This window comes from Pinus tabuliformis, chromosome 7 (assembly GCF_031772625.1).
Source record: "Pinus tabuliformis cultivar Carrire ecotype Pingquan chromosome 7, CPIR1, whole genome shotgun sequence".
Lineage (NCBI taxonomy): Eukaryota > Viridiplantae > Streptophyta > Pinopsida > Pinales > Pinaceae > Pinus > Pinus tabuliformis.
Window position 1 is genome coordinate 1477521282 of NC_142293.1, and position 144179 is coordinate 1477665460.

Consider the following 144179-nt stretch of genomic DNA (forward strand, 5'->3'; position numbering starts at 1 on the left):
TAGGGATTTGTGCAAGATGGTGACAAGGGGGAATAGGATTTTGATTGATCCCATTGGGAGGCTCACTGATTGGAGGTGAAAAAATGGCCTATAACAGAATGCCCCCTCAAGCAGAAAGTTAGATATGATGACTGGTGACTGAAGTACTTTACCTTGTGACAATTTGAGATCAAGGACAACTAGCGAGCTTCATTTGTTACAATACATTCACAACATTACATCTTTGTTTGCTGACGGATGGATACCCATATGCAACTCATAAGCTAACATGACATGTATAATGATCAAAAGACAAGTCCACAAATGCAATTGGTGGACCCATGATTGGATTATTATCTATATGATCACGACAATAATACATTGTGATCTTTGTATAACTCCTAAAATTATAGCCCAGATGGATGAAACTAGATCCAGGGTCTTCTATCTCATTCACACGAGAAAAAAATGTATGACTCTAACCATTTGAATCAATGAGCTGGAGTTGAACATGGTAGACACCATCTGATTACTGACCAACGATGTAAGCTGTTAACAGACGTGAGAGAAATCACCGATGATGTTAATCGTCATCAAGGTACTCAAGTACAATTCGTATGGTGTGAATAAATGAGTTGATGTCGAACACCACACAAAATATTTTGGTTGAAGGCCATTGATGTAAACCTGTCACCGAGAGCGAGGAAAATTGCCATTGATGTATGCAAGCACCAAGGTACCAAAGGTGTGTTTCTATGTCAACTTCCTGGATGATGTGCTAATGTCGATAGGAAATGAAACGATGTAGGAGGGACTTTATGTATCCCCAATCAAGGACATGAAACCGGTATCATGATTGAGATAGAATGATTAGAACGATGCCAACATGGAACTGGATCAAGAAAGGTAGACATGAAATGAAGGCTTAAGATTATTGTAGTAGAGATCAACTGAATAACTTCTCTTGAGCACACCGGCGAAACTGAATGGAGTTGGCAACATTGACGCAAAACTGAAATGGAGGCTTCGAAAATGGTATGATAACCAAAAGAAAAGAAGATTACCCAACCCAAAAACCATGGAGATGAAGTGGAAAAGTGTCATGTTCAAGAGTGACTCGCTGCCATTAGCAAAATGGAATCCCTTGCTTTCCCAATCTCCCTAAACATACTGGTCAACACCTCTTTATTTTTTAACAAGCTTGAGGAGGATAAAATATGCTTGATCTATAAGTTCATACTTTAGATAAATCCCTCCGAGTATTGTTGGAAACAATGATAATACTGAGAGGGGGGATCAATTAGTATTAAGGATAATTTTAGCCTTTTTATGCCTATCTACTTTTCTTATTCAATATTGGCACCCATCCATATAATCAACAACAATATGTAACATGGAAACAACATGAAATCAACATACAAGCATATACACCATGAGCACCATACACATGAGACATAAGGCTTTATGTTGAAACCCTTCTAGGAAAAAACCACCAAATCTTTTTGTTGTTATTGATGTAAATCAGAGCACCTACTCTATTACATCAATATGTTTTGTGAGAACCCACTCATAAGAAGCACCAAATCCCTTTGTTTTCTGTTAGCACCCACTAGAAGGAAGCACCAACTCCCTCTTTTTGTAGATCCTTGTCCAGCTTACCAAAATCACCATGTGAAGCACCAGCTTCATGGATTTGATGCAAGCAACAACTTGCAGCTCCTTAGATTTATGCAAGCACCAACTTGTGGGAGGAACCAATCTCGAGCCTTCTCAAGCACCCACTAGAGATGGGAGAACCAACTTCCTATATGCAGGCTCCAACCTACACTCAAATAGGAACTGAATGTTCTTTGTATTTGGCAACCACTCTGCCTGATATCACCTCTGTTCTTTACTCACTATACTCACTGTACTCACTCTACAACAACACATTGATATTCTCAACAAGAATCACTCATCACATTCCACGCAGTTCATTGTTCTCTGCTCTTCATCAGCATACAGTCGTCTCCCAGCCTTCTGCTCTCCACAATGCTCACTTAGCTCTCCGTCTTCATTCTCTGCACAGGCACCTTTGGCCTCTCTCACTCAGCATAGGCACCTTCGGCCTTACTCAAAACAACGTAGGCAACTTCAACCTTTCTCCCAGTAACACAACTCTTAGGGTCTCTTACCTCTTCCTATGAACTCTCAGCCCTTCTCTGCAAAACAGGGTCACTTAGCCTCACACAACAGTGCAGACAAATAGAGATTTTCCACTTATCTCTCTAACAACTATGCTGCTTCCCCCCACATTTTTCATCTGAGCTCCTGGGTTTTGTTCCTTTGCTGCTCCTCGATCGATGCTGCCACACTATCCTGTATTCACACTGTGCGAGTGTACCTCGACATGGATCTACCATTCTGCTATCACGTCTGATTTGGTCTCTGCCATTGCATTCACCATGGGAATGGGAAACTGACTGTTTCACCACAATGAGAATGAATTCTCAGTCCACTTGCACATTCCAACTAAGCACAGTCCTCTCTGTGTGAAACTCTCCTATCATTGAGGCTCTCCATGCTTATTCATGGTTTCACCCACTTGGCTGTACTTCAGCATGGATTCTTTGTGGACCATTGTCTTTGTTGCCTTATCTCAGATTTTTCTGCTGATCTTTAACAGTTACCATTTATTCCAACAACCAACTTCTCTATGGTCATTTACTCTTCAGTTGTCGACTCATCCAACCTTCAATACTTCTCTGTGTTGCTATATCGAAGCTTTTACAACACATTGCAATATCAAGCCCAAACATCTTGTAACTCTATTAAGAAGATGTTACGATAATTACAATATTTCGATTAGCCTTTAGCCCCTTCTTCTTAGCTACTTATCACATCTCCACCATAGGACTACTTATTCTGATCGTCGGTATAGCAATTAGGTGCTAAGTTCTTTAGCATCCTACTGGGGGCCTTTCTCCCCATGTTATTGCTTTGCACCCTTGGTCTTATGGGCTCCACGACCAAGTGCCAACAAGATCGGAAGCTTCACATATCGTAACTTTCTCCAAACTCATTTAAAGTGGAGTTATGAAATTTCCAACCTCTGATATGCTCCACAATATTTAGGTGCTAAGCCTCGCTATATGTCCTTGGCTCTATTAGTTTCCTCGACCAAGTGCCAACACATTGGAGCCCCTTTATTGAAACCTTTTCAATAACCAACTGTTATAAAGTTTTGATATCATCAATCCTCCAATTGCTGACTTCCGATATGATGTCATCACTGCCACGTGGTGACTTCTTAGAGGTGACACGTGTCACCCGATTATGGCCCATTAGGCCCCCTCAAAACGCCAAAACTGTCTGCCACGTGTCCTTCCGTATCGCCACGACATGCTGATGTTAAGTACCACTTGTCCCTTATTGGAGCTATCCAGATGCTGCCATGTGTCCTTATCAGAGCCAATCACATGCTTCCATTGTCCTTATCGGAGCCAATCATATGCCACCACATGTCTTGATAGAGGAGAGAGAAGGGCCCGCACACCTTTGGTTTTGCGACAAAATCCTTTGTTAATCCTTATCGACGCTTCCTGATGGTTTTTAATGCTATTAGAACTTTTAGAAAACAAATTTTTAGAGGTTTGCACTTTCAGAAGTTCTGATCCTCCAATTGTCAATGTTTTGATCTCCTTCGAGCTCCAATGTTGCCTACTCTGATGTATTGGACCTTCAACACTGCGATCGCCGAGAATGCAATGCACCAATAATGCGGCCGCCGTTATATCTGACCTCTGATATGCGATCTTCGATATATCTGGAGCTCTGATGTTGTGATCACCGATATCTCTGGTGCTTCGATATGCAATCTCTAATATTATAGATTGCCGATCTCCAATATGCCGATATTCCTTCCTGCCTAAGGCTTCAAATCCCTGAACTTCACTAGGGCATAACTTTTGATCTAGGAATCCATTTATGGACTTCCGCATATCGTTGGAAAGCTCTTCCAGATAAATTTCCAATGGATAGGGTTTGATGTAGGCTTTAATCCCATATTATACCTCTAAGATGGATCCAAACTCTCTTCCAATCCTCTGCTCCTTGACTCTCTAGACAACTGAAATCACACTCGCCATGGTGGTCCTTTGCATGAAGCCTGCAACTATCATAGACTTCCTCTAGTCCATCACTGTAATCATCATTATATGGCTTCTCCAATAAGCTTGCTACTGTGATGATTTTACACAAGAATCCTACAACTACCATGGACTTCCATATGGCTCATTATTGTAATCTTCATTTTATGGCTTTTCCACTATGCCTGCTGCTATGATGATTCTATACTTAAAGCTTGTAGCTATCATAGGAATCCTTCTGAGACATGAAAAACCATGGGATTCCTCCGGGGCCATCACTGCCAACATTTGCTACAACAAGCATCCAAGCTAGTCTGGTTGACATCAATGCCAACACTCCTACCAACAGTTAGGTAATGATCTTGCCAATAGTTAGGCAATGCCAACTGCTCAACACATTCCCCAACATGACTATTGACATCAATTCCAACACACTTGCAAATTACTTCACTAGGCCACTAGCTATCCAAACAATGCCAACTGTCCAACAATCTCCCCCTTTGGCATTGATGGAAACACTCCATCCTTTTCTTCATGTGATGGCCAAACCTCATGCTGCTTCCACACATCTCATTGCATGAGACACCAATGGCCTGCTTTCTTCTGCACATGCCATCACAACTTCTCCACAACTTCTCTCCCCCTTTGAGATCAATGACAAGGGGATACAAACTGCCTTTCTCTCCCCATGCAATCAATCGGCTGTGAAGACCAGAGTCTAGCTATTGAGATGTGCATTCCACCTCGCAGACATCTCTTCTAGAACTGTCACTGCTGTTGTTCCATAAACTGGGCATATGTGATATGCTCACCCTAAACATATACTGCCTTTGATTTGAATGCCTCTAGTTGTGGACAATTTATGGCTACTGGATGAGCACTCTCTCCACTAATGCACCTTTTGTATCAAAAAATATTGATACCCATTAAAATTCTCATGGTATTGTTGCTGCTGCAAATATCAATTAATGATGATGCATTTCTTCTTGGAATTCACTGCTGCTACTGCTTCCGAGGCTGTGCTTTCATCATCTCCACTTCTCCCCTTGAGATCATATCTTTACAATAGGGATTGCTTCACAACTAACACCAATTGCATCAAAATGAATGATACAAATGGAACAATGTACCAGGAAAACTCTAATTTTTCTTTTCTCAAAAAGGTCCATTTTCACACAATGTTACTCAACATGAGCCCAACATAACTAATTAACATAGTGATACCAATTGAGGGTTAAGGGACATGAAAATCTTGCACCAATTGTGTTTCATGAACACAAGACTGTTATGCATAATAAAACTCAAAACTTAAATGAAATAAGGGTATTTCACCAAAGAGACAATCATTTCATTTGCTCTGCAATCTCTCTTTTTGAGGCTTCCTATTGTTTCCATCTATTGCTTATCAAAGAAAATCCCCCCTGAGCCAATGCTCTTTGATCTCCTGCAACAACTATCTCACCTCTATGTGGGGACTAATCCTGTGGACTTGACTTGACTATCAGATTCCTGTCATTCCACACTTCCACTGCAGCCCATATTCTTCCCACAACATAAGATATTGTTTTGTAATACTCACACTGGCTGCACTCTTCCTTTTCAATGCTGATACATTCAAAATAAACCAATTTATTCTTGTAATCAGCAAGAAAGCACAACCATACCTTCATTAATCAGATGCACCTTTCTGTTTGTTCTTCTTGGCTTCTTGCATCTAACTTATTTGGCCTCCCTTGAGGCCATTCTCTTCCTTCACTGAAGAGAAATAAAGGATCTACTCCCTTGAGCTGATCATCCTCCTTCTTCCTCCAGACCTTCAAAGATCAGGTTCTGATAGAAGCCTTACCATGTTGCTTCTTCTTTACCCCTGTTTGAGTATTCTCTTGACTGCACATGAATAGAGGAAACTTCTCTTTCACCTCCTCTTTCTTCACCCAAATCCTTTTGATGCCTTTCTGCCTTACAGAGAGTTCCATCACATGGGTAAGAGGATCATTCTTCTTATTTCTTCCTCCTCTTTTCATCTTTCTCTTTTGACAGAGAGAATTGAAGATGAGTCTGTATTTATCAGCTCCATTCTTTCTCCATTCTTCAAATACCAAGCTGCTGCATTCACATGAATATGATGAGAAGCATTTCATTTCTTCTCATTTCTGTAGCTAGCACTCTTGTGCCCGAGATTTCCATAGTTGTAGCATTCAAGATGGCTTAACACTGGGGAAGAGGAGTTACCTTTCTTGCACATTTTTGCCAAAACTCCTATCATGGCCAACATGCCTTCTCCTAGCCTTTTTGTGCATTCTTGAGTTGCTTCTACCCAACACATCTTGTTTCCTTGCATGCCATCTATAGTCAATGGTTTTATGTCCAAAATTATTGCAAGAAAAACAATATCCATGAAAAGGATTTTGATGAAATAGGTTACCTTTTCTTTGTAGGCGCATACAAAAAAAACTCTAAATTAATAACTATGGTTTGAAACAAAAGAATTTTATTAACATAATTATCATTTCAATCTCATTTTTATGTTAATTCTCTATTATCTTGTAAGATGTATCTCAAGGTTCATTCTCTTGATTGTTTTCTTTCTAATTTGATAAACATTTTAGGCTTAGCTGGATTGTCTTTTCATTTCATTTCACAATAAAATGGATAAATGTTTTCTCTTTTAGCTTAGCATAATCATTGGGCGAGTCATTTTTATGCTCTAATTTATATTAACGAAAACTAATCTCTAAGGACCACTTCAAAGAAGATGATTTCGTTTATGTTCATTTTCAACTTTCCTAGCCAAGTAGAGTCCCTAGTTCTTTGAGTTTAAATCTTTCCATTATTCGTTAATGAACTATCTTTAACCCTTATCTTTAAAGAAATTAAAATAAATTTAACAACAGTTACTTAGTTCTTTTGGTGAGGAAGTTTAGTCAAGTGAATATAAGTTACCTTAAAGCTTTTTATGCCATCCCTTGCTCTTAAGGAGTAGTATGCCACCCCATCTATTAAGTAATCTCTATGATATTAACTATAACCATAGTTAAACATATAAAAAAAATGGTCAATTGAAGGATAGGAGGTCTCATCACGAGCCGGCCTACCATGGTCATAAGTTCTACCATTGTGACATTACCATTATTGGTCACCAAGCCAAGGTAATGGCTTTCGACTGCAAGGTTGAAGGACAAGAGGCTTCATCACGAGTCGGCTTGTTCACCATGTTAGATTTTGTGAATGACATTGTCATTAGTTGGTTACCAAGACGTGACAGTGATCTTTAGTTGGCATTCAAATAAGTTTAAGTTGATCTTTTGTAACTTTAGTTGGCATTCAAATAAGTTTAAGTTGATCTTTTGTAACTATGCATTTATTCCTAATAGATGGGACACTAGCACCTAAAAGGATTAAAATGCATCCCTGTCAAGGCTATAGATGCTTGATGGCAGCAGTGGCCATGCCTATGGTATAGAAGTTGAATTAATACTATGTTTTCTTGATTAGATTGTTTACTCGAAAACTGATGTGCACCTAAGTTTCTTGTTGAAAATATAAATTTACTAAAACATTGAATTCATGGGGTAATTTTTTTACAAGTTCATGAACGATAATGATATATCTATTTATTTGTCAACTTATAATAGGGGAAAAATGGTTAGGATATCTAAATTTGAATATTTCAAATTATCTAATTATAATTCGTTCATTTTTAGATTAGGTTCCGTATCTTTACGATAGAGAAAACTGCTTCTCCCTAGTATGTTGCCATTGTTGTAGTGAAAACACAATGCCCCCATTTTATTCTATCACAATATACATGGGGACCCTTTTTTTCATTGTATGTAGGCTTTGAGTGTGAATGCATCATTTCAAGTCTAATTTTCTTTTTATTTACATTTTTTTATTTTTTTATTTTACCTAAGTTTGATTAAGCTTGTTTTTTAATAAAATTTGTAAATAAGTTTTTGTTTTAAATGTCTTAGATTAATAAAACATAGCCCCCGAGAGCAAGATCTTCATTATTATTATTAGTGCTATATTTTCCAAATAGTGGCTTTGGCTTATATTATAAAGCGGATGTGTTCTTTTTATAAAGTGGTTATGACACATTGGAATGATATCGAAAGATCTCTCTCTAAATCCCTGATATCATAAGTCCTAGGCCCATTTATAAAGTGGTAACTTGTAGTTTATTGGATGGTGGACCCACATACCACGTAACCCTCCTCCGCTCCCTTATATTGGAGAATCCCATATCAGAGTTTTGTTATGTGTCACCACTCAAAACCTCTGATCTCCAACATGTGATATTCATTCACCTCCAATATTCAAACTCCGATATATCACTCTCCCGATCTTCGAGCTCCGATATCATATAATCTTCGACTTCCAATAATCATTCATATCCGATCTCCAATATGCCTTCACTTCAACCTCCGACATACCATTCCTTCTGATAAGTGGAATTGATATGCGTATTAACTATGGTCTTATTAGAATTTCGCGCCCACCTTAATATTAGAGCTGTCTAATCAAAACAATTGTAAAACCTCCGATATTACGGATTTGATATAGTTATTAAAAAGAGATGATTACAAGGTTGCATCCGATCCATATCGGAGCTACCCAATATTGCAAATACTTTGTGTTGTCTCATTTTAAAAGTTGCGATGAGATTTTCTCTGATACCACATGTTTTTGCCACTTGTCACTTCCATATGGGGTCACTGTTATAATAATTGGAAATTCTATTTTCAATGGTTTTGAGGGAAGTTTGTTTAATTTCAATTCGGTTTTCGTCTAAGTTTAATAATAGAACTCAATGCTCTATTGTATTTTGAAACAGGGATGAACCCAGGGTCGATAAGGAGGAAGTAACAATTCGATCCAAGATTTCTAAACACTCTCTGCCATGTGGCACAACGTAGTTCTAAAATGGGAAGATTGTTGTAACAGAAACTAAATAAGGCCAACACGTGGGCAAAAAATAAATCCTTCGGCTAAAGAACATCACTTCGTTACAACTATTTCCAGATTCGACTTTCCATTTCTCGAGAGAATTAGGGGAGACAATTAGCTCTGTAAATCTATATAAATACCCATGTATTCAATCTTGTTAAAGGAGGTTGCGATCCACACAAAGGGGAATTCTCTGTAATAATTTGATTTGTGCTTTCTCACTATTATAGAGTGCAAAGAGTTTTATTGTAGAGATTGTAGAGAAGTTATGACTCTATTATTAAGGGAATTTACACTATTGCAAGCACTTTCAATAAGGGTTAGAGCTACTCATAGAACTATGGTAATAAAACTTTGACATGGTTTTAATTAATTCCTATTCTTGTGTACTATTATCGGGATGCAGGATTATTGTCTCACTGTTAAAGTTTCATTTTTGTTTCTGATCTTTATTATAAACAATATTATGTTTATTTAATATTATGCATTATTACTGTGTCATTGACATTTAGTTGTTGAAACTTTGTTAAATATATCTTTGCAGGGTATAATGAGATCAGAATCAATATTAATTCATTGAAGTATTCCTGTGGTGACTAATAACTATTTATTATTCATCTGCAAGCTTATTTTACTTTCACTTGTATTAGTTAATATGAACTAATGCTTTTAATTAATACAAAATAACATGATGAATTATGTCAATTCTTTCCCCTTGTTTTGGTTAACATGGTCTCATATTATAAGAAGGCTATCCCATTCTAGTTCGAGATAGGTTTTTCATGTTTTAAATTCGTTCTGCATCTACATCTTAGTTTGAATAAAGTCCTCTCTCAAAGAGGAAAACTTTAGTTGTGGCTTGGACGAGCCCAAAATTAGGTTAAGGATCACTTTCTTGCCTGATTAGCAAGAGGGATGATATGATGTCTCCTCTCTATTGGTAGGTGAAAGTTATATTTTAAGTGAGTGGAAATAGAGAGAAGGGAACTAGAAATCTTAACTAGTCGGAACCACTATTTCAACAGAAAAGGAGCCACTCCAAGTTCCTGACTGGATGCTCTCCCTTATAATGTTTTAGGTAGAGATTTTAGAGCATTCAACAGTTTCCCATTGTGATCAGCACACTCAATGGATTTTGCATAACAATCCACCTTAGTTCTATGAAGGTACAACCAATCCATGCCCAACAACATACTATATGATCCCAATGGTAATACATTCAAATGTGTTGTGGTAGGCATATCGTTCAAATCAAATGCACAAGCTCTTACCCAATGATGAACTCGCTTCTTTGTCCTTGTAGCGAACTGCACTAACCAAGATTTTGCATGCAATTCCTTACTCAAACCACACTTATCCACCAAGTTAGGACTAACATAGCTAGAACTATGTATAGAGTCAATAAAAAATGAAATAACTTGATCACAAATCCTACCATCCATCTCAATAACAGATGCCTGATGGTTCGCCTGTTTGTTATCCAATGCTGCATAAATATGAGGAATGTTATGACCAACATCCCCAATAGTTTGTGCCTCCTGCGCACTATATATCTGAGGCATACCACCTTGATTCTCTCGACTATCTCTCTTAATATTCTCCTTACCGCATGTCCAACACTCCAACTGACTAGTACCCTCACCTCTATGTTGTTGCTGTGACCCATGCCCCTGTCTAGTTGCATTGAACCTCTTTTTCCTTGCCACATTTTCTTTCTCATATGCATTATGAGGCCTTGTTCTTTTCGGCTACCATTTACCTTTACCTTTGCCTTTTCCTTTCCATCCTTGCTCAGATTCACTCTTACACTTTGATTGTTCATAACAATGTTTCAATTTCCCAATAACTTCCTTAGGTGACCGATGCTCATCATACTCAATTCAATCTCTAAATGCTAATAGAAATCCACTCACAAATTGCTAAACTTTAGCCTTCTGATCTTTAAGATATGGTACATACCTCAATAGCTCCAGGAACTTAGTCATGTACTCTTCGTTTGTCATTGATCCCATCTTTAGCTGATAGAATTATTTTTCCTTACTATCATAGTACCTTTCTAACAAGTACTTCTTCCTGAAAATCCTCTTGAACTCATGCCAACTCAAGTCCTCTATGTGGATGTCTTTGATCCACTTCACATCTTCCTACCAAATGTATGCTTTACCTTTTAAACTAAAGATATAAATTCTAGCCTTCATGTTATTTGTGTACTCGTGCAACTCAAATAATTTTTTCATCCCAAGTATCCAAGCCTCTGCATCTTCCAGTTTCTTCAAGTCTCCATCAAAAGTAGGTGGAATTTCTTTCTTAAACTCATCTAAAAAGTATCCCATATCACTCCTCTTGTAGGGATGATAGCAATGACGATCATGATGCTTGTCAGAACCATAACTAGAATAGTACATCTATCCATCACCTCTCCTATCCAGAGTATCCAAAAATCTTCCATCTCTAATAGTTTCATCTCTATCTGAAATGTGACCACCATGAAACCTACTACCATATGCCCCATTAGTTCTTTCCTCATTTTCATGGCTGATCCAAAGTGGCCCTCGTTTATGCAATTATGAAAAACTCTAAAGAAGTATAGCATTAACCTCTGCTTGTTTCTCTTGTGCCTGTATGATCTAATCATTGTATTCCTTACAAATCCTCTTCTCTTCCTTCAATATTCTCAATGTTTCTTCCAAATCACAAAATATTCCAACACCACACTCATTTGATTAATAGGGAGAGTCTTTGTAATCTACCATCTTGCTAGTCATTTTGATCTTTCTCCTACAAGGCATAGTATGTCAGCTAAACCAAATCACAATAAACCAACGTACCTTAGCAAAATTCAGGGAGGATATCTCATCTGCAATATCATCAAATCAACATGATACATGTATAAACATAATCATAACAACATATAGACATATAATACATAAGCACAAAACCATGTAACCATCAGTCTAGCTAGAGTCCAGCCATCAATGCATGACCATATCAACTACACATACCATGACCTCATGCATGACAACAAAAACCATACCGATGTACATTGACAATACACAAGCATAAACAACATGTAACCAATCATACACTCATGACGACATACTTCATAACGACAACATCCTCTTCCACAAGGCGACATCACTATAACCATGATTGACACCATGCATATGCAACAAGCACATAGACCACAAGGATGATTAATCACACATGAAAACAACATGAATGCATGACCAACACACTGCCCATCCAGTATGAGGGGTGAACCATGCTCTGATACCACTTTGTAACACCCTCCTCCCACATCTACCCAAGTAACCAGCCAACTGGGGTAAAAATGTGACGAGAGGCTACTATGATTGGATTCAACCTCCTATGTGACCTTAAGGAAGTGGAATCGACAAAAATACAACATACAAACCTTCCAAATCAGCTACAAAACTCCTAGGAACCATACCAACCACTAAGGTAGCTAGACCCTGGGTCCCACTGAAGTTTTTGACTAGTTGACCTCTAGACGCTGCCATGCTATAGGCCTGCTAGTGTCCAGGAGGCTCTAGACGCTCTCATGACAAGGCATGCTAGCATCATGGGACTATTTTGTTCAGTGTTGTGCCAGCGTCCCCAAGATTTGAGCCACCTTTTCAGGCCTAGAGCTCAGGTCACTACCTAGAATAGAATGACACCTTCAGAACAATAATCTAATAGGGAAACAATGATGCAAAAGTAAATACTTGAATAAGCCCTTAACTAGACCCCTATTTCCCATGAAAGGCATTTCATCAAACATATTACAAATATGTAATCTATAGGTGTAAACAATAGATTTATGCATAGGGATCTCATACTTATCTGAGAATCGCTAAGAAGCATTGTTCCCTCATATCATTTGCTGCATTATCATCTATTAGGTCATAGATATATTTTCCATTAATTTAAAAGTAAAAACATTATGAGAGCCATACATAGCCACTATCATAAAACACATAAATAACCAACATAATAGCAACAAAAATACCAATGAAATCACAACAATATGATCCACATATAAACTAGTATAATACTCATAAAAATACAAGGCTAAAGAACCTCATATTGATGATGCAAAATAAAAATCCAGGATGGGACTACCACGTTCCACTCGACCATATAATGGCTGAGCCAAATCTCTCTTCAACCATTCACCCCCATGCCATATTCCAGGCATGAATGTGGGACTCAAACCAAAAGAACCAATCGGGGCATCTCGAGGCTAAACCACCTCACCCTCATCAATAGAAATCAAGCTTTACAGTAATCCATCATGGATCACTAGGCTAGCACAATGAACATGTAGTAGTAGGATTTACCATGATCTCCACCAGATAACTAGGCCAAAACAAGCATGGATGCAATCGGATTTCTCCACCTACACCATGAGGAATTTTTTTGTATCCTAGTCTCTCAGGCTTTACCGCAATCCATAGTCCATTCCAGGGATCACTAGGCACTAAACCAAGACACCACCCTCTAGGATTTACCATATATCTTGCCATTCAATGTTATGGATTCCTAGGCCTAATCAAGGGAAACCACCTTTAGGATTTATCGTATATCGTACTCTTCACTGGTAAGGATTCCTAGGCCTACTGAGGCAACACAATCTTGGCTTTACGCAATCCACAGTCTGGCTCAGGGGTCACTAGGCCATTGAATTTATCGTGATCCACAGTACAGTTCAGGGACCATTAGGACATGTGCTCTATCATTCAGAGATCCATCTCACTCATCTTCAAATCCATCTAGAAATCCATCTCCACCAAAACATGAGAACCCCATCACACCATGGCTATTTGGAAATGGCAAGGCTAGGATGAAAACATTGTCACACCTATAAAAACCCATGCATTAATATAAAAAAGAACCACATGAAATACCATGCATGCCAAATCTAACAAGGAAAAATACACATGAAAATCGATACCTGCAAAGAATACCACTGTAACTGCTTGATCTTTCTCTTCATTGCTTGATCTCTGCTTCCTCTTGCCTTCTTTTCCTTTCTTGATCCAATGCCAAAGTGCTCCAAGAAAAATCTAAGTGTCCAAGAGGGAGAGAGAGAGAATAATGAGAGAGATAAAAAATTGAACTGAAAAAAGGTTACAAACTGATCCTTAGAAGCATTTTTATCAATTAGGCATCTATTTTCTTCATTTTCCATTATTTTTATTCATTTTCCTCCTCACAAGCAACTTGTGACCTTTCACTTTCCTTGTCTCATAATTTCCATTATTTTCATAAACAGTTGTGTTAAAAATGACATTTTTCCTTTCCAAAGGCTTAGCCATTGCCTTTACCAATTTCCTTAGTCATTAATAACCAAATGAACACCCAACATTTAGCTTGGAATAAGTGTCCCATCAATCGTGGTTATTATTTTTCCTTTATTAACCTTTATTACATGAAATTTTCACAAGGGTTGTTACACACACAATCCATGTATTCCCAAAATGAATCAATCAGTTGCAGGTATAATATCATCAAATAAATGTTTCAGTTGTTATCATTTCAACTTCCTCACATGATTATGCAAGAAAAAAATCATTATCATCGTTTCCAAATCAAAATGTTCTTTAGTCAAGGTGTGGGATTACTTCATGTCGAATTATTACTACTATTTCCCTCTTTGTATGGTCTATCTTCATACTGCAAACCATAAGATCCCTCAAGCCATTTTTTGTTTTTAGCTCCCTCTAAAATTTTCATTACTCTCTTTCTTATGTTTTTCAAGAGACCATATCGGTTTTTTATCAACATCAACATGTGCTTGGCTCATATGTCATGTACCTCAACCATATGAAAGAGTCCTGAATTTTTAGTCTAACCAAGGCATTTCATTATTATGCTAAGTATATATTTGTATCTAACTCTTCCTTCAATACATTCTAAGAATATGGATCTTACTAATGAAGAAACCTTTTTCTAAGATAGACATACTTCTTTTCTTATTGTCTAGTAGCTAAGGTAGGTGAACTTCCATCTATTTATCCATCTCAGGTAATTACATCATAGTCATCATATCACTGCCATATAAATATATCACTTCCATAATATTTGTTATTATATTATTGTCCAATATTATATCATCCATCCATATTTGTTGTATAATTTTATGTCTTATCTGAGATCACTATCATGTCTTCGATTTCGCTGTTTTAGAACAAGGTTAATGTCATAGTCTTCAAGTCATTGTCACAATGATTACAATCATGTCATCATGGTCACTTTCACACTATCATATAGATCACTATTTAACTATCAATCAATATCATTGTCTTTCTATCAACAATGTCACTGATATGTGAAGGTTACTTCCGTATATGGTCACTATACAACTTTCATAGGGTATTGTAGTCATAATTATCCACCCTCATGTATCCTTAGGTAAATATCATAAAAGAAAGTCATTGTTATGCAGGTCACAATCATGCCTTATTGTTGTATAGATCATTATCATGTTTCTAAGTTAATCGTAGAGATCAAGTCACTATCATATGCTTTGAAGTCGTTGTCATGTAGAATTGTTCGTACCTTAAGTCATAATTATGTCGATTACTTGTTCATACCTACAGGTCACAAAAATATAGCGTGTGAGAAGAAGTATGAGCCATTGTGATGAAGTACAAGCCACACTACAAACATTGTGTGTAAAAAGTGAGCCTCAAAGCTATACAGTCTATCTTTAGACTTTAGATGAACTTCATAGATGTAGTTGATCCTTTTTCTACTTACACAATTGCTTCATATATTTATCATAGACCTTATCAAATGCAAGCCATAATAATAGAGAACATAGTGTATATGTGAGAGGATGAGAGCCATATGATTCATATGCAAGCTACAAGGACATTGTGCGAGCCATGTGAGTCAGTGTAATATATCAAGCCTATCACTGTAATGTACTGCCATTGTATAATGTCAGGCATATGAGATAGCAATACCACTATGATATATTGAGTCACAAAGAAGAAATATCACTGTGATATGATTGCGTGTTATAGAGAAAGAGTCACAAAAATTGAACACAAATATTATTGCGAGCCATAAATAATTGAGTCACTATAACGATCTCAGAGTATATAACATATCGTAAAGAGGTGTGAGCCACTTGTGATAAAGTGCGAGAAAAATATATGAAAAAAAATGATCCACAGAAAATATATTCGAGCCACAGGTATAGTATGAGCGTTTTGAGACATAAGTACATGAGCCCCAATGAACCACTCAGAAATCAACTGTGATTCCACAGGGACATGATCTAATCCATAAAATTAATTTAGTGAATGCAGGCCACTGTACAAGGACATAAGTGAGCCCTTAGAGCTATATAATTGAGCCATGATGCCATAGAGCTATAAATTGAATCACTATAAGTCATTGAAATGCCACAAAAATATACAATGGAGCCACAAGTATTGAGCCACCACAAAATTTAATATGTGAGCCATAGAATATAGAATACGAATCATAGGGCATAAAATACAAATAGAAATATTGTGAACCACTATAATCCACCCTTGGAACATAAACCGCATAAAAATTTCCAACCATTGTGAAATGTGATCCCTTTTATACACTAAGCCATATTGTAAGTCATTTAATTAGAAGTTGCGAACCTCAAATATTAGATATGATGATGAATCTTCTTCAATATTGCCAATAGAATGTAATCTTCAAATTGCTCTCCATTAACCTTAGCTCTGATACCATGTTGAGAAATCATGTTGATTTCATATTAGGGTAGATTTTTCTTTCATGATAATTACTTGGGAGAGTTTTTTGGCTTATTGTTATAATGTTATATTATTATTCATCAAGAAATTACAATAATGTACATGAAGATCACAAAAAACCAAAAGAACACAAGAAATTAGGCTTTCTAAGCCAAGGCCAAAACCCCACTAGGGGGAAAACCAAAAAAAATATCTTCTTATAGAATCAGATTAAAGTGAGATATCCAAGAGCCATGACCATGAAAAGAATCCAATCCTGAAGATGCCAAGTCAGGCCCTTTTTCCACATACCAAATTCATTAACAACAAAAAGACCAGCAACATGTACATGATCAGGAACAAACTTTCACAAGAGATGTGTCATGGCACAACTATCACATATCCAAGCTTAAGAAAACCTTCCTTTACATGTGAAAACTTTAGTCTTCGACATCCCCTAACTTTTCTAACTTTCTTTACTTTCATTTCAGAATAGATCATGTGAATTTCTTGTCTCAAAATGAACTCAACTCTCCCTCTATTTATAGTATCTAGAGGGGTTCGAATAGATGTTTCTTTTGGGGCAGGTCCAGCTTGATAGGAAGGGCCAACTTGATAGGCAGTTTCAACTTGACATCTTGAGGTTACTTTGACTCAAATTACATCTTTGGATTTTTTTCTTTCTAGGCTATAACAAAGCCTTTGACTTTTACTAATACAAATAATAATGAGCATGAAGAACATTCTTGAATAAAATAATAATTTGACTTGAGCATGAAACCCATGCTTGAAAAATAAGGATTTATTTTTCTTCTTTTTGTTTTTACATGAAATATATAATGACGCAAGCACAATGATAATTATGAATACCGAACCTTGTTACATTGTCCAAAACTACCTCTTAAATAGGGAGGTATTCATAATTACACAACTAGATACAAGGATACTCTCAAATTAAAATATTCTTATAAAAAATGTTTAGATTGTTAAGCATTTTCAAGCATCAATATCATAACCAAAATTGTCAATCTGCAATATAGAAAGGCCTTGACTAACAAGCTCTAACTCTCCATTAGATTAGAGCACAATGATGGGAGGCATACATTTGAACACCACCATCACTGCCTCTCAAGGCACATACACAATCTTGATGTTCACCAGGTATGTCCTTACAAGATTATTCTTATGTTGGATTCCAAATACTCAAAGAATATTGGTCCTCTTCGACTACTCTTATCATGGATACCCTGTCCTATCCTCAAATAGTATCAGTCCACGAGACTACTTCCTATCTTGGATACCAAATCCTCAAGGAGTATCATTCCTAGATGCTTATCAAATCCTCCATTCTCCATAGTAGTGCCTTCAATATACTTACACCTATTAGGTCTAGTATAGTGCATGACACATTGAGAATACAATGTCCATCATCACTACCTCCTAACCAGAGACCCCTTACTCCCTCTCAATCAGGGAGACATAACCAAGAGCCTTAATCTTTCTCAATCATCAACTACTTGTTCTGTGGATATCTAGTTGTAGCTATAGGGATCCTATCTTGCATCACATCCTACCTGAGATTTGACCTTCAAAGATTTCAAACATTTTATAGAGCCAAATGATTTCACAATCTACTTTGTGGCAGGGTTTTTGCCATCATTCTTTCATAGCAAAAATTCTTCCTTACATTCTGCAATAAGTCATACCAAATTTCCAAACATCAAATCCACCCTTATGTTTTTCCAAGCCATCATTAGTGCTATCCAAACAATCCATGTGTTCCAAAAATGAATCGATCAACTTCTGGTATGATATCATCAAATAAACATCTCAGTTGTTATCATTTCAGCTTCCTCACATGCTTCTGCAATATGTCCTTCCAGGGAATCAAACTATATACCAAGAAAAACATCTTTATCAACACTTCCAAATCACAATAATATTTAGTCAATGTGTGGGATTATTTCATGTCAAATTCTTGTTGCTAGCTCCCTCTTTGTATGGTATATCTTCATACTGTAAATTGTAAGTTCCTTTCAAGCCTTTTCATGCTTCTATCTCCCTCTAAAATTTGTATTGCTCTCTTTCTTACATTTTTCAAGAGACCATATCGGATGTTTATCAACATCAACATGTGTTTGACCCATCTATCATGCTCCTCAACCATATGAAAGAGTTTTGACTTTTCAGTCTAACCAAGACCTGTCATGATTATGCTAATGATATCTCTATATCTAGCTCTTGCTTCAATACTTTCTAAGGATATGAATCTTTCTAATGAAGAACCTTTTCTAAGATGAGCATAATTCTTTTCTAATTATATAGTAGCTAATGTAGGTGAACTTTCATTTGTTGATCCAACTTAGACAATTACATCATAGTGATCACATCACTATCATATACATATATCATTGCCATAATGCTTGTTATATTATTATTGTCCAATAGTAGATCATCCATCCATCTTTTTCATCTAATTTTTTTCCTTATTTGAGATCCATGTTGTGTATGCCATTCCATTATTATGCAACAAGGTTAATTTACTAGTCTTCAAGTCGCTGTCACATTTATTACATTCATGTCACATGGTCCATTAGAGGAAATTTTAGCCTAAAAGTGCCCATGAATTTTTCATGTAATTTCCATGTCATAATATGTAAACAAATCAAAATCCTTTAGATTTAAAAATAGGTACATGTAAATATTTTGGAAAGAAAAGAAGAAAAACTACTTTTTTTTAATTGTATTTTTAGCTTATCTCCTTATAGGTTTACTCAAATTTCAAGTGTAGCACTTGTTGGATGCAACATCAAATTCCTGATCCAATGAGTACTGAGCATGCATACTTTTGAGAAGACCAAAATTGATAAAAATTGAAGTTACATTAAAAAATCCAGTTCAACATGATTTTTTTATGTCTCTTCATTTTTTTATCAATGTGTGTCTTCTTAAGAGTATGCATGATGGGTACTCGTTGGATGCCGAATTTAATTCCATTTCCAATGAGTCTCTACACTTGAAATTTGAGTAAACTAATAAGGAGATAAGCCAAAAATACATTTTAAAAAAGTAGTTTGCTTCTTTTCCCTCCAAATTTCATAACTCTTATTTTATTATTTTTACTTAGGAGGCCACCTTTAGGTTGAAATTTCTTATAATGACTTTCTCCATGTCATATGGATCACTATTTTACTACCAATCAAGATCACTGTCGTCTTGTCGACAATGTCATTGATATGTCAAGGTTACATCCATATATGGTCATTGTATAACTTTCATAGGGTATTGTAGTCATAATTCTCTGCTACCATATATCCTTAGGTCACTATCATAACCTAGGTCACTATTATGCAGATCACAATCATGCCTTACTATTGTATAGATCATTGTCATGTTTCCAAGTTAATCATAGACTCCAAGTCATTGTCATGTAGATAATTGTTCATACCTTAGGTAATAATTTTGTTGATTACTTGTTGATACCTCCATGTAACAGAAATATAGAGTGTGAGAAGAAGTGCAAGCCATTGTGATGAAGTAAAGCCACACTACAAACACTGTGTGTACAACGTGAGCCTCAGACCTGTACGAGCTATCTTCAGACTTTAGTTCAACTTCATGGATGTAGTTGATATTTTTTCTACCTATACAATTGTTTCATATATTTATCATAGACCTTGTACTTCACACAACAAGAGAATTATCAAAGGATTATGATCATTCATCAATACCACTGAGAAATATTACAAGATTTGAAGTAAAGAATGTAACTCACTATAATGCAAAAAATGCGAGCCTCTTTCAGTAGTATGTGAGCCATGGTGACCATAAATGCAAGCTATGATATGAGCCACTGTAAAATCCTACACATAGAACAAAGTATACAACCCACGATTCAAATCAAACTTGAGCCATGATAATAGAACGCAAAGTGTATATGCAAGAGGATGAGAGCCATAAGATTCATATGTGAGCTATAGAAACATTGTGCCAACCATGTGAGCCAATGTAATATATCATGCCAATCACTGTAATGTACAACCATTGTATAATGTCGAGCGTTCAAGATGGCGATGCCACTATCATATGTCAAGTAACAGAGAAGCGATATCATTGTCATATGATTGCATATCATAGAAAATGAGTCACAAAAATTAAACACAAATATTATTATGATTCATAAAGAATCAAGTCACTATAAATATTTTAGCCTATATAGCGTGCCACCTATGATAAAGTGTGATCGCTATTTATGAAAAAAAATATCCACAGAAAAATATATTTGAGCCACAAGCATACTACATGCCTTTCAATCCATAAGTACATGAGCCACAATGAGCCATTAAGAAATCAAGTGCGATGCCACGAAGATATGATCCGAGCCATAAAAAGAATGTGGTGCATGCGAGCCAGTGTACAGGAACATAAAGGAGCCTTCAAAGCTATATAATCGAGCCACAATGCCACAAAGCTATATAAGTGAACCAATATAAATCATTGTAATTCCATAGAGCTATACAATCGAGCCACGAGTATTGAACAACCAAAAAATGTAGGATGCGAGCTAGACAATATGGAATACCAATCATAGTGTATAGAATACAAATAGAAATATTTCAAACCACTATAATGCCACTATGGATAATTCACTGTGTAATAATGTGAACCATTGTGAAATGCAAGCCGTACTTTACACTGAGCCATACTGTAAGTCTTTTAATTAGAAGTTGTAGACCTCGAATCTTAGATATGATGACGAATCTTCTTCAATATTTCCAACAAAATGTGATCTTTAAACTGCCATCCATTAATCTTAGCTCTGATACCATGTTGAGAAATCATGTTGATTGCATAATAGGGTAGATTTATCTTTCATGATAATTACTTGTGAGAATTTTTTAGCTTATTATTATTATGTTAATTTATTCTTCATCACGAAGTTACCATAATGTACATGAAGATCACAAATAAATAAAAGAACACAAGAAATTAGGCTCTCCAAGTCATGACCAAAAACCCACTAGGGGAAAACCTAGAAAAATATCTTCTTATAGAATCAGATCAAAGTGAGATATCCAAGACCCATGACCATGAAAAGACTCCAACCCTCAAGATGCTAGTTCAAGCCCTCCTTCCACATAGAAAATTCATCAATAGAAAAAAGACCAGCAACATGTACAACATCAGGAACAAAATTTCAACAAGAGATGTGTTATGGCAGATCTATCACATATCCAAGCTCAAGAAAACTTCCTTTACACGTGAAAAATTTAGTCTTCGACCTCCCTTGACTTCACTACCTTTCTTCGCTTTTATTTCAGAACATATGTTGCAAATTTTTTGTCTCAAAATGAGCTCAACTCTCCCTCTATTTATACTATCTAGAAGGGTTTGAATAGATTTTTCTTTTGGGGCAGGGATGACTTGACATCTTGAGGTAACTTTGAATCAAATTACATATTTTAAAAATTGTTTTTTTGTAGGCTATAAATATCCTTTAACTTTGACTAATACAAGTAATAATGAGCATGAAGAACATGCTTGAATAAAATAATAATTTAACTTGAGCATGAAACCCATGCTTGAAAAATAAGAATTTCCTTTTCTTCTTTTTGTTTTTACAAGAAATATACAATGACATAAGTACAATGATACTGATAATCGATTACTTGTGTTAATTGTGGGGGTAGGTCACCTGTGATGTTAGCAGGGGTGGGGTTTGCAATCACAATTTCAACTTTCTCTTGACGTGGTTCTTCCCTCTCTCAAGATGTCATGGTTCTCACATGCCTTTGACTTGGTTCTATTGGAATTATGGATAATGTGATGGCCTTGATGTGAACCTGAATTTTGACTTAGGATGTGTTGGCCTTGATGTAAACCTGAATGTTGACTTGGGATGTTGAGTTAATTGATGTGTAAGTGTAGGGTTGTACATGGATTGATAGTTCATGATTGATGGAATATCCCATATCAGTGTGTCTACTTCGTTATCTACATGGTATAATATCAGGATTGATGGATTGTTTAGTGTAGAGTGCAAGATGGTTCTGTCATCTTGTGCAGGAATAGGTTATCTTACTTTATCTACATGACGACATGGATTGTTGGAGTAAGTGCAGGAAGAGGTTGTAGAAGTTTGAATAAGAATGACTAGGGTAACACAAAGGCTACTGTCAAGTATACGTGTGCTGGAGAGACGGAGGTATAAGTATGACAAGTTTTGGATTTCCTGGAGCAGTTTTAGCTTAGTCTAAGCCTTAGCTGCATGGAGGAAGTACACAATAGGGCAATTGGAAGCCTTCGGAAGCCTTATTAACATGGCGACTCCAGTTGAGAAATCCCTTTATCATCCATGAGGCCATGCCCGTAGGTGGTAAAACTAAAAAACCAAGAGAGAAACCAAGGTTTCGCCCATGGATTTCGTGTGCACAGGGAGGAATTGATATGGTAACCACTAGAAATAGCTAATACCTTGGTTTTTTCCTCTGGTATTTTGAGATTATATAGCTATAAAAGGAAATCAAAATAGTGCATTGGTGTGTGCATTCTTTGCATTTTATTATGTTTTTGGTTCACACAGGTCTATACAAGGGTGTATGAAGGGTCAAGCAATCTCAATGTCTCCAGATGGTAAGCATTGTTTGAAGTATAAGGTGTGAGAAGCGTGGATTAAATTTCTCTTGGTGTTGCTCAATAATGTGCACTTTCTCCTCCATATATGAATGCATATACAAAGACCTAGTTTTGTTTGCATAGATCAATGTCTTCTAAATAAACAATCTATTTTCTTTTGATGCATTGTTTTTGAAGAGCTCGAATGTCTATATTTGTGTTTTGAGGAAGAATGACAGGTAGAAGCTATTATTTCTTGAGATCTATTTTGTCTCCATAGTACACAGGAAAAAGTTATGTATATATATGTGCACTGCTTTATAGTTTTCTTGTAGTTAATAATTTGCAGAGATCGATCACACTATGCCCTGTTTTATTATCTCTTAGTTGGGTGTGTCTTTGGATGATATATATGGTAGTAATTCCTCTTGAGCAGATTGTTTGGATAGAGAAGAGTTTTATGACAGAAACCAACAACTTATTGATTTGATAAACCTATATGTTGAAACACAGTTGATTGCAGTGGAAGTAATAATTCATTCAAGTCTGGATATTTTTGTCGATCTACGTTATGCAGGGCAAAGAAATTAAGGACTTATGGGGACATTATCCATAAAAGTTATGCTAATATTGTGATCTTATTGGAAGCAAGGTTGTTGAAAACCTTGTTGAAGTGTGGAAGAGCTTGATGCCCTTTGTTGAGAATTGATTTCATGTAGTAAACAAACTAGATGTCTTTGAAGTCATTCTACAATAGTTATTAAAGAAATTTTATCAATACAATGAAATTTGTTTGATGTCATATGCATAATAGTGATAACCTATTTATTTATCTTACTTGTGTTGAAAAATAAATATTAATCTTTATGACTATGTATGAAGGCAAGTGTAGCATAGATTTTTGTTTGAGATATTGGTGGCTATCATGATTGTTTGCATGGAAAATATCTTGGCTAGATTTATATGCAGTGCACATATCAAAGTGTTTTGAAGCTAGTGAAGGGTTTTGCAAAACCAATGACGTGTGTTTGATTCCATATACAAAACATTGAGGTTTCGGTTGAATTATTTGCTTGTGTTGCAGAGAGGGACTATTTTCGTCTTGAGATCTTGGCGATGTTTTCTTTGACTTGTTTTGTATGTCATGTTGAGAAAGGGGATTATGCTTGATAGATTGATCTAGCTAGGAAATATGGTTGCACTAGATTGATGATTCAAAGATTGTGTTTGGAAAAGAGAAGGTTTGGAAACATTAAGGGCTTATTTCTTTGCTACAACAACTTGTTTGGAAAAACATATTTTGTGAATGTGATATACATGCTACTGATTGTTATTTTCCCATATTGATAGATACTTTGTGATCTAATAGAGAATTTTAATGAACTTGCTACTTAAAAGTGATATTACATATTGGTAGAACTTGTAGTGTCTTATATTTAAATTTGGATTTGCAATTGGCTTGGTTGTGTGAAAAGTTTTGGACATAATACTTGATAGTTTGTAGCTTTGTAAATGCCAATTTGTAGACGAAATTTGACTTGAAAATTAACAAGGTTATAACTTGGTATTTGGATGTGAGTTCTACTTGGTATTTGGCTTAGTAGTGAATATGAACAAAGGATAGTGATGGCTTGATGAAGGATATTGGATTGAGTTGATATAGATAGTGTTGATGAATATATGGCTTGACATTTGACAAAATTGGCCAGTTAGGGTTTGACATGGTACTTCACAAGATTTGGCTTGTTATGGCTTGACCGTGTTATGACTTGGTTGATTTGACAATTGATATGGTTGCAAAGGAATAATTGGTATTCAACTATTGTAATTCAATTATTCAGTGATCTAGTGATTCGTATATTGGAATTTAGTTATTCAACTTGATTAATGTTTGGTAGCTTGGTATATTAATAGTGTGGGTGGTGGCCGGCATGTTTTTATAGTTGATTGAGACAAGCTGGATCCAGTATGAAAATTTTGAAATGTGGTCCATGAAGGTGCTAAGGGTCCTAACCTTTAGTGAGGGAATACGATCTTCCTTCCAGTAGGATCTGGTAAACTTGATCACGGATTAGTGGCTCCCTTCTAGTAGGAGCTGGAGAACTTGTGGAGGTTTCCTCCTGCATGTAGCATCCCGTGTGCTGGTAAGAGTCTGGACCATTACAAAATGTAAGAAGAATTTCTTTATAACAATAAGAAGAAGACAAAATGACAACAACATGGATTTTCTCCCAAATTGGGTTTCCACCCAAAATTTGGTGTCCATATGTGTTGATGTGTTTTGGATTCTTATGCTTTACATTCTCTTATACTTAATGTTGTTCATGGTTTTCTAAATAAGCTGTAATCTATAACACATTTCCCTGCTAATGAAATAACTGATAAGTATATACTTCGAAATGAATGCATAAAATAAGTAAATTTGCATTGGGAATGAAATATATATTCACCCCCCCCTTAGTATTTCTAATAGGTTCCACCCTCTCTCGAATACTCTTAGCAACTTCTCTTGACGATAACATGGGAAACTATTCATAGTTCTTGGTAATGTCAACATTGTGTGCGAACTATTGATTAGAATAATGACTTACCACCAACCTCACATTCAGTGTGGTATCTTACGTTTGATGAAATTTCAACACACTATTTTCTTAATAGATCTGGCCAAGGGATGGACTTTCATCTTGGATAATGGACTTAACATTTCACTAGAAATATGGTTGTGATTCCTAAGGTTAATTTATGGTTTTCATGACAACATGCTCATTGTACCAACATTTGATTTTCATGGTGTTCTCACAATCTTACCCCCAAGTGACCATGCACTATAGACCGTGTCCCTTCAAGACATCCTATAATGTGCACGTTCTTGTAGAACCTTCCCATAATTTTCCAAAACGAGTATTAATACATGCCTATTTATTATGATAGGAACATATCCCCTACACTCATTCTCACAGAGCTTTTAGATGACTACAAGGGAAGCCATGTCACCATCATAATGTATATGTAAACGCAAATTGAGACTCATTCTATTAACCAGAACATGGCATATTTGTACAAATGGTTACATAATCTTCCTCTAAGAACTATAGGCTTTTGTGGTTCTCCTCGAGCTCCTTGAGTTTTGCCCCATTGAGCTCTAATTATACATACATATATGGCTCCTACTAGCTAGAAAATATTCTAACATAACAAAGCTAAATTGGATATCTGTCCAAAACTACTAATAGCTAAACTTGGCAATTGTCAATTTTACAAAGACCCACTTGGGAAAAATACTAGCTCACCAAAACAACCTAACAATCCAGATTCTTCTAGAGAATACACACATAATTAAATGAAATTTCCTAATTTTGTACAAATTATATTGGAGGGAAATGTCTTTCCCTTTGGAGATTTCATGACCCCCTTAGGCCTAATGAAAATGGGTTACCTAGGGTTGATTCTCCTGCATCAAATTCCCTAGGTTGACAAATTTCATGACATCTTGGTCATGCAATTTTGATGGTTGTGTCCTCTAGGATCCTAAACTTTGTGTTGCTAATGTTCCCATGTTTGTCCCAATTACCCTGCTACTGTCTTCACTTTTACAGGATCCCATAATTTTGTTTGTTCCTTCCTTCTTTCTCTGTTAGTGCAATCCCTTTCAGCCAACCACATTTTATATCCAAAACTTATTTCAATCTAATCACAAGAAGGATTTGGAAAAAAAATTATATCCACATGCTCTTTTTGCAAAAAATCCATTATTCCTATGCACCACTGATTTGGTGCCTCATCCTTGTGACATCCTCAAAATACTATTTCATTTCTTGCAAGCTTAATGCTTATGCAAAGACAGAGTTGTAAATCTCCTTCCAATAATTTTAGACAACTCAAAATGATTTTAGATTGCTAGATGGTCTTCTCTCTCTCTCTCCTTCCTTGAAATTCCTCCTCTTAGACTACCCTTGGATGAGTTTTTGTCTCATCTATTTTGTCTTTCTCTTTTTGGATGTATTTTGGTTGCCTGTGAATTGGTATAGCCTCTAATTATTTCTTAGGTCTCATGTTGCATCACTTCCTCGATATTTCTCTTTTATCATGTTCTTCATTCTTTTGACTTTCTAGAAGATATTGGATTCCTTCCAGGGAACATTCGATATTATGTATGGTAAGATTATTTTCTTTCATAGTTGATTCTCTAGACACAACTTGGGTAGCTTCTAATGTCCTCTCCACATGTATAATTTTAGGACTAGAAAATGTGCTTGGATGCTTCCTCCATTGCAAGTTAGAAGATAAAGTTCCATCTTCAAAAATATAGGTTTTTTTCCTTTTCCTTCTATGTACTTCAAGGAAATTTCCTCATGTATCAAAAATATGTATGGTTGTCTAGTTCCTTTATGTTGTTTATCATATAAATTCTTCATATTTTGTTGAGATTCCCTCATCACAATGTTAAGCTCGTCTTCCCGAAAAAGTTGTCATTCTTATGAGAAAACTTTGTCGCATCCCCATTCTTCTCTTATTCTATTGAAAAGTTTCATTATTGTTGGCTTACACACTAATCCATAATCTCAATAGTCTTTCCATCAAAATAGTTAGATGGTTTTGGCATCCTATCCTCTTCATGCTCCTTTCCTTCACTCCTTGTACAATCTCCTTCAGATTGTGGACAATCCTTCATAAATTTCAACATCATTATATTGGAATGTTGTTCCTTTTCTTTTATGAGGTTGTCCACCCCATCTTCACTCCCTTTATAATATATTTTGAGATTTGTTCTTCACCTTCAACATGGCTACTCTTGTTTGCTGTCATGGATTCCCTTGCAATTATATGCAAGGTTGACAACTCAAACTTATTTATGCTTATGAGAAGCAATTCCCGCACCTTCATCATTTATTTGGTAAACCTATCTAAGATTTTGACCTGCAAAGACTAAATTCACATACAATTTATTAGTTTTAGAAACATGATTCCATCTAGCCTCTTCTACTTCCTTCATCATCAATTATTATTGGTGTGTATGGATCTCCCTCTAACTGACTTTATGAAACAATGTTGTCTCATCATCTTTTATTAACGATTTTAAATTATGTTATTCTCCAATGCTTTAATGAGCTATTTGTTCATCTTATTATATCATTATGATAGTTGTAGGTGATTGTCCACCTTTGTTATTTTTATGACCTACAATCATACACAAAATATTAGTCTTAAATTCGCCTCTACCACCACACCTTCAATCGACATCTCCTTCTGCTTGTCTAAACTCTTTATGAAGTCCATGAGATTCTCATATAGTCTCTCCTCATACTCTTATTCATCCTCTTCTCCAAGGAATGCTCCTTTCTTTGGTTCACAATAGTTAATTTCCTCCTCTCCCCACTCAACAGCTCTCAGTTGAGCACTCAAAAGGTGCCTTGGCTTCCTTCTCATCTTCCTGGCATATAGCTGCCTAATAGGCAATTGGATATTTTTCTTTAGATACCACCCACATCTCTGGTCTTCCTTCTCCATGTCTTGTAGCAGCGTGTTTATCACACCGAGACTCTCTTTTAAGTCAACCATCTCTCTGTCAATCTCTTCATCTCTTAATTTTCATTCTCATGGTGCCATCTACTTCAGAAATTTTCTCCATTGTCCTTCAAATGAACCCTTAACATGACCATGAATATTCATCTATTTCTCCTTATCTATGAGCTTTTCCATCCAAATTGTGAGTAACAAACAACCTTCCACAAGAAACCTCACCGAGCTTCTCTCCTTTGGCCTTGGCCTTCTGGTACCACATGTTCACCTCCTCTGGAACCCCTTGAGCTGCCCATGCTCCTCTCGCTATTTCACTTTTCTTAGCTCTCGAAAACTTCACCTATTCTCTTCACCTTTATTTGAGTAACTCCTTTGTACTCTACTTTCTTCCAACCTTAGTTGGAACAACTTCTCTCCCTACATCTTCTCTGTTTGAAGGATTATTTGCCACAACTCCCTTTTCTCTTGCTGCTACCTACAATCATCAATATGTTTGGCTGAATTACTCTCTCTCTCTCTCTCTCTCTCTATACATACATACATACATACATACATACATACATACATACATACATACATATATATATATATATATATATATAGATATATATATATATATATATATATATATATATATGTATGTATATGTATATGTGTATATATATATGTGTGTGTGTATATATATACACACACACACACACACATATATATATACATATACATATACATATACATATATATACATATACATATATACACACACACACGCACATATATATATATATATATATATATATATATATATATATATATATAGATATATATGTATATATACATATACATATCCACACACACACACACACACACATATATATATATACCTATACACATATATACATATACACATATACACATATATACATATATACATATACACATATATACATACACACACACATATATATAAGACCATTTTTATTTCAGCTACCAGGTCTCTTGAATATTGAGATCCTGAACTTTCTGCAGTCATTTCTTCAAAAAATCTCCTAGCTCTTCTCCTCGGTTGTCATTTCTTCAATATAGATCCAAATCCTATGGCGTTGTTTAGTGTCTCAGTGTGTTGGTCTCTTCCTGCATCCTTACTTAGGTTCCCTTTATTGAATTTTTCTAGGGCTTCTCTGCCACTGACTCTTTGTTGTCTCAACCACTTCCATGAAAAGTTTCTTTAACTTCCTCTATTTTTGGCTACAATTTTCTCTTCTAATTACTGCTTAATCCCCAAGGAATGTAATTTTTTCTTTGATACCACTTGACGTAACCAATCTAGGTTTTCTCAGTCCGAAGCTAGACTGTTCTCATTACTCTGGTTTATAACTCATTTTGAACCCTACCAATAGTTATAAACCCTCAATGTTAGTCCATATATAGCCAATTCTCATGATCCAATCCTCAAACACCCATTCCCATTCCCAATTATGGGACTAAAGACTCAACTAAATTACCATGGTCAAATGTGACTAGGTGTGTTTCCGACATGGTGCCTCAGTTCAACGAACCACAATCAACTCATATTAATCTACGATGGACATGGATTGCACGTGGTGAGGGAGTTGGCCCCTGAAATTTAAGGTTGTGAGGATATTGTTATTAAAACTTGAAAAAAATGATGGTAGGTGTTAGTTTCAACAACACCTAATTTATTAAAGATAAAGAAGCACAATGGAGAGTTATATTGTATGAGAGTGAATGACAAAGACAAAAATGGTTTATCAATGGTTAAGGAAAGTTGTAAGTAGTGATAATAATGGAAAGAATGATAAAGCTAGAAATAGGGCCCCTTAGATAAAATAAATAAGGGAAATGTATTTTATTTTTTCATGTGTTGAGGTTTATTCCAACTAGTACCACTATAACCTTTAGTTAAGGGTTAGGTAGGTGAGACACCTACGAGGTTTTGAAATAGTAAACATTACACAAGTAGTGCCTTAATAATGCACCCCTTTACCGATTGTTCTATAACCCATGAACTAAAGGAATTATTAGGTTGAAATCATAAATGCAAATTACAAAATTTGTGAGGGATTTTTAGGAGGGAAAACATAGTTTAAAACTCAAAGCTCTTGAATTATAAGTGTATAAAAATCCATTAAAGTATCATCAAATATAAGTTCGAATGATACGCTTACATTACTAAGAAAGAATGAAATTCTAATAGAATTAATAAAAACATTTAATAGATATCTAGACAAAATTGTAATGAATGCAAAACCATATTCAAACATTAATAGTCATTAAAAATTATTGTCTTTTATTATTATTATGTTTTTATAAAAAATACTCCTTTATAGTATTAATAAGTGAATTAACTTAGTATAATGTATTGTTAAAAAAAAATCAAATAAATCTAGATAAAAGATATCATAAATCAATCTAGATGATTTATAATAAACATATATCAACTTCCTATTTCATGGGTTCCTTTGCTTGCTACCTACTTGCATGGACTCCTTTCCTAGCAAGAAATCTACACCTTTGTCTCTTATTCATTACATCCCTTCTTAGATCTCATTACTATTCTTCATGTTCACGAGCTCGTTATTATGACATGTTATGGCACTAGTTGTTGGGGCTAATGAGGTCAATATGGCCAACCTCCTGATAAATGTGGGAAAGGATATGAATCCTCTATTTCAACCTAATAGGCTTAGACCCCTCTATAGGTTTGGGTTGAAATTCACTAGGTGAGGAAAAAGAGAGAGTGGAACAAACTTGCTAAGAAGACGAAGAGATTAAATAAGGATTTGGGTAATGGATTCTTAATACAGGGCACACAAGGAGCTTGAACACCAACAACTACCAAATTATTAAACTTTATTAAAATGTGAAAACCACAATTGGTAAGTTGTTGGTTGAATGGAATGGGGATAATTGGGAGATCCCCTCCTTTTGGATGAGTTTCAATTGCAAATAGAATATGTGAACTACAAGGTCTCTTAGTAGTAACTTTGCTATTAGTACTAATCTAGTTCTTGGTTTTACAACTATTTTTCTTTTAGTCTTAATTAATATTTGAAGGCTCTTTGTTTCAAAAATATATTAGAGAGTTTATATACAAATGCATTTTTTTTTCCACTATTGATCTAGTTTCACTTGTGGTCAACCAAAGTAATTGTTTATGTAAAAAAAATCCCAACTTAATACAAACTTCTTAGAAGAAAAATAATTTAAATAAAATATTTAAATTTTATTAATATTTTCTTATTTTCAAACCAATGAATGTAAATATCACATTATATTTTGATTTTTCCCATTTTGATTTTTTTTCCATTTTATTTTAGGATTTAACATAAAATATTTAAACTGTAAGGCGTTCCCTCTCAGAATAGCTCTCCTCCCAGGCTATCTATACCTTCGTGAGCCGTTGATTTGGATGTTAAGTGACTAATGGTCTAAACCATTAGATTTATTTTCGAGAGGTATTAATTTGTATGTTAAACGATTAAAATAGTATAAACCATTAGATTGATTTTCGATAGGTATTAATCAGTTACAATGTTATTCAAGTTATGTCGGTTCACCTCTGAAAATAACTACATTTATTATCATAGACGATTTATTTTTACGTTACCACAATCATAGTTTTTCCACAAATTTCAGTGAGAGCGCCTAAAAATACATTTTCTGCACTAGTGCGGAAACCAATCCACTAGATTTCACAATTACTATGAGGGCCCTACTCCCCAATATTCTCTATAAAGCAGGGAAGAGTCCCAGTCTTTTTGCTGGGGAGCAAGACGTTTCCCCTTATAATTCAACAGAGCAAACCTATAGCTTGGCATATTTTTGGAGAGCTCTGTCCACCATTTCCCTCACCGAAAGAAATCCCTCGAGTAACAAGTATCTTCTTTCTCATAGTTTCACATAGTTTGTAATTATCACAAATATCATGGGGGTTTTGTCAAAATTTTATTGTGGTGATTTCTTAGCTTCCTTGTGCAAATCATCTGAGATTTCTTGTTCAAGGAGAAATTAGCTTGTCGGTGATTGTAGCAAATCCATAACTTATTTTCAAAAACCAAACTTTGAGAGGAGCCACGTATAATTTTCAGGCACAAAGAAATCTTGGTGAGGGAAGTTTGAATCAATCTTTAAAATGAGTGTTTCGTGCTACATCTAGTTTAATTTATTTTAATGTAGATACCATTATTAATGGTTAAACCATATAAATATTTTGACTATGCATGATGTTTCTTGATGGGCAGGGGGATCTACTTGATGGCAGGGAGGTTCAATATCCATCGACTCAATTTATCACGCAGGTATGTCCACCCACGTAGGTCCACACACTCTTACCTTCCTTTATTCAATAAACCACTCCTTATTCTTGACCAGGAGCTAGGAATTGCCATAAACTGTAAGAAGAGCTCCCTATTTTAGACAGACTCGAACTAGGAACAGACAATGTTTGAACTCAGATCTTGATGTTCTTGATTGTTTGCATGTTCTAGATGTAAACTTCCGTGACTTAGATTTTGTAAATCTGTAGGTTGGAAACATAAATGCCTCAACTCCTTGAAGCCCTTTAACTTTGACACATCAAAAGGAATATGGGAAATAAAATATTCTTTTACATTTTCCCTCTACATCTGTCAAGGGTCCAAGTGTAAGAACTCTTACATATTTACACATCAAATCGAGTTTTGATGGGGGTATATAGAATGGATCGTTGTTTTCACTTGACCATAAGACTTTGATCATGTGCCGGTGTAGCGATAAGCAACCTCTTGTTTTTTTCAATCCCCATATTCTGAGGTAGAAGCTATTGGAGTGACAAAACTGTGCATGGCATATATTTATGAGTTGACAAATTGTGTACCTCATCTTCCTTCTGATTTAATAACTCTTGAATCTCCCTTGCTGTAGATGAATAAGTTTGACCCGTTCCATAACTAGTGACAGAGCCATAAATGACAGTTATTGCATTGAGTTTACCGAGGACATTAACCTTCAGGATCTATAATCTCGTATATATGGAGAGGGTCTTACAACCAATGGAGTTCGCCTACCAAGGGTATGTCCATGCTCTTCAGATCCAAAGGCGGATAGTAATCAAATCATAGTTGCGTAGGCGGCATCAACTGAACGAACCAATAGGACCAACTAAGTGCCCTCAATTTCACCGATAGACAAAACCAAACCCCTTTCCCCATCGATGCCGCGAAGAGACTAACCAACCAGACCAACCAATCTAAGACCAAAACTAGTGTATATCAGTGTGGCAGAAAGATGGATTGACTCAAATCACATTTGAGTTTTGGTAATGAATGGTCCCTATCCCTTAAGTTGAGTCCTAGGTTAAGTTGACATGTGTATAAGTGGGTTACCCCAATTCCCTCATAAGCAAAGGTAGTATCTCACCCCCTAGAATCTGAATCTTTCTACCTCTGACTTCTGGAGACCAATTTTCAGGAAGACATCGTGCACCCTTGCAGTCATGCTTTTCACATGTAGGGTGACAAGCGCTCTTTTTTCTAGCTTTTTCAGTTCTTGCTCTCCCACAATATTTGAAAGTGCTTCTGATCCAAAATGGATTCAGTTTTTCCTCTAGATCAAAAGTCTTCAAATGTAGGTGAAAGTAGGCTCAAGTCAAAGTGCTTGTTAATACGAATCTAACAGTGCAAACAGCGTGTAAATCTGAGTCCAGATGAAGAAATTAGAACCAATCAAAGATTTTGGTCAAACAATCAATGCCTATGTCAGTAGGACATGTGGCAACCCAGGAATGAGTCACAGGTTCTGGATGATGTCAGCAGAGAACGAATGGCATATGTGTGATTGGTTCACACCATAGTCATTGGATCATCCAATCAAAGGAGATCGACGCATATTCCGTCGAGACATGCAAGCAGGTTATCCTTGAAAACATACACGATGAGGTTATTAAAAAGAAGTTAAACTTCTTTGAATTCCGACAGGGAAGCAGTAAATGGTTTCTCGCGTGCCTCAAAGGATGGAAATGGTTTTTCAAAAATCTATGTGATTCCATTCAGTGGTTGACACATAGCACCCCAAAACAACTTTTCTCACATGCTTTCGGAGAATTAATTGACGTGCTAGTTGGAGCACGAGATTGCGCGATAGCCGTCAGATCGAGTAGGACAGATCAACGGTGGAGATCGTTCGAGAGTGGACGACGTGATAGTCATCAAATCATATGGTATCGGGATCTACGCCAGGAAAAGGCTAGATGGTCGGGGTCAACTCCAGGCCTGCTGGTCCTTTGGTTTATCCTCTGTTTTTAATGTAATCGTATTATTTCGCGTTTATTGTAGTTTATAACTAAACATTGTATATTGATACCATATCACCAAAAAAGTTGACAGAGTGTGGTTTTGAACCGTTCTAGGGGGTTTGGAGGTCATAGTGGCCAAGTACGGTCGAGTGTATACTCGTTTTGACTTGAAAACTAAAGTTGAACGTAGTGATGAGATCCATTTTCGTGTTTGAGATTCTATTTCTGAGCTCACACCTATAAAAACAATTTGAAGATATAATAGAGAGGTTAGAACTAGAAGCGAAAGGACCAGGAGACATAGCCAAGAAGTCTAGTAAACTCCTTTATTAAATTTGGTTGCGTTGATGTGTTTGAATGTGTTTTCTAATTGTTTAAGTGTTTATGTTGTTCGTAATCTTTTCGATCCGATGCACTAAGTAACATAGGAAACTTCACACATAGTTTATAATAACTTTTTCATTAACGGATCAAGTTGTATCAGAGCTCAAGGTTTTTAAGGTTTGACAAGTTTGTGTGGAGATTTGAATGGTTACTAGGTTGAGGCTCAGACAAGTTGAGAGGTGAATCCAGAGATTGGAAGGGTCTTTTCACAAAGAAGGATGGCAGATGAAACTCCACTTGGGTCAGAATCCCAATTCTTGGATAGTTTCATGATGATATGTGCAATGGTGGAAGAGATGTATAATGAGTTTAAGAAGGGTAAAAGTGAAGAAGGCACTTCATCACCTAAACCAGACAAAGGAGCAGAGGAACCTTTTCTTTTTGTTCCTCTAGATAAAGAAGATAAAGGAAAAGGAGGAATGCTTCCTCCACCATCTCCTCCATCATCACCATCATCGTCTTCATCATCATCTTCTTCTCATAAAACTAGTTCTTCTAAGAATAAGAAAAAGAAATCCTCTTTGATCAAATTATACGTAAAATTTGTTCTGCCAATTTATGTTGGAGAAGTTAATGCTGAAAAGATTGATAATTGGATAAGGCAAATTGATGTATATTTCAAGGTGCCAAAAGTTGAGTAAAAAAGGAAGAAGATCTAGCTTGCTAGCCTTCGACTTGGAGGAACCACACTTGTATGGTGGGAAGGTAAGACACAAGCAGATCTCCAAAAGCATGGTAAAATCATTTCAACTTGGAATGACTTTTTTTCTGCTATTAAAAAGAAATTTTATCCTTTGGCCCTTATGCAACAAGCAATGATGAGTTGGCAAACACTACGTCAATTAAAATGTCAAAGTGTTCAACTCAGGAATTTCGTAAGAGAGATTTAACATTAGGCATATCATTGGACTCACCAGAGACATTATTGAAATACATAGGTGGTCTTCATAGTTATTTAAGGCATACCATACTTATGTTTAATCCAACTAGATTAGATGATGTATTAGTTCAAGAAACTCATCTAGAAGCTAGAGGTAAAAATGTAACCCCAGATGTTGGGAAATCATCCAAACCTATTGAAAGCAAGAATAAAGGAAAGAAGAAACTGAAATGGAAGGAGTGGAAAACAAACACTGTGAAGAAGGATAAACCTTCATGCACTCATTGTAAGAAGGAAGGACATGATGAGGCAAATCACTGGTCTTTGCATCCAGATTTAAAGCCTAAGAATTTCGGGAGTAAATATAGAAAGAATGTTGTTGCTGTTCCAAAGGACTTGGGATCAGACTCAGGTGACGAGACAACGGTTACAGCAACAGGTATAAAAAGGTAAAGATTCTAAAGCATCTATAAGTAATTCTTCGCATTCTGTTGATAATGATAATGATGAGAGGAAAAGAAATCAGCTATTTCATATTAGAATAATTTCCAAGCATACAAAAATTGTGATCCAGGTGGCTCCAGAGAGACACACAGGACAAATAGGGTTTATGAATGCTTAAAAAGCAAAGTGCTTAGAATGAATTCAACCTAGGACCAGAGCGTAGATATCGTCGTCCTGATCATGGAGATGTGAACGGTTCGTCAAACCGAGCTCGTATGAGGAAGAACGAGCCAGTCAAAGTTTTGGTCAAAGTAGGTTTGTGGGCTAGGTTTAAGTGTCCTAGAATTTGACCGACCCCAAGGCATAAACCTAGCTCCCGAAATCGGTCGAAATTATTGCCTCATGAATTTTCTCGATGACCCTTATTTCATAAAAGTTTAAAAATGACCTCCCTCTTTATAAAAAAAAAAAAAACACAAATATATAATTATTATGAGGTGGCAGGCCACCACCCCTGCCACCCCAAAATTTCATAACCGAAATTATTATAAGGCTGACGGGCCATAACTCATCGTCAGCCAAATCACATCAATAATAAAAAAATATATTTGTTTAGGGGTCGGCGGCCATTACCCCCACCGAACACTCCATTGCCCCAACCCTCCAAAACTCTGCCGCATTTATATGATTGTTACATTGTATTAAGGGGCAGGCATGGGCCACCGGCGGTGGACCCGGCCCACACCCCATCACCCCAACCCATTAATACATGCCGATACCATATGGACTGACACATATTTAAATACGTCAATAACGGAGTTAAGGGAGCTGGCGGGGGTCGAACCTGCCCCCAAGCGGGCGGTCCCAAATATTATAATGCATGCCAAAACTTAAACGGTGATATGCCATTAATAGCCCAACCAAAATGTTAATGCCAACAACGCCAGGTATGTGGGTTATGGGGGCAGGCTGCCCAATGCGGACTCGACCCCCTTTTCGTATGTATACGATTATGATATAACAAAAACTTATGTAAAATGGGAGGGGCGGGGTTTGACCGCCCAACGCCTCCCCTAACAACCATCTTTATTTGCCAATACACCAACCATATGTGTTGGGATATCCGCCCATTGAAATTTTATATAAACTCATATTTTTACCAGAGCTGGGAGAGGAGAGAGAGACTGCAGGGCATGGATTTCGAGACGAGTAATTAATTTTTTAATGTAGGAACCATGAATTTTGCAGGAGGGCAAAATTTTCACTTTGTCAAAAATTGACAAATTTTATATGGATTCTACACCTCTCGTCGCCATGAGCGTAATGGTGCTGTCCGTTTCTCCATCAGAGTTCTGCATTTTTCGGCCATTTTCAGGATGAAGGTGGAATCATGATTTCAGCAAAAAAAATAGGGAGCAGAACCATGAGCCTTGAAATTTTGCCAAGGAGGTAAAATTTTTCCATGTCGGAATATAGTCAAGTTTATACTTGTTTTTCATGGTTTTCTGCAGGGATTGCAATGGCGAGATCAGATTCACCATCTGAGTTGCAGATTTCCAGTCCATCCATGGAATAGAATCTTTGAGGAATCCTGGGGGAATCTAAAAGATTCCTTGAGCCAAGAATTCTCAACTTATTAGAATTTTGATTTTGGACAATTGATTCAGCACTACTCGATGCCACAAATCTAATGGTACACTCAGATTTGTCATTCTCTCATTTCTTCTTCTAGTCACTTTTCTAAGTGCCAGTGCAGATGTCCACATTCATGTGCGAGCAGTCATGTTCATGTGATTGATGCCATGAGATCCATGGTTCAAACAACTTCATCAGTGTGACATCCACTTCTTCAGATGGCCCTTGGTTGTGAGGTATATGATGTGTTCATGTACTTCTTCTTTATGCATTATGCTGCACAGATCCTTGATTGATGTTGATGCAGGATCTTGTTTATTACATGTTGTCATGATTCCTTGCTTGATTTGATGCAGAATCTTCTATGTGATGTACTTGCTGTCATAAATCATCATGTTATGTTTTGAGATCCCTTGTTTTATGTTGTTGGGATACTCTTGTTGTCGTCATGCATGTTTTGCATTGAGATCCCTTTTGTGCCATGTTGGCGGGATACTCATCATGCATGTTTTTGTGTCATACTGATAGGAGTCTTTTGATTGAGAGTTCCAATTGTGGAACATCTCTTAGAGCCACTCCTGCATGAGGGAATTTTTCCTTGTATGATCGCGACATCATCTCTTGTGTACATCACCATTATTGACATCACTTAATGCAGCGGCCTACACCATCTTGACACCGGGGCCCAGAGACGTAGTCCCTCCTGGATGAACTCTGTTATTAACGCTTATGTTTTCATGTGCTGATGATCATTATGTCCCTCTTCTTTTCTACATGCAGATGTATCCATTAATGTTCTTTAAAAATGCAATTTAACACATCACAAAAGTAAAAGGTCTTGGAAGGGTCCTTCGTCACACCCGAACCTAGATCAAGTGGTATCAGAGCGGTCTTTGCGTTGATGTGAATTGCAGTGTGAACAATGGAACGTGTAGCGACAGAGGATGAAAGAGCAATGCATGAGACCATGCTCAACATTTCCAAAAGGGTGGAAATCATGTATGAAACTCTACAAAAGGAGACAGAGGAAAAGGAGTGATTGTAGTTTTAGTTGCAAACCACAGAAGATGCCATGGAAGAATTGAAGCAAAACAAACATAATCTTCAAATAGAGAAGGCATAATTGAAGATGCGTCTACATGAAGAGAAATAGGAAAAACAAAGTTTGCTACGACAACTACAAGCAAAGGATGAGGCCTTGGAAAAGCTGTAGCGTGACCCATGCAAGGTAAAAAGTAATTCACCATCTTCATGTATGTCTCCTGATGATGATTTCGCTGTTTTCAAAAATCATACCACAGGAATTGGCTCCAAACTATTGAAGAAAATGGGGTATGAAGGAAAGGGCTTGGGTGTTAACGGCCAAGGCATTGTCAACCCCATCAAAGTAGAGGAATTACCGTGTCGAACAGGACTTGGGTATGTTCGAAAGGAAGTTGGGGAATGTGTTGAGACAGTTAGCGAACCACCAACAATAGATGATGAGAAGCCCTCATCAGTTCTTTCCAAATCGAAAGAGGAGGTAAAAGATGTTGATTTCCTTTCGGTTTCATCTTCTCATAGTATGATGTCTGTTGGAGATTTGGAGATCCCAATTATAGGGACAAACATGAGGCTCCTTACAAGGATGAGGCACGAGGAGAAAGAAGAACTTGGTGTTAATAACCAAGGCATGACTCAACCTTTGGAGGTTGTGCACGAACATCGATTTGCAGGCTCGAGATACACTAAAGGAGAGTGCTCGAAGGTGTCAGAGTCGTCCGAGACATCGATGAAATTGTCGAGGAAAGAGAATGATGGGAACACATCGCCATCATCCCACGATAGTGCCCATTGCAGGGAGAGAGCTGAGGCAAGCTCTCATTGCCATACTAACATCAGAAATAGCAAGGGAAGGTATAACCACTTTCGATCTTTGAATGTTCATTTCGATTATGATCATGTTGTTAATAATGAATGTAAAACATGGCATCAAAAAACATGTACCTTTTGTGGATTCCATAACCATACCTTTTCTAAGTGTTGGAAAAGGATGGCAGCACTCAAAAAGATGAGGCATGAAAAACCCTCACAACAGCAGGTTAAGCAGATATGGAGGAAGAAAACCTACTGTAGTCATTGCGACAAAAATGGCCGTCAAAAAGACACTTGTTGGAGGCTCCATCCAGAGAAGCGCCTTAAAGACAAAGCGTCAGTGCGTAAACCAGGAAGAGCAGTTGTTCGACCAGCAAAACCACCTCAAGGAGGTGACCCATTCACATTGATAAGTGAAAAATGGTTTGTAGACATGTTGTTGTTTCATGGTCATTCTTTTGTAAACCATTTGTTGCATTTTAAGGCGTAAAAGTGGTGATGTGTTTTCCATCACTTGTTCAGCAACAATGATGTCTGGTCATGTTTTGAGTCATATTTTACACTTTGAAAGTGATGTTATGTTTCCATCACTTGTTGAAACAGTAGTGTCTGGCCTTATGTATGTAAATCATGTGTTGCAGTGATGATGTGTTTTCCATCTCTTGTTGAAGCAACCAAGATAGGTTGGCCTTGTTGTCATAGTTGGGGTATTGTGTCCATCTTGTTGTAAACTTGACCACCGAGTATGTGTTATAAACTCGTGCCAAGTATGGGATGTTTTGGGCCATTAGTTGGTCATGTCATTCAAGCATGTAATTTGTAAAACAATGTACTACAAGTTGCAGAAGTAGTAGGTGTTGGCTCGTCGCTTAAAGCTCCAAAGAACAAAGGTGAAGGATACGGAAGCGAGATCTTTTCAGGATGCTTGTGATGCAAACACGGTACATAGAAGTTGCAGGTTATTTTTCATGCTTTTGGAGGACCAAAATCTCCTCAGTGGGGAGGATTGATCCAAGTGGCTCTAGAGAGACACAAAGGACAAAGAGGGTTTATGAATGCTCGAAAATCAAAGTGCCCAGAATGACTTCAACCTAGGGCCAGAGTGTATATCTCGTCGTCCTGGTCGTGGAGGTGTGAACAGTTCGTCAAACCCAGCTCGTATGAGGGAGAACGAGCCAATCAAAGTTTTGGTCAAAGTTGGTCTGTGGGCCAAGTTTAAGTGTCCTACAATTTGACTGACCCCGAGGCATAAACCTAGCTCCCGAAATTGGTCAAAATTGTTGCCTCGTTAATTTTCCCAATGACCCTTATTTTCTAAAAGTTTAAAAATGACCTCCCTCTTTATAAAAATAAAAAAAAACAAATATATAATTATTATGAGGTGGCAGGCCACCACCCCCGCCACCCCAAAATTCCATAACTAAAATTATTATAAGGCCGACAGGCCATAACTCCCTACCAACCAAGTCAAATTAATAATAAAAATATATATTTGTTTAGGAGTCGGTGGCCATTACCCCCGCCGAACCCTCCATCGCCCCAACCCTCCAAAACTTTTTTGCATTTATATGATTGTTACATTGTATTAAGGGGCAGGCACGGGCCACCGACGGTGGACCCAGCCCACACCCCATCGCCCCAACCCATTAATACACGCCAATACCATATGCGCCGACACATATTTAAATATGCCGACAATGGAGTTAAGGGAGTCGACGAGGGTTGAACCCGCCCGGTCCATGTGGCTGACCCCCAAGCGGGCGATCCTAAATATTATAATGCGCACCAAAACTTAAACGGTGATATGCCATTAATCGCCCAGCCAAAATGTTAACGCCAACAGTGCCAGGTACGGGGGTTACGGGGGCGGCCACCCGATGGGGATCCGACCCCCTTTTCATATGTATACGGTTATGATATAACAAAAACTTATGTAAAATGGCAGGGGCGGGGTTTCACTGCCCGACCCCTCCCCTAACAACCATCTTTATTTGCCAATATGCCAACCATATGTGTTGGCATATCCACCCATTGAAATTTTATATAAACTTAGATTTTTACCAGAGCTGGGGGAGGAGAGAGAGAGACTGTAGGGCACGGATTTTGAGACGAGTAATTAATTTTTTAATGCAGGAACCATGAATTTTGCAGGAGGGCAAAATTTTCACTTTGTCAAAAATTGACAAATTTTATATGGATTCTACACCTATCGTCGCCATGAGCGCAATGGCATTCTCCATTTCTCCATCAGAGTTCTGCATTTTTTTGGCCATATTCAAGATGAAGGTGGAACCATGATTTCGGAAAAAAAATAGGGAGCAGAACCATGAGCCTTGAAATTTTCCCAAGGAGGTCAATTTTTTCCATGCCATTTTACATAAGTTTTTGTTATATCATAACCGTATACATATGAAAAGGGGGTCGGATCCCCATCGGTCGGGGTTTCACTGCCCGACCCCTCCCCTAACAACCATCTTTATTTGCCAATATGCCAACCATATGTGTTGGCATATCCACCCATTGAAATTTTATATAAACTTAGATTTTTACCAGAGCTGGGGGAGGAGAGAGAGAGACTGTAGGGCACGGATTTTGAGACGAGTAATTAATTTTTTAATGCAGGAACCATGAATTTTGCAGGAGGGAAAAATTTTCACTTTGTCAAAAATTGACAAATTTTATATGGATTCTACACCTATCGTCGCCATGAGCGCAATGGCATTCTCCATTTCTCCATCAGAGTTCTGCATTTTTTTGGCCATATTCAAGATGAAGGTGGAACCATGATTTCGGAAAAAAAATAGGGAGCAGAACCATGAGCCTTGAAATTTTCCCAAGGAGGTCAATTTTTTCCATGTTGGAATATAGTCAAGTTTATACTTGTTTTTCATGGTTTTCCATAGGGATCACAATGGCGAGATCAGATTCGCCATATGAGTTGCAGATTTCCAGTCCATTGATGGAACAAAATCTTTGAGGAATCTTGGGGCAATCTAAAAGATTCCTTGAGCCAAGAATTCTCAACTTCTCAGAATTCGGATTTTGGATAGTCGATTCAGCACTACTCGATGCCACAAATCTGATGGTACACTCAGATTTGTCATTCTCTCATTTCTTCTTCTAGTCACTTTTCTAAGTGCTAGTGCAGATGTCCACATTCATGTGTGAGTAGTCATGTTCATGCGATTGATGCCATGAGATCGATGGTCCGAACAGCTTCAACAGTGTGACATCCATGTACTTATTCTGTATGCATTATGCTACACAGATCCTTGATTGATATTGATGCAGGATCTTGTTTATTACATGTTGTCATGATTCCTTGCTTGATTTGATGTGGAATATTCTATGTGATGTACTTGCTATCATAACTCATCATGTTATGTTTTGAGATCCCTTGTTGTATGTTGTTGGGATACTCTTGTTTTCGTCATGCATGTTTTGCATTGAAATCCCTTTTGTGCCATGTTGGCGGGATACTCATCATGCATGTTTTTGTGTCATACTGATAGGAGTCTTTTGATTGAGAGTTCCAGTTGTGGAACATCTCTTAGAGCCACTCCTGCATGAGGGAATTTTTCCTTGTATGATCATGACATCATCTCTTATGTACATCACCATTATTGACAGCACTTAATGCAGCGGCCTACACCATCTTGACACCGAGGCCCGGAGACGTAGTCCCTCCTGGATGAACTCTGTTATCAACGCTTATGTTTTCATGTGCTAATGATTGTTATTCCCCTCTTCTTTTCCACATGCAGATGTATTCATTAATGTTCTTTAAAAATGCAATTTAACACATCACAAAAGTAAAAGGTCTTGGAAGGGTCCTTCGTCACACTCGGACCTGGATCAAATTGATACTTTATTTTATAGTGGGTCACAAGTTAGTTTGATTTTTGAAGTAATTGTAAAGAAGTTGGGTCTTGAAACAAAAACCTCATAAAAATCCATATCCATTAGGTTGGGTGTGTGATAAAACTAAGCTACAAGTTACGAAACAATGTAAACTTCGTTTTGCTATTGGGTCAAAGTTTGTAGATGAGGTTGAGTTAGACATAGTCCCATTGGACATATGTGGAATTGTATTAGGAAGTCCATACTTGTACGATAGAAATGCTATCTTCTATCGAACTGAAAATAAGTATCAACTCACTAAGGATGGAACTGAATATATTGTAAGGGCTCATAAACTCAAAGATAACTTCTCTCATAAATTCAGGACAGATGAAAAGAATTGTAAATTCAAGTAAGCAATTTTTACTTATGATTGTAAAAGCAAAGGATATTGATAAATCTGATGCATTCCAAGGCTGTAATCCTAAACAGAAAGCAGATCTAGTTAAAGTTGTTTCCGATTATGATATTCTGTTTCAAGAGCCTAAAGGGCTTCCACCCAAGCGAGAGATAGAAAATGAGATTTATTTGCAGCAAGATGCTCCGCTTCCTAACATTGGAATGTATAGGTTATCATCTCTAGAGAATGCAAAGATAAAGAAGTAGGTACAGGAATTACTCGATCAAGGGTTTATTCGACCAAGCACATCATCGTGCAGATCACCTATTGTGTTAGTGTGAAAGAAAGATGGTTCGTGGAGAATGTGCATTGATTTTAGAGAATTAAATAAAATCACAATTAAGAATCGTTATCCTCTTCCTCGTATTGATGATTTGTTAGATCAGTTAAAAGATGCAGTTTACTTCTCTAAATTGGACTTGCAAAACAGCTACCATTAGATCAGAGTTGCAGAATAGGATGCTTTCAAAATGAATCAAGGAATCTATGAATGGTTGGTTATGCCTTTTGGCTTAACTAACGCTCCAGCTATGTTCATGCAAGTCATGAATGATGTATTTAGACCATTTATTGATGATTTTGTAATAGTCTATTTAGATGATATTCTTGTTTTTAGTAGAACATGGGATGAACATGTAAAGCATGTAAAGCAGATTTTAGATGTTTTGAAAAGAGAAAATCTCTATGTAAAAATGTCAAAATGTAAATTTGGGAGAACATCTTTGAATTGTTTGGGTTATATTGTAGGGCGTGGTGAATTGAAGATAGATCCCTCTAAGGTCAAAGTCGTTGTAAATTGGCCTAAGCCCAATACTGGTACAGAAGTTAGAAGTTTCTTAGGGGAAACGCAATATTGGAGAAAGTTTATTGCTAACTTTTCTTTGATTGTATCTCCTTTACATGCTTTGACAAGTGTGAAACAAGTGTTTCAGTGGGGAGGCAAACAACAAAAAACCTTTGACACATTGAAAGAAAGGATCAGTACAACGCCAGTACTAGCACTACTAGATCTTCAGCATCCATTTGAATCGAGACAGATGCAAGTGAATATGCCATGGGGGAAATGTTGATGCAACACAAAAAACCTATATGCTTTCATTCTAATACATTTACATCAGCAGTAGTTAACTATCCTACATATGATAAAGAATCGTATGCATTAGTTCAGAGTGTTAAAAAGTGGAAACATTACATAATGGGTAAAGAAACAATCATGCAAACAGATCATCAACCACTTCAATATTTACACTCACAATCTAAACTACAACAATCAAGACATTACATGTGGATGGGTTTTGTACAACAATTTCATCTTGTTATCAGATATAAGAAGGTCATACATAATAAGGTTTTAGACATGTTATCAAGACCAATTATAAATGCATCCACAATACTTAAGCAAAATTCAGTAATTCATGAAAGTTACATTAAACAATATGATCAAGACATAGATTTTAAGTACGTATATGCAACTTTAAGTCATGACAAGCAGGTAAAAGAATTGGATTATTACATAAAGGACAAACTCTTATATCATTTGGGAAAGTTATGCATTCCACAAACTGAAAGAGTTAATATAATTCCAGAAGCACATACTTCTCTCATATCAGGTCATTTTGGTATAGGTAAAATAGTGGCACAATTACAAAGATTCTGCTATTGGCCACAAATGAATGAGACATTCTCTAGATATATTAAAGGATGTACTATGTGTGCTACAAGCAAGCCAAGTAATAGAAAATTAGGCTTGTATACTCCACTTCCAATTCCTTCTCATCCTTGGGAAAGTGTTTCCATGGATTTTGTTGGGGGATTGCCAAAGTCTAGAAAGGGTCATGATTATTTGTATGTAGTTGTGGATAGGTTCAGTAAGATGTGTATTTTGACACCATGTAATAAACAGGTCACAGCTAAACAAACTGCAAAGTTGTTCTTTCAAAATGTATGGGTTCATTTTGGGTTACCCACTTCTATTGTATCTGATCAAGATTCTCGATTTGTTGGGAAATTTTGGTCAAGTCTATGGGAGTTAATGGACACAAAGTTAAAGAAGAGCATGGAATTCCATCCACAAATAGATGGTTAGACAGAAGTGGTCAAAAGGACAGTGATACAGTTGCTTCGAGGATATTGCAGCAAGAATCCCAATCTTTGGGATGGGCATTTGTTACAACCATGCAAAACATTCTTCTACTCAGAGATCTCCTTTTGAGACTTGATTTGGTTTTATACCAAAGTCTCCCTTGGATTTTATCTTTGGTAAAGAAATAGCAGTTGATGGACACAGTGATGTGGACAAAGCAACCAAGTTCATTGAACAAATCTAGGAAATTCACCAGGCAGTACAGGAACAGCTAGAAAGAAGCCAAGAAAAGTATAAGGCACGACATGACAAGCATCGAGTTGAGCATAGTTTTCAAGTTGGTGATCAAGTCTAGTTGTATATCAACAAAGAAAGACTACAAGGGGAAGGTAAAAATTTGAAACCAATTAGATATGGTCCTTTCAAAATACTTGATAAAATTGGTGAAAATGCTTTTCGCCTAGATCTACTAGCCTACATGCAAATCTACTCTGTCGTAAATGTTGAAAACTTGCGATTATATGAACCTTCATTGATTGAAGATCCCGAAGAGCAAGGTTAGCTACCTTCCATTGAAGATCTATTGCCCAAGTATCTCAATGAGTTACAGGAGGACACAGTTCTTGATAGGAGGATAAGAACTTTGTGAAGGGGAAATGTTGAGTATCTTCGAGTTGGCCTCAAAGGTACAAATCCAAGTAAAGCATGATGGATAGAGATTGGAAAAGTGAGGGAACTTTATCCTCACTTACTCGATAGCTAAAACCAACTTTTGGTGGACCAAAAGCTTCACGTGGGGAGCAGTGATCCAAAATGGATTCAATTTTTCCTCCGAATCAAAAGTCTTCAAATATAGGTGAAAGTAGGCTTAAGTCAAAGTGCTCATTAATACGAATCCAATGATGTAAACAGCGTGTAAATCTAAGTCCGGATGAAGAAATTAGAGCCAATCAAAGATTTCGGTTAAACAGTCAATGCCTACGTCAGCAGGACACATGGCAACTTGGAATGAGTCACATATTCTAGATGATGTCAGTATAGAAGGAATGACATATGTGCGGTTGGTTCACACCATAGTCTTTGGATCATTCAATCAAAGGAGATCGACGCATATCGTGTCGAGACATGCAAGTAGGTTATCCTTGAAAATGGACGCGATGAGGTTATTCAAAAGAAGTTAAACTTCTTTGAGTTCCGGCAGGGAAGCGGTAAATGGTTTCTTGCGCACCTCAAAGGCTGGAAATGGTTTTTCAGAAATCTACATGATTCCACTCAGCGGTCGACACGTAGCATCCCGAAACAACATTTCTTGCGTGCTTTTGAAGAATTAACCAACGTGCTAGTTGGAGCGCGAGATTGTGTGATAGTCTTCGGATCGAGCAGGACATATCAATGGTGGAGATCGTTCCAGAGTGGATGACACGATAGCCGTTGGATCATATGGTATCAGGATCTGTGCTAGGAAAAGGCCGAAAGGTCAGGGTCAACTCCACGCCCGCCAGTCCTTTGGTTTATCCTCTGTTTTTAATGTAATTGTATTATTATGCGTTTATTGTAGTTTGTAACTAAACATGGTATATTAACACCATATCACCAAAAAAGTTGACAGAGTGTGGTTTTGAATAGTTCCAGGGGGTTTGAAGGTCATAGTGGCCAAGTACGGTCAAGCGTATACTCATTTTGACTTGAAAACTCGAGCTGAACACAATGGTGAGATCCATTTTCGTGTTTGAGACTTATCTTCTGAGCTCACACTTGTAACAACAAATTTGAAGACATAATAGATAGGTCAGCACTAGAAGCAAAAGGACCAGGAGACGTAGCCAGGAAGTTTGGTGAACTGCTTTATTAAATTTGGTTGTGTTGATGTGTTTGAATGTGTTTTCTAATTGTTTAAGTGTTTATGTTATTCACAATATTTTCGAACCGATGCACTGAGTAACATAGCCAACTTCACACATAGTCTATAATACCTTTTTCATTAATGGATCAGCTTCCTAGTCCCATCCTTGAAAGAATGAACAAATGTCCAAAAATGGATCTTTCAAACTATTTTCAAGATTTTCATAGGAAAAGATGTAGCACTCTATATCTTCACCAATTTCACCCTTCTAGTTTTTTTTCTCTCTTCCATCACTGTTCTATAAGTTTTTTTTGCATTTTCTTCGAAACTTATGAATCCTGCTACCACAGTCAAAAGCTTTGGAATTCCTCCACATGCCTTGACTATATCATTCATTTGGCTGGAATGCAATTGCTTCTCCTTATCACCCAGTTTTTGCTTGAAAAGCTCCATTGCCTTTTCATCGACAAGGCTTTCAATAAAATAGAATTTTGTTTGTATTCCTTGCTCTTCGCGCATTCTCACTGCATTACTATCACGTGCAATGATAAGAAACCTAAGTTTTTTTGCAATCCCCATATTCTGAGGCAGAAGTTGTTGGAGTGCATCTCGACCTTGTTCAACCTTCTCTCGGAGCAAAACATTGTCAATAAAAATGAAAGCCACCTCCTCTTTTAACAAGAGGCCAATTTCTTGCTGCCCTTGCTCAAATGTTCTAATATTTGGCATAGCGTCTTCATATTCCTTTCTTCCCATCCTCAGATCTTTTATTATATCTTTTTGCAACTTCATTACATTTGGAGTCGTTGTTATGTCTTCAAACAGTCTAACCATGGCGTATTTACATCCTTTTGTATTATTTTGATCGAACAATGTTGCATACACAACATTGGCAAGGGTGGTCTTTCCCATTCCCCCGAACCCATGGATAACAACTGCTATTGCATTTTTCTCACTTCTCCAGTCCAGAAGTTCTATAACTTTGTCCAACGGGTCTTCAATTCCAATTGTTTTAACAATATTAAAACATGAAGTATATCACACCACTCTCAGAAACAATAAAACCATAATTCCATATAAACATACAAATAAATGTTAATCCCTGCTACAACTTACCTGCATTTGTAGGATATTCTATGTGTACCGGTTTTTGACGACGTGGCCTATTGGCTCTAAAAAGACAGAGACTCATCCTGTTGTCCATAACTCTATACATTTTTCTTAACTCCTCCTGAGATGCAAGCACGTCATTTTTGTTCCCGGATTCAATATGACATGTTTTTCATAAAAAATTGATAAAATAATAAATTCACTCCTTTGCATTGAAAATGGATTTTGAATGAAGTATAAATTATTTTACACTCACAATAATTTTCAAAAGAAGTTAAAATTTCATTTATTTATAATAATAAAAAATTAAATTAACAATAAAAATAGAAGGATGGCTAAATTTGTCCATTTTTTAATTTTTCTTTTATTTTAAATTTCTTTTATATTATGGGATATGATTCATGTTAGAAAGAATTTCAGATAAATTTGATAACTTTGCAATGTAAAAGGGTAAAGAATGGACATGTAGAATGAAAAAGATATTTCTAATGATAAAATGTTAAGTCTGTCTTTTATTTTTTAAATTTTTGTTTGCATTGAATTTTTTATATGTCACGATTCTTGAATTTGTACCTTACGATGTTTCCTTTGCAACATCTAATGTAATTGCTAGTTAAATTTTTACATATTAATTATCTAATTAATATTTAAAATTTATTAATATATTTTTTGAAACAAATTAACTTAAATATAACATTATATTGAGTGTTTCCCAATATATTGTTAAAATGTGTTTTGTTATTCTAACGTAAATGACTAAACTTAAAAATATAAACTTATCAATTATCTAACATTTTAACTTTTCTCAAATATATCTTTTTAATTTGATTTTATGTTTTAAACTGAAATGATTAAATTTGTGCATATATCCGTATTGATTTATATTGATTATGTACATATTTTTATATATTATATATGTATTTAAAGGTAATTAATTTATAAATTCAGGAATTTACATAATAATTTTGGAGTTTGAATATATAATTAAGGTTAACATTTTATCTTCTATGAAAATGAAAAATGTTGAATGGGGTAAAAGTTAAATTCATCATATTTATTTTATTAGTTTTTTTCTCATTAGGGATTATATCATTTGATATCAATTGTCTCCCGGTCAAAATGTATTGTCTCTGCATTATTTTGCTGTATATAATTTGCAGTCACGTACGTTGCAAATGGTATTTAAGACGCATCACACTTGAGGGAGTGACTTACATTGAAGAGTTGTAGCAGAATACAACATTTGAAAGAGTGACTTACATTGAAGACTTGTGGAAGAATACAACATTTGAAAGAGTGACTTACATTGAAGACTTGTGTTAAAAAGGTTTGAACTTGGAAAATAAGTTGCACCATGTTATCACTTGTGTCTCTTAGGTGAATTATAAGTATTTTATGCAATTGTTATAATGAGTTGTGTTATAGATTTAAGGTGTATTAAGAATTAAGGATTTTCGTTATGTTTTAGTTAGATAGGGGTAAATTTTGATATGTGTAATCTTTGATTATATTTTAGTTAGATTTTTTGCATTAGGTTTTGATAGTTGTATTTCATGTTATTAAATACATATTTTATGTGGTTATGTTAATTGATGTGATTTAGGTATTAAAATATGTTATTATTTCAAAAATGATCTTAAATTGTATTAGATTTATAAAAAAAATTAAGTATTGAAATTTTGATTTATTTTTTTATTTTCATATGGATTTTTGGGGATTTTAATGATGATTTTATTTAAAAGGGCTAAATTTTCCAAACATGTAGAGCATATAATAATCTTTGTAGTGATCCAAAGAATTCCCCGAATGCAATTTTTATGCAAAATATATGGTCAAAGAAGTTGATGCACCAAATAAACTCCCTAAAGCTTATAATCCTTTCACCAACTTAGCTCCAAGGGTTAGGGTTTTTGCCTCCTAGGGTTTCAGAACTATGATAATTTTATTTATAGCCTCTTACCATGAGATTTTTTAAATGAGCATAACCATCACATCCATTCTCATGAATAGACTACCACCAACTTAGCCATTGTGTATTGTTGCATACATAGTAATGTTTTTCAACATTTGGTTTATTTATAGAATTTGACTTTCATGGTAATACTCTACTTTAAATATTGTATATTGTGTTGTTTCATTCCTTTTTCAATCCCTTCTACATTAGTGATGTTAAATCAATATGTTGGCTTTTATTTTTTTTGCTCAATTGTTCCAACAAGGTCAAGGTATAGGAGATTGGGCTGTGAACTAACTAAACTTGGTGAAAATTTCCCTTGCTAACCCAAACAAAACCCTTTGTACAATGAAGTAAATAATGAAAAGTATCAAGTTGTTTCTCAATAAATCCTTTATCTAACAATGAAATGAGATGGTGGACCACTTAGCTTGGATCCTCCTATAACTTCCAACAATTTTGAAAGTGCCTTGAAATCATTTTAGAAGGAATAATATATTTCAAGGTAGAAGTTAACTTTGATATCAGATTGTCTGAAGTCAAGATAGATGCAAAATATTTTGAGAAATGGTTGAATCTATTAAAGTTTTATTTCTCTATTCACAACTTTTCCAATAATTAGATAATTACATTTGCATTTATAAGTCCCTTGCCCATCTCAAATATTGGTTTCATACTTACTATGTACAAGTTGTTAATGATTTTGAATTGCATGCAACAAAAACTATTTGGGGGGGAATTTTCAATGCCCTCAAGGAGTATTTACCTATTGAAACTATAAAGACTAGTATATGATATATTTGATAATTCACCAAGGTAAATACTAGGGTGTGTTATAGTACAACATGACATTTCATACCCTATGTGCATAAATAGGCATTTAATACTCTACACAACAACACTTAGCTCTAAATACCACAATGACCCATAAAGATTCATCCAAACAAGATATTATGTTTAAATACATCTCGCCTTTAGTATATCCCTACCATTATTCAATGTCAATATTGAGAAAGAGTTTCTAAATAAGTGTAGGAATGAATTTGGGGAAGGAAATTAACTGTAACCAAAGAAGGGTAAAGACAACCTTAACTCTTAGAAAAATGATGAAGCAAAGATAGTCAAACTCAATACAACCAATTAAAATAACATTCAAAGAAGAAGAAAATGAAATCAAAAGAGGGCACAATCATGTGGTGTGACACCTGAGCAATCCCTTTACATAAAAATGACTAATACCATACTATATAGTTGTTTTTTTCCACGTTGAAAGCATGAAACTCTAACTCAATCTTAACTTTAAATGATCCCATAGATAGGGGAAAATGATTATTGATGTGGAACAAGTGTTACTCTCATCACCATAAAGCTCCAACAAAAGGAACAAGAGGAGCTTAAGAAAGGAAACACCTCTTCCACTCATTAACATGGGTAAAGAGAACAATGTTTTATTTCATTGTTGATAGTGGCATCCAAAATACACTGATATCAATATAGGTAGTCAAGAAGATAAAATTTCCAATGATTCCACATCAACAACCACACACCATTGGTCAGTTGAGGAAAAGGTGAGACATTTGCATTAGTTAGAAATGCCTTTTCTAATACAACAATGAGAATTTCCAGAGATTAGGTATTCAAGATTTCTCCACTTGAATATTGTGATGTTTCTCTAGGATGAACATATATGTGGAATCATCATGTTATTTACTAGTATATGCCTTGAAGTGTCATTATCACCATGGATAATAAGCTCTATATGATATCGGAGGTGGTTGTGACTATAATAATCTATATGATCATTGATAAGTAGTGTAGGATGATAATATCTCAAATATGGAGATTTTCCCTCTTTATTATTCAAGGAGATAGAGCAAAGAAAATGATCACAACCACTAAGGCCTTTATGATGGGTTCTTCTATTTAGAATATATGGGTAGATTAGTGAGTGGAAAAATGAAAAGGTATCTTCATCTCACCCATAGGAGTACCTATACACTGTCACATAAAGCATGCGATTAATTTGACACTAGGTTCTGATTTTCTCAGTGGCCCCATATACAAATGATATCTTCAGGATCTTTGAGGTTATTTCATTATGTTAAAATGACATTCTTTCAAGCTGTTGTAATAGCTTATAAAAAACGCGTGTATTGATCATCTCTTTCTCTTTAGAGATAACTACCACCATTATAGCCAGTTTGTGTTATACAATACTTTATTATTTTTATTTATTTATAGAACTTGGGTTTTCACTATATTACTATGATTTTTGATATGTTTCTCTACATGCATGTTTCATTTCCTTTATTTCCTTTCATTTCATTCCTTGTACAACCCGAATCAATGGTATCATAGCAATTTACACCTTGTTGTTTCTCAATGTGTGCCTCTGACGAGGTCAAGGTCTAGAGAGTTGGGTCTCAAGCTACTTTCACTTTGGAACAATTGCTCTTATCAAACTAAGCAACCACCCAAGGTGGAAGAAAAGAGATATGAAAGAGTAAAATATCCTATCAAGTTGTTTCTCGAGGAAGAACTTGCATAGTAAAGGAATGATATGATGGATAATTTCACCCAGATCCCTTGATGAATACCAACAATGGCCAAGGCACCTTCAACAAGTGGCAATTTTAGAGGTGGGGCAACCTTCAAGATACAAGTTGACTTTGATATCCCCTTATTTTAAGAAAAAGTAAATGCTGATTCTCTGGAGATATGGCTAAATCTATTAGAGGGAGATTACTATTTATTCTTTGGAGAAATGGTTAAATTTATTAGAGGGATATTACTTTGTCTAAAATTTTTCAATGATGAAAATATCACTTTCACGCTCTTGAACTCCCTTCTTCGTGTCAAAAATTGGTGTGAAGGTTACTCAGATAGACAAAATGAAGATGATTATACGATATTAAAGGCAAGAACCAGTTGGGAATTTTTGTTGATGCTCTAAAGGAGAAATTTTACCTTATAGGAAACATGATGACCAAAAGCCAAAATGGAGAAATCTATGACAAAAGAGAACCTAACAGTGCTAGAGTACACCAATATTTTAAGTAACTTGTGCTTAATTCTTGGTATTAGATTTTTTGAGTGGCACCAGGTTCTGAATTATTATAGTGGCCTACACAAATACATCCAAATGGAGATGGATTTCCTATAAATAACCTCCATGGCATCCACGTATCAATGTGCTATCAAAATTGAGCATAAATTAAGGCAAATGAATAATAAGGAGTTCAAGTCTATAATTATGCACAATAAAAGGCTATGAATCGTGACCTTAACTTGAAGAACAAGGGATAGAGGAGAACCAACCTCAAGATAACCAACCCAAGTTATAGGAAAAGTAGGGTGATGGGAAGTTAAAGAAGGAATTTGGAATGTTTTGTGAGTTCCATAAAAGTCCTTGGCACAACACTAGTGAATGTTTCTTGAAAAAATCATTGTTGGGTAAGCTTAAAACAAATTTGACTCTAAATTAGATTCTAATTCATATCAGGATAAAGGAAAGTGAATCATTGATGTAGAACACAGTCATATCATTATGACCACCAAATTTTTACTAGAAGTGCTAGAGGATCTTGAGGAAGGGAAGCAACTCTTCCATTCACATATGTGTGTGAAGGGGACCCAACTATATTTCATTGTTGACAATAGGAGGTAGAATAACTTGATCTCAACTATGGTCATCAAGATATTGAAGTTGGAAATATTTCCACACCTCCAACCATACACCCTTTATTTTTTGAGCCATGAATGAGACACCCATGTTAACGAGTATTGTTTTTTATCAAGTGACATTAAGGCCTTCAAAGATGAGGTATTGTGTGATATTTCCCCACTAGAAATTTTTGATGTTCTTCTAGGACAACCTTATATATCGAAACATCGTTCTATTTATGAATCTCGTCCTCATAGTGTCATTGTTACTATAGGGTTTCAACTCTATAAACTACTAGTGGTAGTTTTGAGTATTGGAATTTCATTGATCTCAAAAAAATGATGTTGAAAGGTAATCTCTTTGAATACAAATATTTTCATCTTCATGGTTTAGTTATAAGATCAAAGGAATTTCACTACAACCATGACAACCGCAACATTGTAACTCTCTATAGAACATAAGCAAATGGACAAGATTGTAGAAGTATACAAAGATATCTTCACTTGACCTATGGGGATGACCCTATAGTAGAAACTAAAACACTCAATTGATTTGATACCTGGTGATCCTTGACTAGTGGCCCAATATATAGATTATCTCTCTTAGAGAATGAGGAAATAAAATTCTTGATTCATGAGTTCATCCGAAAGGGCTATATTTCACTGATCTCCGCACTTTGCAGGAGCCCAATTGTGTGATTGTAGAATAAGGATGGGACATGGAGACTCTGTATTGATGATAGGGTTTCAAACAAAACCATCATCAATAAGATATACCTAATTTCCCAAATTGATAATCTTCTCGACCAACTTAAGTGTGCCAATTTTTTTAGTAATATTCGTCTAAAGTCAAGCTACCATCAAGTTTTGACTGAGAAAGTTATTGTATGGAAGAAAGCCTTCAAATCTAAAGAAGTTCTTTTTGAGTGGTTGGTCATTCCCTTTGGATTGAATAATGCTCTAGTAACATTCATGAGGATTATGAATGATATCATATAATCACTCACAAGTTTTTTTGTGATTGAATATTTGGACGTCATCCTTATCTTCAACAAAACCTGGGAAGAACATTTGTATCACATTCAACAACTCCTAAGCTCTATGCGACAATACAAATTATATGCCAATCTAGAGAATTATTCATTTTACATGCAAAAGTTTAGTATTTTGGACACATAATGGATAAACATGGGGTGTGTATCGACCTAGTCAAGATCCAGGTCATTCAATATTGGCTAGCCTCAATGACTCTAATAGAGAAATGAAACTTATTGTTCCTTGTTAGGTATTCTCGGGGTTCCAACCATTGGCCCCGATTGATGTAACTGTTCCCATTGTATCTTCATGAGTAGATTCCTCCAATGGTGAATTCAAGGAAAATAGAATAGATCCAAAATACCCAAAAATAAGTTCATCATATCTTATAGAAAGCCAATGCTAAGGAAAAGTAATGACATGACCAACTATGGGTCCCACACGTCCCACAGAAGTTTCAGGTTGGTAAAAAGGAGTGGTTTCATTTACAAAAATATTTCCTCAGAAGATCCCATAGGAAGTTTAAACCACTTCAATATGGGCCTAACACAATCACAAATGATGTGGATAAAAATGGTTTTGAATTAAGTATTCCCCCTTCCTTGGCTTGCACTTAGTATCTAATGTGGATATGCTTCGACCATTTTTTTGACCTTAGTTAGACACACTAGAGGAAAATGAGAAATTGGCCCCCACATAAATAAATATTGATTTCATTGGATAGGATACAATAGATCAGATCATGGACACCAAGATAAAGGACACTTGCCAACATAATATACAACTCTAATAGGTTGTCAAAGTAGGGGAACTTCTTTACCAAGGCAAGTGGCGCACCAAGAGCCAAATTAAGCAAAGTTTTTCCCTATATGATGAGGGAACATGACATAATGGAAATAATTTATTTACAATGGGGAAGGAATGGTCGTGTTGGATATTGGTTCCGTAACTAAACAATTATCTATCTTCTTGGCAGTTTTTCTATGGTTTTTTTGGTCCCCAACTTTTAGGGCCAATTTGAGGCCCTATATGATTCTTTTGTTCATTTATAGGCATAAGGGTTTCCATGGCATACTATATCCCTAGAATTTTTTTCAGTCCTTGGATAGCTCTTTCTAATGAGCTATTATGTGCCCCAAACAAACATTGTATACAAAATTTTCACCCTTGGGAAATTAATGTACTAGCTAACCACCTTGGTGTCACAAACATTTTGACACTTGACCTATAGATTTATTTAATTATGTTAAAAGTCAATTATTATGGAATTTTGTAATATCTTATGTGAATACATGTAGCCTCCATATCTCCCTTCAGAGATGGATACCACCATTCTAGCCAGTTTCTGTTCTACAATGTTCTGTTATTTTTATTTATTAATAGAATTTGGGTATTCATTATATTATGGTTCTCTCTATTATATTTTGATATATGCATGTTCATTTCATTTTATTCTTTTGATTTCATTCCTTGTATAACCTAGATCAAGAGGTGAGTGGGTCTAATAAGAATAACTATAATCCTAACTACTCATAGCTCCTAGTCTTGTCCTTTTCTTATTTAACATGTGACATATTTCAACTCCCTTTCTTTGAATGTTTCTAGTGGTTAGTTAAGAAGGCCAACTTTAATTTTCATAAATAAGAATGGAAATAGAAAGGAGGAGTGTGAGGAATCCATTTCTTTAGAAAGTCTAACCACCTCTTACATTTGTGTTTCCATGAAAAGTTTAAATTGGAATCCTTCCCCCTTATAAACCATCCATGCAGAAGAGGAAAGTTGTTCAAAGTGAAAATATGATATTCTTGAGACTCAAGATGATGCTATCTCTTAAGGATATATTACTCTCCACATATTTAGTAATTTTTTTTAATTTTGATGCTATCTCTTAAGGATATATTACTCTCCACATATTTAGTAATTTTTTTTTAAATAAAAAAAAAATAAAAAAATGATAAAACAACATTATGAGATTGTAACCTTGTATTTTATAAAAGGATAAAGAAACAAAATGCATACTAAAAACTGCAAAATATTATAATTGATATCATTCATCATGCGAAAGAAGATTCTAATAATTGAGTTGGGGGCTATTGGATACACTATTAAATATTGAGTCAATCTTTGTCTTCTTGTGACGATCATTCGTAGCTATAACCGCACAAAAGAACTTTTATGAAACGTCAAACATTTTATAGTCATATTTTCGACATATTCATTATTGTGGAAGTGCGACGGAAATCATCATTGCAATTTGTGGGGTGCATGTTGATGATACTCATCATCGCAATTAATTTGACGACAACTTACTTGTGCCATTGAAACTGGTGTCAAAAGGCCGATGTATACTTGACATAGTTGTGATCGTGCGAATGGTCATTGCAAGACCGACGACCTTGCTAAAATTGTGACGAGAATGTCCTAGTTGCGGCATTTTATTAGTGGGAATGCTCTCCACTAGACTAACGACCCCACAAATTTTACAAATTATGTTATGGGGATCTTGACGTAGTTGTGGCATTCAGGTCATGGGAAATATTATCACAAGACGCATAACACAACAGAATTTTCAAGGTGCATTGCGAAGAATTTGTAATAGTTGCGACATTATGGCCATGGGAAACCATTGCAAAACCCACTAATTTTACAGAACATGTTGTGATGTAGATGTTGTAGTTGCGTATGGGGAAGCCCATCACAATATCAATGGACTAAAAAATTTAAAAAAATATGTTGGAACAATTATATTGGTGTTGTAATACTCATGGAGTGTGTAATGTAAAATAAAAAATTCATTGGTTTAGAAGGCCTATTTCTCTTCAAATGAATAGCCCGTTGCATTCCATCCTTACGATCAGAAGGCTTTATTGGCTCCTTTTGCAATATACAAGATTTCTTATTTTCTTGTAAGATACGCTCAGAACCTATAACATGCTTGCACAAAGAACACTATTTTTAAAACTTTAATCTCAATTATAAATAGAAATTGTAAAAAAAATGCAATTGAATTTGAATTTAAAGCAACAACTTCGTTTAAGTGAACTAGCCACTGATCCAAGCATGTTGAAGAATAAAAATTCTACAAGATCAATTAGCAAAGGTATAATACAATTTTGAATGGTCACATGTGCATGCAATAAAAATCATCAATACAACATAAAATTTTATAAATTCAAAGTTAGAGTAAATAGAAAACAACAACAAAATAGTCAATATTATAATGAAAAATACAATGCCACTTGCTTGAATCCGCAAATGTTTTGACATGACATTATGACTACATACAATGACAATAGACAAAAACCTTGACAAATCATATATGAAAACAACATTAAGGACTAATAAATAGATGCAATGAATGAGCCATAGATGTTTTCCAATGAATTAGCACAAAATTCGAAAACACGAATTTTCATAAAATTCTCATGCAATCTTCAAGGACATTCCAACTAACCACCTTAAAGAAAGTCAAAATATCTCTCATGAACACTAATTCATTTTCCATGAAGTTATGAATTACAACACCAATAGCCAACCATTGCAGCAAAAAGTTGTCCGATACATGTCAAAAATCATGCAAGAACACTGTAGTGGATCACAATATGTCAAAAAATGCTAGAGCAACAAATAATGAATGATAAAAAATAGATTTACTATTTTCCATGGTGATGAAATTTTTATGACTAAGAAAATGTCAAAAATGATGAAAGAACTATCCACAATGCCCTCGTCACACCAAGTTCATTAGTTAGAACAAGCTCTACCCTTTCACATATTAAAAAGTAAACAAAAATGGCATTTCCATTATTTATGATAATAAGGGAAGTAAATAAGAACACAATTGGCCTTATTGTCATAAATAAGCACAAATAAGCATATACATGGAGTCCATGCATCAAGAAGGGTATGATTATGTTCGAGAGATAAGTATTATGTGTCTTTCCTCCTTGACTAGTGGGTTTGTTTAGTTTCTTTTATATGTGCTAGTTGTCTCTTTCATGTAAAAGGGGATTGCAAGGCCCACCTAGGGTTTGGAAACAAAAGGATGATATGAAAGAGTTTATCCATCATGTTATGTTCAACTAATTGATTATTATAGATATTGTTTGATGGTTGTGACTAACTGCTTCTACCTGAGAATTGGCTATGGTAAACATGATTTTTTTTATGCATCAAAGGAATATATGATAACTTGTGTTGATATACACGAATTAAGTTAGCTCTTGAACAAGTTCGATGAATAGGGTGTGCTAGATTCGACCATGATCAAGACAATATCAATATTATTGAGAAAGGTCTGAGAACCTGGTTCCATTGGAAGGTTGAAGCACATTATGTAACCCTTGCAAAGTATGATTAAGGAAACATTCATTATTGTTGAAAGAAGCACTATATCTTAGGAATGACAAATGGTGAAAAATGATCATGGAGCTAACTTTTCTTGAAAGGATAAGTATTTTGTATCTTTGATTAATATTGGTATTGTTAGTCTCTTGGATATTGAACCTGATAGTCAAGTACATCTATTGGTTGATTATTGAATCTAGGGTCTTGTCATTTGGGCTCCTACTAATTTAGAACCCTAGTGAGGTTAGAGGAAGTTGAAGGAAAAGGTCTTGATTATTTGAGTATGTTGATATGTGAACTCTAGCCAAGGGTTGAATTAGAAGGATCTAGGGTTTTGACCCTAGGATTTATTGATTTTTCTATAAATCAATTGAAACCCTAACCCATGCATGATGATGTGGATGAGGTTGTCTTACAATATTATTGGATGAAGCTGACAAAGTGGTTGAATGTAGTCAATGAATTAAGAAGAGGATGATTATTTGCAAAAGATAAGTATTCCATGTCTTTCCTCTCTAATTGATGGTTTTGATTAGGTTCTTTTCTATGTGCTCATTGTCTCTTTCATGTCAGTGGGATTGCAAGGCCTACGTAAGGTTTGGCAACGAAAGGATGATATGGAAGAGTGTTACATAGCCAGAGGACTTTTTAGTCTTATATAAGACCTACATATTAGAGGAATTGATAGTTTGAAGTATTAGAAAAGACCTTTTTGGTTTTGATTCTTGTTAATAACACTTATACACCTACAATGGATTCATATCACAGAGTGAAAGAGATGAAGATACAAGGACTTATCCATGATATACATTTTTTCATACCCCCTCATGCGTGTCAGCCTACAAAAAAAATAAAAAAATAACATAATGTTTGCAAGAAAAAATATTCTTCAGTAGAAGAAGCATAACAAACACAAGATGTTGCAAAAAATAAGTTGACATACTTCCACATCTGTTAGAATATTCAAAAGTCTACTCACTAGTACTATTGTCAATGGGAAGTAGTAAAAAAGGTCTGTAAATATCTTCTAGAAATTTGCATTTCCATACTTGGACAATCATGAATAGTGTTAGCACAATGATAGATTTGAAAACAAAACAATATGCAAGAAAAATTCTAAGCTCCTTTTCTTGGGACTCCAAGCACTATAAAAACTGAAAAATGATTAGCAAATAACTGATAGCAAAGGAGGATCAAAATTGAATTGCAAAAGGTAGGGTGCACACCTGATAAGGAATGACTACTCAATAGGAGAAACTCGTCCACTTTCTTTCTAGCCATGTTACATTTATGGACAGAAGTTTTATAGAATAAGAATACCTGCAATGCACATAAAATTTGTTAAAGGTAGATAAATAATAAGAAAAATAATAAAATAAATTAACAAAAAAATTTATGACTAAATAAAAATTAGACAAGACTGAGGCACATGAATACCTGAATGAGCTCCTCTTTGTTTCAAGAATAATTTATTGGAGTAGTCTAATCATGCAACAAACATTCCTCGATTTGACAAAGAAACAATGAAGTCAACATTCGCTTGGTTGTTAGTCTGGTTGAATGAGGGAGGTTTTCTCTAAGAATATCCAAATCCTAAATTATTCTCTACTAAACGGGCCAACCACATGGAGGAAGCTCTTATGGCCCCTACCTCCCCCTCAGATCACTCTCCATTCCCTAGTACCCAATCTATGTACTATATAAAAACATTGATAGGAACACATTAAGATTCATGCATACACACTAGGAAAACAAAAAAAATGATAAATAAACATATGTGGTTTTGTACACATAATATTAGTTCATTAATATATCACATTCATTCATTCATTAATCATAGAAACAAAATACTTCATCTCAATAAATTTTATCATCAAAAATATGTTTTCACTGATAATATGGTACCTGATGCTTCTAATGATATAACTAGTACAATCCTTTCTTTTTCCTTTTCTTTATTTTTAACGGCGTGGTCATGTACTTAGGATATCATCGAGGCTACCACAAGAGGGGTGGATCATCAATTGTAAGTAGAAATAAATGTTAAATTGATATTTTTTGTTATTATTATTACAAGTATTTTATTAATAATAAGAGCATTAGAGTTTTCTTTACCTCGTGCACTAGTTGACACTATTGGAATGATTTCCCCGTGCTCATTTTTTGGAAGAGGATCATCACTTATGAAATTATTTGCCATTGAAAGTTGGTTCTTGGTGGTTGTATGTTGTGGTATGATCTCTGCCAAAAAATCCTATATAAGAAAGAAATTGGTTTTTTGATTAGATAATACAAAAGTTAAAAAAATAATCATAATTGAACTTATGACATAAAAAAATCACTTTAAAACATGGTTATTACCTAATATCTCTAAAGATGTTGGTTGAAGATGTTGATCCTATATTTAATCTTAAGACTTTTATCTCTAATGTGAGTCAAACAAACAAGTTCTTTGTTCTTTCTAACAACCAACTTATTGATTGTTACAATTGGGCTAGGAGAAATGAAAAACTCATCATCATCAAACTAATTAGGTTCACTATAGTCATGTCCCCTAGACTACATATTTCAAGAAAAGAAAGGTTATTTTGATTATCTAAACAAATATTCAATATCACATTAAGTTATTTCAATTATTTTAACAAATAATTCGCTACTCGATTTTCAACCGTTACCAATATTCTTGAAATATATCTTCAACGAATGAAAACATTTTATTTCCCTGTCGTAAAAATTCTTGGAAGCAGTGAAATAAAGGAAACATTTTCTTTTCAAGTCATAAAAATTCTTGGAAGTAGTGAAATAAATAGATTGCAATAACCAACCTTGCATATAGTATAGATAACAAAGCAAGAACTAAAGACGAGATAGAGATGAAGCATTGTTGATCAATATCAAATAAATTCTACCAAATAATGGCCATTAAACCTAACTTTATAGATATTTGATCCTCGTAAAGGAGAAATCACTCCCATGCAATGTGCCTTGACTTATGATGAAGTGAAATGAAGGAAAGGGCATGCATTGAAATCATGTACCCACTAAAAGGTGATGTGTAGTGAAGTGATCTCAAACGTGCCAAAATGAACTCTTTAGGGCATCTGGGTTGAAGTGAAGTGAAGAGAGGTGAATTGAAGCTAAATCCACACATTTTCCTCAAGTGCCTCATGTGTTATTTTTAGTGGAGTGGAGTAAGGTGAAGTGTAAGAGAGAGAAAAAAACCATTCACTCCTAGCTTAACTCCCTTGTGCAACTTACTTGAAGTGAAGTGAACAAGAACCATGCACCCTCTCCAACCAACTAGAGATGACTAACTACATTCCAACAATATGACTAACGTACGCCTTACCAATTAAATCAACCACATTAATACATAAATATGAATGAAAATGATATAAATATTCTATTTCACCTCCAATTATATCCCACCTATTATTTCAATTATATTCCAACTATTAGTTTGTGTAAAAATTAATGCAAAAGAGAGGAGAAAACAATCTTCAAAAATAGAACATGATGCAACCTTTTGTTTGTTATGATATTTGTTTACTTCAAGAGATAAAGAGAGATGAAATACTTTTCTTAAAATCCCTTGTACAAGTACAAAAAACCATAGAGAATGTGTATACAACCCTAAAATGGGGGATACACCAACATATTTAATTTGGCATCCCAAACTTCAATGTGATTTATAACAAAATAACTTGTGATGAAATAACTTCACCAAAATGCCTTTATTCCCTTTCACCTACAAAATGATGACGGAATTGGGATTGTAAAGTGTATTTCCTCCTCTTGAAATTCTTCCTTTCAAATGAGAAGAGTTACTCCTTTTATAGCTTTCAATTACCTACTACCTCTCAATAAAATGTATTTAGAAAATACTAGTAACCTCAATAAAATCATTGAAAGAAAGCCTTAGAAGATTTAAGGTGTTACCTCCTAGACTCTCACTTGGTGTAAAAGTCCTAAAGCACAAGTTGTGAGATCCCAAGTTCAATTTGACAAACTACCCACTGTTACCTCAGTCAACTTTGACAATATAAAAGGCATAATAAAATCACCAGTATGCACCAAAAACATCTACTACACATTCAACAAAGTACCATAACCATTCCAAGATAGCTTAAACAATGAATAGAGCAATTTTATTCCAAAGCTTTAGAGCTATTCCAACTCACATATTACAAATGGAGAGAGAAATTCCAACATGGTATCAAAGCTTTTTTTTTATTGGAAGAAGCATGAATATCACTCCTTGAAGAAGACCTAAGAGTAAAATTTATGATGCTACAAAAATTCTTCTTGACACAAGTTCAAATTGCAGAATCTGTGGTAAAATATGAAGTGAGTAGAATGTGAAAAAAAATTCAAAGTTTGATCTCCAAAGTGTTTAGAAACTTAACCCATAAATGAGTGGACTTTGTAGATATTAGGTGCTTTACTTTGAGAGATAATTTTGGCAATTACAACTTACTATTTGCACCCAATCTCCTCTCCTTATAAACTTATCTCATGCGACTATACCACAATGAAAATGGAACACTCGTGAATAGCTTAACATTCAATAAATTTCGTGTTGTTGACACGACTTTACATGATTGTTCGAGGATTGGTTATGTTCATACTAAATCAATAAAGCCAATATGGAACTTAATTTCAAAAATAAAAAATTGAAGATTAAACATTTTGTCAGAACCACGTTGTTCTGTACCACAAATGAAAATGGAACACTAGCGAACAACTTAACATTCAATAAATCTCATGTTGCTAGCACATGAGCTTACATGATTGTCAAAGTATAGAATACATCAAGACCAACTCAATAAAGGAAATGTGGACCTTACTTTCAAAGAATCAACCTTGAAGAGAAAACCTTTAGTATGAACCAGGGTTAATGAGTACCTAACTAGCTTAACATTTTAGACATCCCATGGGTTTTTAATTTTTTTTTTCCAACATTAAGAAATGGATAATCCTCTATCTGTATAACTATCAATGAATTCATTTAAAATTGATGGATAATGTTAGGTTTTTTTATGCATTTGGGTGAATTGAAACCTCAACTTATTTCAAAATAATTGTTAATTTTTCTGCTTTGACCTGGTGTACAAAACTCCAAATAACGAACACTGCATGAAATTGACTATTATAGGGATTAATTTTGGTCACTTTATCAACCTCTTTTGGGAGTTTCAGACTGCCTCCATGCCACAATGGATTAGAATCTTGTCCTAAATCCTTACCGTTCCAAATTGGGGTTTTCTTCTTCTCAATCTACTTGGTCATTTTTGGAATAGGATGCCAAAATCCTCGTTGAAAATCATTTGGTGCAGATTAGTTTAATGAGGAGGACATAGAGGATAAGAAGCACAAGAGCTCATTCTTCTATTGGTGGTACTTTGGTAAATGCATTGGTACAATTGTATGGGTCACTATAGTCATGTATATTCAAGACAATGTTGGAAGGGGTCTAGGATTTGGCATTCTTGTTGTGATAATGGAGGTAGCATTGTGTATGTTCTTGTGTGGGACAATATTTTACCAGAATAAACTACCTAGTGGTAGTCCTCTCACTCGAATTATCCATGTCTTTGTTGAAATGTTTCACAAATGGAATGCTTCAAAGAAAGTAGTTGTCATTGAGGAAAGAGAAGCTATGAAATATGAGTCAAGAAGACAATATATGTCTACTGATCAATTTAGGTAATCCCTCTCTAGTTTTTCCCAATTCACATTTAGTGGTTTTACCCTTATATTAAATAAATCATGGGAAATCATTGCCACTAAAATTACTTTACCTTTCTAAAATTAGGAAATGTTGCAAATCAAATTTATTGGAGTCACAGTGGTTTTTTCCTATGACATGTGAAATGTTGAAGCTCTAGGATTATAGAAAGACATAAATTATTTTTTTAAGGATATAGGATAAGATATTGGTTCTTTCCGACCATGGATACGATGTAGTGATCCTTATGTCCTAATGTTGTTTTATTTCAGATTTGTCATTGTTGCTTCTTGTTGGATTACTGTGTTATGGACAATTTTAAATGAACTCAGAGATTTGGTATGGATATCCTCACTCTTTTTTTCACATTTATTGATATAGAAACAATTGAAGATGAATTATACTATGAGTGCAAAAAATTCCATAACTAGTGACTATGCACAATCTAAGAGGTTGAAGAGGTAAAAGTTGTTCTTAGGCTATCATCAATTTGGATGGAATGTTTGATTTCTGGGATTTTCTTTGCGCAAACTTTAACTTTTTTTTCGCAAAATAGGGTATCACAATGTATAGAAAGGTTGGAAAATATTTTGAGATCCCTCCTACAAGCCTATAGTGTTTTATTAGCCTATTTGTTGTTCTATTGGTTCTTGTCTATGACTGCATCTTTGTTCTAATTTCTAAAAACTTGACTGGGAATGAACATGGTATTACTTTGTTTCAGAGGATAGGGAACATATAACTCGAACATTAAACCCCATATGAAATTAGAAGGTTGAGGATATACCTGAAAAATATCCGACTCGACGTTGTTCTGACCCTACATTACCATATTCCCATCAAAATACTCCTAGAATGGTGAAACCTCGCGAAACGGTTGGAATGGCTCAGGTACTTCCTTAAACCCTAGAAGGATTATTCTAATAAAAATACTCCTAGAACAATGAACCATGGAAAAATAGTTGCAATGGCTATGGTATTTCCCAAAACACCGGACGACTTATTCCAATAAAAATACTCTTAGAACAGTGAACCTTCACAAAATGGCTGGAATGGCTCTAGTACTTCCCAAAACCCTGGATGACTCATTCCAATCAAAATACTCCTAGAATTGTGAACCCTCATGAAATGGTTGGAATGTCTCTCTTACTTCCCAAAACCCTATATGGCTTATATCAATCAAAATACTCCTAATGATGAACCCTCGCGAAACAACGAGAATGGCTTCAGTACTTCTCAAAACCCTAGATGGCTTATTCCAATCAAAATACTCCTAGAGTGGTGAACCTTCGAGAAACGAGTGGAATAACTCTGGTACTTCCCAAAAATCTGGATGTCTCCCAAAGCAGAGGCCTTTGGAAAGAAACAAAACACCAACACATGAACTAGTGTCAAAAACAAGTGATAGAAACTACGAGTTTGAAATTTCTCTGAGGGCTCCAACAATGAATAAGAAAATCCAAGTCTCGATACTCCATTCCTTTTTTTGCAAGCCTTAGTGCTCCATTTGTTTTTTGATAGGAATCAATGCTAAAAAATGATGAAACGATTATTTAACCTACTTAAAACTTAATTTTAATTTTATATCTGTTAAACATTTTATATATAATGTTATATATATTTTATATTTTATATGTAATGTTATATATGTTAAAATGTTTAACATATATAACTTAAAACTTAAATTTTATAATTTTAAATCTTATGTTAAAACTTAATTTTATATGTATAAAAGTATATATTTTATATGCACTTAGAGAGTTAACATTGTGTTGCTCTTGCAAAGTGGGAATGAGAGTGGGATTTGTAACTTTTCATAGTTCTTGGTATAACATGTTAAAAAAATTCATGTCATTGAAATGTTGAAAGAAAATGAATATAACTAGGAAAAACTCTACGTTGATGTTAAAAAATTATAAATTGATCACCATAAAGGAGAAAGCACCATTTTCCTAATCGAATTTAAGACTAAGACTCTTCAAGCACCCTAAGAAGTTAGATTGGACCTCTTAGAAGTATAGAAACAATGCTTAGACTAGATAAACAAACTAGATGAGATGTGCATGTCTTCTCTTCACCAGACCTCTATAATTCAACAACAAAGAGCTAGGAAAAATGATCAATTCATTAAAAATAAAACCTTTCATAAATGTGACTGGGCACTTTATGACTCAAGATTCCAAGATTTTCTGGGCAATTTACATACCAGGTGGCTAGGCCCCTATGAGGTTGATGAGGTATATGATAATGGAATAATAAGCCTTATTACAATTGATGGATTGTCAGGTGTGGAGCCTGATTATATTCTTGATTCAAAGGTCTCAACCATGAAGATGTTAGAAGTTGGATCCATTTCTAACCATTTAAATGAATTTAACATGGTTACTAGTCAGTTAAGTTCCGTAGGGGTAAATTTTGATGATGAAGTTAGGGATCTGTTATTTCTGTGATCATTGTTAGAAAGTTGGAATGGTTTAGTTATATCCATTAGTAACTCCGTCTCTGGATCTAGTACTTTAAAGTTTGATGATGTTGTTGGTGCCATCCTTAGTGGGGAAATTCAACGGAAAAGCTCTTATGAGACATCAGGTAATTCCTTGAATGTAGAGACTAGGGGAAGAAAAATGGAAAGATGAAGGAGGCTAGGAAATCACAGTAAGTCAAGAAAAGGTAGCCAATTCTAGATCAGGGATAGTGTGATGGAAATGCGGAAAGAACGGACACCTGAAGAAAGATTGCAAATATCGAAAGGGAAAAGGAGATTGACAACAAGAGAACAATGCTTTGATTATTTCATTATAGAATATTATTAATACCTGGGTGGTATATTTAGGGGCCTCATTCCATGCCACGCTTGATAGGAAACATTTTTATGACTATGTTAAAGGATATTTTGGATAGGTTCATCAAGGTGATGATAAACCCTGTAAAATCATTGGAATGGGTAAGGTTTTTATAAATAAAAAATGGAAACTAATGGCTATTGAAGGATGTAAGGCATGTTCTAGATCTAAATAAAAATCTAATTTAAAAGAGGCAGTTAGGTGGTGAAAGTTGTGCAACTATATTCACAGTAAAATCTTGGAAGGTCACTAAAGCAGCCCTGATAACAACAAAATGAGAAAAGGTTGGTACATTGTATTTATGTAATGGTATTTATAATTCTATTAATGCATTAACCTCCATAGGAGCGGATATGACATTGTGGCATTATAGGCTCAAGCACATGAGTGGGAAGGAGATGTAGGTTCTTCACTCAAGGAATTTGTTTCCAAGTTTGAATCATGTTGATTTGTTATTTATGTGAAAATTGTGTTTATGGTAAGTAGAAGAGAGTCATATTTATTAGAGTTGGGAAAGAAAGGAAGAGTGAAAAATTAGATCTTGTGCATACAAATGTATGGGGACCTACATAGGTATCATATCTAGGTGGCTCTTGCTATTATGTTACTTTTATTGATGATGCAACTAGGAAAACATGGATTTATTGTATTCAGAATGAATCTGATGTATTTGATACTTTCAAGAAAAATAAAGTTTTGGTTGAGAAGGAGATGGGAAAGTAATCGAGGTGTCTCATATCAGACAATGGAGATGAATATTGCAATAAATATTTTGATAGCTACTGTTCAGAGCATGGAATTTTTAGAGAGAAGGTAGTTCTAGGAACGCCATAGGAAAATGGTGTGTTAGAAAGGATGAATATGACAGTCATGGAGTGTGCAGGGTGCCTGAGATTGCATGCAGGATTTTCCTTATAATTTTGGGCAGATGTTGTAGATATTGTTTTTTATCTAATAAGCATAGGTCCTTCAAGTTCCTTGGATGGTGGTATTCCAGAGGAGTCATGGATAGGAAAAAAGGTAAACTACTCATTTTTAAAGACTTTGGTTATGAAACTATTTTCCACATTAATAAAGAAGATAAAACAAAGATTGAGACAAAATAAGAGAAATGTACCTTTATTGGATATGGTGATAATGATCTTGGTTATTTCTTATATGACTATGAAAATCATAAAATTATTAGGAGAAAATATGTCACAATCAATGAAAAGGTCTTGTATAAGGATCAAATGCAGGAAAAGAAACACAAAAAGGAAAACAAAGAATACACAATGCTTGATGAGATCACAAAAAAAATTAAAGGTGCCTGAAAATTATAATGATCAGTAGCCAAAACAACAACAACAACCACACTAATAAAAAGAACCTCAAACATCTGAAAGTGGTGCTAGAATATCTACTAGGATAAGTATACCCCATGAATGATACTCTCCTACATTGTATTATGTATTGTTGATTGATTTTGATGAACTAGAAAGATATGAAGATGTAATGCAGGTAGAAACTAGTAATAAGTGGGAGCAATCCATGGAAGAAGAGATGGACTCATTGATGCATAACCAGACTTGGGACTTAGTCAAGTTTCCTGCAGGTAAAACAACATTGTAGAATAAATGGGTTTACAGGTTGAAGGAAGAAGATGGAGGAAAACAAAGGTATAAGGGTAGACTTTTGGTGAAGGGATTTGCACAAAATAAAGGTGTAGACTTTCATGAATTTTTTTCTCCTATTGTTAAAATGACTTCAATCATAACTATTTTAAGTCTAGTGGCAACAAAATATTTGCATCTTGAGAAGTTAGATGTAAAGAGAACTTTTATCCATGGGGATTTGGAGGAAGAAATAAATATGCAGCAGCCACAAGGGTATGAGATAAAAGGGAAGGAGAAATTAGTTTGCAAATTGAAAAAGAGCTTGTATGGCTATAAAATAGGCTCCAAGGAAGTGGTATCTAAAATTTGATAGGTTAATGTTTGAATAAGGTTATACTAGATGTCACTCTGACCATTTGTTTATCTTAAAAAGAAAAATGATTGCAACTATATTATATTCATATTGTATGTAGATGACATGTTTGTTGCAGGATCTAACATGCATGAAATAAATGTGTTCAAAATAAAATTGGCCAATTCATTTTTAATGAAGGATTTGAGTGTTGCAAAACAAATCCTTATTATGACCAATAACTAGAGATAGGAAAAATCACAAATTAACATTTTATCAGAGTGAGTACATAGAAAAGGTGTTTGAAAGATTTAATATGCATAATGTAGAACTAGTTAGTACACCTTTGGCTAGCCATTTAAAACTAAGTAAGGAGATGTGTCCCAAGACCAAGGAAGAGATTGATTATATGTGTAAATTTCCATATGCACCGGCAGTTGGAAGCTTAATGTATGCAATGTTTTGCAGAAGACCCAACATTGCACATGTAGTGGGAGTTATAAGAAGGTATATGAACAATCCAGGAAAAGAACATTCGATGGCAATGAAGTGGATTGTCAGGTATTTGAGAGGCACCACAAATCAAGAATTATGCTTTAGTGGTTCAAACATTTCTCTATAGGGATATGCTGATGAAAATATGGCAGGTGATAAAGATAACAAGAGGACCACCGTAGGATATGTGTTTACTATAGGTGGAACAACTGTTATTTGGGTTTCAAAATTGTAAAACATTGTAGCACTTTCAACAATGGAAGTAGAGTATGTTGCTGCTACAGAGGCTAATAAAGAAATGATTTGGTTACAAAGGTTTATGGATGAAGTGGGAAAGAAGCAAGAGATGGGAAGGTTATACAATGATAGACAATGTTCCATTCATCTTGCAAATATCTCAAGTACCATTTCATACAGTGAGTGTTTGAAGATGGATAATTGAAGGTGGAAAAGATACACATTAGTTAAAATCCTGTAGATATGTTGACAAAAGTTGTAACTAGGGAGAAACTGAGATTCTTGTCAGTTTCAATTGGTCTTCACATATGATGGTGAAGATGAGAAACAACCAGGTCCAAGTGGAGTCATTGTCTAGCAAGTGAAGCAACAATGGAGTTTATATAATTAGCCTCCAAGTTGGAGATTATTAGATGCGGATCTTGATTATCTTCTTGATTTAGAGATCTCAGAAGCGTTGGACACTAGTTCCTAAATAGGGTGAAAACATTAACCGTATGATATTGGTCAAGGGGGTCTAGGGTGGGTGACGAATACTTTTAATAAGCTCCCCCTAGCAGGTGTTTAGTGGCCTTGTAAAATATTGTAATTTCGTAGTCAATTTAGGGAATTCATTAGGTGGATGATATGATGGTAGAAGCTATGTTAATTTAGGGTGTTTTTTTTCCCTAGAAGGAAACCCTTGGTTTATATGAGGGAAATGTATTGTGTCTTTGTAATATTATTCTAAGTGAGAAAGAGATAGGAGGTTGTGTAAGAGTGAAGAGGAAAGTACAACGAATTTGCTGTAGGTTGTATCTCTTCATTTTGTTGGATAATATATAACGAAGGACTTGTTGTTTCTCCATGGAAGTAGCCCAAATTTGGTGAACCACATACAACTGTGTCTCTCTTGTTTTATGCGTTTCTGTATATGTGTTTCTGCAATATTTTATGTATTTCATTGCTCTGTTAATTAATTTCTAACATGGATCTGGCATGTCTTTTCTTGCAAATGGTCATCGATTGTGTTTTATCACCAACCACTTACCAAAGGGTCTTTTCTCTATAGAATTACAGTTGATAGAGATTTGGAAGTTGTAGGTACCCAAGGGGATTCCCCCTTATCTGCCATCTAGTAAAAAATATTTTCCTTGTCTTTAATTTGTATATAAATATGAATCTTTGTACATAAATTAATATTGTATGGTTATGTTTGTTTTACTTTCTATTTTTAATTTTTTGTTTGTTTTTTTGTGTTTTGTTTTCCACCCTTTTTATTTACTTTTACTTTAAAATACAATTATTGTTACCCTGAATTATCATTGTCTTTCCCTCAACTAACAGTTGTTGTTCCCTCAACTCACAATTGTTATTCCCTTAGGTATCTCCTATTGTAACCCCTAAATTATCTTTTATACACTTGTGCCTCTTGATACTTATTATTTTGTATGATCCTTTCATTTTCTATTATTCTTTAATTTGTTTTTTGATTGTTTTTTTTCTTGACTTTTGACCTTTTTTTTATTTGCTTTTACTTTAAGATATAGTTTTTGTTACCTTGAATTATGAATGTTGTTCCCTTGAGTAACAACTATTGTTCCCTCAAGTAACATTTACTATTCCCTCAAGTCACAATTGTTGTTCCCTTAGGTCTTAGATGCTTCAACCTCTAATTTTGTTTTATACATTTGTGACTCTTGGGACTTGTTATTTTCTACGTTACTTTAATTTTCCATTATCCTTTAATTTGTTGTTTGATTTTTTTTGTGTTTGATTTTCCAACTTTTTTATTTTATTTTAGTTTAATATATAATTGATGTTACCTTGAATTACCATTGTCTTTCCCTCAAGTATCAACTTCTCTTCCCTCAAAGTCACAATTGTTGTTCCTTCAAGTAATAACCATTGTTCCCTCAAGTGACAAGTGTTGTTCCCTCAAGTAAAAATTGTTTCTCCCTCAAGTAAACATTGTTATTCCCTCAAGTCATAATTTCTAACAATGTGGAGAAGATTAATAATGGATTAATGAATTTCTAAATTTTAATCAAGGTCATGTGACCCATCTAACTTGTTTTGTAAGATCTTGCAACTATTTACATATTATACTCATATATATATCTATATCTATCTATCTATCTATCTATCTATATATATATCTATATATATATATATATATATATATATATATATATATATATATATATATATATATATATATATATATCTATTATAACACATATGTGGTGGTTCAATGTCTCTTTCCTAACTTATGAGCTCTATAAGGCCATAGTTTCAGTCCTTGAACCTGTTGTTATCTATCATACCATCTGATATTTGTGTCAAATGGTCCTATTCTCATCCTTGTTATAGAGAAGGATAGGTGAAATCTTGGTTGAATAAAGGGAAAGCCAAAAAGGAGATCCGAAGTTTGAAGGCTGAAATAAAAAAGGAGAGCCAAAATTTGGATGCTAATTTTCAGAACGATGGATTTCAGAGATAACTAGGAATATTAGGATTCGATATCGGAAGGGCTCGGGAAAGCAACTTGTCAAAACTTGATATCACAAGGATGGACCTCGAAGAAAAGTGATATCATAACCTCTGTTTTGCAACTCCTTAAAAATTATGAATACTTTGAAAGTGCCGAAATTGCAGAGAAGGGAAAATAGTTAGAAAATCAATGCAAAACAAAGGAATCCAAGGACCTTTTCTCTCTCTCCTTTGAGAAGACACATGGAAACATGTGACTGGTCCTGAGAAGAAGACATGGCAAATCATGAAAACATGATGTGGTTGTATGGCAGGCACGTGAAAATCAATTTCGACATTTTGGGGTGGCCTAGTAGGCAAAATTTGTGGGACACGTGGCACTAGTCAGGAGGCGCCACATCGAAATGATGATCACAACATGACGTCAACTTGGAGGTCGGGATTTCAGAGGGAAGAGATTTCAAAACTACTATGTATTTGCAATTCTAAAAAGTTTTGATGAAAGGGGCTTCCAACATATGATCAACACTTGGTCATGGGGACCTAAGAGAACCAATGACATACAACAGGTTTTAGCACCTAGTGCTATAAACGTGTCACATGGAAATTATTTCAAAAGTTGGTTTATCGAAGGTAGGAGGCATCGTAAGTTTGTTCTATTTTCATTTTGAAAAGGTTCGTATGAGAGGGGCTCTGACATTGTGTTAAGTTATGGTATGTTCTATGATTATAACAGTTTACTTCTTTTTCTTATTATATTCCATAGATTAGCAATCACATGTACATAAAGTAAAGTGCAGATAGAACATTAAACGATCGACAGAAAACAAGCCAAGACAAGAGACACAAGATGTGGCGGCTAGCCAGGGACAAACCCCACAATGTGTGGGGAAATCCTTTGATCAAATCTTCTTTTATCTTCAATAATTCAGCAGAGAGAAATAGTACAATAAATCTGATTCATATCAGCAGTAGCAAACCCTAGATCAGCAGCATCAACATTAGCGACTTCATTATCAAACTAGGACAGACGATATCTCACAAACCGACTGTCGGATTGACTTCATTCCACCACCAAAAGTTGTAGCTTCTAGAGGAGGTTCAGATGAACCTACAACACAGTTGAGATGGGGAGATCTTCTAGGCCACGTAGGTCAATCTTTACTTCTGCAGTTGCAGCTTCAGTTTCAGCAGTTTTCGGCTTCAAACTAGGGCAGTCGATATCTTGCAAACCGTTCGTCGGATTGACTTCATTCCACCACCAAAAGTTGTGGCTTTCAGAGGAGATCTAGATGGACCTACAACGCAGTTCCAAAGAGGAGATCTTCTAGGCTGCACAGGTCAATCTTTGGATCTGCAGTTGTAGCTTCAAGTTCAACAGCTTCCGGCTTCACATGTGTGAGAGAGAGACCCATTTCTGCACAGTAGAGAAGAGACTCATTTCTGCATAGTAGAGAGAGAGAGAGAAGTGATGAGAAGAGTGAGTGCAAATGAGGAAAATCCCTCTTATATTTATACACAATGTTGGTGCTTGAATAGATGTGACTGTTGGGCTTCTGAGCCTACATGAGTTGTAGGTTGGCTTGATAATAATTCCATAATCAAAATAAATCCATATCTCCATGAATACTTATCAGAATCAGATGATCTTTATATCAATCCTACACCTCTAGACGAGAGGAATCTAATAAAAATATTATCAGCCATGAATAAGATGACCCCCATGAAGTTTTTCCCTGGTTTCCAATTTTAACACTCCCTCTCAACTAGGGAGAACTTCATCTACAATTTGTCTATCGGTCGTTACTATTCATCCATCAAATGCACTGCCCTATACAGCCTGAACCTTACCCTACTCTGCTCTATTCTGCCTGTTCTGCTTTGTCTTGTTTTGGCCTGTACTAATCGGTACTGTTTTGCTCTGTTCTGCTCTGCTCTTGCATTGTTCTGTTATGCTTTGCTTTTGTCCGAATTATGAAGAAGAAGAAATGATTGAGGATGTATCATACTGACTCAAAGTCAGTCTCAGAGTAGGTACCATTGGTCCTAGACCAGTCTCAACCAACCCAAAGTCAGCGTCATAATGAGTACAACTCCACTAGTCCTAGACCAGTATCATCCTCCACTGACTCAAAGTCAGTCTCAGAGTGTGTACCACTGGTCCTAGACTAGTCTTAGCCGACCCAAAGTCAGCTTCATAGTAAGTACCACTCCTACCACTGGTCCTAGACCAGTATCGCAGTCTCAGAGAGTGTACCACTGGTCCCAGATCAGTCTCAACTGACCCGAAGTCAGCGTCATAGTATGTACCACTCTCACTGGTCCCAGACCAGTACTGCACTGACACGAAGTCAGTATCGGAGTATGTACCATTGGTACCAGACCAATCTCAACTGACCCGAAGTCAGCGTCATAGTATGGTACAACTCCTACCACTGGTCCCAGACCAGTCTCGGAGTCTTAGAGAGTGTACCACTGGTCCTAGACCAGTCTCAACCGACCTAAAGTTAGCGTCATAGTATGTACCACTCTCACTGGTCCCAGACCAGTACTGCACTAACACGAAGTCAGTCTCGGAGTATGTACCATTGGTCCTAGACCAGTCTCAACCGACCCGAAGTCAGCGTCATAGTATGGTACAACTCCTACCACTAGTCCGAGACCAGTATCATTGATCCCAGATCAATAGAGGTCATCCTAGTGTAGGGAGTACGGTAGATACAACGATGCGTCCATCGATACTACTATGGTCCCTAACTTCATTTCCTTGCTCATTGATCAGATGAGAGGTACTTCCCATGAGTCCCAGACTACATGGGTAGGATGCCTCAATAGGAGAACTAATCAATCCTGTCCTCACAGGAGAACACATCAATCCTACTACAATCGCCATGGATAACACATCAATCCAGGCCACCATGGAGAACACATCAATCCAGGCCTCACAGGAGAACACATCAATCTTACTATAATCGCCATGGAGAACACATCAATCCAAGCCTCATAGGAGAACACATCAATCCTGCTACACAGGAGAGTGAATCATCCTGTTCCACAAGAGGGCGAATCACCTTGTCCCACAAAAGAGCGAGTCATCTTGTTCTAGTGCGCACCACCAAGGGAGGGTGAGTCACCCTGTGGTCGTATATTGGTCCAGTAAGAACCGCAAGCCCTTAGAGCTCCCAGAGCTCAATGTATGCAACATGCAGGACCCTTGTACAAGGGTTTATTGATGACTCCAAGTCATTTGGGAAAATCACATATTAGATCTTTCCTCGGGGCTTTGACAAGGTGTATCAACCTGTACATCATCTTAATGTGATGGAGCCTTCTTGCTCATTGACTTACCATGTCCTGAATGATGTCTATCTGCTGGAGCAATCGACGAATATGGGATTCCTCAGTAATCGAATCCCACCTCTGGTTGTTACAGAGAATCACAATGGTATGTGTTCAAACAGCTCACTAAAGAGCTTCCCCAACCAGCCAGCTTCATACGATATCATACTCGTAGATATGTATCCGGTCTTGGTGGTGCTTATGGCAACTGACTTCTGCTTCCTGCTCATCCATTATATCGAAGAAAAATCCAAAGAGAAACAACACTAAAAAGTTCTCTAGTGATCCTCCACACTACCTGCCTAATCAGCATTCGAATAATCATGCAGTTTCATATTTCCGGTAGTGTATCTCAATCCATTAGTAATTGTTCCATGAAGATAACTTAGAAGATTCTTGGCATCAATGCAGTGAGGCTCAACCAAATATGAGCTCACAGTGGTAACTGCAAAACATATGTTCGGACGGAGGTTCACCAAGAACATCATCGCGAATGAGTTTTGAAACTCAGAGGTATTTCCCAAATCTGGTCCAACATCACTACCATATAACTTCTAAAAGTTAAGATCCTCGAGGTATTCACAAGCTTGCAGTCCATCATACCAAATATTTCCAATATCTTTACCACATATTTTCCTTGAGATAGGAAATTTCCCTTGGCTTCTGCCATACTTCAAGTCCTTGGTCGTTCATTTCAAATTCAGAAGCCAACTCCCTCTTACATTTGTGAATTAGAGGGTCTGCACCTATTAGAAAGAGGTCATCCACATACAGCACCAGTATGAGAGGCTTGTCATCTTCAACCTTAAAGTAAACGTTAGGATCGGCTTCATTCCTAGTGAATCCCAGCTGCATCAAGTAGCTGTCGATCCTCTCATACCATGCTAAAGGTGCTTGCTTCAGCCCATAGAGAGCCTTCTTCAACCTGCATACATGAGATTTTTGATCATAAATTTCAAATCCTTTGGGTTTCTCCACGTAGACCTCTTCTTTGATCGAGCTGTGTAAGAACGAAGTCTTGACATCCATCTGATGTAGGTTCCATCCTTGTGAAGCGGCAAGGGCTATGATCGAGCGGATGGTCGTATATCTAGCAATAGGTGCAAATATCACATCATAATCTATACCTTCCTTGTGGGAGAAACCATGAGCAACAAAACGAGCCTTATACTATTTCGTACTTCCATCTGCTACAACTTTATCTTGTAAAGCCATTTTGAAGTTACAATTGTCTCGTCCGGGGGTCTAGGAACTACTTCCCAGACATCATTCTTCATAATAAACTCATGTTCTTCACTCATAGAATCCTTCCATATTTGATTCTTGGTAGCATCTGAGAATGATGAAGGCTCATTTTGTATGATCATGCTCATGATGGTCAGGTATCCCTAATACCTATTAGGTTTCTTGCTTTCACGAAAGGTTCCTTGGGGTGCAGCATGTCCTTCAGCATCATCAAGTAGCCCCCTAAGCCATGAAGGCCTCTTCCTAGAAGAGGAAGGCTCATGTGGAGGAGGATCAATTGGATTCATGGATTCTTCTACATTAGGCATTGTTTCATCGTCCTTTTCTTTCGGTTCCCTGGTGTCGGCGTCTTGAGAGATCCTCAAAGTCGGAAGATTGTTCACCTTGCTGAGAGCCATATCTTCATCAAAGGTGACATCATGACTAATTCAACTTCCCTTTGACCAGCTACATAGATTCTATAGCCTTTAGTATTTTCACCATAGCCCGCGAAAATTCCCTTCTTTCTAGATGCACCCAATTTATTTCTTTTCTCTTTTGGCACATGAAAATATACAGGGCTTCCAAAAATTCTAAAATGAGAAACATCAGGTTTCTTACCGGTGAACTTTTATTCAGGAGTCTTGGAACCCAATGCTAGATGAGGGCATCAATTTTGTACATATATGGCAGTGTTTGTAGTTCCCACCCATAGAAACTTCGGAAGTCTTTGATCTTGTAGCATGGCCCGGACAATTTCCACAATCATGCGGTTCTTCCTTCCAGCCACACCATTCTGCTCAGGAGTATGTGGTGTAGTAGTCTCCCTCTTAATGCCAGCCTCAGATATGCCTGAGTGAACCAACTGTAATATATCAGAGGTATTGCTTTGGCTTGAGGGGAATGGTCCCCTTTTGAGCTTTCCTTCGGCACATCCCGGACATACACCTTCTTTCTCTACTTGGAATTCAGGCATCCCTGTTACCATCTGTCTTACATCGGGTAGAGCTTTGTAATGAAGGTGGGCAAACCTTCGATGCCAAAGTTCAGACTGAAGAGTTGTGTCATAAGACATGACACCTAACGGACTTCCATTGACCTGATATAATGAATCAACACTAAACCCAAGAGTAAAGGCATATTTAACATTATTTTTCCATATACATACCTTGCCATTGCTGAAGGTTACCTTGTAGCCTTTGTCTTCCATTGCCAAGATTGACACTAGGTTCTTTCAGAGGTCAGGTGCATTTAATTCATCCTAGAATTTCTAGACTTCTTGAATGGTTGTCCTCTTCCTTGATTTCCAGCATTCCTTTTACCTTTGCTATTGAATTTTCCATCCCTTCGATTACCATGAGAGGGATTTTGATCATCGTCATGGTGAGAGTCCTTTCTATCAGGGCACTCCCTTGCATAGTGACCTACTTTATCGCAGATGTAACATCGTCCTTTTCTTCCACCCTTAGGTCCAGCCTTTCCTTTTGATTTAGTCCCGGAATTATTTCTTTTCTTAGCATGAGAAGAAAAGGCAGCAGGAGGACCTTTAGGCATGGGAATTTCCTGCTCTTCTTCCCTTGTTTCTTCTTGAATGCATCTAGCCATTAATTCCTCGAAACCAGGAATTACATTATAGTTCAAAAGAGTAGTCCTGAACACGTACCATTCGGATGGTAATCCTCCAAGAGTTGTGAGTACCATTTCCCAGTCTATCGTAGATTTCCTTGGAGGTGTCCAGTTCAGAGATGTAGGCCACTAAATGCTTGTCGATAGAGTCCCGGATGATCTTCTATTTTGACTTCTTCGGTTTTCCATTTGTTCCATGCAACAGCGGATGCATTTGATGGAGGTTCAATAATATTGCCTCTTACATGGTCCAACACTCTTGGATCTTCTAGGGTTAGATCGATAGACATCTTCCATGCATGATAGTCATCTTTCTCACAGAGCTTGTCTTCAGCAGGAAAGAGTGTTGAGGACCCCATAGTTCTTTTAGGATAGCCTTGCCAATCTTCTCTTCGGTGATTGCTCTTGCTATTTCTCGGGCTTTGTCTTCACCTCAGCTCTAATACCATGTTAAGTTATGGTATGTTCTATGCTTATAACAGTTTACTTCTTTTTCTTATTATATTCCACAGATTAGCAATCACATGTACATAAAGTAAAGTGCAGATAGAACATTAAACGATCGACAGAAAACAAGCCAAGACAAGAAACACAAGATGTGGGGGCTAGCCAGGGAAAAACCCCACAATGTGTGGGGAAACCCTTTGATCAAATCTTCTTTTATCTTCAGTAATTCAGCAGAGAGAAATAGTACAATAAATCTGATTCATATCAGCAGTAGCGAACCCTAGATCAGCAGCATCAGCATTATCGACTTCATTATCAAACTAGGGCAGACGATATCTCACAAACCGACCGTCGGATTGACTTCATTCCACCACCAAAAGTTGCAGCTTCCAGAGGAGGTTCAGATGAACCTACAACATAGTTGAGATGAGGAGATCTTCTAGGCCACGCAGGTCAATCTTTACTTCTACAGTTACAGCTTTAGTTTCAACAGTTTCTGGCTTCAAACTAGGGCAGTCGATATCTTGCAAACCGTTCGTCGGATTGAATTCATTCCACCACCAAAAGTTGCAGCTTTCAGAGGAGATCTAGATGGACCTATAGTGCAGTTCCAAAGAGGAGATCTTCTAGGCCACACAGGTCAATCTTTGGATCTGCAGTTGTAGCTTCAGGTTCAACAGCTTCTGGCTTCACATGTGTGAGAGAGAGACCCATTTCTGCGTAGTAGAGAAGAGACTCATTTCTACGCAGTAGAGAGAGAGAGAGAAGTGATGAGAAGAGTGAGTGCAAATGAGGAAAATCCCTCTTATATTTATACACAACATTGGTGTTTGAATAGATGTGACTGTTGGGCTTTTGAGCCTACATGAGTTGTAGGTCGGCTTGATAATAATTCCATAATCAAAATAAATTCATATCTCCATGAATACTTATCGGAATCGGATGATCTTTAAGCAATCCTACACCTCTCAACGAGAGGAATCTAATAAAAATATTATCAGCCATGAATAAGATGACCCACATGAAGTTTTTCCCTAGTTGCCAATTTTAACACATTGAGTAGCCCTGGGTCATGAGGACCAAGAAGAACTAAGGGCATAGAGAGGGAAGAGCACCTAAGTGCTATAAAGAATATCAGAGGAAGTGGACATCGTAACTATTTTCTAATTGTATTTTGAAAATGTTACGATAATAAGGAGGTCCGATGTGTTGGCAACACATGGTTGTGATAACCCAAAGAACCAGGGGCAGAAGAGAAAATACAAAGAAAGATAGGCCCTCGGCATGGGCCTGAAAGCCTTAGGACCTGAATACTAGGTCGTCGGTCACAACACCAGGTCCCATGCAAGAGAAACAGGAAGATGGGCTAAGAAACAAAGAGATAAAGGCTAATCAGGACTTGTAATATTGTAATGTCCTTTGAATGAAATTTACGATACACAAGGCTCTGAAATCTCCAATGTCATGTTGTATAAAAGCCTTTGGTCAAAAATCATGGTACTATGGTAGATAAAGGAAAAGTGAGGGGCTAAGAAAAGGGGATCTGAGGGCATCAAAATTCTATGATTTCTTAATGATATTTAATAGAATTACATTATGTTAAGGCCTCTGATACTGAAATACAAGGAGTATAGAGGATGAGTAGGTTGATAGCTATCAACTTCATTCAGTCATTACCCAATACATAGCACCTCCAATGCCACTACACCAAATCACGTCCTACTTCAGAAAGAGGTAATTCAAGCAGTTTGCAGAAAAAAGTGATAGGAAAAATAGCAGATAACCATGGTAGGAATATCATGATAGAAGCATGTCTAGATCATCAACCCACCACTAACATGGATAATGGAGCCTGAGTCCAACTTAGGAGATCAAAGGAATTGACATCAAAGACATTTTCTTGTATCAATTATGATACCTCATGCTTTTCATGTTTTGTTAATTTCACATTTTCAAGAAAAGAATCAAGTCTGTTAGGTAATAATTAGGAAAACAAGGCCATTCACATGCTTAGGCAGCTGGTCTGTCAGACAACTATAACATTCTAAGATATTTTGTAACTATTGTTTGAGCCCTCTATCCATATAAAATGGAAGAGGAACTCATTAGTAAAGGTTCCCATTTATGTTTCAGAGGTTCTGAATTTTGTATTTCGAGGTTTCGAATTTTGCTTTTAGAGAGAGGTTCCATTGGTTCTATTTACCTGTTCCATGAGGTTGTAAATATTTTTTTTGCAAAATTTTGCTAGTTTGGAACTGTGACATGTATTCTATTCCTATAAATTAATGAAGATGTTTATGGTGATTACAAGCATTGGAATGTATAGTAAGTGTTCTTCCTTTATGTGTCTCTCCATGTATGTTTTCCTTCACCAAAAATTGTGTAAATTGTAGTTATTGGTTTTACTCTTAAGTCATAAATCTATCTATGTTATATTGTAGTAGATTGTGCCTGTTAAATTGTAGATTTTTCTAGGCTATGTATTAACAGATGATGCCTGTGAGGTTGCAAATTTTATTATGTTATGATATAGTAGAAAGTACATGTGATATGTTGAGTAGAAGGCCTTAAAATGCGCTCCACAATTCCTTCACTCCCTTTCCTTTTTCTTTCCATGATTCTCCTGGGATTTACTACCTAGGATTTCGGGTCTATCCCGCCCTTTTCAATGAGTTCATTCTCTCTATTTATCCTTCCTACATTTATTTCAATGAAAAATTTAAGCTGCATTCTCTATGTGTCGGCCACTAGACCCAAATATTTGTTCCTAGGAATGATATGTTGTTCATGTGTATACTGAATCTCGCTATGATAGAGGTAATTGAACAAAAATATAAATCGTTTTACATTTATCTCTTGAGTTGCACTGATTTATCTTCAATACAGACTAAAATGTCATAAGCACTGACCTATCTTAAACCTCGAGGTTGTCTCTAAAAGCTACGACATCTTCTGGCATCATTTTCAGGGAATGAATCAAAATATTTTTCCCTAGATACAACATCTTCTGGTTTTTTTGTCGGGGAATGACTCAAAATATTTTCCCCTTGGGTATGGAATTTTTACATTCCTTCTATTAGGACATTGAAGGAAGTTTGGGATGAAGATATATCACCTTGACGACTCCACTATTTAAATCTTCCTTTTTACCATCGTGGCTTTCAAAATCCCTCATACTCGCTTTGACAATTCTTAGAGAAAAACTCCTCTTGTATTCAAGAAAGGACCCCTATTACCTTAGATAATATAATTTCATTTTCTGAAATCTCAACTTATATCTCTCATAAGGTTGAGATAAACTACTTTGAGTCCTCTTTTAAAGCCTTGGAATATTCAGAAGAATGTAGCCAATTGTTTAGCTCATTTTCTTCTAAAGTTAAATCTGAAGAAGATTATGTTAGTCCACCTCCTCTCACATTCCCTACCTTCCCAGAACTCGAAGAAGTAAAAAATGTTCTCATAACTTATCCCACTCAAAGAATTTATATCACTCCATCTCAGCTCCATATAGCCATAATCCACACATCTCCTCAACCGGGCTCTGTGGTAAATCTTCAATCATGTCCATTTCAAAACATGGTTGTCCTTGCTTTTTTACTTAATAAATATGCTCCACTCAACTTGCCACAACCTATGAATGGGATGCCACAATTTTACCTTAAATCTCTGCCAAGTTTCATGGGAGAGGATGATATTTCATCCCAAAAATACATGAGATAGATATTTATTGTAAAAAAAATTCTGACTTCAAGCAAGCCTTGTTGCACATGAAATATGATCTCAGGTCATCTATGAAAAGGTCCAGGGGTTAAAATCAGAATGAAGAAACTCTTCATCCAAGTTGTCGCGAAGCCAACAAATAAAGGGAAGAAACCACTCAATCCTTTCTCATGGACCAAAAAAGAATCCTCCAATCCTATTCCAGATGATTCTAGAGCCTCCAAAGCAAAGCACTTGCCTCCATTGATAAAACCAATCTTCAATGACAACAAATAACATGTCGGGTCTGCTAAAATTGATAGAATCCATCTGTATTCAGTCTTCAAGAAGAGTTGGAGAAAGTCAAAATATCCATCGCTTTCACTGAATTATTGAAAAAACCTAGCTATAAAGCTCAAGTGTCTCAGGTTATGAGTTCACCCACCACTAGACCCCAGCAAGACAACCTTAACCTACTGGAAGAGAGGCCCATGGTTGTGTTTGGATGACATGTGGAGGAGAAAGACTATTCCACTACCTCATTCTATGTCACCTTGGTGATTCATGAGCTGCTACTACATAATTGTATGCTTGATTCAGGAGCATATCAAAACTAAATGCCATTTTCTGTGATGGAGTTGTTGGGACTTCATATAACAAAAGAGTACAAATATCTATACTCCTTTGATTCTAAAAGAGTGAAGTCCCTGGGTATGATCAAGGATATGGTGGTCAATTTGGATCAAATCCTAGTAAAAAGTGTAGTAATAGATATTGTAGTTGCTAGCATCCCTACAAGATTTGGTATGATTTTGTCCAGGTTGTGGGGAATGAAACTTGGGGGTTTCATTAAAATGGATCCAACTTATGTTACCATTCCTGTGTTTGGTGGAGAAGAGTTTCAATTATACAGGGAATATAGATTTTTGAAGACATTTACAAAGGCATATTGTTCCAACAATGCTCCTATGTATGGTAAGGAGAAGGATTTTTCTTGTTTGTTGTTAGAAGAAGATGATCAAATCATGGGAGGCACCCACGTGGAATGTACAAATCAGCTGAGTAAACAATCATTAGAGCATGACAAGGTATGGAAATTATATTTTGATGGTGCTTATTCTAGGGAAGGAAATGGGGCAGGTGTGTTATTGGTATCTCTAAGAGGTAGCTTGATCCCTCTCTCTTTCAAGCTGGAGTTTTAGGCCACAAACAATGTTTCTAAATATGAAGCTTTGTTGTTGGGGCTGCAAGCTACTAAAAACCTTAGCATCGGGTGCTTGACCGTGTTTGGGGATTTAGAGTTGGTGGTGAAGAAAATAAAAAATCAATGCAAAACCAAGCATCCAAGATTGAAGTCCTACAAGAATGAAGTATGGGATTTGGTTGAAATTTTTTTCTTAGCCTTCAATATTTAGTTCTTTTCCTAAGAAAGAAATCAAATGTCTAACTATTTTGCAGCTGCCTCTAATAATTTCACACCCCCTCAAAACCCCTTTATTAGATATGAAGTTAAGGTCAGGTATAGGCCTTCTGTACCAGACAATGTCAGGTACTGACAGGTGTTTGAGGATGAAGAACATATCAAGATGTTATATGGAATTTGTATCTACAGATAAACACATTTTCCCTAAGTGGTTAGCTACACTTAGAACAACAGAAAGAAAGTAGTTTAACCTTTTCCTATAGTAGATAGATGAGATGAAGGAACTTACTTGTAGTCTTTCGCTTCCTTGATCTCCTTTGAATTGCTCCCATCACTTCCACTTGAACTGAATCCACTCAATTGGTACCTGTGTCAATAGAAATAGAAGCAAGAATGATCAAATCATACATGATCTATCTACTATAAACCAATGGAATCGAAGACATTGAAACAAATAATCATCATAGATATGAACAAGAATATGAGAAAAGAAATAAACAACTTTATTAATATAGAAGGAAGAGTTTCACCCAATACAGTTTGATCCTGTGTCACTCATCCAGCTTCAGTCCAATCCTCGTCACACTAAAAGAAAACCAATCCAGAAGCATAAAATTACTTGATATGAACTCGAATATCAAACCAACATAATTTCTCTACAATATTTAGATTTTAGTCTCTTGATCGCTATGATGAGTGCTCAATTTATAGGGAAATGGAGGTGGTTTTGTCATAAATGAGGGTATTGAATGGCCTTCCAAAATTGGAGTTAGTTTCCATGGAGCAAGGGATGAGAGGATAGGAGATTAATTGATCCATATCCTATCCAAATTCGAGCTCATAGGATGAGATAAGAGATGGGTTCCTTCTAGAATGATCTAGAATCAAGGAATATTCCTAGAATTCAATGTGAATTTCGCTCATTCTTGCCCAACACAGGTCAAAGAGGCCTAAGTGCAGTTGATCCGGATTTAAACAGGAATGCAAAAAATTACAGAGATAACCATAAACACAGATATGCAGTGGAAATAATACTTCATTTCATTAATGTAAAATACTGAAATATGCTTACAAATAGTAATGGAAATAAACCGGCTAGGGCAATGGTAGCTTATCTCTGAGAAGAGATGTGGTAGCTACATGCCTCTGAACTGTGTTACAATGAGGCTTGAAGGCTTATTTATTGTTGAGAAACAATGGAAAACCATTCACATCCCAAAACCTAACCCTATAAGATGAAACGCCAAATTGTGGGCCCTGTTTTGGGTAAGTTGGTACATCAACTTCCCGGGGTTGTAACTTTGGCATACGATCTTCGTTTGATGCGTACAATAGCTTGTTAGAAAGATCTATCTGAGCACTACAACTCTAGGAAGGGCAACATGGGTCCATTGACCCATGTTACCCCCAGATTTCCCAAAAAACGTCATTTAGGGCCTCAAAACGGCTCCGGAAGTTTAGGACCCGAAAAACTACTAAAAATAGTAAGTTGTGCTACAATTAAGGAAACTGAAAATGCTGAGAGAAATAATGGTGGGGGTCCAGGTGGACTTGGTAGGTGGTCATCAATATCCACCTGGATCATTCCTTACCCCTTAGGAAGCAATGGTCCCCATTGCGTTGAGTTCCTAAATGAGACGAGGAAACTTCTGCTGAACTTGGTCCCTGGTGAGTTGTTCTACAATCTCTGATGTGTCCAAAAATGGTGGGAAGCATGGTCGAAAACAGTCCACATTGAACACTTAGTGCAAGTGAAGGAATGGAGGAATGCTGTGCTTCAAAGCATTGTTTCCCGTAGCCTTGATACTGGTGTAAGGACCATGTCGGAGTGGTCGGAGCTTCTGATGGGCTCTTGTAAGGCGTTCTTTCTGCAAATGCAACCAGACTTTGTTGCCCACCTGAAACTTGTGTGGTACCCCTGTGGGTGAGGAGAAGTTGTTCACGTGTTCTCTCATGACCGTATCCCTTTGATGCTGTTGTTGCGTGGAGGAACCCTTTGCGGGGGTCATGGATGTAGCAACGATCTTCCCCTTACTTTGGGATCGAACCAGACAGAATATGAATTTCCTAGTCTGGGAGATGAGCTTGTTGCATTTCTTGGCAGTGATCAAAGAGCTGGTGGTAGGTGGTGTTAGTGCCTAAATCTACCTCAGGCTAAAAAGGTAGGATCCAGGCCCAATATCAAACCACGCTCAGCCTAGCAGCTAGCCCTACCAGGTCAGGAGAGGGCTCTCTCAGGGTCAATCTCAGCAAATTATGATCAATGAGGGATTGAGATGACTCAAATATCTACTAATCGTAGGCTAGGTATATGTGCAAGAGAGTTTGATTGAATAAAATAGTGTTTTTGTTGGCTCAGATGGAAAGGTAGATTTTGGGTACAGGGATTGAGGCTCAGTCCTGCAGAGATCTCAATGGGGCAAGGTAGGCAATTGTTTTTGGCACTTAAAATTGAATGAGATGGAAGGAATAGATAGGTGAGGTGTTGAACAGTAAGAGCAATCATGGATCCTCCCTAAACAGCTGAAAACATCAAGAAACTAAAGCAAACTTTAAGTAGAGCATTGCACTTTCAATGGATTCTACTTACACTCTTGTTTGTTTAGTTCAGAAGAAACAAGATAGAAAATGGCATACATGACATATAATAAAATTCACAATTACAAAGAAAAGCACTATACCAAGACAAATTGCCACATGGATCCCAAAGAGTGCTGCAAACCCTGGTCTCAATTCCTTAGCCAAAATGCTGATATGAATGTATAATGAAGCTCAAAGCTTTCTCCAAAGTCCAACCATCTACCAAAATCCAACCCCTACACTATAAAATTCATAAAATATATACATTTTCTCATCCTTGTACTAAGGGATTGAGCTCAACCATTTTCTTCAAAATAGAATTAGTTACATTAAACTTGGGCCGAATTTCTGAAAATAGGTGTTTAAGATGAACTCGTATCTCCTAAACCATAGCACATATTACAAAACTAAAAGAGGTTTTTGTAGATAAGGTCATTTTGGAGAAAAACCTCTCTCAAATTTGGGAAATTAATTTCAAGTTGCTCGCAATATGTTCCACAAAATCATCTATAAAACAGAAAATCATTAAAAATTGAAATATGTGAAAATGCGCTGTAAAGATCTAGTCACATATCGCAATTCGTGACACCTATGAATAAAATAAAAGAGGTTTTTGTTGTATGGCTTGTTTTAAACAAAAAAATCTTTGGGTTTCTCAAAATTACTTTCCATTTGTTGTAAAATGGCTCTGTACTAAAATGACTAAAATAGTAAAAAGTATGAAAATTTTGTTTGTTTAAATGTAGGCTTCAAATATCACTATATATATCCCACATAGTAGCACCTGTACATAAACTGAAGAGGTTTTTGTTATTTGATATGTGATGAACAAAAACCTCTTTCATTTTTGAAAAATTCCTTACCATTATTTCAGAAACTGATTTTGTACTAAACTTTTCATTGTGTGCAGCAACTGACCTCAAAACATGCATAACCAAGAATCACTCATTCATTTCAATCATATCTTCTAATCTGGGAGCCGGTTATGGGAGTGTGATATACCTTTGGAAAGATTTTTCTGAGCTTCTTCTAATGGACACACTTGTGACATGTTTTGTGCTTAAAATCATCTACAAATCATCTAACAAAACCAGACATAGTAAGAGCTCATGTTGATACCTGGTGACAGGCTGCGAAGACTGGAGCTAACAGGTGGGACTACCTCTGGTATCTTGTTTAATGAATTATCCAAAGAAATAATGACAGCACGGGGCCTTGATTCATACACAGTATGTCACTTACACAAGTATGGTTGTCCTAATAATACATCACAAACTTCAAGGCGAGTAATGTCACACAATACCTCATCGATGAAGGGCTTGATGTTGTATGGAAGGTGACACTGCTGGCTCACACGAAGATCCCGTCCTTGGTGAAGCCACCCGATGGTGTACGATTGTGGATGTGCTATGGTCAGTAAGCCCAACCGCTTCATGACCTCTACCGAAATGAGGTTCTTTTGGCTCCCGCTACTGACAATGAACTGTAGCAGGGAGCCCTTTACCCACATCTGGGAGTGGAAGAGACGCTCCTCCTCCTTTGGATCTTTGGGTTCCTCCTTCTGTATCTTCATGGTGGCAACAGTGGTGTTGGGTTCTGCATCGATAATCTATTTCCCTTTGTCATTCCCCTTGTCAGGTTCTGACTCAGAGTCAGAACATGCATCTGATTCTGAAACCTTAAGCTCAGCCACCAGTGACTGCTTGGCCCGACACTCACTTGCGTTGTGGGTGGAGCTCTTATGGAACTCACACCATTTTCCCATGTCCTTTTTTGGCTTCGCGGTGCTATTCTTTGCTTGCATCTTTGGCGGGTTGTCTTGGGCTAACCCGCCTTGGCTTTGTCCTTTGTTTTGTGGTTTAGGGGCACCTTTCCCTTGCTTCAGATTCGCAGATCCAAAGTCTCGCTTCTTTTGTTTAAACTTCTGCTTGACCTTGACGGCATATCGGTATGCTGTGCCGAGCGAGGAAATGTTCAGGAATTCTATTTCTTCCTGGATGTACTTGTGCAGGCAATCATGGTATTTGAGTATCAAATGTTGCTCTGAATCCTTGATACCCATATTTGTGCAAAGGGTATGGAAAAGATTAGTGAACTCCGGCACGTCTTGGTCCCTTCCCTGCCACAACGTGGTCCACTTTATGTATTGATCCTCATAGCTTCCTATAGGGTAGTACTGCTCCTTGATGGCATCCAGGAATGAATTCTAGGTGGGCGAGGCTAAAAATAGTGAGCCGGTATTTTCATCCTTCTGCTCGCAGTAGGTTTCCCACCAGTCCTTGACATGGGGGGTTGCTTTGAGAAGAGCGAAAACAATCTTTTCCAAACTCGAAAATTCATGAACAGAAAAATAACCGTCTAGCAGATTTAACCATTTATCTACAACATCTGCATCTATCTGAACCTCAAATATGGGGATTTCAAAATTAACTTGTACCTTAAAGGGTGTGGCATTTCCAGTGCAGCTGCTGGAAGCCGATGCGTCACTTTTGGGTAGCCACTGAAGGATCTGGGCAAAGTTGTCCATCATCGCATTCCTTTGTCGCTCGAGGGCTTCTTTGAGCAAGATTTTGATAGGATCTCCTGCCCCCTCGTCTTTATTCTCATCCGCCATGGGAGGCCTTCGGGATTTGCGAGGCTGGTCTTACAAAGGTTCGACCAGTTCAAGCCATAACTCCTTATATCCTGACCTCATTGGGGACATGCAAAGAAAAACAGAGAAAAAGTAGATCGCTCTGATACTATTGATCCGGATTTAAACAGGAATGCAACAAATTACAGAGATAACCATAAACACAGATATGCAGTGGAAATAATACTTCATTTCATTAATGTAAAATACTGAAATATGCTTACAAACAATAATGGAAATAAACCAGCTAGGGCGATGGTAGCTTATCTCTGAGAAGAGATGTGGTGGCTGCATGTCTCTGAACTGTGTTACAATGAGGCTCGAAGGCCTATTTATTGTTGAAAAACAATGGAAAACCATTCACATCCCAAAACCTAACCCTAGAAGATGAAACGCCAAATTGTGGGTCCCATTTTGGGTAAGTTGGTACATGAACTTCCCGGGGTCATAACTTTGGCATACAATCTCCATTTGATGCGTACAATAGCTCGTTAGAAAGATCTATTCGAGCACTACAACTTTGGGAAGGGAAACATGGGTCCAATGACCCATGTTGCCCCCAGATTTCCCAAAGAACGTCGTTTAGGGCCTCAAAATGGCTTCAGAAGTTCAGGACCCGAAAAACTGCTAAAAATAGTAAGTTGTGCTACAATTAAGGAAACTGAAAATGCTGAGAGAAATAATGGTGCAGGTCCAGGTGGACTTGGCAGGTGGCCACCAATATCCACTTGGATCAACAGTGCGGTGCAGGAATGAATGGGCCTACCTATTCTGCAGCGCAGTTACCCCTGCCCAAGGTTGCGCTGGTGTCCCAAGGAGGCATTTCCGCAGGGTTTCAAGATAGGAAACTTTGATGGATGGAAGAATTCAATTTGATGACTTGTCTAGGGCATGTAACAACTGAATTAGGGTTGATGAGCCCTAATTGTACTGATATGAATGTCAGGAGTGATGTGCCCAAATAGACCTATAACAGTTGCCCCCTAAAGCATGAAGTCGAAAATGATAATGTCGAGTGATATGATTTATGATGTGATGGAGAGGATCTGAAGCGGATGGTGACCTGCATTGATTACAATACATAATATCATGATATTTCGAATTTTTCATGAATTTCTGAGGGAAGGCATACCCATGCTCAGCATATAAAATTTTCATTACATGGACATAAATCAGATAGTCATCTACAGATATAGACCCATGATAGGATGACCATCCATGTAAAGCCATTGTATCGATGATTTAATACTCTCCTGAAATAGCAGCTAGATGGATTAACTAGATATGGGGTCTTCTATATTGTCCAATTGTTCGCTCAAGTACGAGTCTAACCATGTGAAAATGTGATCTGAAGTCGAACATGGGAAGACACCGTCCAATTACCAACCAATGATGTAAATTGTTAACAGACGCGAGAGAGATCACCAATAATGATAATGATTCTCAAGGTACTACAGTACATTCTGCATGGTGTGAATAGATGTTCTAATGTTGAATGCCATACAAAGTCTTTCAGTCAAAGGCTAGTGATGTCAACTTGTCGCTGAAAGCGAGAAATTTTCCATTAATGTATGCCAGCCTAAAGGTACTGGAAGGGTGTTTCTAAGTCAACTTCTTGGATAATGTGCCAATGTCGATGAGAAGTGACTCATCGTAGGAGGGCCTTGATGTAACGCCCATCAACGACACGAAATGAGTGTAATGATTTTGAAGACAAAATTGAATGACGATACAAGGCTTGGGAATGGAGGTCATGAAAATGAAGGTTTATTAATATTGCAAAGGACAAACTTTATTGAGTGACTTCTCTTGAACATGTCGGCAACACTCAATGAATTGACAACATTGACCCAAAACCAAAGTGATGGATGGTGTGTTAGACCATAGGTATGATAACCATCAAGTAGATAACCCAACCCAAATAGTCACAAAGATGAAGTGAAAGTGTCATGTTCAAGAGCGACTTGCTACCATAAAGTGATTTATCCCTTTTCCCATTTTTCCCAGTGATTGTTGACTAGTACCTCTTTATTTTTTAACAAGCTTGAGGAGGATAACATATGCTTGTAGTATAATTCCACCCTTCAGGTGAATCCATCACTATGTGATGTTTTAACAAGCATAGCAAAGGTGAAACTCGGTCTTGTCATGATGGACAAGTTTGTCGCTATTTGATGTTTTAACGAGTTTAACGACAATGAGAACTCCATCCTTTTCATGTTTAGAGAGTTTGAAAAGGCACAAAAAGAAAACTCCACAAGTTCTTTTTCATAAATTTGTCTATCAAGTATGAAAAAGAGTAAAATAATAGAAGAGAGAACCTATTGACCATGTTCAATCAACGTATTCCTTTTTCGTAAGTAATCTATCTAAGTCTAGAAAAGGGTTAAACTTATACTGAGTAGATGTCATTTCCAATCCATTAACGAGTTGGAAAGGACAAGCACTCGAAAATATTTTCATATTTTGAGAATTTGAAAGGAGCTTAAAGAGGACTCCAGGGGGGTTCCTTTTTCGATGTTTAATAGAGCTCAAAAATGAGATAAAAGTATGCTTTGTGGTCAAAAGTACAATTCATGATTGTGCACATCAAATTCACTATATCAGCTATAACTTGCTCAAAGAACCACCAAACGGATTAAGCATACCTACTTCATTGGTAAAAATAGGTAAAAACTATAGTTCATTTAATGAACATGAAATAACCATAAAACAAGAATTTACCAAGTCATTTTCACCATTTGATATTTACCATTTAGTTTTGTGCTCTGTACCAGTTTTTTACCTCGAATTTCAGCAGCTGATTGCGGGATATTCTATGGATCATTCTTCATGCTTCCAGGACTAGGTATGGGATCTACCTTTTCTCTTTCATTTAAGTTCATTCATTTTTAGTTTTAGGCAATTTTTTTAGGGTTTTGGGGTCCCTAGGGAAAATATACCTCGCCCTTGAATCAACGTAGCCTAACACATGAAAACTACATTGCAGTGCGGTCAAGCAGAAGGGTACCTTCTCTACAATGCACTGTATCAAGGCTAGGGCTACGCTACGCACAGTTTAGAAATTTGTTTCTTCTGTTTTACCCAAAAAGTCTTCAAATTTTTTACATGAAATGGATCCTAACTAAGCCTATGGTTTGATTTTAGACTTTAATTGGATCAGAATTGCTATTACTTGGCGTGAAAGAGAACATGAAGAATAGGATATGGTTGCCCTAAATGATCCGGGTACTGTTGAGGCCCTCAAAGACTGTGGGTTACTCAAATACTTCAGGTTGTCTGGGATGAGGCAACAATTAGAACTATTGCAGTTCTTAGTTCATTCATGGGATCCAACGGATCAAGCTTTTCACATAGGGGCAAAGTGCTCCCTATATTGATCGATGATGTTTACTTCCTTATAGGAATTTCGAGATGTGGTGCCCCCATATCTCTTTCAGGTTCTTCCCATGGGGGTGAATCAGTGAGGGACTACATTCGACAGTTCTGTTGTCTAGGTACACAACCTAGCAAAGATGGGAAGATAAACATTAGGGATGTTCATGATTTTCCCTTGCGAACAATCCTTTTCACTATCGCAAAGTTGGCGGGTAGTGCGACACTTCATCTGGCAAATAGATCATATATGCAGTTTGCACTTGAGTGCCTTGAGCCAACTATATTCAACTGGTGTGAGGAAATTCTCTCTTGGATGAAATAGAAGCTGACCAAAGTAAAGAGCGGTAAGACAAATAATTTTAGCTATGGTTTGATATTGATCGCCTTTACCTTAGAGATAATTCCATTGATGCAACCTCAGCATGTGTCACTGAGTTTGACTGGTCCTAGAGATCCACAGATGTAGAGATGGGTTGAGTTGATGGCTTGACATGCTAGTCAATCATCAATCTCATTTCCTCCTGCATTCTTTAGTTAGATCAGTCAACAACACATTTTCATCGAGGAGCAGCCATATGCAGGGATGGACTTTTGTGGAGATCCAAATTTTAGGTTACCAATGGGTGCTCAATGACGTGTTATAGGTAAATTTTTTTGACCATGTTTTTTTGTTTTTGATATTTCCAAGACTAAACTAAAAATTCTTTCATGCATACAAATGTTGCCATTGTTTGACCAATGGGTCATCAACAGGAGGTGGATGAACTAGTGCGGAGAAATGTCGGAAGAGAAGTTCTCCAAGATTTGGATTTAACTGAGACACTGGTAGAGTTGTAGGATCATATAGAGGGGTTAACCCTCAGTATACCGGATGTCCAGATCGAGGAGTTACCGATGAGGCTACAACGCCATACTATTGGTGTACCTAGCCATTGGATGAGGCTATTGCACATGATAGCTCAGGCTGTGACTTGTTATCATGAGCATCATTAGGTCTACTTAGGATGTTTTTCTATATGCATTTTGAGTTTTGAGGTCAGATGACCAACATGTCTTGGACACAAATTTTGTAAAAACTTTAAACATCTATCTATTTTAATTTCAGTGTTTTTATATGGTTATGTGTGATCCTATTCAACTATTGATGTGAATTGAAAATTTACTTTTTACATGTGTAGTAAATGTCTGTTTAACACATAGTTTGCTAAAGAATTAGTCAATGTGTTAATATTGCACGTAATAAAAATGTCCTTCCAAGAGATGAAATCTAAGGAATGTACGGTAAATAGTTGGATTTTATATGGTATAAACATTTGTAAGTTGCAATATGACAAGTTGTGAGTCCAGCCTAATGATGATTCAATGAATACCAAGGGAAATGGCATCAGAGAGGAGTTCGATTAATGCGCTATAATAAGCGATATTTTTCGTAGAACGACCGATACAAATCCTTTGAAAACCCACTAACTTGCCACTTGGAGTGAATATGGTCTATGTTGCAAAAGATAGGTTCTGCGTACTATGACTAGCACCATCGACATAACCAACAAATGGTTCCAAAAATTCCAACAAATGTAAAGCGGATTACTTAACCACATAAAAACTCTAAAAGTCACACTGTGACACACACACACACATAATCAAAGCATATATACAGTGTTTTTTACTATCAAGCATAGTAACGTTTCAAATACAACCCGTTTCAAGGCTGCAACAATGGAATTCCATCATAATAAACTAACTCATAAGCGCCTTTTGCCAAAACACGCTTGACAATATAGGGGCCTGTCCATAATGGTTCAAATTTCCTTGCTCCTAATTTATTAGCTTCCTGATCATAAAGCAAGATCAGGTCTCCTTGTGAGAAAATGAAAGGCTTGACATTTCGGTCATATTGTGCCTTAATTCGTTTCTTATGTGCTTCGTTGGCCAATGCGGCTTCACAACGTGTTTCATCTAGATGGATGAGTTCTAAGAAACATGCTTCTTCATCAGAAGTGTCGAGTAACAGGGCAATTGGGAGTTTTAATGATGAAATTTCACATTGTACGGGAAAGATTGCTTCCAGACCATACACCAATTGAAAAGGTGTGAATCCAGTTGCATTTCTCACCGAGGTTCGGTAAGCCCACAAAGCTGAGTACATGATTAAATGCCAATTTTGTTAATGAAATCCTATCATTTGTTGAAGCATTCACTTAAGAATTTTGTTGATAGCTTCAACTTGTCCATTAGCTTGTGGATAATAAGGAGTAGAACTATCATGTGAAAGTCCTAACTTGGCAGTCAATTCAGTCATCATATGGTTGCGAAAATGTGAACCATGATCTGTAACTATAGCTTGTGGTACACTAAACTATGCAACCACGTTGAAGAAAAAAAGAAAAACTGTCCCACCACTGTTGTTTAATGTAGGCATGGCCTTGACCCATTTCGTAGAATAGTCCACAATGATAATAATATACCCATGCCCCCCGGCCGAGGTAGGGTTACATGTCATGAAATAAATGCCCCATTTTGCAAATGGTCCAAAAGCGATGATAGGATGCAGTGGTGCAGGTGGTAATCTTGTTTTATGGTCAAAATTATGACATGCATGACAACTTCTGACAGCAATAATGCAATTGTTAAATATGGTCGGCCAGAAGTAACCAACACGAAGAATATTCTGTGTAGTTTCATAACCAGATAAATATCCACCACAAGCACCAGAATGGAAATCATTCAAAACTTTCTCGGCTTCATCATATGTGAGGCACCTCCGTAAAATCGTATTGATACCATGACCGTAAAGGGTGTTTCCAATGATCAGAAAATCTTTGGCTTGATATCGAGTACGTCGTTGTTGCAATCGAGAGGTATGAGGCCAAAAATTTTGGGTTTGGAGATAGATTAGTATATCTCCATACCACGGGTTAGATAACAAAATCATAAACAGAGACTCATCCAGAATTTATGGTTCCATTGTTGAGTCGATATTAGTAGAGGGAAGGTCGCAAAGTAGCTCGACAAAAACTAGAGATTTCTTTGACTTGGATTTGATGAATTCCAAATCAAATTCCAGCAAAATGACAATCCATTTCGAATATTTACCCCCTAGAAATTGACGTGACAATATGTATGTCATAGGGTTGCAATCTGAAATGACAGTGGTCTTTCGGAGCAAGATATAGTGCCAAAATGTCTATACGGCTTGAATAGTAGCCAAAGCTATCTTTTCGATGTAAGAGTACTTAACTTCCATATCATTGATATTGCGATGCAAATAATAGATCGAATGTTCAGTCCCATCTTCGTCTTGGACTAAAACCATAGCAATGGTTGTATCTGCAGTGACGAGATACAAGAAATACTTATTTTGATAATTAGGGGCATACATTAATGATGCTCGAATCAGGGTATCTTTGAGAACATCAAAGGAAGCTTGCACAACCTGATCCTAATGGAAGGGAATTCCCTTTTTCAAAATACGAGTAAATCCTTTAGCTATTTCGACATAGTTGGGAATGAACCTCCTTATAAAGTTAGCCTTCCCTTGGAGTCTCTGTAACTGCAGTAAATTGAAAGGTGGAGGTAGATCAATAATTTCCTTAACCTTCAAAAGGTCAAGTTGAATTCCTTCTTTAAACACTACAAAATCAAGAAAACGACCAAAACCAACACAAAACACACATTTATGTGGATTGAATCGAAATTTGTAGTGTTGTAACCTTTGAAGGATAGCTCTCAGATGTTGCAGGTGATCAACCCATTTCCATGAATGAGCAGGTAAATCATCTAGATAGGGTTGAACAATGTGTTTGATGTCGTGGAAGGCATAATTCATTGCCCTCTAAAAAGTTGCCCCAGCGTTCTTCAAACCAAAAGGGAGTTTCCTATATGAAAATGTGCCCCAGGGACAAATAAAAGTAGTTTTATATTGGTCTTTTGGGCGGATGTTGATCTGATTATAGACAAAAAAGCCATCCATAAATTAAAATATTTCACATCCGACATAGTCATCAATTATCTGGTCAATAAAGGGAGTGGGATAGTTGTCTTTTGGACAAGAATTGTTAACATCCCTATAATCAACACACACTCGTATTTTTCCTTGTTTCTTCATGATAGGAAAATGATTGGAGACCTAATCGGTAAGAGGAACGGGGTATATGAAGCGAACATGCAAAAGTTTTTCAATTTCTACTTTTATGGCAGCAACCTTCTTTGGATGAATATAATGGAGGTGTCGTCTTACCAATTTGACATCAAGATACATTTTAATCTCATGTTCAACTATACTAGAATCGATACCTTGCATTTCCTCATATGACCAGGAAAATATATCGCGGAATTCACGGAAAAGAGCATGGTAAGTTTCAAGTTCTGATGGAGAACAATATTTTCCAACATGAATGTTTTCTATAATTCCAAGATTGGTCGAAATATTGATAGATATGGTTTCTTTGATATTTGATAAGTTTCATTCGGAATCGACTGTGTCTATGAATACATAATTCGAAAGGAAATAAACAATTGAAGGGTGGTTTAGTTCATTTGGAATATCTTCTATGTGATCTGGAAGATGGGATCAATGATGATAATCTGCCCATGGTTCTTCTTTTGTCATCATTGATTGGATGATTCCTTTATCAATATAAAATGTACGTGAAAAAGGATCAGAGAAAGTACCTTGTTCTAACAAACGATCAACCCATACAATTGGTGATGGTGGATTTGGATTTTCCGCACAAGCCAAAAAGATTGATTGCTATGCAAGTTCAATGGGGCTTAGTGGCATGGTTTCATTACGCATATCATCTTCATAATTATTGGAATTCTTCCATGAATCAGATGAAGTGGAAGATATCATGTTATAAGTCTCAACTTTTGCAACTTCCACCCTTTGTGATGGTGATGGTAGCGAAAAGGTACCCATTAGGGATGAATATTTGAAGAGACCTACTCCAATGTTCTGAAGAGATATCGAGGGTCCGTGAACTAACAGAACACTTCTAGTTTCCTGTGAACTAGGGTTGAAGAAGTCGAGTTGATCAATTACTGTGATTCCTCCTTTATGAGGGAAATCGATCATACGAAAGCATGTCAAAACCACAACATCCATAGCATAAACCCATGATATTCCTCATAAAATGTTGTAGTCAAGGGGTCCATCAATGACCTCAACTTTAACAGTTATAGTTTTCCCCCCTAGTTCTATCTGCAGGTTACTTAAAATTCCACAAGATGTATAAGTGCAGCCATCAAAAGCTTTTAACATTGTAGGTGATCATGACAAAGGCGGTGAGCCAAGTGTTCTCCAGCAATTCATTGACATGATATAAGTAGATGCACCCTCATCAAAAATAGTTCAGTGAACGAGTTTATTCAACGATTTTACTTGGATTAAGAATGCTAACTCTGCTGGTAATTGTGGCATATAACCTACATGGTTAAAAACCACACGATTGGAATCTGTTGGATCAATTCCATCAATTTCTAACAATAAAGCCTGCTTTTGGGAGGGACAATTTTGAAGCACCTCAAGCGTTGACATAGCAGAAGGTGACTAAGCCAGATCCTTTACTATGTTATAATTTTGCGCTGCTCGAGCTCGAGGGTTGAATGTAGATTTATGTACAACTCGCTTAGGCAGTTTTATTGTTAACTCTGGTGCAATAGGTGGTGGAATGGAATCAGACAAAGTCGAAGTTGAAGTATTTGGTTGATCTATAGCTTGGTTATTTGATGATGACAATGGATTACCATAATCGTTACTTTGTGTAGTCACCAAAACATCAGTCTTAGGCTTCGTCATAGATAGAATAAGCACTTGTGAAGTGGAAGTATGGTCTATAGCAACCAAATGAGTCTCGGGATTTCGAAAAGGGTCTGACAACACAACGGATGCACTAGAAGTCTTAAGAAGTTTTTAGACTTTAGAGCGGTGAGGACAGTCTCACGTAAATTTCTTCTCATTATAGATTAAACATGTGTAACGAGGTTTCCTAGCCAGAGAAGATGAATCAAATGATTTCTCTTTAGGGGAAGGATTTTGTTTCTTTTAAGATTTCCCCTTTTTCTTGCTTCTAGGTTGCTTTTCATTTTTACCTTTGTCAGATGACACTACATTTATTTTGCGAGCAATTGTATTATTAGATGCACTAGAAGTTTGATTGGAAATAGAAAATGTTAAACCACATGGTCTACTTGTTGTTTGTGTGCTTGAAGAACCAATCACACTATCATTGGCATGAGAGTCATTACTAGATGGAGGTGGTGGAACAGTAAAAGTTGGTCTAGGTGCATTTGGAATCTTGTCATAGAGCGTGCCAAACAGGGTGTAAATCAACTGTAAGTATTGGGCACGAGCAATTACTTGCTCTTCAGTAACAACTCCTCCTTTAGCCACATCCTTAGTGATAGATGGAAACAAGGATTTGATAAACCACTTAGCTAAAAGATGACTAGGAACAACAGTTTTGACCATTCGACGACGATGATGCCACTCATGAATATGATCATAAATGTGAGTAGCAGTGGTTTGTTTATAGTTGGTCAACAATTCCGTTCCAATTTCATATCTAATGGGTAGCTGGAAGTGGGTTAGAAATGTAGTGGCTAAACATGTGAAGTTGTCAAATGAAGCTCGTGGTAATTCAATATACCACTTTGCAGCCGGACCAATAAGTGTTCGCTGGAAAAGATGTAGTCTAGCTGAATCATCATTTAGGGAGTTGGATGAACACCATAAATGAAAATTCATAACATGGTTGGACGGATCTTCTCCAAGGTTTCCATTGAACTTAAGATTATCAAAAGGAAATTTGTGAGGAATCACCGACCACCAAGGTGCATAAAGAATTGGATCATTGGTAAGCCAATTTAAATCTGGTAATAAAAGTGTTGTGAAAAAAGGCAACTGTCAGTTTAGGTCGAGTTGAGCATAACCAAGATAAGATGGAATTGCCAGGGCAATAGGCCAATGCATACCAGCATAAGGAATCTGTTGTTGGTAGCCTTGATAGGGGTAAGTTTGTTGAGAAAATCCGGTATAAGGTGGTTGTTGGGCACCATGATAAATTTGCTGTTGACCAAACCTAGCATAGGCTTGTTGACCAGGACCTGGGTAAACATGTTGTTGACCAAACCCAACGTAGGCTTGTTGACCAAGTCCAGGATAAGTTTGGTACTGTTGGAATTTCTGTTGTTGATATTGTGGTTGCCACTATTGTTGTTGTAATGGTTGTTGCCCACCAATGTAATTTTGACTAGGTTGTGAATCAATTAGACCAGTATAAGTCTGAGTCATTCTAGTAAATGGTAAACTGGCCTGAGGTTGTTGGATTATAGGAAAAAACGGTTGTTGTAAAACAACTTGAGAATACTGAGTCTGTAGACCTAAAACTTGAGGGTCATAGGTTGAAGGAACAACTTGCAAAGTTTGAGGTACAATAAATTGAGCTTGCGACTGTGGTAAAGTCATAACGATAGGGGTAGTAGGTATGGATGTAATAGATTGTATTGGTTGTGATGGATACACAAGCCTTGGTTGAACGGGCATTGTAAGTTACTATTGAAAAACAGTCATTCCAAGCTGACCTAAAGATGATGGTATATTGCCATATGATTGCTCCATAGAAAATGGAGGATAAGCAGATTGGGCATATTGTTCTCCATATGGAGGTAATCTAGTGTAAAGTGGATACATTGGATGGTAACCAGATGGACCAACTTGATATTGACTTGATGGATCAAACTGTTCAGTATCTGTAAGTGAAGAACCAGGTAAAATTCCTGTGGACGACATAGGTGAAGACCATGGACTACAAGCAACACCTGAGTGAGTTCCAGATAAAGATTGGTAACCTAGAGAGACGGAAAAAACACCATACAGATTTGACTCAGGTGTTGTGGTAAGCATCAAAGAAGTAACGACAATAGATTCTACCACAGCAGTAACAGATGGTACAGTCTGGGATGTTGATTTAGTCATAGTCAAATGACCCAATAGATGTCCTAATGAATCAATGGGAGTTTGAAAGTAAACAAGATCAAAAGGAGCAATAAAATTAGGAATATGAGGATAAAGATAAAGCCCTGGTCCAAAACTAGTTGGAGTTCTGGGCGTTTCTTCTTTAGATTCCTCTTCAATAGCAATCAAAGCAGGTGGAAGGATTTCACCGTTAGGTCCGTAATAGATTTCCGGTGTTTGACTTTGTGGTAAAGGGGAAGTCTCAATAGTTAGAGATGTCTGAGGATAAACTGGTTGATCATCTTCCGGTATGGGAACAACTTCTGATTGTTCAACTTCAAGATCCAAGTGTTCTAGTAAAAGAACAACGGGTTCAGGTTGAGCTTCTTGAACAACTTTTGGTTCAGAAGTAACTTCTGGTTGAACTGTGATAGGTTCAGGATCAACTTCTGGTTGAACAGATTCAAGTTCAGAAGTAATTTCTTGTTGAACAACTTTGGGTTGAGGATCAACTTCTTGTTGGACAACTTCAGTTACCATTTCACTAAGTTCACTTTTAGTGTCCTCAGGTAATTGTAAAGGTTCCACTTCAGTAGTAGATGAACCAATAATTGTAGGAGTAACTAGGGTCACAGTACTTACCGGTATAGGTGACTTTGGTAATTCAGATGAAGAACCAAAAGTTTGTGATGTATTGGACTCAGTTAAATGAGACATCTTTTGCCGAGTAGGTGTAGCTTCAGGGGTAAAGGTGGTTTACTCGTTGTCCTCCACGAATGACGGGGTAAAGGTTGATGTTCCTCCATGATTGATGATTGATTTTATTACAAAAAGAAATAAACAAAAAGAGGGTAATCTTGGCAAAAGGATTACTAAGAAACTATGAACTGCAATATAATGCCTCAGTAAACCAAGGACTTAACATACGTGTAGGAAATCTCCCCAAATGTTGTGTTCGGTGTATCACAGTGTACAAGGTGGTCGATTTGGTTACCTAAGGATGGCTAGCAACCTAATGTAGTCCTCCCATATATACCCAAAAGTACGTGGAGGCCCAATCCATGTTAGCGTTATCTAATGCAAAACCGCACAGTGAGAACATTCCTTTATACTTTTCATACTATAACACTGCCCTATATGCTTGAAGGTACGTGGACGAGCTACGATATACTTACGTATGTGGAATGAGGTATCACACTCAGAGTTTATTGTAGACAATTAACAAGGGCTGCTATGTTTTATGATGTCGGAACACGTCGCTAGCCTAGAACCTCTAAATGTTATGCATTAAGTTACAATGCTCCATTAGGTTAATTGAGATAACTTTTAAGTTGATCTTGTTTAAGAGTTTGTCTTTCAGGTTCACTGCGTGATTTCTTTGAAATTCCTAGAATGAAATCATGATGAGAAACATTATTTTCATTTGATTTGAGCAATGAAAACATTAACTAAAAGGGATAAAGCAATCAGAATCTTTAATCAAAGAGCATAGAGAACATCTAATGCAACTTTCCCTATACTATTCCTACAAGCACACACAAACCTCTAAATGCATAATGCATGTTTTTCTTTTCATTTCCCTTAATGTTTAGATGAAAAAAAGGAAACTAAATGCACATACAATCAATAAATGCTTTTCGCAAGAAATGAAGACTTTACGATAGTTTCTTTTTCAAATAAATGAAGACTTTACGACACTTCCTTTTTAGAAAAGACTAATAGATTATACGCTAAATTCGACAATGAATTGATAATGATAAAGACACCATTTAAGAAATACTAAATAATCAAGGCCAAAGTAGGGCTAGGAGAAGAAATACAAATTGATTTCAGAGCCATAGAAAAAATTGATCTTTTAGTAAAAAAAAATCATAACCAACTTTGGAAAAATTGAGCCAAAGGTGGTTTTTTTAGCCTAAGGATGATAAACACAGGCTAACGTAGGAGACAGTGTGCAACACTATCTCTAGGCTAAGGCTGATCTGAAGTGCATTGTGTTAATACCAACATTGCGCTGGTCCAATCAGGAGACATTCAAGCACACTTTTTGACCAAAAAACACTTCAAAATGACTCAAAAAAGAACAATGAAGTCAAGTAAAGTCTACTAGGATGTAACATGATGAGGGTAAACTACCAGGAATGATATTCGTTCCCTAGTATGGTCGTCAATTTGTTATATGGAATTGGTATCTACGGATAAAAACATTTTCCCTAAGTGGGTAGCTACACTTAGAAAAATAGAAAGAAAGTAGTTTAACCTTTTCCTATAGTAGATAGATGAGATGAAGGAACTTATTTTTAGTCTTTCGCTTCCTTGATCTCCTTTTAATTGCTCCCATCACTTCCACTTGAACTGAATCTGCTCAATTTGTACCTGTGTCAACATAACAAAAGCAACAATGATCAAAGCATACATGATCTATCTACTATAAACCAATTGAATCGAAGACAATGAAACACATAATCATCATATATATGAACAAGAATATGAGAAAAGGAATAAACAACTTTATTAATGTAGAAGGAAGAGTTTTACCCGATACGGTTCGATCTTGTTCCACTCATCCAACTTCAGTCCAACCCTCATCACACCAAAAGAAAACCAATCCAGCAGCATAACGTTACTTGCTATGAACTCAAATCTCAAACCAACATAATTTCTCTACAATCTTTGGATTCGAGTTTCTTGATCACTATGATGAGTGCTCAATTTATAGAGAAATGGAGGTGGTTTTGTCATAAATGAGGGTATTGAATGGCCTTCCAAAATTGGAGTTAGTTTCCATGAAGCAAGGGATGAGAGGTTAGGAGGTTAATTGATCCATAGCCTATCCAAATTCGAGCTCATAGGATGAGATAAGAGATGAGATCCTTCTAGAATGATCTAGAATCAAAGAATATTCCTAGAATCCAATATGAATTCCACTCATTCTCACCCAATGCATGTAAAAGAGGGCCTAGGTGCATTGCAGTGCAGGCTTGAATGGGTCTCCCTACTTTGCAATGCAGTTACCTCTAACCAAGGCTGCGTTGGTGTCCCAAGGAGGCATTTTAGCAGGGTTTCAAGCTAGGAAACTTTGATGGATGGAAGCATTCAATTTGATGACTTGTCTAGGGCATGTACCAACTGAATTAGGGTTTGATGAGCCCTAATTGTACTAATATGAATGTAGGGAGTGATGTGGCCAAATAGACCTATAACACAAGCACTTCATGGAAGTTGTTGAGGAATTCTCAAACTCTATGATTGATCAGGAGGACGAAGAGCCAACATAGGAACAACAATCTATTTGGGAAGGTTTTATGGCTAGTCACAAAATATTGCAACTAAAGGGAAATATCATCCCCAAAGGGTTAGTTCCATTGGAAAGGATCTTCAACTCAAATGTTGTGGCTACTAAGCCAACAAAACCATCGCTTGAGGAGTTGGTTGGCATCAAAGAAGATCCTAGAATCATCAAATTAGCTAAAGAAGTTCCTAGGGAATACAAACAAAGGTATATGGAACTTTTCAAGGAGTACATGGATGTGTTTTCTTGGTCATATGATGATTTGAATACTTTTGATCCTGGTGTCATACAACACAAAATTCCTCTAAAAACTAGGGTGAAGCCATATAAGCAGACACTCAGGCATATTAAACCCCTACAACTTCCATCAATTGAAAAGGAGGTGAAGAAATTATTACAGGATAATATTATCATGCCTTTGAGGTACTCATGTTGGGTAGGAAAATTACGTCATGTCAGGAAGAAGAATGGGGAAATAGGTCTATGTGTAGATTTCAGGAATCTGAATAAGGCTTCATTGAAAGATAACTATCCATTACCTAAAATGGATTATATTTTGCAGAAAGTGGTAGGGTCGATCTGAATTTCCATGTTGGATGTTTTCTCTGCATACAACCAAGTCACTGCAAATCCTCATGATCAGAAGAAAATATATTTTACTACACTACGAGGAACATTTGTGTATGCCATAATGCATTTCAGCCTCATAAATGTTGGAGATACCTTCCAAATAGAGATGGATATAGAATTTGTTGGAGAGTGGGATGCATAGGTTTTAACGCTATACATAAATTACCTACATACAAATTCTAAAAACAGAAAATAAACAATGGTGAGAGCATAATAAATAAAACAAATATACACAACGATTTTCCCTTGGATTGAAATACATATATATACATGCTGAAGCATCCAATACCATGGATCGAAAACCATCATGCCCAAAACCATGTGCAAAAACCATGCACAAAACCATGGGCAAAACCATGGGTCCAAAACAGTTCTCCCTGGGGCATTGCCCCGGACCCTGTAGAGAGGGGCTAGCCACAACCCTCAAACCCCCAGTATAGGGGGGGCTTCCGCCCCCCCTATGACCCCCAAGCTACGCATTGGTGCAACGAAGAGTGGGCTCCACCACACCTCTAACCCCTTGGTTTCACTATTGGGGTTAGTCATGGAAAGAATATAACACAACCCAACAAGATGAATTTGTAGTGATCTATCTAGATGACATAATTGTTTTCTCTAAGTCAAATGAAGAAAACCTCAATCAATTACAACTCACTTTTCAAAATGTAGAAGGTATGGTCTATCCTTAAACCCTAAGAAATCAAAGTTTTCCTTTAGTCAAGGGAAGTTATTAGGCCACATCGTGGAAAAGTAAGGAGTGACTATTGATTCAACAAGGGTGGAGGCTATTAATGATATCCCATTGTTGGGGTCTTTTCTTATCGAGAGTGTACGAAAAGAAACCACTTTAGTCTGTGGATGAAAAACAGTCTCACCAATCAAAATGGTTGTTCAAAAAAACAGTGTAGATCTACAACAAATGATAAAAATAAAAGCTACCAAAGCCCTGATATATGCAATAGAAATAGTTAAACAACAGAATGGAATAAGAAAATAAGCATAAATAACTTCAATAATCTAATGGAAAATAGATATATAAAGAAAATATTTTATTAAACGACACCTATGAAGGGAAAAAATAATGTTACCAGTCCCCCTTTATGGGATTTGTTCTTGGCTATCCTAAATGTCTTCAACTTTTGTAGAAAAACCCCAACAAATGGCGACTCAAATTCGTTTTTAATTCTGATTTAGAAAATTGGGCGACCTTCAGTTTTCAACTTAAAAACTTTCTTTTTTCAATTTCTTAATGTTGTTTACTAGTATTATAACCGTAGATCAGTCAAATTTCTAACTTCCACAAGTTTTTTGGTTATTTCCGCAGGTCACAGGAACCAGTCGCGACAGAGAGAAATTTGTTTTCCAAGACTTGCCACCTGAGAAATGAGGAGTACAAATCACACTTTTCTACCCCAAACCTGTGATCTAGAGGTCCAAAACACACTTTCTGGCCCAAAAAGTGTGATATCCCCTAAATTAGGTTAGTACCTGCGATTTTAGGGTTTTTGGGAATTTTTCTGATATTTTTTCTGGGTTTTGCCGAGAGTAGTCACCTAGGTTGGTTGACCACTGTCTTAGCCTTCTTAGGCATTTAGCTTGTCAAAGTGGAATTTATCCCCTTGGGTGTTCTTGTATGCTTCCACCTTCATAGGAGCAGTTTAGCTGAGTAGGAAGTCTGAGTTTTTGCAGAGCTTTCAACCATATTTTCCAAATCAGTACCTTCCTTTTTAAGATATTCAAAGATAGTCTTTTTCCATCCAAAGTTCCCTCTTGAACCTTGTTTGGTCATTTTCCTTAGGTTGCCACTATTTTCCCTAGGTTTGACTCCCATCTCCCTATCTTTTGCAATGATTTTCCTCACTGGTTTTTTACTATTGCTGCACCAATTTCCAGCAGCATAGTGTTATTTGATCCTAGTCACACTGACCCTTAGATCTCTATGAATTTTTTATGTGTTTTCACTCGATTTCTCCACCAATCAGCACAGTGTTTGCAAACCTAGATTGGGTGGGGTTTTAGATAGTTGATTTTCTATTTCTAATTTCATCTTATTTCAACAATCTTTTTCTTTTTTCAAACACGATCTAGGCTTAATTAATAAACACACTTGCACACATAAGAAAACCTTAAGCAAAGGGAACTTGGTTTACACCACCAAGCCAATACTTAACTTAATTAATTTATCTCCTCAAACAGAGACAAAGACATTTTTTTATCTCCCTTCATCATTCTCGTGTCACTTGTGTCTTGTAACTATTGCGTCACCAAGGCGTTTATTGTGGAGGCTTTTAGGTCTTCATCCTCAATTTCTGCTTGGACATATTAGTCCTCCCCGTAGGGTTTGAGTTAGTCATCCCACGAGTTCCCATACTGACTCTTCTTCTGGTTGATCTGATTCCTCATCCAATTTCGAGCCTCCCTAACCGCATACCGTCATCATGTCCAGACCCACTGCAGGTGAAGGAAGCCAACCTAGTGTTGGCTCCAGTTCTACCCCAGTAGTCACAACTAGTGTAACCATTACAGGAACCATTCCGGAAGCCCCTTTTCTACCTTTCATGGTTGGGTTAAGTCTCCCAGATTTTAGCCAGTTTATTAATGACCCCATACACCACGATGCAAGTTGGCTAGCTATGCCAACTAAGCGTCCTTCAGATATTCCCAAATTTGAGGGTAATTCTGGAGAGGACCCCACTAATCAAGTTCACTCCTTCCATATGTTGTGTTTGTCTAATTCCATCACTGATCACTCCATTTATCTTCGGTTGCTCCAATGCATGTTCACTGGAGATGATGCAAAGTGGTACATTGAGCAGCCCTCCACTTCTCATTCCACTTTTGTGAAGCTTGCTAAGGCGTTCCTTTCATATTTTCAGTTACCTCTCTAGTATGACACCGATACGGAGCCATTGACCACATTTCATTAGTCCTCTGCTACCCGTATTTCTGACCATGTCTAGGTATGGCATAGAAGGAGGAGCATGTGTTGTGCTCCTTCCTTTGAATACTATGTCTACCTTGATTGGTTTCTTAGGAATATTTTAGCATCCATTGCCAAATATGTCACATCTCACATTCCTTAGGCATAGGAAGAGGCTCTTGAGACTGCTCTAAGATATGACTTGATTTATGCTCAATCTAGTTATGTCTATATTGTTATACTAGACCTCCCTCATCTTGGTGGTGGCAATGCACTATGGGCATCTCATTCCGACAACAGTATCATTGGAGCTATTTCTCATACTTCATTGTATACTGAGTAGGATTATGGCCATTCATAATGGGCACCAGTTCCTCCAACATTTATCCCCCTCCTACAAGTAACATGTATTCAGGACAAAGCACATCTTATGCATTCACCCAACCACATCAACAGATTTAAGGGGAAGCTAGTGCTCATCCTGTCTCTGAGACCATTTCCCTTTCACCATCTTACACCTATGCACCATCGAGCACTCTAGCCCCTTAGGCATTAGCGTCGCAACCTCCCATACATCCTCAGCCCCAACAACCGCCGCACCCTTAGGGCCAAGTGTATGCACAAGAGAGTGTGACCAATCCCCAAAATTTGAAGAAAAATAATAAAGGGAAGGGTAACAAGGGTAACCAAGGTAATCAACCCAATCAACCCCAGGGGAACCAACCTAACACCGACAATCAATAATGGGGAAACCAACCCAAGCAGAACAAGGTTATTCGTCTGAAAAATCCTTATGTATGTTGTGGCGTACATGGCCATTATACTCATGAGTGTGCCCTCTTACCTTAGATGCACCAAATATGGGAAGCCCAAGCAACTTCTAAAGGTCAACCACCCATGCAACAACTGCCTCAGAATCCTGTGCCATCTCAACTGACTGTGCTTACAAATCCTTTCCCCCAGTAAGGATTTGTTGTTGCTAAACCTCATCAAGGTCCTTCTGGTCCTGGTGGCTACCATATCCTCATGATGAATTTTGACAAGGTCAATACCTTCGATGTCAACTTGCAAACTTGGTCGCATCAATACAAAAAGCCATTGACTTCGTCCACAATTGACACCAAAACCAAAGAATCTATTGAGCCTCTTATGAGACCAAATAGTTCATTACACATCCCTCACCCTAAAGTTGAGTCAATTCCCAAGATCCCCAAGGGGTCATTACGTAGTAACGCGGCTTCGAACCGAGTTGCCCACACATACAATATAGAAGACGACTTGGTGCAACCATTTGGAATATTTTATTTTATTTAGTTGGAGGGAAAAAGTATTTAAATTCGTTAAATACTTTTATTTAGAAATAATAGATAAATAAATTATTTTTTTATCATCTCAAAAAATATGGTTAAGCAATAATAAAAAAATAATGATTTATTTAAGTATTCATAGGGGATTTAGTCAAACTTAACAAGGAATATTAACTAATTAGTGATTAATTAATTATTCCTATAGAAAAATAAGACAATTAATGATTTATCTATTTATTTCTCATAACTGGATCAAATATGACCAGGAATATTAGTTAAACAATTGTTTAATTAATTATTCCTAGAACATAATTAAATAAATAGTGATTTATTTAATTATTCTTCATGGGTTTAATCAGAAATGACTTAACAAATGTGGTTTATTAAGTAATTTCTTACAATGAAAGCAATTTTACTATGGTAAAATTGGCCCTACATGGTGTACTTCAATCCATCTAGTAAATTATGGCTAGATGATTGATTTTTGGTGATAACACACACTACCAAGGAATAGGAAGGATATTTAGGTTTTCTTGGGAAGAATAAATTTTCTAAGAAGATTTATACCAAGCTATGCTGAAATTGTCAAAGAAATCACAGAAATGTTGAAGAAGGATAGGGAAGTTAGGTGGAAAATAGAAGCCTGGGAGTCATTCTCCAGGATCAAAATTTTTTTAGCAGAATCCCCAGCCTTAGCCAGAACATACTATCATAGGCCATTCCTGATTTTTTCGTTTACCTCTCCTAACACAGTGGGAGTTATTTTATTGCAGAAAAGTAGTGAAGGACAAGAACGACCGATTACATTTTTCAGCTAGGTGTTGCGAGATGCAGAGCAAAAGTGTAATATTTTATATAAATAGGCTTGTGCCTTGGTCAAATCCCTAAAGTATTTTCGAATTCATGTCCTGCAATCAAACATAACATATTTCATCCCTACAACTATTGTGAAAGATATTGTTATGTAGGATAATAGTGAAGGCAAAAGAATCAAGTCGATTGCCAAGATTCAAGGATATGACATGGATATCAAAACCACTAAGTTGATGAAGGGGCAGGTATTAGCAAGAATATTATATGACACTAACTGCGAGGCCTTGGGCATAAACCTATTGGCAAATATTTAAGAAGAATATAAAGGATATGAGGGGAAAAAAACATTGTATCCTCAATGCATAAAACTTAGATGAAGTACCTCGCCTCACATTGGTATAAATATATTGTCCATTATTTAATTTTTCTGAAGTGCCTCGTAAATTTTGACAAAGTTAAATACATGGCCTTGAGACTACAACCCAAAAGTTTTTTTTATCTCAAATGGCCAAGTCTACTGAAATGACACGGTGGGGATTTTTCTTTTATGCCTAGTAGAAGAAGAGATTCCTAAGGTTATTGGTGAATTCCATAACTGTGTCTATGAAGGAAATTACAGTTGGAGAGACACAACACATAATATCCTTAAAGCAAGTTTCTATTGGCTCAAGTTGTTTGGCGGGGTTCATGATTATGTGATATCCTATGAAAAATGTCTAATTTTTGCTTAGAAGAAAAAGTTATCACCCCCTCTGATTCATGTTTTTGTGGAAGAACCCTTCAGGAAATGGGGGCTAAACTGCATTGGAGAAATACACCCAACATCCAATGGTCAACAAAAATGGATACTTACAACCATTGATTAATTCATCAAATGGGTGGAGGCCATCCTAGCTAGAAATGCAACAGATGTAGTGGGCATCAAGTTTATGTAGGAGAATATCCTTGGTCAATTTGGCTATCGAAGGAATATTATCATTGACAATGCTCAAGTATTTAAGTCTACCAAGTTTCTTTATTTTTTCAAAAGTACAACATCATCGTGGGACACTCCACAATCTACTGTCTGTAGGGAAATGGGTTGACTGAGTCTTAAAATAAAAATCTAGTGAGGATTTTGAAAAATACCATATCAAAAAATCAGAAAATTGGGATTCACAACTGAAATTTCCTTTATGCGCCAACAAAGTCACTACCAAGAGGTAAACCAAGAAGCATCCCTTTAATTTTGTATATGGAGAGGCTACAATTTTCCCTATCCAACTAGCCATGCCATCGACTAAAATTATACAAGATGTTGAGGAGGAGCCCAATTCTCTAACTAGAAGAATAAATTAGCTAGTAGAACTGCCAGAAAACTGAGGATGGGTAACCCAAAATTAGATTGAATATCATGAAAAGATGAAGGTTTTTCTTGACAAAAGGCAAGAGATAGATATTTACACGCAGGAGATTTGGTACTCAGATGGGATGTTGGGAGAGAGGAAAAAGAAAAATAGGGAAGTTTGATCCCTTATGGTTTGGACCTTTTAAGATATCTGAAGCAAAGGGAAACAATACCTTCCTACTAGAAAAATTAGATTGTGAGGTGCTTGAACTGCTTGTGAATGGGCATTTTCTCTATATTTTCAGCATTAAAAGGGTCCATTTTCACCCACTTTATATACCAATGAGCCATTGTACATACCAATAATTTCTTAAGTTCTTACTTCTTATATTTTTGTTTTCTATGCACCTGAATAAAATGACTCCATGTCCAATGGTGAAGGATACTAATATGTAGGTTCTCAATGCATTGCTTGCAATACATTGTCCCCAATAGGAGGTGATGTTGTTATCTATCATACCATCTGATATTTATGTCAAATGGTCCTATTTTCATACTTGGTACAGAGAAGGACAGGTGCAATCCTGGTTGACTAAAGGAAAATCAAAATAGAAGAGCCAAAGTTGAGAGTTCGAAACAAAAAAGGAGAGTCAAAGCTCAGAGGCCGAGATCAAGAACGGAGATGAAAAGGGAAGAGTCGAAATTCGAAGGCCGATTCTAAAGATGATGGATTTCAGAGAGAGAATGAAATATTGGGACCCGATGTCAGAAGGTTTGGGGCAAGTGGCGTGTTAAAACTCGATAGCACAAGGTTGGACCTTGGAGGAAAGTGATATCGAAACCCCAAAGTTTCATAACTCCTTAAAAATTGTAGTTCCTTGGAAAGTACCGAAATTGCTGAGAAGGGGAATACCAAGGGAATCATCGCAAAACCAAGAACCCCAAGGACCTTTTCTCTCTCCTCCAAGAAGACACATGATAACAAGTGACTGGTCTTGAGAAGTAAACATGGCAAATGATGATAACATGATGTGGACGTACAATGGACACGTGACAATCAATTTCAACATTTTGGGGTGGCCTAGTAGGGAAAATCTGTGTGACACATGTCACCACAAGGGAGGAACCACATGGAAATGATAATCTAATCATGATGTCACCTCATAGGTTGGCATTTTAGAGGGAACATATTTCAAAACTCCTATGTATTTTCAAATCTAAAAACTTCTGATGAAAGGGGCTCTCAATGTATGATCAACACTTAGTCATGGGGACCCAGAAGAACCAAGGACATACAACATGCCTTAGCACCTAGTGTTGTAAATGTACCACGTGGAAAGTATTTCAGAGGTTTGTTTATTGGAGGTAGGATGCATTGTAACTTTATTCTATTTGCATTTTGAAAAAGTTCCAATGGGAGGGGCTCCAATGTTTATTGGCCCTTGGTCATGAGGACCCAAAAGAACCAAGGGAATAGATAGGAAGAACACCTAAGTGCTATAAATAATATCAGAGGAAGTGGACATCGTAACTTTGTTCTAATTGTATTTCGAAAAGGTTACAATACTAAGGAGCTCTGATGAGCTGGAAATGCATGGTTGTTATAGCCCAAAGAAATATAAATAAATAAAGGCCCTTGGTAGGGGTCTAAAGGCCTTATCACTTGAATGCCAAGCCATTGGTCACAACACCCAGTCCCATGAAAGAGAAATAGGAAGAGGGGATAATAAAAAGGAGCTAAAGGCCAATAAGGAGTTTGTAATATCATAACGTCCTTTTAATGAATGTTACGATACATAGGGCTCCAAAATCTCCAATGCAGTGTTGTATGAAAGCCTCCAATCACAGCTCATGGTACTGTGGTAGATTAACAAAAGGGGGCTAAGAAAAAAGGAGTTGAGGGCATTAAATTTTTCTGATTTCATAACGTCCTTTTAATAGAGTTACGATATGTTAAGGCTTATGATACTGCAATACAAGGAGTATAGAGGATAAGTGGGTCAGCAGGTATGAACTCTGTTCAGTCATTAGCTAGTACAGAGCATCTCCAATGCCACCACACCAAATCACGTCTTTCTCCATAAAGAGGGAATTCAAGAAGTTCGAGGGAGAAAGTGACAAGAGAAGTGGTAGATAAATGTAGAAGGAATATCATGACAGAGGCATGGCCAGATCATCAACGAACCATTAATCCAGATTATTGAGTCAGAGTCCACCTTATGAGATCAAAGGAATCGACATCAGAGATATTTTTTTGTGTCAATTATGACAACTCATGCTTTTCATGTTTTGTTAATTTCTCATTTTCATGAAAATCATCAATTTGTTTAGGTAATCATTATGAAATCTAGGCCATTCGCACGCACAGACAACTGGTATTCCATACAACTATAGCATTATGATATATTTTGTAATTATTGTCTGAGCCCTCTCTCCCTATAAAAGGGAGTAGCAACTCAGTATTAAAGGTTCCCATTTTTGTTTCATAGGTTTCAAATTCTGTATTGGGAGGTTCCGAATTCCGTTTCCAGAGATAGGTTCCATTGGTTCTATTTACCTATTCCATGAGGCTGTAATTGTTCTTTTTTGTAAAATTTTGCTAATTCGAACTTGTGACATGTATTCCATTCCTAAATATTAATGAATAAGTTTTTGGTGATTCCAAGCATTGGAATATGTAGTATGTGTTCTTCCTCTGTGTGTCACTTCATGTATGTTTTTCTTCATCAGAAATTGTGTAAATTGTAGCTGTTGGTTTTACTCTTAAGTCACATATTTATCTATGTTATATTGTAGGAGACTGTACCTGTGAAATTGTAGATTTATCTATGCTATGTATTAGCAGACGATACCTATGAGATTGTATATTTTCTTATGTTATGATATATTAGAAAGTACCTGTGATATGTTGAGTAGAAGGCCTTAAAATGCACTCCACAATTCCTGCACTTTGTTTCCTTTATCTTTCCATGATTCTATTGGGATTTAATGCCTAGGATTTTGGGTCTATCAAGCCCTCTGCATTGAGTTCATTCTCTATATTTCTCATTCCCATCTTTAATGCAACAAAAAATTTAATCTGCATTCTTTGTGTGTCGGGCACCACATCCGAATACTTATTATTGGAATGATATGTTTCTCATGTGTATATTGAATTTTCCTCTAAGAGAGGTAATTGAACCAAAATCTAAATAATTGCACATTTTTCTCTTGAAGTGCATTGATTTATCTTTAAGAGAGACTAATATGTCCTAGGCACTTACCTCTCCTCAACTTGGGGGTTGTCTCGAGGAGCTATAATAATGGCAAGACCTAAAGACCCATGGATGCATCTACCATATCCAGGTCAAATTTCAATGCATACGAGCACAAACTGCAAAAATTTCAACACTGGACTTATTCCTAGGTCACTATGTGTGGGGTTAATTAATAAGAACATATAAATTTCCTCCAATAATAAGCTTCTCTTGGTTTCAAAAATAATATAATATTCTCTACTAAACAAGCCCGACCACATGAAGGTGGAAGGTCATATGGCCACTCCCCCCCACATTACTCTAAATATTCGACACACGCAATTTGTTTACTATAAATTATTTGAAAGAAACATAGTAAGAATCAATCATATATAGAAATGACTATGAAAACAATATTTAAGTCAAATGAAAGAGAAAAAATCTACAACTGAAAACATATAAATGCATACCTTGTACAACATTTCGATATCATTAATCTTCTTCTTCACCCATCAGATCAACATTTATGTCATGTAGTTCAAAAATGGCATTGAAATGATCAATGATTTAAACATCACCACTAATGCCACCATTTCCCATAATCATATCATCATCCACATCATCATGATGAACATCATCTCCTACATTTGGTTCAAATTCTTCAAGTTCTTAATATGACAATACATCATCAGTATCATCTTCATCAAGAACATTGTCTCAAACATCTCCTTGAACTTCTTCGACATCTTTGTGATCTAACACATGATCATCAACTAATTGATCCTCTACACCATCATCCTCTTCAACATTATCATCTTCTTCTTCTACATTATAATCTACCAACCTTCATCTTGGATCATATCTAATAACATATGACTAACCCACTCTACTTGGAACCTCTGAGTAAAATATCTATTCACATTGGCTTGGAAGAACATAGTGATTTGACCCTGGCTCGAATGATATTTTATTGACAATGGTAAATCCATTAGCATGTTCAATAACATTTCTATCAGGATCATGTTCATTCATTCATAGAATTTACCATTTCACATTGAATACAACCAATTTGAAGGAATCAAAGTCACACTCAAGTATGTCATCCAAATACCCATAGTATCAAGTTTTAGAGACTTGTGGATGTGTGTCACTTCTAGAGGAAAAATTAGTGACCTAGAAGACATCAGTTATCCCACAATCAAAATTTCCCTCTTTTCATCCAGCCTTTTGGTGCAAAACTTATAGCCTTTGCACCACATAACATTGTGGTGTTTCAATTTCAATATGCCAAACACATAAAAAACACATTTTAAATTAATAAAAATATTCATGTATATAACTTGGAAAGTATTTGAAAAAAAAACACCTGTATTCACATTAATAATATATTTATAAAAATAAATTAATAAAATATTGCAGGCCAGTGAAAATGCATGTTTTCCTCCTTGTCTTTCAAACCATTTTCTAAATTAATTTCTCTCTATGTAAGATTGGCATTGGCATCTTTAGCATGAGAAGATTCTTTAACTAATGTAGACACCCCTTGCCATGATAACATACCATGAGATTGTTCACATCTTTCAATCCAATAAATATTAATTACAATGGTCAATATTAATAATTGATGAAAAAATAAAAAGTAAATATGTATGATATAAAAAAAATGAAAAGTTATATATGTGTGTGTGTGCGCTATAAATATCCACATTAAATATTTAATTACTTTTCACTTTCGTCATTCTATCTTTCTCCAATATGTTCTCCCCATCAGATTTTTTTGATGGAGTTGACATCCCAAATGTAATCCACATGCATATTTTCTTCTAATATGGGAAGATAGTGAGTAATGTACATCATGGATTGATATCCCATATATCCCTCTGCCATATATCCCTCAAGACATTCACTTTGTCTAACCAAAGTCTTCAATGATTTCAAATGCCTCCCCACCATCCACATTAACCTTGTGTGTATAGGTCCACACAATTCAATCTCCTCAACTTGGTGTATGAGGCAATTTTCTTATACATTGAAAAATGTTGGAGGTAGATACTTTTTCATTTCACACATTAGCTGAGGAATTTCTCTCTTCTAATGCTTTATATCATCGTTATCTATTTTTTCAAAGACAACCATCTACAAATGATGCAAGAAAATATGTACATGTTTCAACAAAAAATGGCATATTACATTATAAGTAAAGCACATCATGTCATTAAGTTGATCAAAAATAAATTAAAAAAACATTCGACATATAAATCACTACTTACCTCATGTATTTTCCAAAATCATATATAACTTGTTTGACATTGTTATCGCAATCATCTCGAAGAGATAGAGGTAGAACATACTGTAACAATAAAAATGAATCATTATTTGTTTAATCCAAAGTCTATGTATATGTATATATATATATATATATATATCGTATTATTGACATACCTTCATTAAAAACACATGATTGACATAGATTGGTATGTATGTGTTGGTATGGAAGCATGAATTTAAAATTGTCGACGTGAAGGACATGGGCTTCCATGAGGAATGAAAATTTATCCCACTCAATTCATGAGGTTTGATACAATGCATATCAGGAATAATGTGACATAATTTTATGACAGATCATAGATTATAGGAGGGATAAAAAAAATCAAGGAAATTTGTAATGACATTGTGGAAGCCAATCATGCAATGAAGAGTGCCATATGATCAATTAGTGATGGACACATGATTGACATTATAATCTATATATATATTTATATCCATATGTGAGGTGTCATTCTTCGTGGTTTTAATCCAGTCTCTTCTTTCCCATTGAAAAATTGTTTTTTAGTAGCATCATACCTATGGTTCTTATAGAGGAAGTTCCTATACTCATCAAACACTTTGTTTCCTAAACTTGTTTAACAATGAGATTTCTTATTAGGACCACAAACTGGACATGCAAATTTAATATTAGTTTGAAGGCATGCAAGAGATGGATTAATGTCAATTATAAATGGAGGGATTATTTAAAATACATGCAATATATGATCAAATTGAAATAATCATATACTATTAAGATGCAATGGAGCATTACATACCACAAAAATGTGTTAGTTCTATGGCATCATGAATTTTCCATACAAGTATTCCATTGAATTGAAATTTCCTCTCCCCTATTGGTTTGTTGATGTCATACATAGGGATGTCGACCCATAACTTCATTAACTCATTGATAAGAGGCTCGATATATACATTCATATCTTTGACTTGGTACTTACCTAATTGTTTAAAATTACACATAATTACTACTATGATAAATGCATATAAGTAAATAAATAAAAATAGAATATTATGTAAACAATATTAATCATAAATATTTCATTCTTGTTTTACACATTAAATAACACTAAAAAAAAGTAAGAAAATCAACCTTTCATGTGATGAAACATATTACATTATACCTTAGTATCTGAATCATACAAGTGTTTGACAAACCATTCAAAACCTTTAAGTTCACCAACAATAATGTAGTAGAGAGAATATTTTCCCTTAAGCCCTCATATAGTCGTGTCAATGCTTTCTCTAGCACGGGCTCATCATCACAATTCTCATTGCCTAGCACGTCTTAGATCAATTTATTTGTCCCATCATTTGGAACTATGTTATTAATGTCATCATCTTGCATAGGATCATTATCTTTACCTAGTTCAATATTCACTCCATTTTTCTCAACTTGTAGAACATCATTTCTAGCACTAATAATTGGTGCAATATTCAAATCGTAGTACGTAGGGGGCATAGGCCCAAAATACTGGTTATGTGCCTAGGCCCAATCCCAAGAAGTGACAACCATCTTTCACTATGATATTCCTCTTGAAATCTGTGAATACATTTTCTAACTCGAGGCCCTAACCACTAATGACTGCTAGTCATAATCTAATTTCGAGATCATGGAGGAAGTAGCCAAATGGGTTCTTGACATTGGTAATACTAGGCGAAAACATAATTAATATTTGAAATCTATAAGTCTCCATTTGAAAATGAAAACTTTATTGGGTAGAGTCTTGAAAGAGAAGCATGAATACCGTAATGATATCATATCTTCCTTGAACAAAATAAAGCAGGTGAAACGATATCAATGCTCATGTTTGGCTAGCTCGGATGCTCACGTTCCTCACTTGGAAATCCATCTTCAATGTGAGATCAAGACTTCAACTCTTGTTGGTACCAGTTTAAGGGAAACTACTCCTATAACCTCCTTATATTCTTGATCATTTAATATGCCTTGATTTTTCCTTTTGCTTCTTCATGTAACTCAATATTTGATAGTCCTAGTTGTTTTCAATAGTAGAGTCTTTATATTGATACTTTCTATTAAATTATCATTCAACAGATCTAGTTTCTATCATGGTAGATTGAGACAGATAATAGTATGAATTGTGCTAATTGGGATGTTGTATTGTGAAATTTTGAGGTAATGAAAAAATAACTAATAAGTTAATTTTAATATCACATTATATTTTAATTTTCTCAATTCTTATCTTTATTTTGTGATTTAATTTGAAATATTTAAATTTAAGCATATAGTCCCTGCGATTGGGGTGTAGCTGCTGGAAAAAATTAGCGAAGGATGGGGGTATGGCCTCTCCACAACCTCAATCACCCTAAGGAGGTTAGGAGTTCAACACACATCATCTGGATCACCATTAAGACATTTAGTTCCACCCTTGGGATGCTACATGCCCATTCTAAGGTGGAGAAATGGTCTTGCATCCAAATACATTACTATGCTTTTCTTCTAGCTCATTGTCTCTGTAGGTGGCCTTTCTGCATGCTCAATTGAACCTGGATTTTACCAAACTTTCTCCATTATGAAGGTGGCTTCCCTCACCTCTTATGGCAAGATTCCTAGCCCTTCTCTTAGAAATTATGTAGAGACCCATCAAATTTCCCATCACTTTTCGTTGGTTGAGAATCTCCTTTAGAAAAATCAAGGTCAAGTCTCTCCAAGAGACCCCTTAGCTGCAATTGATGCCTCATCTTCCGGTTAGCCTGCTATGGCCTATCTTACATCTCTTTTTGGGGCATGTGTCATCTTGTTTATTTAGATCTAGATGTTTATTAGCCAACTAGGTTTTTCTTTTGGATGTGCTTGGATTTCCAAGCCAACTTAGCTAGATATACTTGTGCAACTTGTATTTTCTATTAATTGGTCTATTTTGGTTCGAATTTATTTATTTATTTATTTTTCTACTAGTCTGGTTTCCCAAATGGAAGGCAATGATAGAAAGGGAATATAAGTAATTTGACCTCTAATTTATCAACACAATGTTTATTTACAAAAATGAAAAAATAAAGCATACATTCATATCACCTATCTCAATTATATTTTAAAAAAAATTAATATTTTTTCAAAGAAATGCACATAAGTTTTGCATTACATTTTAACATTTTAAAATATATTTTTTAATTTTCTTTTTTATGATAACAAAAACCAACTTTCAAGGCTTGAGAGGGATCAAATCTCCCAAGGTGAAAACATCTTTTAAAGTGAAAAGCTTGAAAAAGTTTTGCACCTCAAAATATTTGACCGCTCCATATATCTAAGCTGAAGATGGAATTATGCTCCACATTGAAATATTTTTTGTTGTAATATTTGTGTTCCACAATGAAAGATTTTTTGTTGTTATTATTTATGTTTTGTAAATATTTTTTTGGTTATTAGCATTTTTTAGTTTTTAAGTGTAGTTATTGTTTTGTCTCTTTTAATGTAACATTATAGGAGAACATCTCTTGCATACTTAGTTGTAGAGAGAATCTCGCCATAATGACAAAATTTAAACATATAATTAGATAAATGATCTAAATTATATTTAAAGATTATTAATTTTATTTTTTATTTTAAAATATATTAGACATTTTAACTTTTCTAAAATACATGTTTTAAATTTAATTTTGTAATTCGAATTGAAATGATTAAATATGAGTGTGGTGAACAGGTCCATTCTACAACCTAGTAGGATGGATATGTTTTACAACACCTTCTCTCTATAATTTCATTGTTGTGCTTAGAGGCACATTTTGCAACCCAATACGAGGGATATATGTAATTCCTTCCATGCTCAATCTTGAGTTGAAACATTTATCTTTTAAAATAGAAATAAAATATTTTCTAAATAAAAAAAATGTCAACTATAACTAGTGTAGCCATATAAATTAAATGTCTAATAAACATCAATAGACATCAATCCATAATAATCATCAAAACAATTACTATACATTTCATGTTGCTACAATTAAAAAAATCATACATACTAACTAAATTATAACTTTATTTTAAATTATTATTGCCATTATTATTATTTTTTTTAGGTTTGGTTGGTGAGATATGCTGGGGGGTTGAATTTTCGATCATTTGGATTCACACGAGCTTGTCAACATTAAGTTTTTATTTTTTATTTTTCTTTTAATTTTTTTTTAGGAAAAAGACACATAGTTTCATTCATATATGGAAAAAGAAAATTACCCTTTGCATATACACTACCTAAGTGTATTATAAGAAAGTAACTGAGAGCTATAGAAAAATTACAAACATTATTTCAAGAAAAAAACCATTCCTCCAAAAACTATTTTAATAAATTACAATAAAATATCATGTTAGGGATCCCAAAAAACACACAAAACTCAGCCTTGTGCCGATATAGATAGAATGCATAAGAAGGTAGTGGGCCCAATAAAAATGTAATAATGTACACCATGTACAACCATGAATCACTGTTAGAAGTGAACTGAAATATATAGATCGTGCATTGTCTAATCAAGGAAGAAATCAATGACCATAAATGGAAACTAACATCTATAGAGAAAACAAAAATTATAATTCATGTATGTGCTAAAAGGGATCCACCCGATGGTCTTGTTTCTGCTACATTATGGCCCAAATATCCTTCTCCACATGCAGTCCATCCTCTGATAGGCTGTCAACATCACTATTCCTCTCCCTTCATCAGTTGGAGGCAATGGGGTTGGAGGAATGGATTTGGTGTGCAATCCTTCCGAAACTAAAATAGAAGGGTGAACCTTTACACTAGCATCAAGAGAAACATAACATGAGACCAAAGGAGATGATGCCATGGAATATGAAACCAAGTCCAAAACATCCTCAACTTAAGCACACAAAATGTGATGCACTTTCGTATTCATAGAAAGGACACATTCCTTCCCATTATGAACATGTTGTTGATAATGTCGAAATCAAAATGGGATGTGCTCATAATCCATCAAGATTAGGTCCATCCAAGGACCAAGGTTCATCGCACTAGGAACCCCCCTCTTATATCCACAATAACTAGAATACGGACCATTGAGGTGTCACCTAAAGTTATATAAGATGTGTCATGCTCCAAATAGGATCCCAACTGATTACCAACATGCCAGAAAAATTGATCATGCCATATGTGAGCTGGGAGACCCACAATACAAATCCAGATTGGCGTCGAGTTGGTATTCTCACACCTAGCATCAAAATGGGGAGCCTACTACTTAAAAATGGTTGGCGAGGAGTCAATATTCATCACCTTACCTTCGATTAGTTTGATATCCACCCCATCTTGGAAATTCAAATGGACCTAGCCCTTTGCGAGGGCCTAAATAAATATAGGGCATTTCTTTAGAGGTTTCACCAAGTATTCCACCTATTCATTTAAAAAAGGGAGGCCAAATTTACGACCACTAGTCCTTCCCACCAGAGATTTTTAACTAAAATATTTTCTTGTTGAATAATTAGATCCAAACCCAATATTGAGGCCATCTAAAGATTCTCTATTTTCTTGACCAAATGACTCTTCTTCCTTTTTCCGAGAGAAGGACCACCTTCTTTTTTAGAAGGGCCCTCCTCTGACCTAGCCAATGTCTCCTGGCTAGAGCTCCTAGCATCCTTACCTATAAAACGAGAGCCATCCTTTGGCACCTGAGAAATCAAGACTTTTAGACTAAGGAGATCTAGATGGATGAGATGGGTTTGAGTTTTTGAACAAACCCTTGAAAAAGGAAAACCCTCACAATATACTTGATCCTCAGATGAAATGGTAAGGGGGCCAAGAAAAAGGGAACAAAAATTATATCCATAGGGCTAGAAGGAATGAAAGGAGATAACAAAGATGAATGAAAGCTGAAACACTAAGGGTTGGCTTAAAAACTTTAAAAACCTTTTGAAGCTAGAGGGAAAGGACACGGGCTTGAAACCACAACATAAGGTACAATCCCAACCCCACTGTGTGTGATAAGACCCAAGGAAGAGGACACTAGTGGATGACATGAAATAGGTGGAGACACACCTGCTAAACAACTGATAGTGGCACCGAGAGGAACAAAAATGTCCAACAATCGCTTTGCTCAAAAAACTTGAGATTCTGAAGATGGCAGGGGAATATTTGGGAAATATATCCCCCCATGATTAATGCCATATTAGTGACTTGTTAGCTCAAATCCCCATAAAATGGAACCCCCTATAGACCATAAAAGGAACCAGAGCCAAAACAAGACAAAATCCCATATGGAGCAAAGAGAGTTGAGGAAAGTGATGTGAAATTCATTAAACATAGAAGAGGGACCACCAGGAAAGGATATAGAAGAGGGACCACCAGGAAAGGATACATATTGTAAAACTATGAGGGAACAAGGGAAATGCACCTAAACCACACCCAAAAACCATTGCACATCAACCATGAATGTCTAAAATCCCCTAGCAGCCTGCATCCATATCTCCTTCTCCCTAACTCGATTAACACCATATCAAGGGAAAATTGAAGAATTAATATATAACTTCAACATATATATTTAAAAAAACATGAAACTTGATTTTTAATAATGGAGATTTAGCTCCACTTTACTTTGGAGATGCTTAATCCGCAAATAGAATTTGTTACAATACCATGGGCTAATACCACGGCTAACTACATGCTCTAAAAATCATAAATCACTTCAAATAACACTTGAATAATCCCACTCTCCTTATACTATGCTTGTTGGTGTGCCATAAGAGGCTTTATGGGGAGATGTTTCCAGGTAGTGAATACATTTTAAAATAATAAAATAATTCTTACATTAATAAATTAGCAAATTAAAGAAATACTAATAACAAAAAAAATCAATGTCAGTCATTAATAAATTTTTTTAGTTTCCACTTTAATTTTATATCAAACTTTATGTAGAAAAGATAAAGTAATTGAGAAAGCAATTATTTTTAGTATAAGGGATATATGTAATTCCTTCACTACTTAATATTGTCCTTCATTGCTTAATACTACATGATTTGAAATTCATTCTATGTTTACTTGACATGTAACATTTAAAAACTTCAATTTCCACTTTAATTTTACATCAAACTTTATATAGCAAGATAAAGCGATTGAAAGTGAACAAAAACAAAAACAAAAACAAAAACAAAAGCAAAAACAAAAACAAAATTAGTGCCTTTTGGTATAATGGAGATATGAAATTCCTCCATTACTTAATATATTCCTTCACTACATGATGTGTAATTCAATCTATGTTCATTTAACATGTAACATTTCAAATATACATATTTTAATAACAAAAAAATATTTTACTATGTATCATAAATAACATAATTTAACATCACTTTATATAGAGAAAAAGAAAAAAACATTTTTTTTTAATATATATTTTCACTTTCCATTGTGAGTGAGACATGTAACTTATTCCATTCTAAATATGGAGTCTATACATATTTAAATAATAATAATAATAATAATAATAATAATAATAATAAATAAGTTTGTTGTGGGTTGTAACTTATATATATATATATATATATATATATATATATATATATATATATATATAGAGAGAGAGAGAGAGAGAGAGAGAGAGAGAGAGAGAGAGAGAGAATTTCTTCAATGTTTAATATGGAGTTGACATGTAGAAAAACAAGTGAAAAATTATTTTCAACCGAGAGTAGAGAGATCAAATTGCTTGAGTGCAAAGGAAATCAAGAAAATGTTTGCATGTTGAAAGATTTGGTCCATCTGAGATCTTGATACATCTAGAGTTGATGGATGTGTGTTCGTTGATATTACAACCCAGTTTGGAAGATAAGTGAAAAAAATATATTACTGTCACTCTCAACAATAAAGTAAAATATTCCAATGTTCATGTGAAGTAACCTCTTTTTATATTACCTTTGTAATAAAACAATTAAAAGGAAAATAAAATATCTATGTGAAGTAACTTAATTTCATATTAACTTTTTTTAAAGTAATTAAAAGCAATAAAAAAAATCTTATTTTTTGACATTTGAATATGAGAAAGATGCATAATTCTTATTATTTTTAAAAATATTACAATATAGGACTTTTTATTTCAATACTAGTTTCATTCATAGAGTAAAAAAATATATTTGAAAGCTGTCCATAATAAAATATTTCAATGCTCAATAAAAAGAAGTAATTGAAAGTAAAAAAAATTAATTACTTCCTAACAAGGGTCATAAGAAGGATATGTGTAACTCATTCAATTCTTAGTATACATTAATAGTGTCATTTAAAAATATTAATAATAGTAATAAAAGTATTTCAATATACAAGGCTAAGTAATATTGACACGCATTTAAATATATACCAAGATAATCCATATTAACTTATGATAGGGATCAATTCTTTCAAGATGCAAGGCTCTTGTAATTTTTTTTGCACCCACACAGATTTGATTCATGATAGATCCTAGTTAAGAATGGATCTATGTTGTGTTGAGAAACATGCCATATTTGCTATTAATATTTTTTAAAATGTTACTTATCAATACTATTTTTAGTTTAAATGTTACATATAAACTCTATATTAAACATTAAAGGAATTGAAAATCTACCCCGTACCTTGAATTAGAAAGCACCTATTAATGGAATACTAACTCTCTTGCTCTTTATCACTTTTATATATATTTGATGTTAAAATATTTTAGTTTAAATGTTACATATCAACTCTATATTAAACATTAAAGAAATTATAAATCTACCCCGTACCTTGAACTAGAAGGCACCTATTAATGGAAGACTAACTATCTCGCTCTTTATCACTTATATATATATATATATATATATATATATATATATATATATATATATATATATATATATATATATATATATATATATATATTTGATGTTAAAATCTTTTGCTCATCCTGCATATTGAAATACTCGATTTATAATCCAGTTTAAACCCTTTTTTGTTATTAGTGTTTTCTAAATGTTATATATCAACTCCATATTAGGAATAATAAATTAAATTAGCTGCATGGAGAATGAAAATTGTTTTGTTTTGTTTTGTTTTTTTTTTTTTTAAATTTAAATTATTTTATTTTTCTCTATATAAAACTGATATTAAATTATGTTATTTAATATGGGCATTGAAATATTTTATTTATGGATGATGCTATTTATTTATCCAATTAAATATTTTTTAAATATCATATGTCAATTGAACATAGAATGAATTATAGATAAGTAACATTAATAATATTACTTTTACATGCCATCTACAAACAACATATTAATTACTGAAAAAATTACATTCCCTCATTTTTTCCCCAAGAAAAAAATTTCTATTAATAGAAAATAAAATTACACTTTGCAAACACATCTAGTGTGTATGTAACTGAGATCCATTACAGGGTCAATAGAATGAGAAAGAAGGGTACTCAGTGTTGCAACTGCATGAGGGTTCATCATACATTATGCCTCAGGAAAAAAAATAAAAAAATGTGTAGAAAGTTATGATTGACTAGTGCAAAGTTTTTCTCTTTTTCCTTTTCGTTTGTGCACCTTTTTTCAACCATGGGAATTTGGTTAAAAAAGAACCAATGCCAAATCTAGTTTCTCACGTGGAGCCTCCTTGTCAGAATCTAAACTTTCTAATGCATGTGCTCTTTTGGAGCCACTAGATCCATCCAATGTCATAGAGTGTTCATGATCCTTTTCAACATGATGCACAATGTCAGTGGTTTGTTGTACTGTGGAACCCCTTTCTTGGAAATCAACCAACAAGTTTATTCCATTGGTTCCATCTTATCTTGTGTGGCTTTCTTTCTTATCTTCTTCTTCATCCTCAGAGGGGCATTGTTCTGTGAATTGCCATCCTTTTATTTTATTTGTTGGTTTCTTCTTCTTCTTGGGATTCTTCTTTCCCTAGGGACATGAATGTTGTAAATGGATCGTCTGATAACAAATACAACACCTAAATGCCATATTTTCACAGTGTAAAACTTATGACCAATACAAAAATTTATGCTTCAAATTTATGTGATAGACAAGTTCTTTGTCGAGGTTGATCTCCACACTTATTCTAGCATATGTGAAGATACCATTTTCTGGTCTTTCCATATCCACTTTTTTTACTTTTTCCAATGTGTTTCCAATATCTTAAATAGATTTGTGATGCTAGAATGGGGGTGGAAGATTTGGGAGCCTAACCCAAACTGCCATCATGGATACCACCATAGAGTTTGCATCAAACTCCAGGAACCAAGGAGTAGTGAAAATCTTGACGCTTCCCCAAAACCACAGCCCTGCATTTAAAGCATAATCTATGTCCAAGGTTCTGTTTTTCATACTAAACTATAAAGAATCATTTGGAGTATACAAAAAATTCAAAATCATAAGTACAAGTTGTGGCAATCCATTTAATGAGTGCTTTTAGTTTGGGCCAAAATCCATTAAATATGCAAATGACATTGTTTTGTTTGTAGGACAAAGAACAAGGAGTTAACCTATGGAAGATTTATTTACATTGGAGGAATATTTTCCATTTGTTCAACTATAATATGGGCCCTCAATATTTTGAGGCTGGGCTATAGTGGTTGTAGTCTTCCTTTGAGTTGCTTCTTTAAAGGATACATAAGGACACAGGGTGGAGTTTGTAATAGGAGCTATCTCTAGAAGTCTTGAATTTAATATAATGGGAGAGTCTTTTCTGATGTTACAGTCTTCCATATTAGAAGAATCTACCAAAACATTCTCATTAAATTGTAGACTTTAATAACAGTTTGGTATGCCCCAAGAAGATTTAATGAATAGTCTAATAGATAATGTGGAGGATGAGCTATTAACCCAAATGAGCTTAGAATCCCCACTAAAGATTTTTATGAAAACCTAAAAGTGGATTGCTCTACTGGAGCCTCACAAGAGTGAGCATATCTTAGATTGTGCCTCAATATAAGAAACCACCAATTTAGAATCCAACTGTGAAAAATTAGGGGGTAAAGCTGATGTTGGCCTTGCAGAGATTATAGCCTATTGGAAGGGAGGGGCAAGAGTAGAGGTGGAATATGCTTGCAAACCCAACAAGGAAGAGGATACTCTTATAATATTTCGAGGCCTCCATGCATCTAAATAACATTTCAAAGGAAATAATAGTAATGAAGAGTAGTGCGAAGGAATTACCAAAACAAAAGATGGCAGTCAGCACGAGGAAGAGTTGTGGTTTCTAGTAGAGGGGATACACCCACAAAGACTTGAGAACACATACTCTCCAACATCCACACATATCAAAAGGACTTTGTCTACATCCGTGGGGAAGTGACCACTCTCGGCATAGGATGATAAGATGCTTTTCCTAGGAAAACTGTGACGATGCCATGAGAAGATATAATGAAAATGGGAACACTAGCCTCAAGAGTGTGTGCCTTCATATTCTTCCCTCTTCAACTTGATCGGTAATGTTGTAAAGTGGTATATTGAATTAGATGATACATATATCCCTCATACTATTTTTTTTTTTTTTTAACTTTCGATTATCATATTTGAGTACCATTATTAATGAAAAAAACATTTTAATGTGGAAATTACGGTTAAAAAATAAAATATTTACATTTAAAAATATATTAACACCAAAAAATAATTTTAATGTTTACAATGTTGTCCATAAATAATATATTTCAATGCATATGTTAACTACAATATTTCAATGTCAACTATATATATGGTTATTTAAAGTATTCTCACTATTTTACATTTTGGCTAATTTTTATGTATATTTTTCAATCAACTAAAGATTTACAATGCATTAACTCCATTTATCATTTAAAAATTCAATTTAAACAATGAATATACATTTCACTTTAAAAGATATGTGCACATAAAGAGATTTGATCTCTCTTGGTGCTTGCTAAATACATGGTTAAGGTGGATCTATATTGGTTGATATTATTAGCCACTTTGAAGATGTGATAAAAATATATCACATGCATAAATCCATTTGTCATTTAAAAATGTAATTTAAACAATGAATATATACTGCACTTTAAAAGATATACACACATAAAGAGATTTGATCTCTCTTGGTGTTTGTTCAATACATGGTTAAGATGGATCTATATTGGTGGATAGTATGATCTGATATACGCACATAAAGAGATTTGATCTCTCTTGGTGTTTTTTCAATACATGGTTAAGATGGATCTATATCGGTGGATAGTATGATCCACTTTGATAATGTGCTAAAAATATGTAACTCTAAACCTTAAATAGAATATATAAATGTTCATATAAAGTAACATAGTTTTATATTAACTCTTAAAAATAGATAAAGTAATTAAAACTAAAAAAATATTATACCTTTAGTTTTTAGTATGAAAAAGATGTATATATATATATATTTTTAAAATGCTTAAATAAATTATAGAGAGAAAAAGTAAAATAAAAATAAAAAATAGTGTTGACTAAAATAAAATATTTCAATGCTCAAAGAGAAGAAGTAATTTAGAGGAAAAAATTTCAATTGCTCCCTAATAAGAGTAACAAGAGGGAGATTCTTAATTCATTCAAATCTTAATATAAAATTAATATTTGGAATTTAAAGATATTAAAAATAATAAAAAACATCAATGTTCATCATAAACAAAATATTTCCAAATACAATATGAAGTAAAATATTTCAATGTTCACTGTATATATTATATATGGTTATTAATTTTTATTTTTTTTGATATAAAGTGATTGAAAAACGTAAAATTTTATGGATAAACCATTTCAAGTGGTCTCATTATTGTATATATTTTTCCCATTTTCAAGTATATTTTTTGGTCACTTTGAAATTTTGATGGCGTTGAATCCATTTATGCATTTAAAAATGCAATTTAAGTTCTCTCTCTCTCTCTCTCTCTCTCTCTCTCTCTCTCTCTATATATATATATATATAATGGATAGAGATCAAATCTCTAGACTTGGAAATAGTTTTTTCAAATTTTGCACTCTAAGGGAGGTCTGTACCTCAAATTATTCGGTCCATCTTGCCACTTGATCCATGGTTAAGATAAACCTATACTAGTGTGCTCAAAAGTAATTATTTTTTATATTCACATAATATTCTTAAAACTTCAGTACAAATATATAATTAATGCCACCAATTTATCCCTTTCTTTTCTTGTAAGCTTAACTTATTATATTAGTTAAGAAAACATATACATCATATAAATATACCCATTCTCCCAAATTTTCTTGGCTTGCTAATCTAGAAACTAGACCAAAAGAAAAATTTGAGAGTTTTAATCCATAACTTCAAAATGAATTGAATAGTATCTACAATATGGATATCATGAGTACAAAACCTTGGGCTAACATTAAAGTACGAAGTTGCTAAAACATGTAAAAACATTAAACTAGAGATCCATATTGGATAAGGTACCACTTCTAGTGACCCACATACATAAGAAAGACATTAAGAGATGATAGTGCTCATTGATCATTCTAGGATTTGTATGGGAGCTTCCTTCTTATCCCTAAGTATTGTTGTCTCGAAATGGTATATGTGCTCATCCATATCCTAAAAGAACACTGATGTTCCTCCATGTAGAGGAGTAATTCATCCCAGGTGTCATTTCTCACGAATTAAACTTTTCCCAATAGGTGTTTAATGTGCAAATAGAGATCAATTAAGTGTAAATATTGATTTTGTCGGCTGTGAGAGTTGCGTAAATATGGTACCTAGTCTGATACTACAAACCATAAATTTTGAGTTTGAGTGAATTTTTTCTGGTATTACATAATTTTATGTTCAATATATTGAATTTCCTATTGCCAATAGAGTTTGTTGGTCATATCTTCTCAAAAAGGAGTGAGCTCTATAGCGTGCTTGAGGGTTGTAATCTCCCCAACCACCAACGCCCCTCTTGGAGCAATCTCACTTATAGGGAATGGTGTCAAGAATGAATTAATCAAAAGATATAGGAATATAAGAGGACTACATACCATAATATTCTATTGTTTCCTAGCTATGATGAGAGGAAAACAGTGAGGAGAGGAGCAAAAAAATAGAGGAGTTAATGGGAATGTTGTCTCAACCCGACAAAATATAAGGGGATGAGAGTAGAGATGATGAGTGAAGAAGGAAAGGATAAATCTTGATAGATAGATTCATTAAAAATATATATCTAATTAAAAATATACTAAGCAACAAGATATAAAGACTATGGACTACTTTTAGCTTAATGTTGCATGCACTTCCAATTATGTGTTGAGTATGCCAATCTCATGAGGTACATAATGACTTGGATATCAATTGATAAATGGAAATCATGTTGTATGGATGAATTCTTTTGTTGCTAGTGACTAGGAGTCCCTTGGTGTATTGAGTGATCTCTCGACTATGAGAAGCACTATGAAAGGCTTTACAAATCCCACCTAAACCCCAGAAAACTCAAATTCACATAAATTTCTACTCCAAAATAATTCAAGTTTAAGGATCTATAAAGAGGAACTATGCTAATAGGGCCCAATTCTTCCTATAGATAAGCATAGGCTATGAGAAAATAAATTTCCGAAACACATAGACCGTCTTAAGCCTAACACTCCATTAAAAAAAAACTTTCTTTCGTTGATAGAATGAAACAATGTTAATATCAATATCAATATTACGTCATATGCAACCATCATTTTAGGATCCTCAAGGAAATTAATTTCATAAATTACCACCTCCATATCTCATATTGTCTTCATGAGACATTTACTCCGTTTATAAACCTTGTGTCCCTTCCTACACATTTTTACTTGATGTGAATTATTTTGGTGGGGAATATATGCCATGTTGTGGCCTATATTTTCGTGAGGGTGCAGTGAGATTCTCTCTTCCTGTGCCTTGTGCCCATCCCATATCATCCCATATTATCTTATATGAAATGAAAATCTTGTAATTTAAGTACACGTGTTACATACTTAGTTCTAACAATTTATTTTATATGAAAAGAAACAATGTCATATAATAATAGCTAGATTTATAAGGTCTACTATATTGATGAATTTTTTTCTTAACTTCTGCATTGCAAGCTCATATGGATTATACATGCTATTTTAAATGGATCCCACTTGAGAAAGTGACTTGCATTAAAATCTTATGTGGTAGAATACAACATATGCCAAAAGGGACTTGTGTTGAAAATAACTTGCACCATACTATCACTTGCGTCTCTTAGGTGAATTGTAAATATTTTATATAATTGTTATAGCTAGTCGTTTTATGGATTTAACTTGTGTTGAGAATTAAGAGTTTGGGTTATATTTTTGTTGAATGTTTTGATTATATCTTTGTTGGATGTTTTGATTATATTTTTATAGTTGTGTTTTATGTGACAATTCGATCATGTATATTTATTTTGATATAACCATCGTAATTTATGTGATTTAGGGCATTAAAATATATCTTTTTAAATTTGGTCTTAATTTTATTAGATTTTTTTAGGTCTTGAAACTTCAACGCTTTTTATGGATTTTTGGTATTTTAATGGCATCTCTATCTACAAGGGCCAAACCTACAAAACATGTAGAGCATATAATAATTTTAATAGTGATTCTAAGGATGCCCCAATTGATGTTCTTATGCAAAATATATGGCAATAGAATTTCATGTGCCAAATAAGCTCACTAGAGCCGAAAACCCTTTCACCAGTTTAGCTCCAAAGGTTAAGGTTTTTAACTCTTAGTGTTTTGGCAGTATGATCATTTCTACTTTTAGCCTCTTATAATGGGGTTTTTACTAATGAGTATAGACATCACGTGTCTTCTTATGAATCCTACCATCATCTTAACCATTGTGTATGGTTACATGCATTGTAGTGTTTTTCAACATCTGGTCCATTTTTATAATTTGGCTTTCATGGTAATAATCTAGTTTATATACTATATGTTATGTTCTTTCATTCCATTCTAAATGTAATCTAAATTAGTGATATAGAAGCAATATGTTCACTTTTATATTTTGTTCTTAATTGTTCCAACAAGCTTAAGGTATAGGTGACTGGCCCCCAAACTGACTAAACTTGGTGAAGAATTCTCTCAGTGACCCAATCAAACCTTATGTAGAATGAAGTATATAATGAAAATAATGTAGAATATATTATTAATATGCTCCTTAAGGAATCCATTATCTAACTAAGTAATGAGATGGTGGACCATTTAGCTCAGATCCTTCATAACTTCCAACACCAATGAAGGTTTGGATTGCTATTTAGAAAACCATAATATGATAAGAGAAATGTTTATGATTTTGATCCACATAAGGATCCATCATCAAGGCATTTAAAGACAAATAGAAATTAGTTAAGTGATGAAGAATAAATATAGTGAAGGTGCCTTGGATAATTTTCTTTTTTAAAGGAACAACAACTTTCAATGTATACGTTAATTTTGATATCCCATTATCTAAAGTTGAGATAGATGCAAAAGGTTTTGCTAGATGGTTGAATCCGCTAGAGGCTTATTTTTCTATTGAAAACTTTTCCAAATATTATAAGATTGCATTTAATTTTTAAATTCCCTTCCCCATGTCAAATATTGCTAGCATACTTACTATGCACAACTTGTCGAAGATTTTGAGTTGCACAAAACATAACCTATTTGGGGGAAGTTTTCAATGCCCTCGGTGAGTCTCTTCCTATTGAAACTATAAAGACTACTATATCATATGTTTTATCTTACACCAAGGTAAATACTAGAGTGTGTTATAGTACATTGTGACCTTTCATACACTATGTACACAACTAGGAATTCAAAACACTATGTGAGACTTAGCTCTAAAATATTACAATGGCCTGTAAACATTTATCCAAAAAATATGATGTTTATAGACATCTCTCCATTAGGATTTTCTTACCATTATTATGTCAATATTGAGAAAAGAATCCAACATAAGGGTACAAAATATTTTTGGGTAGGAAATTAGTTATAACCAAAGAAAGGTAAAGAAAATATTATCTCTTTGAGAAATGATGGAGCAAAGATAATCAACCTCAAGACAACAAGTTAAAACAACGTGCAAATAAGAAGAACATGAAATCAAAGAAGGAGATGAGAAAGTGGTGTAACACCCACAAAATCCCTTTACATAATGATAACAAATATCATACCAGATAGTTTTTTATTTTCCATGTTGAAAGCCTCAAACTCTAACCCAATATTAACATTAGAAGATCCCATAGATAAGGGAAATTGATAATTCATGTGGAACTAGTGTTACTCTCATCACCATAAAGCTCCAACCAAGGGAACAAGAGGAACATGATGGAGGTGAGAACTTTTCCTACTCATGAACATGGGTGAAGATAACAATATTGCATTTCATTGTGGATAGCAGCATCCAAAAGACATTGATCTTAACATAGATACATAAGACGATACATTTCCAATGATGCCACACCAACAACTACAAAACATTAGTTAATTAAATAAAATATGAGACATTTGCATTATATAATAGTGCCCTTTGTAATACAATACCATGAACTTCAAAGTTTATATATTATGTGAGATTGTGCCATTTGAATTTTATGATGTTTTTCTAGGATCACCATATATGTGGAATCATCATCTTGTTTACTAGTAAATTCCTTTGTTGGTAGTATTTTTGTACTTTCATTGATGTCAAATACAATTTCATTGATTTGAAATAAAGTGTTGTGAAATTTTGTAGTGTCATTTATGCACAAGGAAGCTCAGGGGAAGCCAAACCAAGATCAAGCAATAGAAGCAACATGAGATATTGAGTGAAGTTGTAGTTTGGGTAGCCTATCTTTGAAGGTATTTATTCTCTAGTTACCTAGTCGAAATGAGTTGTAGTGCCTGGATCTTGGGTACCAGGAGGTTGAAACAATTATAAACCAGTGCAAAATAGTCTTAACTCGAGAAATGAGGAAATTCTCATCAAGTAGCATAACTTGTAATTGACAAATAGCTCGGTACGAGGGAACTAAGCATATAGAATTGCATAAATCATCTACGCATCCAAAAATTCGAGCCTTGGATATAGTTGAAAGGGAATATAGGTTTGTGTTCCCAGACTTGGGTCATGGTAGGCACTCTATGAATCCTAAAATGGATATCCAAGCATCGAAGGATCACATAAATTTGAGGTGGTTTTGTTGTCAACATGCCCAAATCCTAGAGTTGCAGAAAATATCATAAACATGGTCACATTATATGATCTCATGAGTTTGAAGTTAAGCCCTTGAGGAGCTAAAAAAAATTAAAATAAATATTATGTGGGTCATCCAAATCAAATTTCTAGCCATGAAATTAAAATAATAATCTAGGGTTTCTAGACTGTGTTCAATGGCATGTCAACCCTGCTAGGATTCCGTTGAGCCAATGTAGTATACATATCACAATCTAGGGAAGTTTTTACTATGGTTATGGTTTTTGATGTTGATGCAGTCATTGGTATGGTTGTAGGAGTGTGTGAATAATGAGAGAGATAAAGAAGTCAAATGAAGTGCTATGTCATCGTATGCTAAAAGAAATCTGAGAATGAAATCTATGGAATACGTGTGATCATGAAAGTGTGCGACTGAATGTGAAGTCTAATTTTTTTTTGGGAATGATAATTGGTACAGTTGTGGTGTTTTTGTTGTGTGAAGAGTGATATAGTATAAAGAATATGAAAGAATATATGTGTTACCTAAAGTATAAGAAGTCTAAGAATGAGGTTTATGGAAGACATATGAATGAGGAAGAGTCTACAGTTGAAGTTTGAACATACAAACCAATATTTTGTGAAAACTAAAAGATACAAAGAAGGAAGCCATACACAAATTAGAGGAGTATCATTTAAAGAATATGGCTAGAGAAAAACAAAAATATATAAACTAGGGAGTGATATGCTAAGCATAATAAATCTTTAGGAAGAGCAAATTAGAGATCAAGAAATTTGTATAAGAAATATTAATTGGAAATCTGTGGATCTGAGTTTGAAAATGTTATGAAAAAGGAATTTGGTAGGAATAATAGGTTGGTGCCTACAAATATTAGGGGATTAGTCTCTCCTTCTAGTTGGTGCTAGTCAAGCAATTTAGGGGATTGGTGTCTCTTTCTGGTTGGTGGCAGTAAAGGACTTTAGGGGATTAGTTTCTCCTTCTAGTTGGTGCTAGTAAAAAATTTCATGGGATTGGTGTCTCCTATTTTTTGGTTCAGTAAAATAAATGTAACAATAGGCTGGTTCCCATAATGATAATTTATAATAAAATAAGTTTCAAACATATCTATTTTATTCTTATGTTGTTGTTGTGATTGATTTTGTTCATGCATTGAATTGTTTTAATTAGTTAAAAAAGTTTGTTATACAAATTCACTCGCTCATCTAATATAATAATTTTTCCAATAATTGGTATAAGAGTGGGTCTATTTATGAACATTTTAATCACTAAAGCTAGATCACAAATGGACCATTGTTGATTAGGATGAATTTTTCATAGACGAGGCACCATTATTTGATGGATCAAGTATTGTAGTTTGGAAGGAAAGAATAAAGTATTTTTTTTTTAGCTCAAGACCTAGATTTATGGAAATGTATAGAGGATGGATGGAAGAAAAATAAGTATAATTCAAAATCCATGAAGTAAATATTGAGTGGATTGTCAAAACTAGATTCAGATAAGGTAATTCATTGTGACACTACAAAAGAAATGATAGATAAACTGGAATGTATCTATGATGGAGAGGACATGTACATTTCATATGGAACCAAGATAGAGAAGTCATATCAAAATGAAGAAGTATTGAAATATTAAAAAATGATTAAATATCATGACTCCTCTTGAGAAGACTAGTAAACAGGTCAGAAAAAGGTAGGTCACTTCTTAAATTACTCAGTAGAAAAATAGGTCATCATGCTTATGAGCGTACAACTACTAAGGTAGTTAGAAATGATGATGAAAATGATCAAAAGGAAAGGAATGGATATGTAGAATATGATGAAAAAGAAGAGTCTCAGAGAAAGATATTAGATGTATTATATGCTGAAGAAATGAAATTCGCAAGTAAGTTGCTATTTTTTTATAACTATATAAGAATAAGTCATCACGTTTCTAGATGTCCACAAGATATTTCAAAAAATTGTATTGATAGAGAAGAACATGAAAAATAGAGAAAACCTTATAAGTGTGAAAAGGAAATATGTGGCTCATTTGAAGATAGTGGTAGCTATGCATCTGATAATGATATAAATTAATCACTACTCACGACCATGGGGGCTTAGTACATTGAGTTAGAGAGATCTGTTTCAAAAGAAGATATTAATGAGTATGCATATTCTAGAAGGAAAATTATCTCTTATTTAAAAAGGAGGCTAAGAATAAAAAACAAAAGACAAAAGAAGTTATTACAAGAATTTGAAGAGAAGGATCATAAATTTAATGAGACAAAGAAAATGGTAGTCATCCTAAAAAATTATCTAGAATAAGCTAGAAGAGTTGAAGACGTAATGGAAATCCAAGAGAATGAAAGAGAAAGTCATTGTGATAAATTGGAAGTTGATCTTGTTTCCTTGAAAAATTATCTACACAAATTCAATGATTAGCTAAATCAATATTTGAAGTTAGATAAGAGTACCAGAACCTTATAATGTATTCTCAACAATCAAAATCCCCTATCAATAAAATTGGTCTTGGTTAATCAAGCTCAATAATATGCAAGGAAGAACACAAGAGCTATGTTAAAATACTTAATAAGCCTATCAAGGAAATAGGCAACATAAAATAAAGTGAGAACCTAAGTTCCACAGGTAGACATCAATGTTAAAATACTTAATAAGCCTATCAAGGAAAGAGGCCACATAAAATAAAGTGAGAACCTAAGTTCCACAGGTAGACATCGAACAAGAAAGAAGCAAAAGTCTAAATTTCTTCAAGCAAGAAACCAAATCAAGATAGCTCCCTCAAAGGGATCAAATCCTCCAAGAAGGCCAGGTTCATATAAAGGTACTCAAATTTATTTAATGGATATTTATTTATTTCTAATAACTTTGGTCACAAAGAAGTTTATTATAGAGCTTATGTAATAAAAGAGTATGGAAGAAGAAAATCCTTCAAAGCTTCCATGAATAGCTATATAACAAACCCATAAGAATGTAGTCAAATGGCATTAGAGAAAGTAATTCTTTTTCTCCCTTATTGGATTGCATTGAATACTACAAACGGCATAAAATTTGGAAGAAAACTAAAGATTGTAGAAGTGGTATATTGAGGCCCCTAAATCAAAGACAAAAAGAAGATGTTTTCATAAAAAAAATCAAAGAACAGAGAAAATATGGAAAAGGAAGTAGGATTAACAAGAGGAATGTAGTATAGCTTTATGTGCTCAAAATGAAGACCTCCAATGGTATATAGATAGTGGATGTTCTCTCCATATGAAAAGAGATAAAACTAGATTTATCTCTCTAAAGAAGGTCAACAGTGGTAGTGTCGCTCTTGGAAATAAGGCATCGACTAGAGTAATGGGAAAAATTATGGAATGCCTTGGTAATGAAATTGATAAAGCTAAAGATGTCGTATTTTTTGAAGGTTTAAAGAACAATATTATAAGGGTAAGTCATATGGCTAATAAAGGTCATGAGGTCACATTCAATTATAAAGGATGTGAAATAAGAAAAGAAAGAACTAGAAATTAGTGACAATGGAAACTGCTACTTCTAACAATATATATGTCCTCAATGAAGGTAAAGGAGAAGAGTGTTAATATATCTCATCTGTAAACAAAAAGTGAGAGGCTGTGACATATCATGTCACATTAAGAATATGAGAATGTATTTTAGTATGAACTACAAGAGAAGGATGATGATTTAGAAATTGTAGCAATACAAGCTATTACAAAGAAAATGTCTCTTGAAATTATAATTCCTATAGTGAGGGTCACAAAAGAGAGGCACGTAGACCAAAAATGAAGGTAAAATGGAGGCTTGTATGTGAATCAAGAAAAAATAATGGAGGATAGCTAGGAAGCATAATCATTACTAAACACATTGAAGACAATTCCATTATAGCTCATAAATTGGAAGAAGAAAATTTTCTTTAGCTATGAATTAACATCTGGAATAAATAGACAAGAAACAAAGAAGGAAAATTGCAAACAAGGAGAAGCAATTGACTCAACAATATATATCTTGAGTAAAGCACAAATAAGGGTGAACAAGCAAAAACACCTTGTGAATTATGGAAAGGCAGACCAACCATTGTCAAAATTTTCTAAGTGTTTGGAAGAAAATGCTACATTAAGATAAATGAATATGATTTAGGGAAATTTTATTCTAAAACTAAGAAAGGAATTTTCCTTGGATATGCATCTAGAAGCAAGGGAAATAGATGTTGCAAAAAAGGACATGTAAGGTTGTTGAAAGTATTGATCTAAGAATAGATAAATTGTTTCCTCCAACCCATCCACAACCAAATGAAAATCAAGAACAACATAAAGAATAAAATTGGAAGGTTCATGAAGAGAAAGAAGAGGAATAATAGGAAGAAGTTAAGCCACTGCATCCAAAACTCCTTTCAAGTATACCCAAAAGAATCATCCAGATACCTAAAATATTAAAGATCAGGAATAAGGAGTTCAAACTAGAAGAAATCTTGTTGGTACAACAAATCATGTTAACTTGGCCCTGCTAACCCTAATGGAACCCCAAAAATTTTCTCAGGCTAGTCAAGGAAAACATTAGGTCAAGGCCATGAATGAAGAAGTAGGTCAAATCGAGAAGAGTGGAACATTGGAGCATGTTCCAAGACCAAAGGAAAAGAATGTGATTAGAACAAAGTGGGTCTATAGAAATAAGTTGAATAAAGATGAACAAGTATTCAGGAACAATCTAAGAATTATGTGTAAAGGATATGCACAAGTTGAAGGCATTGACTTTAAAGAAACACTTTCTCTACTATTCACACTTGAAGGAATATGAATTGCCTTTTCCTTTGAAAGATTTAATGGATTTTAAGTTAGTTATATAGATTTAAAATCATCATTTCCAAATGGATAAATACAATGAGAGGTATATATTGAGTAGATAGAAGGATATTATCTATCAAAAAATAAGGTTTATGTGTGCAGATTAAGAAATATATGTATGGGTTGAAGTAAGAACCTAGGGCTTGGTACTTTAGGTTAGATAGAAATATTCAACAGTAAAGTTTGAAGAGAGGGGAAACAAATAGTAACCTCTACCTTAATGTTGAGAATGATAACATGTTGGTCATCGTTGTCTACATAGATGACATAATTTTTGAAGTGATGCTGATTTTATGGGAAAAAATGTTTAAGTTGACATGCAAAAGGAGTTTGAAATTTATTTTCTAGGGGAAATATGTTTCTTTCTTAGTTTTCACGTTCATCAATAAAAAAAATGTATTTTCATTTCTCATGCCAAATATCTTAAATAAATATTGAAGAAGTTTGATATGGAAATTTGTGCACCTGTGAGAAATCCCATGAAAAAAACATGCAAACTCAGTAAGGATGATGAGCTTCTAGAAGCAAATCATACTATGTATAGATCCATGATTGGAAATATTCTTTACTTAACAATTTCAAGACTATATATCATGCAAGCAATAGGTTTGGTGGGTAGGTTTTAGTTAAGTCCAAAATAAGCTCATGTAAATGCAATAAAAAGAATAGGTACTTATATGGCACCATAACTTTTGGCTTGTGGTATCCAATGTGTGCATACCTTACTCTCAGAGCTTATACAAATGTACATTGGGTTGGTAAGAAGAGCACTAATGGTGGAGTTGTATTTTTAGGCAGTTTTCTAGTATCCTAGCTCAACAAGAAACAAACCTACATTTCTCAATTTATAGTTAAGGAAAAACATAATGCAAAATCATCATGTTACAATAAAATCCTACGGATGAAGGATAATCTTGAGGATCTTCAAGAAAATGGTGATCAACATATGCACTCATTTGTGACAACACCAGTGCCATCAATATCTCTAAAAACCTTGTTATGCATTCCAATAAATAGAATATTCCTATCAAATACCATTTTATCAGAGAACAAATTTCTGATATTGCTATTAGTTTAGAATATATTCCAAAAAAAAAGAAATTTATAGAAATATTTACTAAACCCATTCATAGAGACAATTTTAAATATATTAAACAAAATATGGGTGTAATTTCTTCTTCACAAGGGAAAATGATCCACTGATTTCATCCAAAAAGCATGTTGGTGATAGGGGGATTTCAAATAAAGAATATGCAACAACACAAAGGGGTTGCATGCCCTTTAATATTGATGTCAAAGGGGTAGAATAAAAATACATTAGTAAACTAATAATCAATGGGAAAATAGGAAGAGTCTAGCCCAAGACCATCAATGATTAATAGATGTATGGTGGTGTTGCTATTAATGCCAAATGGGGAGATTGTTGGAAGTATGTTTGTATAGTCATTGATGGAAGCTACAGTTCATTGATGTCAAATACAATGGCATTGATGTTAAGGAAGTGTTTTGAAATTTTGAAGTGTCATTGATGTAAAAGGAATCTTAAGGGGAGCCAAACCAATGTCAAGTATCAAAAGAAACATGAGAGATTGAATGAATTTGTAGTTTGGGTAGCCTATATTTGAAGGAAATTCTTCTCTACCTATCTTGTCAAAATGATAATGAAAGGTGTATTATTTAATAGCTTTTTCTGAGACCTTTCTAATGGTATATGGAACTTCTTCAAACTCCAAAGGAATGAGAAGGAAAACATGTTTAAAGTAAATATGTTCAAACAAGGTTCCATCTTGGTCAGAGTTTTGCATATGAATTGTAGCTTAGGCCAGTATAAACTATCCTAGTAAGCTGAGGACTAGTCAAACGACCCATGGAATTGGAGTATAGGTTAGTACAAACTCACCTAGAAGGTGAGGACCAATATGAACCTTGTAGGTATGCATTGTATCCTGGGTCGGTATAGATAAATTTTTTAGGCTAGGGACCAATAGAAGGGCCCATAACACTGGAACTTGTGTTGGTATAAACTAATTTTGGAAGAAAGGATTGGTATAATCCCTTAACGGGGAGTCTGGTATGAACTCGCCCAATAGGCCAGGGACTGGTAGAAGGGCCCATAGTGCAACTCGGTATAGAAAATTGAACAACACCAAAATTTTGTTATAACTGGGAAATTGGGTTTTACCATGACCTTCGCCCTCTTTAATAAAAACAAATAAGATGTTCTCAACGGTAAATTAACTAGGATTAGTGCAAACTAAGATGGAATTAAGGTAACTAATTATATTAGGGTACTAGAACACCAACCCGATATGGCATGACACTAATATGACGTGCATACTAAGATGGAATTAAGGTAACTAATTATACTAGGGTACTAGAACACCAACCCGATATGGCATGACACTAATATGACGTGCAGGTTGACATGGATGATAGGTGGCAAGCCTAACGATGTGGAAGCTACAAAACATGACATGTAGTATGTTGATTTGGAACTTTGGCCACTCATGGAAATTTGGAAGGTGACACATGGCAGGTACATGTTAGAGTCGGAATAGGCCACATGATCTTATTCATTGTAGCAGTTGATGTGGAACATGACTTGGCAAGAT